This window comes from Lithobates pipiens, unplaced genomic scaffold (assembly GCF_037356315.1).
Source record: "Lithobates pipiens isolate NorthernLeopardFrog02 unplaced genomic scaffold, aLitPip1_a1.2 Scaffold_25, whole genome shotgun sequence".
Classification (NCBI taxonomy): Eukaryota; Metazoa; Chordata; class Amphibia; order Anura; family Ranidae; genus Lithobates; species Lithobates pipiens.
The window spans coordinates 107,102,254-107,224,554 of NW_027507787.1; the positions used below are offsets into that span (position 1 = coordinate 107,102,254).

At 46.0% G+C, this 122,301-nt stretch overlaps 2 non-coding genes and 134 pseudogenes across 2 annotated transcripts; 6 read left to right on the forward strand and 130 right to left on the reverse strand.

Moving 5' to 3' along the window:
• Window positions 1-25,230: 25,230 nt before the first annotated feature.
• LOC143931213 (5S ribosomal RNA) lies at window positions 25,231-25,349 on the forward strand (annotated as a pseudogene).
• A 1,764-nt stretch (window positions 25,350-27,113) lies between these two features.
• LOC143932315 (5S ribosomal RNA) lies at window positions 27,114-27,231 on the reverse strand (annotated as a pseudogene).
• A 108-nt stretch (window positions 27,232-27,339) lies between these two features.
• On the reverse strand, window positions 27,340-27,458 carry LOC143931693 (5S ribosomal RNA; annotated as a pseudogene).
• A 108-nt stretch (window positions 27,459-27,566) lies between these two features.
• LOC143931883 (5S ribosomal RNA) lies at window positions 27,567-27,685 on the reverse strand (annotated as a pseudogene).
• Window positions 27,686-27,994: 309 nt separating this feature from the next.
• Window positions 27,995-28,113, reverse strand: LOC143931081 (5S ribosomal RNA; annotated as a pseudogene).
• Window positions 28,114-28,221: 108 nt separating this feature from the next.
• Window positions 28,222-28,339, reverse strand: LOC143931462 (5S ribosomal RNA; annotated as a pseudogene).
• Window positions 28,340-28,447: 108 nt separating this feature from the next.
• LOC143932202 (5S ribosomal RNA) lies at window positions 28,448-28,566 on the reverse strand (annotated as a pseudogene).
• A 108-nt stretch (window positions 28,567-28,674) lies between these two features.
• Window positions 28,675-28,793, reverse strand: LOC143932198 (5S ribosomal RNA; annotated as a pseudogene).
• A 108-nt stretch (window positions 28,794-28,901) lies between these two features.
• On the reverse strand, window positions 28,902-29,020 carry LOC143932431 (5S ribosomal RNA; annotated as a pseudogene).
• Window positions 29,021-29,243: 223 nt separating this feature from the next.
• On the reverse strand, window positions 29,244-29,362 carry LOC143932236 (5S ribosomal RNA; annotated as a pseudogene).
• A 109-nt stretch (window positions 29,363-29,471) lies between these two features.
• LOC143932662 (5S ribosomal RNA) lies at window positions 29,472-29,590 on the reverse strand (annotated as a pseudogene).
• Window positions 29,591-29,924: 334 nt separating this feature from the next.
• LOC143932617 (5S ribosomal RNA) lies at window positions 29,925-30,043 on the reverse strand (annotated as a pseudogene).
• Window positions 30,044-30,151: 108 nt separating this feature from the next.
• On the reverse strand, window positions 30,152-30,270 carry LOC143932081 (5S ribosomal RNA; annotated as a pseudogene).
• Window positions 30,271-30,378: 108 nt separating this feature from the next.
• LOC143932604 (5S ribosomal RNA) lies at window positions 30,379-30,497 on the reverse strand (annotated as a pseudogene).
• A 108-nt stretch (window positions 30,498-30,605) lies between these two features.
• LOC143931431 (5S ribosomal RNA) lies at window positions 30,606-30,724 on the reverse strand (annotated as a pseudogene).
• Window positions 30,725-31,059: 335 nt separating this feature from the next.
• On the reverse strand, window positions 31,060-31,178 carry LOC143931225 (5S ribosomal RNA; annotated as a pseudogene).
• Window positions 31,179-31,285: 107 nt separating this feature from the next.
• On the reverse strand, window positions 31,286-31,404 carry LOC143932234 (5S ribosomal RNA; annotated as a pseudogene).
• A 108-nt stretch (window positions 31,405-31,512) lies between these two features.
• Window positions 31,513-31,631, reverse strand: LOC143931925 (5S ribosomal RNA; annotated as a pseudogene).
• Window positions 31,632-31,955: 324 nt separating this feature from the next.
• On the reverse strand, window positions 31,956-32,074 carry LOC143931628 (5S ribosomal RNA; annotated as a pseudogene).
• A 334-nt stretch (window positions 32,075-32,408) lies between these two features.
• On the reverse strand, window positions 32,409-32,527 carry LOC143931595 (5S ribosomal RNA; annotated as a pseudogene).
• Window positions 32,528-32,634: 107 nt separating this feature from the next.
• On the reverse strand, window positions 32,635-32,753 carry LOC143931199 (5S ribosomal RNA; annotated as a pseudogene).
• Window positions 32,754-32,859: 106 nt separating this feature from the next.
• Window positions 32,860-32,978, reverse strand: LOC143932345 (5S ribosomal RNA; annotated as a pseudogene).
• A 107-nt stretch (window positions 32,979-33,085) lies between these two features.
• Window positions 33,086-33,204, reverse strand: LOC143932040 (5S ribosomal RNA; annotated as a pseudogene).
• Window positions 33,205-33,312: 108 nt separating this feature from the next.
• LOC143931134 (5S ribosomal RNA) lies at window positions 33,313-33,431 on the reverse strand (annotated as a pseudogene).
• A 108-nt stretch (window positions 33,432-33,539) lies between these two features.
• LOC143931654 (5S ribosomal RNA) lies at window positions 33,540-33,658 on the reverse strand (annotated as a pseudogene).
• Window positions 33,659-33,966: 308 nt separating this feature from the next.
• Window positions 33,967-34,085, reverse strand: LOC143931674 (5S ribosomal RNA; annotated as a pseudogene).
• Window positions 34,086-34,194: 109 nt separating this feature from the next.
• On the reverse strand, window positions 34,195-34,313 carry LOC143932578 (5S ribosomal RNA; annotated as a pseudogene).
• Window positions 34,314-34,421: 108 nt separating this feature from the next.
• LOC143931034 (5S ribosomal RNA) lies at window positions 34,422-34,540 on the reverse strand (annotated as a pseudogene).
• A 224-nt stretch (window positions 34,541-34,764) lies between these two features.
• Window positions 34,765-34,883, reverse strand: LOC143931676 (5S ribosomal RNA; annotated as a pseudogene).
• A 109-nt stretch (window positions 34,884-34,992) lies between these two features.
• LOC143931369 (5S ribosomal RNA) lies at window positions 34,993-35,111 on the reverse strand (annotated as a pseudogene).
• A 108-nt stretch (window positions 35,112-35,219) lies between these two features.
• LOC143931128 (5S ribosomal RNA) lies at window positions 35,220-35,338 on the reverse strand (annotated as a pseudogene).
• Window positions 35,339-35,562: 224 nt separating this feature from the next.
• LOC143932238 (5S ribosomal RNA) lies at window positions 35,563-35,681 on the reverse strand (annotated as a pseudogene).
• A 109-nt stretch (window positions 35,682-35,790) lies between these two features.
• On the reverse strand, window positions 35,791-35,909 carry LOC143932144 (5S ribosomal RNA; annotated as a pseudogene).
• Window positions 35,910-36,018: 109 nt separating this feature from the next.
• On the reverse strand, window positions 36,019-36,137 carry LOC143931899 (5S ribosomal RNA; annotated as a pseudogene).
• Window positions 36,138-36,471: 334 nt separating this feature from the next.
• Window positions 36,472-36,590, reverse strand: LOC143931916 (5S ribosomal RNA; annotated as a pseudogene).
• A 108-nt stretch (window positions 36,591-36,698) lies between these two features.
• LOC143931171 (5S ribosomal RNA) lies at window positions 36,699-36,817 on the reverse strand (annotated as a pseudogene).
• Window positions 36,818-36,925: 108 nt separating this feature from the next.
• LOC143932193 (5S ribosomal RNA) lies at window positions 36,926-37,044 on the reverse strand (annotated as a pseudogene).
• Window positions 37,045-37,153: 109 nt separating this feature from the next.
• LOC143931921 (5S ribosomal RNA) lies at window positions 37,154-37,272 on the reverse strand (annotated as a pseudogene).
• A 384-nt stretch (window positions 37,273-37,656) lies between these two features.
• On the reverse strand, window positions 37,657-37,775 carry LOC143931202 (5S ribosomal RNA; annotated as a pseudogene).
• A 109-nt stretch (window positions 37,776-37,884) lies between these two features.
• On the reverse strand, window positions 37,885-38,003 carry LOC143932107 (5S ribosomal RNA; annotated as a pseudogene).
• Window positions 38,004-38,337: 334 nt separating this feature from the next.
• Window positions 38,338-38,456, reverse strand: LOC143931672 (5S ribosomal RNA; annotated as a pseudogene).
• A 108-nt stretch (window positions 38,457-38,564) lies between these two features.
• Window positions 38,565-38,683, reverse strand: LOC143931172 (5S ribosomal RNA; annotated as a pseudogene).
• A 108-nt stretch (window positions 38,684-38,791) lies between these two features.
• Window positions 38,792-38,910, reverse strand: LOC143932203 (5S ribosomal RNA; annotated as a pseudogene).
• Window positions 38,911-39,019: 109 nt separating this feature from the next.
• Window positions 39,020-39,138, reverse strand: LOC143931435 (5S ribosomal RNA; annotated as a pseudogene).
• Window positions 39,139-39,522: 384 nt separating this feature from the next.
• Window positions 39,523-39,641, reverse strand: LOC143932249 (5S ribosomal RNA; annotated as a pseudogene).
• Window positions 39,642-39,750: 109 nt separating this feature from the next.
• Window positions 39,751-39,869, reverse strand: LOC143931975 (5S ribosomal RNA; annotated as a pseudogene).
• A 108-nt stretch (window positions 39,870-39,977) lies between these two features.
• LOC143932553 (5S ribosomal RNA) lies at window positions 39,978-40,096 on the reverse strand (annotated as a pseudogene).
• Window positions 40,097-40,204: 108 nt separating this feature from the next.
• On the reverse strand, window positions 40,205-40,323 carry LOC143931865 (5S ribosomal RNA; annotated as a pseudogene).
• A 108-nt stretch (window positions 40,324-40,431) lies between these two features.
• LOC143932116 (5S ribosomal RNA) lies at window positions 40,432-40,550 on the reverse strand (annotated as a pseudogene).
• Window positions 40,551-40,773: 223 nt separating this feature from the next.
• LOC143932377 (5S ribosomal RNA) lies at window positions 40,774-40,892 on the reverse strand (annotated as a pseudogene).
• A 109-nt stretch (window positions 40,893-41,001) lies between these two features.
• Window positions 41,002-41,120, reverse strand: LOC143932555 (5S ribosomal RNA; annotated as a pseudogene).
• A 108-nt stretch (window positions 41,121-41,228) lies between these two features.
• LOC143931238 (5S ribosomal RNA) lies at window positions 41,229-41,347 on the reverse strand (annotated as a pseudogene).
• Window positions 41,348-41,455: 108 nt separating this feature from the next.
• Window positions 41,456-41,574, reverse strand: LOC143932654 (5S ribosomal RNA; annotated as a pseudogene).
• A 338-nt stretch (window positions 41,575-41,912) lies between these two features.
• Window positions 41,913-42,031, reverse strand: LOC143931078 (5S ribosomal RNA; annotated as a pseudogene).
• A 108-nt stretch (window positions 42,032-42,139) lies between these two features.
• Window positions 42,140-42,258, reverse strand: LOC143932423 (5S ribosomal RNA; annotated as a pseudogene).
• Window positions 42,259-42,367: 109 nt separating this feature from the next.
• Window positions 42,368-42,486, reverse strand: LOC143932246 (5S ribosomal RNA; annotated as a pseudogene).
• A 108-nt stretch (window positions 42,487-42,594) lies between these two features.
• Window positions 42,595-42,713, reverse strand: LOC143931250 (5S ribosomal RNA; annotated as a pseudogene).
• A 108-nt stretch (window positions 42,714-42,821) lies between these two features.
• On the reverse strand, window positions 42,822-42,940 carry LOC143932434 (5S ribosomal RNA; annotated as a pseudogene).
• A 109-nt stretch (window positions 42,941-43,049) lies between these two features.
• LOC143932145 (5S ribosomal RNA) lies at window positions 43,050-43,168 on the reverse strand (annotated as a pseudogene).
• Window positions 43,169-43,277: 109 nt separating this feature from the next.
• On the reverse strand, window positions 43,278-43,396 carry LOC143931900 (5S ribosomal RNA; annotated as a pseudogene).
• A 334-nt stretch (window positions 43,397-43,730) lies between these two features.
• LOC143931918 (5S ribosomal RNA) lies at window positions 43,731-43,849 on the reverse strand (annotated as a pseudogene).
• Window positions 43,850-43,957: 108 nt separating this feature from the next.
• On the reverse strand, window positions 43,958-44,076 carry LOC143931173 (5S ribosomal RNA; annotated as a pseudogene).
• A 108-nt stretch (window positions 44,077-44,184) lies between these two features.
• Window positions 44,185-44,303, reverse strand: LOC143932195 (5S ribosomal RNA; annotated as a pseudogene).
• Window positions 44,304-44,412: 109 nt separating this feature from the next.
• On the reverse strand, window positions 44,413-44,531 carry LOC143931922 (5S ribosomal RNA; annotated as a pseudogene).
• Window positions 44,532-44,915: 384 nt separating this feature from the next.
• LOC143931216 (5S ribosomal RNA) lies at window positions 44,916-45,034 on the reverse strand (annotated as a pseudogene).
• A 109-nt stretch (window positions 45,035-45,143) lies between these two features.
• On the reverse strand, window positions 45,144-45,262 carry LOC143932108 (5S ribosomal RNA; annotated as a pseudogene).
• A 334-nt stretch (window positions 45,263-45,596) lies between these two features.
• LOC143931673 (5S ribosomal RNA) lies at window positions 45,597-45,715 on the reverse strand (annotated as a pseudogene).
• Window positions 45,716-45,823: 108 nt separating this feature from the next.
• On the reverse strand, window positions 45,824-45,942 carry LOC143931746 (5S ribosomal RNA; annotated as a pseudogene).
• A 108-nt stretch (window positions 45,943-46,050) lies between these two features.
• LOC143932215 (5S ribosomal RNA) lies at window positions 46,051-46,169 on the reverse strand (annotated as a pseudogene).
• Window positions 46,170-46,278: 109 nt separating this feature from the next.
• Window positions 46,279-46,397, reverse strand: LOC143931436 (5S ribosomal RNA; annotated as a pseudogene).
• Window positions 46,398-46,781: 384 nt separating this feature from the next.
• LOC143931227 (5S ribosomal RNA) lies at window positions 46,782-46,900 on the reverse strand (annotated as a pseudogene).
• A 109-nt stretch (window positions 46,901-47,009) lies between these two features.
• LOC143931977 (5S ribosomal RNA) lies at window positions 47,010-47,128 on the reverse strand (annotated as a pseudogene).
• Window positions 47,129-47,236: 108 nt separating this feature from the next.
• On the reverse strand, window positions 47,237-47,355 carry LOC143932554 (5S ribosomal RNA; annotated as a pseudogene).
• Window positions 47,356-47,463: 108 nt separating this feature from the next.
• LOC143931568 (5S ribosomal RNA) lies at window positions 47,464-47,582 on the reverse strand (annotated as a pseudogene).
• Window positions 47,583-47,690: 108 nt separating this feature from the next.
• LOC143932241 (5S ribosomal RNA) lies at window positions 47,691-47,809 on the reverse strand (annotated as a pseudogene).
• Window positions 47,810-48,032: 223 nt separating this feature from the next.
• LOC143932240 (5S ribosomal RNA) lies at window positions 48,033-48,151 on the reverse strand (annotated as a pseudogene).
• A 109-nt stretch (window positions 48,152-48,260) lies between these two features.
• On the reverse strand, window positions 48,261-48,379 carry LOC143932586 (5S ribosomal RNA; annotated as a pseudogene).
• Window positions 48,380-48,487: 108 nt separating this feature from the next.
• Window positions 48,488-48,606, reverse strand: LOC143931262 (5S ribosomal RNA; annotated as a pseudogene).
• A 108-nt stretch (window positions 48,607-48,714) lies between these two features.
• On the reverse strand, window positions 48,715-48,833 carry LOC143932655 (5S ribosomal RNA; annotated as a pseudogene).
• Window positions 48,834-49,171: 338 nt separating this feature from the next.
• On the reverse strand, window positions 49,172-49,290 carry LOC143931079 (5S ribosomal RNA; annotated as a pseudogene).
• Window positions 49,291-49,398: 108 nt separating this feature from the next.
• On the reverse strand, window positions 49,399-49,517 carry LOC143932424 (5S ribosomal RNA; annotated as a pseudogene).
• A 109-nt stretch (window positions 49,518-49,626) lies between these two features.
• On the reverse strand, window positions 49,627-49,745 carry LOC143932247 (5S ribosomal RNA; annotated as a pseudogene).
• Window positions 49,746-49,853: 108 nt separating this feature from the next.
• LOC143931274 (5S ribosomal RNA) lies at window positions 49,854-49,972 on the reverse strand (annotated as a pseudogene).
• A 108-nt stretch (window positions 49,973-50,080) lies between these two features.
• On the reverse strand, window positions 50,081-50,199 carry LOC143932435 (5S ribosomal RNA; annotated as a pseudogene).
• Window positions 50,200-50,308: 109 nt separating this feature from the next.
• Window positions 50,309-50,427, reverse strand: LOC143932126 (5S ribosomal RNA; annotated as a pseudogene).
• A 110-nt stretch (window positions 50,428-50,537) lies between these two features.
• LOC143932151 (5S ribosomal RNA) lies at window positions 50,538-50,656 on the reverse strand (annotated as a pseudogene).
• A 108-nt stretch (window positions 50,657-50,764) lies between these two features.
• On the reverse strand, window positions 50,765-50,883 carry LOC143931835 (5S ribosomal RNA; annotated as a pseudogene).
• A 111-nt stretch (window positions 50,884-50,994) lies between these two features.
• LOC143931083 (5S ribosomal RNA) lies at window positions 50,995-51,113 on the reverse strand (annotated as a pseudogene).
• Window positions 51,114-51,220: 107 nt separating this feature from the next.
• On the reverse strand, window positions 51,221-51,339 carry LOC143932380 (5S ribosomal RNA; annotated as a pseudogene).
• A 108-nt stretch (window positions 51,340-51,447) lies between these two features.
• LOC143931026 (5S ribosomal RNA) lies at window positions 51,448-51,566 on the reverse strand (annotated as a pseudogene).
• Window positions 51,567-51,889: 323 nt separating this feature from the next.
• Window positions 51,890-52,008, reverse strand: LOC143932559 (5S ribosomal RNA; annotated as a pseudogene).
• A 101-nt stretch (window positions 52,009-52,109) lies between these two features.
• Window positions 52,110-52,228, reverse strand: LOC143931805 (5S ribosomal RNA; annotated as a pseudogene).
• Window positions 52,229-52,560: 332 nt separating this feature from the next.
• On the reverse strand, window positions 52,561-52,679 carry LOC143931149 (5S ribosomal RNA; annotated as a pseudogene).
• A 331-nt stretch (window positions 52,680-53,010) lies between these two features.
• On the reverse strand, window positions 53,011-53,129 carry LOC143931162 (5S ribosomal RNA; annotated as a pseudogene).
• A 108-nt stretch (window positions 53,130-53,237) lies between these two features.
• LOC143932563 (5S ribosomal RNA) lies at window positions 53,238-53,356 on the reverse strand (annotated as a pseudogene).
• Window positions 53,357-58,940: 5,584 nt separating this feature from the next.
• LOC143931184 (5S ribosomal RNA) lies at window positions 58,941-59,059 on the reverse strand. The gene has a single exon (XR_013262871.1). It is a non-coding gene; the product is annotated as a 5S ribosomal RNA (ribosomal RNA).
• A 311-nt stretch (window positions 59,060-59,370) lies between these two features.
• LOC143931475 (5S ribosomal RNA) lies at window positions 59,371-59,489 on the reverse strand (annotated as a pseudogene).
• Window positions 59,490-59,823: 334 nt separating this feature from the next.
• On the reverse strand, window positions 59,824-59,942 carry LOC143932641 (5S ribosomal RNA; annotated as a pseudogene).
• A 108-nt stretch (window positions 59,943-60,050) lies between these two features.
• On the reverse strand, window positions 60,051-60,169 carry LOC143932217 (5S ribosomal RNA; annotated as a pseudogene).
• A 717-nt stretch (window positions 60,170-60,886) lies between these two features.
• Window positions 60,887-61,005, reverse strand: LOC143931154 (5S ribosomal RNA; annotated as a pseudogene).
• A 4,295-nt stretch (window positions 61,006-65,300) lies between these two features.
• Window positions 65,301-65,419, reverse strand: LOC143931040 (5S ribosomal RNA; annotated as a pseudogene).
• A 108-nt stretch (window positions 65,420-65,527) lies between these two features.
• LOC143931694 (5S ribosomal RNA) lies at window positions 65,528-65,646 on the reverse strand (annotated as a pseudogene).
• Window positions 65,647-65,752: 106 nt separating this feature from the next.
• On the reverse strand, window positions 65,753-65,871 carry LOC143932033 (5S ribosomal RNA; annotated as a pseudogene).
• Window positions 65,872-65,970: 99 nt separating this feature from the next.
• LOC143932184 (5S ribosomal RNA) lies at window positions 65,971-66,089 on the reverse strand (annotated as a pseudogene).
• Window positions 66,090-66,197: 108 nt separating this feature from the next.
• On the reverse strand, window positions 66,198-66,316 carry LOC143931302 (5S ribosomal RNA). The gene has a single exon (XR_013262873.1). It is a non-coding gene; the product is annotated as a 5S ribosomal RNA (ribosomal RNA).
• A 540-nt stretch (window positions 66,317-66,856) lies between these two features.
• LOC143932233 (5S ribosomal RNA) lies at window positions 66,857-66,975 on the reverse strand (annotated as a pseudogene).
• A 109-nt stretch (window positions 66,976-67,084) lies between these two features.
• Window positions 67,085-67,203, reverse strand: LOC143931873 (5S ribosomal RNA; annotated as a pseudogene).
• A 107-nt stretch (window positions 67,204-67,310) lies between these two features.
• Window positions 67,311-67,429, reverse strand: LOC143932402 (5S ribosomal RNA; annotated as a pseudogene).
• Window positions 67,430-67,949: 520 nt separating this feature from the next.
• LOC143931380 (5S ribosomal RNA) lies at window positions 67,950-68,068 on the reverse strand (annotated as a pseudogene).
• Window positions 68,069-68,273: 205 nt separating this feature from the next.
• LOC143931381 (5S ribosomal RNA) lies at window positions 68,274-68,392 on the reverse strand (annotated as a pseudogene).
• Window positions 68,393-68,500: 108 nt separating this feature from the next.
• On the reverse strand, window positions 68,501-68,619 carry LOC143932176 (5S ribosomal RNA; annotated as a pseudogene).
• Window positions 68,620-68,943: 324 nt separating this feature from the next.
• LOC143931309 (5S ribosomal RNA) lies at window positions 68,944-69,062 on the reverse strand (annotated as a pseudogene).
• A 108-nt stretch (window positions 69,063-69,170) lies between these two features.
• Window positions 69,171-69,289, reverse strand: LOC143931712 (5S ribosomal RNA; annotated as a pseudogene).
• A 7,866-nt stretch (window positions 69,290-77,155) lies between these two features.
• Window positions 77,156-77,274, reverse strand: LOC143932228 (5S ribosomal RNA; annotated as a pseudogene).
• A 107-nt stretch (window positions 77,275-77,381) lies between these two features.
• LOC143932311 (5S ribosomal RNA) lies at window positions 77,382-77,500 on the reverse strand (annotated as a pseudogene).
• Window positions 77,501-77,828: 328 nt separating this feature from the next.
• On the reverse strand, window positions 77,829-77,947 carry LOC143932002 (5S ribosomal RNA; annotated as a pseudogene).
• A 335-nt stretch (window positions 77,948-78,282) lies between these two features.
• Window positions 78,283-78,401, reverse strand: LOC143931193 (5S ribosomal RNA; annotated as a pseudogene).
• Window positions 78,402-78,499: 98 nt separating this feature from the next.
• On the reverse strand, window positions 78,500-78,618 carry LOC143932010 (5S ribosomal RNA; annotated as a pseudogene).
• Window positions 78,619-78,727: 109 nt separating this feature from the next.
• LOC143931150 (5S ribosomal RNA) lies at window positions 78,728-78,846 on the reverse strand (annotated as a pseudogene).
• Window positions 78,847-89,260: 10,414 nt separating this feature from the next.
• LOC143931074 (5S ribosomal RNA) lies at window positions 89,261-89,379 on the reverse strand (annotated as a pseudogene).
• Window positions 89,380-89,941: 562 nt separating this feature from the next.
• On the reverse strand, window positions 89,942-90,060 carry LOC143931461 (5S ribosomal RNA; annotated as a pseudogene).
• A 336-nt stretch (window positions 90,061-90,396) lies between these two features.
• On the reverse strand, window positions 90,397-90,515 carry LOC143931599 (5S ribosomal RNA; annotated as a pseudogene).
• Window positions 90,516-91,093: 578 nt separating this feature from the next.
• Window positions 91,094-91,212, reverse strand: LOC143932231 (5S ribosomal RNA; annotated as a pseudogene).
• Window positions 91,213-91,320: 108 nt separating this feature from the next.
• LOC143931471 (5S ribosomal RNA) lies at window positions 91,321-91,439 on the reverse strand (annotated as a pseudogene).
• Window positions 91,440-91,763: 324 nt separating this feature from the next.
• LOC143931464 (5S ribosomal RNA) lies at window positions 91,764-91,882 on the reverse strand (annotated as a pseudogene).
• Window positions 91,883-91,989: 107 nt separating this feature from the next.
• Window positions 91,990-92,108, reverse strand: LOC143932245 (5S ribosomal RNA; annotated as a pseudogene).
• Window positions 92,109-92,216: 108 nt separating this feature from the next.
• On the reverse strand, window positions 92,217-92,335 carry LOC143932687 (5S ribosomal RNA; annotated as a pseudogene).
• Window positions 92,336-92,668: 333 nt separating this feature from the next.
• Window positions 92,669-92,787, reverse strand: LOC143931717 (5S ribosomal RNA; annotated as a pseudogene).
• A 551-nt stretch (window positions 92,788-93,338) lies between these two features.
• Window positions 93,339-93,457, reverse strand: LOC143931076 (5S ribosomal RNA; annotated as a pseudogene).
• Window positions 93,458-93,793: 336 nt separating this feature from the next.
• Window positions 93,794-93,912, reverse strand: LOC143931205 (5S ribosomal RNA; annotated as a pseudogene).
• Window positions 93,913-94,019: 107 nt separating this feature from the next.
• On the reverse strand, window positions 94,020-94,138 carry LOC143932230 (5S ribosomal RNA; annotated as a pseudogene).
• An 11,080-nt stretch (window positions 94,139-105,218) lies between these two features.
• LOC143932166 (5S ribosomal RNA) lies at window positions 105,219-105,337 on the forward strand (annotated as a pseudogene).
• Window positions 105,338-105,438: 101 nt separating this feature from the next.
• On the forward strand, window positions 105,439-105,557 carry LOC143932599 (5S ribosomal RNA; annotated as a pseudogene).
• A 317-nt stretch (window positions 105,558-105,874) lies between these two features.
• Window positions 105,875-105,993, forward strand: LOC143931744 (5S ribosomal RNA; annotated as a pseudogene).
• Window positions 105,994-106,093: 100 nt separating this feature from the next.
• On the forward strand, window positions 106,094-106,212 carry LOC143931680 (5S ribosomal RNA; annotated as a pseudogene).
• Window positions 106,213-106,455: 243 nt separating this feature from the next.
• LOC143931606 (5S ribosomal RNA) lies at window positions 106,456-106,574 on the forward strand (annotated as a pseudogene).
• The last annotated feature ends 15,727 nt before the right edge of the window (window positions 106,575-122,301 follow it).

The window sequence follows — 122,301 nt, forward strand, 5'->3', positions numbered from 1 at the left end:
GCGATTTATAGGTTGTAGATATGTGCAATTTACAGGTTATAGATATGTGCGATTTGCATGTTGTAGATATGTGCAATTTACAGAATGCAGATGTGTGATTTACAGAATGTGATTTACAGAATGCAGATATGTGCGATTTGCATGTTGTAGATATGTGCAATTTACAGAATGCAGATGTGTGATTTACAAAATGAAGATATGTGCGATTTACATGTTGCAGAATGCAGATATGGGCAATTTACAGGTTGCAGAATGCAGATATGTGTGATTTACAGGTTGTAGATATGTGCTATTTACAGGTTGTAGATATGTGCGATTTTCATGTTGTAGATGTGTGCGATTTACATGTTGTAAATCTACAGGTTGTAGATATGTGCTATTTACAGAATGCAGATATGTGTGATTTACAGAATGCGATTTACAGAATGCAGATATGTGCGATTTACAGAATGTGATTTACAGAATGCAGATATGTGCAATTTACAGGTTGCAGAATTCAGTTATGTGCGATTTACAGGTTGCAGAATGCAAATATGTGTGATTTACAGGTTGCAGAAAAGGTGCCTGATGTGGTTATACACAAGATTAGCATGATTCATCTGTTTTAGTAGAGCCCTGTGTATAATGTGCAGCCTGGTATATGATGTTGATTCGATAAGGGGTGTGGCTTGTGAGAAGTGGAAGTGGCCAAATCTGAGGGGCGTGGTCTTGCACCCCCCATCCTAAAACTTCACCAACTGCCACTGCCAACATACCAACCTTCCTGTGCGTAAATTGGGATAAAGAGAGAAAACTGGAAAAGTGTTTGACATGAAATAGATAGAGCCGAGCCACCTGTGATTCCGCAGGCAATTAAAAACGTACACTCAGGCCCCATGAACCTTAAAATGTGTCAGGTAGGATAATAAGAAAGGTGAAATGATACAGCGTGAAATGAGGGAAATGAATAAACGACTTGCCACTAAGCAATCCTGGACAACCTAGACCGACCTTCTCCCAACCTGTAAACATACAAATAAAATAAGTACCTCAGTGGTGAAGCCGTGTTGCGAAACCCAACTTGGTGACCTCCCACTTGGCCCTTACCATGAGATAACAAACCCCTAAGTAACCCAAACCTACCTGAATAGCCAAGACTGCAAATCTAAAGAAGAAAACACCCCTGAGGTCCTGCAACCGTGCCGACACTTGACAGTACGTAGAACTGACTAAGGACAAAAGAAATGAGACAAGCCAAATAACCATGCGACTCGCCGCTGAATCAACAGAAACCAAGACCTGACCAGAGAAACATACAACTGATCCCACCCGTGTAAAAAAAAAAAAGAAAATACCCCGAAGGGAATAAGAGAGGCCCTGATGATAAATGAGCTTATAACGACCACCATGATCGCAGCAACATGAGAGGCTCCCTTTCCCCCCTCCCCCAAAACATCCCCTGACCATCTGGACCAAACGCACCCCCCCTTTCCCAGAAAAACCACCCTAAACCCTGCATGTGTGCCCTGCCTGGACCCCACACCGACCGAGCTTTCCCAGCGACAATACCAACCCAGAACTGACTGCACAGGCACTTACTATGGGTTTGACAAAAGTATAACTTGTATTGGCCACTCACAACCATACACAGCTCCAAAGTAGTTCCTGAGGGAAAAGGAAAGGAAAACATAGCATAAAATGACATTGCAGTATAACTGAAAAGAGAAACCCCCAACATTCCACAGTGCCATGCAGTGAGGAGCCAGAGCCTGTGAACATAAAATGAAACATGACAATGAAATGACAACTGGAAAGAAATGACTGCAAAACACCCCAGCCGTTACCCGTGCATGACCATGACACCGCCCTACTTCTTACAATATCGCCAGCAAAAATGTCCTATCCCAGACAGTGATGCCCCTATGGAAACACCGCTGTTTGCGAATCAGTGACATACCCCCCCATGCACCAACCCCCCCGGGCAAAACAGCAGGCAGCGCCTTCTGTCAGACCACCCTTCCCCCCCAACATGATCCCTGGGAAATGCCCACAACCTCCAGCAAGAATGTACCTATGTTGGCCAGTGATACCCCTATAGAATGCACCGCTATAATGACACCACTGCTACCCCCCTCCCCCTCGAAACGAAAAAATTAGGCAGCGACTTCTGCTGGCTGTGACCACCCCCCATCCCTACAAATGATTAAAATACCACACATTGTGACAATCCCCCCCCCCCATCAGATTGCACCTGAAATGACCCCCTCTGACAACCTGCGACTACCTTGCACGACGGCAGAGAGAATAGGAGCCTACCACCACCGAACACCTCCACAAGATGCACCGGAAATGCCATCCTCGGTCGCACCAGAAATGACACGTGCGATCTTAACCCAGACTCCTAACCCGAGATACGCCCACAACCTCCGGAAACATCCGGCAGGGCAGGGCGGAACCAAGGCCGTCTTATAACGGCGAGTCTCTTCCCACAAATGGAGGCGGGCCTAAGTCCCGCCTTCCCACATGTTGTTGGCGTCGACGACCTGTTTTGTTTTTCTGCTTGTTTGCAGAGGTGACCATATTGGCGTTTCTCAAGAGGGTTGAGAGTGGCCAGCAAGATTGCCTACGGCCACATCACCCTGAATGTGCTTGATCTCGGATGCTAAGCCGGGTCGGGCCTGTTTTTTTTTAACATAAGATTTTATTAAATTTGTACAGTACATGTCAGAACAGTGGTACAATCTCAGCAGTGATTGTCATGACATTTTACAGCGGTAGACCAAGAAGAGTAAATAGAGAGAAAAATCCAATCTGGGCTAAGCAGCATAGATAACATATCAGATTACAACATACAATCAGGTAGTATCCTTGTCAAGCCAGAATTGCATTCAGAAAGTAAGGTCAGTGTAGTACACACCATCACAGGGGGGGTACCATCGTCTATACCAAACACAGGTCATCCCCAGCTAACTGAAAAAGGCAAACAGATTCCCCGGCACTCCCTACCACCACCACCTTCCTACTTAGAGATTCTTATACCGTCTTCAGCTTAGTGACTAAGGAAGTGGTCTCTCTTTGGTCCAGGGGCCCCATATCTTATCAAATTTTTGGGATAGTTTCTTCCCAGGTACGTCAATTTATAGAGTGGCAAGGCCGCATCAATCAGGGCCCTCCACTGAGAAACCATTGAGGGACTAGGGTCCTGCCATTTAATTAGGATAGCTTTCCTAGCATAGAAGGCTGAGTAGAATACAAATAGTTTTTTAGCCTGCGATGCTGGGAGCGTATCTACAATTCCCAATAAAAGGGGTAGCAGATCACAGGGGACTTCAAACTGGCCTATAGAATTGATCTCCGATGCCACCCCCCTCCAGAAGGTCTGCAAGTACACACAGGACCATGTAATATGGAAGAAAGTACCAGAGGCCAAGCCGCATTTAGGGCACATATAATTTCTGTTAGGGTAAATTCTGGCCAGACGTTACGGGGAGTAGTAAGCTCGGTAAAGAAACCTAAGCTGGGTGTATCTGTCTCTAGAGGATATCATGAGAGGTAGATATTGTTAGACACCCTCCTCCTGTAATGGAAATTTGTAGGTTCTGTATATAATTGTATTCTATTTTATATGTATTGCACGATGCCCTCACTGTGCACACGGCACTAACAATGTTTTCAGTACATGTTTTGCATTCTTTCAAGTCTTGATTAGAATTAGCCTGCCTATGTAACGCCCCTTGTTACCATAAACGTACAATTGTAATATTAATGTGATACCTACGTAATCATGTGTATAAAAGCCTTCACATGCGTCATAATAAAAGAGAACGGTTATTTGGAAAGATGCTGAGCGTATCTTTTGTGTCTGTTCCCTACTGCAGTAGTTATTAATTTGGAACTACTAATCAATATGAGGATAGGAGTTGCCTATCATCAAAATACCCATTTCAGGTGGTGAGCCAGCCAGGAGGGGTTATCAGGTAACCCTGAGTATCCGAAACGAGGAGCTTGAGACGATCTGGGAATTTCTGATAATCAGCCAGCTGAGGTAAGCCTTTTGCTTACATTTGAGTTATCAGACTTCCTTGATCGGTAAGGCATTTTTGGGACAAAGGGTACCTATTTTACTCCTCTTAATCGAACTGTATTGATTGGTGGTTATATGTTATGTTGTCACTGTCTACTGTCCATCAGAGTGTTATAGAGAAAGGGAAGAATAGTGCTGTTCACAGGTATATGTAGTACATCTGCTAGATAAAGTCGTTTAGAGGCAAAAGGGTATAGGCACACGTAGAGAAGACTGGCCAGTCATTATGGGCATTAAATTAAGTAAGGGAATGATGGGTAAGAGACCCTCAAAAATGCCCAGCGCAAGAGGAGCGCTATATATGAACCGAAGGTGCGGTTCCGCCTATACTGAGCCCCTAGATTAATGGTTAAAGTGGACAGGGATCCACAAAGGGTAACTGGGTTACCACCAAAGTCCACAGGGACAAAGAATCATGCTAAGTATACAGCTAGAGAAACTGCTATCTATGTGAGCAGGATGGGTCAAGGGTGATAATTAACACTAGACAGAAAGGGACTTTTTGATGTTAAGTTGTTAAAGTTAAGAAACAGTAATGAGAGTTAAAACAGAATGCTTTATATGTTGTCAGAGAGGGAAGATGGGACGAGCACTATGGCTGCCCGTCTGAGCATAGAAGGTACAGTATGTGAAGTATGGTATTACAATACATTGGCTGCAAAGGATATCAGAACAAAATAAAGAAAGAAGAAATTTAAGCAAGGAAGTATTAAAAAGCGTTAAAAGAAAGTGAGAGAATGATATGCATGTGTTGTGTACAAATGGGAATAATGTAAGCGATTTTAGAGATATTTTTGAGTATGTTTGTGAATGCTGGAACCTTTAGTTCTATCGCTTGTGTCATGTACGCAGATGTGACCCCCTCCTTTGTGCTCTCCTCAAAGAATGGCTGGGATGAGAGGTTGGTGATAAGCTGGAAGGACACCATGCCAATTTCAGTTTTTTAGACAAAACATTTATAACAAAATGTGCCGGTTTAACAAATCTAATGATAAACAATGTGATCACAATTATTTTTGAATCTGTTTTCCAAACATGGTAAAATGAAGGTTACAAATTAACCGTGTCTTACACAAATTTAATATCCTGTGATAGTGGAAACAGTGCAATTAAAAAAAAAAGAGAGAGAAATTGAGTAAAATTAAGTAATATGGCCCCCTTTAAGGACATTTATCTGTGCATATATATTAGTGTGTGATATTGAAATTATCATATGAGTATTCATTTCTAATATGAGTTTAACAATTTTATTAATAAATATAGATATATTGAAACTGGTTTAGACAACCTTTGGTTGGAAATGAAATCAAGGTTAATGGGGAAATTGGTAAAAATGGAATTAGTTTAGATTAAGATAACAATTTTGTAATTTTACATTTATTGAGTGGAAAGAAAAAAAAGATTAAGACGAGGCTGTTAACTTGAATACAGCTGCAATAATGTTTAACAAAGCCAAGATGGATGGGATACATAAGGAAGTTTTTCTACAGAAATGAAATCTTAAAGTCTGATAATAACTTAATGTGTGGTCCATGATGTGAGAGTAATAATAACATTTAAATATAACAGACCCATCACATCAAGTCCATACACCCTGTTAGGATAGCTCCTGCCTGCAGCCAGTTGGTTTATAGTTTTTGATGGCCAAGTGCTTCCTGGTCCGTTATACATATTGTTGGTCCTTTTGTTTTTATGTATTTTTATTTTTGAAATCCAAAGCAGAATGTGTGGATTGTGAAATGATGCGCCCCTTTGCCTTGTAAGTGCAGTGAGTATAAGTAGAAGAATATTTTGGATTTATGGACATCTCTGCATGACTGCAGGGTATTCTTATCATTTATTATAATATTGCCAGGAAAAAGTTGTCTTTTTGAAACATGAAACTGGAATTCTTACACAAACAGCATGATAGAAAACAAGCCATGGTTATATTTATGCAAGCTGGACCCAGTAATCAAGGGTTCACCCCGATATATCAGAGCTGTTGCTTTATGCAAAGGTGCTATTAGACAAAGTTACAGATATTATTTTGGTCGAATATTTAATTTTTATTGGTCCGATATTCTGTACAGCAAATATATAGCTAACTAAGTGTTCGTCTAATGAAAGGTTCAAAATATGAATTTGTTTTGTTTATGTACAAATCTAACAATGAAAAATGTGTACATTTGAATCCAGCCACCTTATTGCCTCTATTGGAGGAGGCTGGAGACAAAGAAAAAGCACATGTGTTAAATTGATTACGTGGGAATCAGCTGCTGTGAGCCCAGTGCAGGACACATTCCCTGGAGACCCGAGTATTTACTTTTTTGTAGTGATTCCTGGTTTTATACTGAGGATGAATTTTATCACCCAGAAGGATTCCCTGTATTCAGAGTCATTGGATCCTTTTTCCCCCAGCTCAAGAAGCAGAGCTCCATGCTTTAGAAAAGCCTGTGAGCTATAAAAAGAGTATATATTTATATAGATAGTCGAGATATAGAGAGCTTTTGGTTCCATTTGAAGGGCCAGAAGTTTGTTTTTACTTCGGCGGGTAAACCAATCAAGCATGCCAAGTTAATTTGATCGGCTGTTTTCAGCCTTCCAGGTTCTTGCTGAGGTAGCCATACTAACAGTAAAACTCACATATGGAAGCAGACCAGGCGACTCTAAGGATGCTGCATTTACAGCCCCGGACCCTAGTTCTGGCCCAGTATAGCTGGGATTAATAATTCAAATTTAAGGACCCCAGAACGAGAAGCACAAGTGGTCCACAGAGGGCAACTTCTTACGAAACAAGACTTTGGAAAAGGTGATCATTTATGTTTGCCAGACACTCTTTTCCCTTCAGCTTGACACATGGACCGTGTCATCAGTCACAAGTAGTTATGGCTGCCTTAGTAAATGAGCATGGGATAGAGCCAGGGTTCTCCACAGTTGTTTTTATAACATACCACTTCTTGTTTTACCTGTTACCAAAGGTGTTACCAAAAGCTGAACATCTCTTCCAGAGATAACAAAAAGATATATCCAGATGCCCAAGTCAGGATCTTACGAGTATGTATTTTGTTTGTATGGACATGTTTTCTGGATGTCCAGTGGCAAATGCTACTGCAAAGGCCACAGTAAAAAAGTGTTATCAGAAGTAGTTTGTAAGTACAGAGTGCAGAATCTACAGAGAGTAGCAGAGGAAATTATTTTTATAGGAGAGTCCTTATTAGAAGTTTTGAGGTTTTATTTTTACACCCCCTGCTGTCTGCAATGTAGCGGACAAAGTAGAGTAAGAAACTAGAAAACTTTTGCCTGAATGTTTTATTATATTTTATCAAGCCCGTAAGGGGATGTTGGACTCTCTCCCTATGGGATTTGGTGTGGGAGTGTGTTACTCACTTGCTTATATTTTGTCTCAGCAGCTGAAGTCCTCCATTCAGATCTCACAGAGAATGTTGCTGATTTTTTAAGGTTTTTGACAAACTCATTGATGTGTTTTCTCCCCAATTCCAGATCCTAAAAGTTTGGAAGGATCTAAAACTAAAGCCAGGTGACTTGTGGATTGTTAAGAGACATTTATATATAAGGAAATGTTTGGAGGCTCAATACAGCATCTATTTCATGTACAGTTTTTCAAAACTTGAAGGAAAAGTCACCTGGATCCACACCAGACACTGCAAAAATGTCTAAATGAAAGAAATCTCTGTGTTTGATTTGTTTCCCTCTTGCGATCACAGTCTAGGGTACTTTTTGATTCAATTACTTTAATTGTAAGGGATATATATATATTTGAAAAGTAGTTTAGCCATGTTGAAGTCATATTTGTCTTTTGTACCTCTTCCATTTTATGTAGAATTGTCTGTGTTTACATATGCTGATAAGTCAGCATACCAACAATTAAGCTAGAAGGCCATTCTGGCCACAGGAGTGTACAGCCAGTACTCTGTAAATATGTCTTATCAATCATTTGTTTTTCACAATGAAAAGTCATTTTGTAATGAAAAAAGCTGCTCAGCTATTATTTTCTCCAATGGAGTTTTTGCCTCTTTGGCCAGGACTACCTCCACATCCTCCTCCCAATCCCCCTCCTCTAATTCTAGTATATCTCGCTGCCATCTGGAGAACAGACGGGAGACAACAGAAGTATCAATACTGTTTAAAACAGCATATAGGGTCGACAACGTTTTCTTTTCATTCGATAGGGCCAGAATGGTCTCCACAGGGGTCGCCTCCAGAGTGATAGCGCATGTAAACTGTGCTCGATAGGCATGCCGGAGCTGGATGTATCTAAAAAACATGGAGTTAGGCATCTCGCGTCTACGTTTCAGTTCATCAAATGGAAGCAACCCCTGTGAGGAGGAGACATCCACCAAAGTTTTGATACCACTCCAGGCCCATAACAGCGGGTCCAGAATGGTTTGAAAGTGGGGCAGCCGCGGGTTCCCCCACAACGGATTAGCAGGGGATCAGCTATGCGGTTTTCCTATCCTGTCCCTAACTGCATCCCAGACCCTCAGTGTGGTCCGCATCGAGGGAGTAACCCCGGAATTGGACCTAGGGCCTCTGTGGACCAAATTCCGGAGTTCGGAATAAAAGCCCAGGAGTGCCACCTCAAGGGTAGCTGCAGGGTTTGCCGGCTCTGCCGACAACCACCACCGCACCGTTACCAGGACTGCGGCCCAGTAGTATTTAACAAAGCACGGTAAAGCTAAACCCCCTAAAGAGAGCGGAAGCTGAAGCGTGCTCTGTGCTATTCTCGGGGTGCCACCGTTCCAGATAAAATAAATAATCAGAAAGAAAGCCTGGGGAATATGCACCGAGGTTTGTCGAAATAAGTAGGTGAACTTGAGCAGGACCGTCATCTTGATCATGTTAACTCTGATCACTGGCGAAAGAGGCAAAGTCCTCCAACCTGAGCACTGTCGCGTCAGTGAGGACAAAACCAGGTCAAGATTAAGAGGTATGAATCGGGTCAGGTCTCTGTGGATTATCACCCCCAAATACTTAAACTGTGTGACCACCTGAAGTGGGGCGTTAACCGGGAGCCCAGCATCCGAGGGGTGAAGGGCAAACAGCACAGACTTGTCCCAGTTTACCCGGACACCTGAGTACCTGCCAAAGGTGTCGATAAGGGAGAGGGCCTCCTCCAATGACGTGGACACCTCCTGGAGGTGCAAAAGGGTGTCGTCAGCATAAAGGGAAATTTTCTCCTCCACAGGGCCCAAGGGGATGCCACAGATCACGAAGAAGATCTAATCAACATGGCCATTGGCTCTATAGCTAGCGCAAAGAGCGCCGGAGAGAGCGGGCATCCCTGTCGAGTACCCCTGCGGAGGTGAAAAGGGGGAGAAACGACCCATCCAGTGCGCACTCGTGCCCTAGGGGCACCGTAGATAGCCTTCACCCAGGAAACAAATCTGGGGCCAAAGCCAAAGCGGAGCAGGACCCCCCAAAGATACTCCCAGCATCCAGGGATGCCACTGCATCCGCCGGGGCCAGGTGGGCATCAGATCCCAGAACCGTGTATAACCTCCGGAGATTTACAGGTATATCCATATCCTTGCCCTGCATAAAACCAGTCTGGTCCTCGTGAACCAGGGTGAGGATTACCTCATTTAATCTCCACACCAAGATTTTAGTAAGGACCTTGGCGTCGGCATTAAGTAAGGATATGGGTCGGTATAAGGAACACAGCTCTGGGTCCTTACCCGGCTTGGGTATAACCACTATGATCACCTCAGCCATTGACGCCGGTAGGGCCTCCCCCCCGAAGAGATTGGACTATCATATAGTGCAGCCTGGGGACCAACTCGTCCCCATACTGGCTATAAAATTCCGGAGGAATCCCATCAAGGCCCAGAGTTTCCCCCGCCTGGAGTTCCCCCAGCGCCCGCCGAACCTCCTCCTCCGCTATGGGGGCCTCCAGAGAGTCCCGGACCTCAGGAGAGAGAGTAGGGAACTGGATATGGTTCAGGAACCGGTAAAGGTCAGCGCTGGAGTAGTCCACCCGAGAGCTATAGAGATCGCTATAGTAGGAAGCGAACCGGGCATTTATGAGTGAGGGGTCCACCAGCACCGTGCCATCCGAGCCCCGAATACCGGCAATAGAGGTGATAGGCTGTTGCTCTCTAGCCAACCAGGCCAGCAGGCGGCCGGTCTTCCCCCCCTGCTCAAAAATGCGGTGCGTCTGAGCCAGTTGTTGCTTTTTTGCCCCCGACACCCTAAGAAGCATCACCTCCCTGTAACCCGTTTGCATGTCTAGATAAGTAATAGGGTTCTGGGTGGAGGCATAGCAAGCCTCCAGCTCCCTGGCAGATACCTCAGCTTTCGCCAAAGTAATCGCCGAGTCGTGTCGGGCCCTAGCTATAGAGGATTGGTATGCCCCCCTAAAGTATGCCTTAAACGCATCCCACACATTAAGTTCTGAGGCCGAACCAGCATTTGTTAGCCAATAACTGGATATGTTTAGAAATCTCCATCTCCACCATCGGGTCAGAGATCCAATACCTAGATAAGCGCCAGATTCTCTCCGTGGGGGGAGTCAGCATTTGAAAGGTACATAGCATGGGGGCATGATCCGAGATGCCTCTCGAAAGCATGTCCACCACCCGCACCCATGAGAGAATCCCGCCACTAACCAACACCAGGTCAATCCGTGACATAGCTCTATAGGAGTGACATGTTAAGGCCTTCTCCCTGGGTGTCTCCACCACCAAACATCAGTAAGGCCATAAAGGTCAGCCCATCTCGATAGCGGGGAGTCCACTCCACACCCCAGGGACATCCTATCCAATGCAGGGTTTGGTACCATGTTAAAATGACCCGCGATAATAATGTTATCGGTGGGGTAACTAGACAGGAGGGGAACCAGTAGTTTTAACAGGGCAGTGGCAGCCGGTGGCGGGATGTAAAGACCCACAATTACCATTTCCACTGTGTCTATAACAGCATGCAGGATCACATATCTGCCCCCCGGGTCCAGTTGGACATTCAGTATTTCACACGTCAGGGATTTATGTATCAGTATACTAACCCCTCGTGCATAGCACGAGTACCCCAACCCAGCGCACTGGCATCGGTCGTGACCACCACCGTAGCTTGTAGGGACCAGGGAAGACCCTTGTCCAGGTTGACCTGGGCCCGTCACCACCACAGAGACCTCCTGACGGCAGAAGATAGGGGCAAACCTAATCCAGGCTCTGCTCCCTGCCATCCCAATAACGGAGCATAAGTCTCTGCAAAGGGCGCTGATGATGCCTTGCCCACGCCACCGCTGGAAAGCATGATGTCATCAATCCCAGCACTCTCATAACCTCCCTGATCTGGGCTTCCTGACCTGATTGAAGCTGGGCTACCGCCTGCTCTAGCTAGTTGATCTTCTCTGCAGGAAGAAACACCCTCATCTCCACCGAAGAGATCCTGTATCCTAAATACAGGACTTCCTGTGAGGGGGTCAACTGGGATTTTTCCTGGTTTATCAGCCACCCCAGTGAGCGCAGGAAACCCAAGGCCTCCTGCACGTCCTTCTGCAGCTGTTGGGCCGACTGAGCTATAAACAGTAGATCGTCCAGATATGGAATCACCGTTATAGCCTTGAACCTTAACGGGGCCAGCGCCTCTGCCAGAACCTTTGTAAAGATCCTTGGCGAGGCTGAAAGCCCGAAAGGGAATGCTCGAAACTGGAGGTGTACCACTCCCGTGTTCATCCTCACGGCCAACCTGAGAAACCTCTGGGACTCCGGATGAATCGGGATATGCAAATATGCATCCCTGAGATCCGCGGTGGCCATGTGACAACCCTGAAACAGGAACTTGGTTACCGAGAAGATTGACTCCATACGGAACCGCTTGTATTTTATGAACCTGTTCAGGGGGGCGGAGATTCAATATCAGCCTGAATTTCCCCGAAGGTTTCTTTACCACAAATACGTGGAAGTAAACCCCCAAGCCTCGCTCCTCCGGAGGCACCTGCACCAGTACTTCTTGGTCCACCAGATCCCCCAGAAGAAGACCCAGAGCCTTTGCTTTCTCTTGGTCCCTTGGTAACCTGGTTACCTGAAAATTCGGGAGGGGAACTGAACCAAACTCCAACCTGTAACCGTTCCTTATTGCATCTCGTATGAACGGACTTTCGGTTGAAGTATCCCATTGTGGAAGGAACTTCCCCAGCCTTCCTCCCACCGGGACACAGGAGTCACTGGGTTTTAGGGGAGGGTTGAGGAGGATTGAATAAGATTCCTCCTCTGCCCCTTCCCTTGTGACCCGACCAATGTTTTATGGGGCGAACCTCCCTTTCCTGCAGGTTCTGCTGCCTAGAGCCTCGAAAAAAGCGCCTTCCTTCAGCTTTCTTTTTCTTTTCTGGGAAAGCTTTCTTCCTATCCTGCGTGCGCTCTAACGCCTCTTGCAGGCCGGGCCTGAACAAATGGTCCCCTGAAAAAGGTAATCCACATAACTTAAATTTCGAAGCTGCGTCGCCTGTCCAGGTTTTAAGCCAAATGGCCCTTCTGGCAGTGTTCACTAATGCGGCAGATCTAGCAGCCAATTTGACTGATTCTGCAGAGGCATCGGCCAAAAACCCCACTGCCTTGAACAGTAGCGGAAAGGACTTCAACAGCTGTTGCCTGGAAGTGCCCGCTGAAATATGCGATTGTAACTGTGTAAGCCAACACTCTAAGTTTCTGGCCACACAGGTAGCTGCTAAGGCTGGTTTAAGCCCAATGGAAGAGGCATCCCAGGCCCTCTTAAGCAGCATGTCTCCCGTCTTATCCATGGGATCCCTGAGAGAACCCATATCATCAAAGGCCAAATCTGTCTTTTTAGAGACTTTAGCCAAGGGAGCATCAAGTTTGGGAACTTTGTTCCAGGGATGCAACGCATCCGTCTCAAAAGGGAACCTCCTTTTAAGGCTACCTGAAAAAAATTGCCCTTTTTCCGGTTGTTCTCACTCCAGCAGAATCGCCTCAATCAGCGATTTATGGACAGGGAATACCCTGTCTTTCAGTACACTCGACCCCTGATACATCATGTCATGTTTTGAAAGCTGGACCTGTTCTTTCCTGATCTCCAAAGTGTAATATTTGCCTTGAGGAGGTCACCCACATCGTCCAAAGACAGCTTGTATCTGGATGATCTAATGGATTCTTCCTCCCCCTCTGACTCAGAAGTAGACTCTGTCCTAGAGGAGGCTAATGACCTTGGTAACCTCTCCTTATCCACCTCCTCCTCCTGACTTGGTTCAGACAAGGAGGGCATACTCACGGCCCTGGGTAAAGAGACAGAAGGACGCTGCATCCTATCCATCATGCTCTTGAATGACTGGAAGGTGGATGCTATTTCATCCTTTACGGACGTCAAAACTTTGTGGCAAGCTGCCACTGAGTCCTCTTTCACCAGGCTACTGACACAATCCGGGCAAAGCAGCTTCTCCCAACCGGTGCCTAACTTAGCCCCACACATGGCACATTTCCTTCTGGGCAAAGGTATCTGGGCTCTGTCCTGTTTGACCTAAAAACAAAGAAAAACAGGGTCCTATTAAAATACCACCCCTGACCACACCACTGTGCTTCTAGGGTCTGCCTAGGAAGTGCCCCCCTCACCAGCAGTTTCCCCACCCCGGGAGGGTACTAAGGTCAGAGTGACCCCTCCACCCCCCAGTGTAAGTCCTGGTCTGCCCTAACCAAGCTTACCTGAGAGGTGCTGGAGCCTGTCGAACCGGAGTCCACCTGCACAACTGCGCCCTCCATGGTTCCAGTGTCTTACTCAGTCTCCCTGAGCCTTCACACCGCTCTAGGCAACCCTGTAGCCACACCGCTACGCACCAAAGAACTGAAACAGGTCCTGCAGCGCCCCCTGATGACGCGAATCCGGCGGAAGTGCGTCTCTCCCACTTCCGGATGCCGGAACGCAAAAACTCCACCCACTCACGCCGTGTGTTCCTTACGAACGCACCGCTTACAGTACCCGAACGCCAGCCAGTGGATCAGAACGTCTCTCGCCCGCCATCCGACCGACCAGGTACGAGTGGTTAGCGCTATAGAGGGGGAGATTGCCGCCCATCGGGGTCCCGTTCTCTCCGAACGTTTTTAATGGCAGCGGGGACTGATAGCTACCCTCTCCTCCCTCCGAACGGACCGAGGGTTGCTAAGGGCCAGGTCCACCAGGTGCTCCCCCCCAGGACAACCCCTGAGAAGAAGAAGTTCCCCTACTAGTTCCGACGTGCTCCTTCCCATCCATCAGGAAACACAAAAACTGAGGAGGGCCTGGAGGACCACACCTTTTATTTGATTGGGTTGACGTGTTTCCTGTCCCGGAGGGAGGAGCCCCATATCTCAGAGGCTGTCCTGGAAGACGATATGAGAAAAAAGGAAAAGGACAATATTTGGACACCACGTCGCTCTTAGGCCGCGTACACACGGGCGGACTGTTCGTCCAACTTTGTCCGCTGAACAGTGTTTGGGCGGACAGTCCGCTCGTGTGTGGGCTTTCAGCGGACAGTTTCAGCGGACAGTTGGACGGACAAGGTTTTTCGGAAATTCCGTAAAACTGTCCGCTGAAACCTTGTTTCAGCGAACAGTCCGCTCGTGTGTAGGCTTGTTCGTCAAACAAAGTTGCGCGCATGCTCAGAAAGGATTTTCACGCCGAAAGCTATAATGCAGTGTATAGGACGTCGTATTTTTCGTCCCGTCGTACGTGCCGTTCACGTCATCGCGCACGGTTTCAGCAAACTGTTCGTCCGTCGTGTGTGGCCATGTCCGTCCATGCTAAGTTTGAGCGGACTGTTTGCCGAAACTGTTGGACGGACAAAGTTGGGCGAACAGTCCGCGCGTGTGTACGCGGCCTTACTGTATGTAAATTTGCGTTCGTGGCTTGAAGGGGTTACTTCTTTTTTTTTTAGAACGGGCGTTTGGCTTTTTAGTGATAACAACCAAAGGCGGCTAAAAGCCATTCGAGAGGGGGCGTCCAACCCCCCCTCCCGCCGCTCTTCCTGTCCCACTGGTAGACCTGAGCCACCAGTCGGCACGTCCGCCGCCTAGGCTGAGACCTGAACAAAGCCAGATTTGGTTTGGATCGGGTCTCCCATGTAAAATCCCAACGGCACCGATTTATAAAAAAAAATAACAGTATTCAGAATCGCTGATTTTTGTGTTCTGAATGCTTGTAAGTGCAAAAGGAGGGTCTTTTAGACCCCTGATCTCTCCATAAAAAGTACCGGTCACATGCCCATTACTGTCACAAGGGATTTTTACATTCCTTGTGACAGCAATAAAAGTGATCAGAATTTTTATTTATATTTTTAAAGGGACAATGCAAAAAAAGAAAAAAAATAAGTTTTTTTTTTTTTTTTTAAAGCACCCCCCTCCCGTCTTCGTATGCTTGCGCAGCAAAGAAAACGCATACATAAGTCACGTCGCATATATAAATGGTGTTCAAATCACACATGAGGTATTGCCACAATCGTCAGAGTAAGAGCAATAATACTAGCACTAGAGCTCCTCTGTAACTCTAACCTGGTAACCGTTACATTATTTTTAAAAACGCTGCCTATGGAGATTTATTAGGTACCTTAGATTGTCGCCATTCCAGTAATGTTCACAAGCATGACATGTTAGGTATCTATTTACTTGGCGTAACATCATCTTTCACATTATAGAAAAAATTGGGCTAACTTTATGGGGGTTTTTTTCATAAAAGTGTATTTTTTCCCCCCAAAAAATGTATTTGAAAGAGCACTGCGCAAATATCATGAGACAAAAAAAAAAAGTTTCAATGATCACCAATTTATTCGCTAGGGTCTCTAGTAAAAAAAAAAAAAAAAAAAAAATATATATATATATATATATATATATATATATATATATATATATATATATATATATATATTAATGTTTGGGGGTACCACATAATTTTCTAGCATTAAAAAATTTATTTTAACATGTAAGCAACAAATGTCAGAAATAGGTTTCGGGATGAAAGGGTTAAAGTAATGCGGTGCCATATCGCAAAAAAATGGCCTGGTCATGAAGGGGGGTAAACATTGCATACATTAACGTGTATATATAACACGTCCTAATACACAGGGGTCAAGGAGGCCTGAAGATAATTTAGTTACACACAGCATTTGGCAAAACTCTCCTCCAAAGTAAATTTACAAGCAGCACCGTAGTATTGTACATTAGACTGTAGCAATGTAGAAGTTTCATCATTAACCACTTGCTTACTGGGCACTTAAACCCCCCTCAGTCCCAGACCAATTTTTAGCTTTCAGCGCTGATGCACTTTGAGTGACAATTACGCGGTCATACAACACTGTACCCAAATGAAATTTTTATCATTTTTTTCCCACAAATAGAGCTTTCTTTTGGTGGTATTTAGTTACAGCTCGGAGTTTTATTTTTTGCTAAACAAACAAAAAAAGATGCAAAAAAAAAATTAAAAAAAAATCATGTTTTAATAGTTTGTTATAAAATTTTGCAAACGGGTCATTTTTCTCCTTCATTGAAGTGCGCTGATTAGGCGGCACTGATAGGCTGTATTGGTGGGCACTGATGGGCTGCATTGGTGGGCACTGATGGGCTGCATTGGTGGGCACTGATAGGCTGCACCGGTGGGCACTGATAGGCATAGTTAATGCGGCACTAATAGGCACAGATAAGGCGGCACCGATGGGCACAGATAAGGCGGCACTGATGGGCAAAGATGGGCACAGATAAGATGGCACGGATGGGTGGCACGGATAAGTGGCACGGATGGGTGGCACGGATGGGCACTGATAGGTACCACAGATAGATGGGACTGATGGGCACTGATAGGTGGCACTGATAGGTGGCTCTGATAGGTGGCACTGCTGGGCACTGATGGGCGGCACTGCTGGGCACAGATGGGCGGCACTGCTGGGCACTGATGGGCGGCACTGGGGTGCAGCACCTTTGAGGCAGATTGGGTGGCACTGTGGGGTGGCACTGTGGGTGGCACTGTGGGCACTATGGGCACTGATGGGGGGCACTGACGGGGGGCACTTACTTTTGCTTTTATTTTATTTCAGGATGGCACTGCGGGAGGCAGGTGGGCACAGGCAGGTGGCAGGTGGTCCCTTGTATTGATGGCCGTGATCGGGACTGATGTCCCGATCACGGCCGCCGGCGATCGGCTTTTTTTTTTCTCTCCTCGCGCTGTCAGCGCGAGGAGGAATAATAGTCGATTACCGGCTCCGTTCTATCACATGATCAGCTGTCATTGGCTGACAGCTGATCACGTGATAAGGGGTCGGGATCGACCCCTTACACGGATCGGTGATCAGGCGAGTCTCACGGGGGCGCGCAGGCCGCTCGTAACCGGGACCACGTCAATAGACGTAGTCCCGGAAATGTAGGTCCGCGCTAATGCCGTCATTTAAAACCAAACACCTGTGAATTTCACGGGTTCTGTTGCTGATTCAGGTGGTAATTAAACTCACTTGGGATATGGAGTTGTGGCCTGGGCCCCACCCCCCTTATGTGTGTCCTTGACATAACTATTAGTTTTTTTCTACCTCTAGCCGGCCTCGGCCGCTATGTTTTACCAGATGTGCCTTATTTATGGCTGAACTCGAATCGCACAGAGATCGGATGTGATTTGCACTGCAGTGCGGTGCGAATCACATCCGTTCTCATAAACCGCTGCAATGTGAACCCAGCCTTAGTGACACTGGCGACGGGGGGTGATCACGGGGTTAAACCTTTATTGGGGGGGTTAGGGGGTACATTAGAACTAAAGGGGGCTAACCCTAACTGCCCTAACAGTTATTACAGTCACAAATGACACCAATGCAAAAAAAATAAAAAATGCAATTGGTGTCACTGTGACTGGGGGGCAGGGGTAATTAGGGGGGTGATCGGGGGGTGAAGGGGGGGTGTGAGTGTGCCTGGCATGTTCTACTGTGTAGTGTCGTGTTGGTGCAACTCACCGATCCTCTCTCCTCGGTGCCGGAACGAAAAATACCGACACGGAGGAGAGATTACATCACTTCCTCTGCCTGTGTTTACATTACAGGAGAGGAAGTGATGTCACGGAGCATTTCCATTTGTCGGGAGCGATCGCGAGGGGGTGGCCATGAATGAATGGCCACCCCCTCATCCCGGATCGCTCCCGAATGAATACCGACCACCGCAGGCACCGGGGGGGGGCCCGATCGGGCCCCCCACCCGCGGGAAGGCAGGGACATATATATATGCCCATATGCCTGCCCGTGCCATTCTGTCGACGTATATCGTCGTGCGGCGGTCGGCAAGTGATTAAAGTGTACCAGAGAGATAAAGATAATTATCTATAACACTGAATAACAGGGATATATATGTTATTAAATATAGTAATGTTCATTGTTATAACTACGTTTTAAAATACTTTAGTTAAAATCTGTATTATATACATATATTGTTAATGGTTATAAACATGTGACAAAAAAAATGTAAAAGATGTATTGTTATGTAAAAATTAAACTACTTCCAGCCATAAAGTCAGTGGTCATATCTCATGCTGTTTGTGTGATTCTTTGCAGTCCATGCCAAGCTGATCACCTTATCTCATCGCGTCTACAATCATCGGCTCTCTTAATTCACATTTTGAGGCCGGTAACACCTTCATGTGGTGGTGGAATAAATAATAAAAATAAATAAATTTAAATAAAACACGACTCTTTCTCCCAAGGACACGCTCCTGGGATCTGCAGAACTCTGGGTTGACTTGACTTACCTGGAATTCTCCACGGCAGCTTGTGCTGGTTTGAGTTTTTGGTTCACATATGTAGTTATTTTTTTCTCTTTTTTGGCATTGTTTTGGTTTTGCCGTGGGGAACCTGCTACAAGTTAGTCGTTGCCACCTTACTTATTTTCCCCCTCCTTTATCGCACCAAGTTAGATGCGGTAGACGGAGATGGGGGCCCCCTTCCCTCTTTACTGTGGGATTCCACGTACCCCCAGTAGGATGCCCGTTTTTCCTTTTTTTTCTTTTTACGGGCTTAGATCCTTGTTGGGATATGGAGTTGTGGCCTGGGCCCCACCCCCCTTATGTGTGTCCTTGACATAACTATTAGTTTTTTTCTACCTCTAGCCGGCCTCGGCCGCTATGTTTTACCAGATGTGCCTTATTTATGTCTCACGCATATGTTTTTTCTCCCCCTTTCTCTTTCTCTCTCTTCCCTGGCCTGCTCCTTTTTTTCTGACTCTTCTTTCTTTAGGTCAACTCTGCCACTTTGTCGTCTGCACCGGGCGCACCACCAGTTTTCGAACATGATCCAGTCTGAATTTTTTAGATGGCTACACTGCAGGTAAGCACTTACAATGTTAGGGGCCTGTGCTCCCCTCATAAAAGTAGTAAGCTCTGGGGAGAATTGCAGCGGTTGAAGACGCAGGTGATTTTCCTTCAGGAGACTCGCTTTACGTATCAGTCGTCCCCTAGACTACCTACCCATCTTTTTAACCAGTGGTTCCTGAGCAACTCCCCCCTAGCTAAATCGAGAGGTACAGCCATTGGCATACACAAGTCCTGCCCCTTCCAACCCTCTGACCACAACGTAGATCCCCAGGGCAGGTATGTTTTTTTGAAGGGCACTATAGCTGGACAACTATACACATTTGCGACGCTTTATGCCCCTAACGCCGACCAACTCACTTTTATTGACCGTACATTAGACCGTCTAGCAGATTTTAGGGAAGGCTTTTTAATTGTAGGAGGCGACTTTAACGTTAGCCCCGACCCCCAGCTGGACACATCCCAATGCGAGACCCTCACATTCCTACAAATTCCTTAAACACTACCGCAAGACTATGCAATCTCATCTCTTGTCTGACGGTTGGCGGACACTACACCCCCCTGATAGGGACTATAGTTATTATTCAATGGTGCATGATGTATACACACGCATTGACCCCATTTACGTAGACGGCAATATTCTGGAACTCCTTCAGTCCGCGTCCATCGACGTAATTTCTATTTCAGATCATGCCCCAGTGACGGTTGCCTTTGCCCTGCCCATGGGCCTGCAAAGGACCTGGACATGGCGGCTCAATGATAATTTACTAGATGATGGGGTCGCGGTGAAGGAGGTCACAGACACACTAACGAACTACTTCAGGGAAAATCCGTCAGCTGAATTGGGTGAAGGGGTTATATGGGAAGCACATAAGGCGGTGGTTAGGGGGGGCCTTCATTTCTCAGGGGTCTAGGCTGAAAAAAGAACGACGGGCTGATTTTACACGGGTATATACTGCCCTTCAGAAAGCTGAACTCGATCATAAGACTAGTGGGAGTCCAGAGGCCTTGTCGGCTTTGACGGAGCTACGGGAATTATTTCTGCGGTTATTAGACCGCCAAGCCCGCAAACAATTTCGCTTTTTGGCCCATAAATATTATGAACACGGGAATAAATGCGGAAGGATGCTGGCCCACGCCCTCCGTAAACGCCACGCTCAGACGTATATTCACAAATTGCACAATTCTGCGGGTGTTCCGGTAGTCCAATCCTCTAAAATAGCGGCCGGGTTTCCGAGAGTATTACACAACACTATATAATCTAGACTCTACAATCTCCCCCGCAACCCGAGCGGATAGACTCGAGGCGACTCGAGCCTACCTGGCAGCGGCTGACCTACCGAAACTTACTGAAGAACAATCCGCAGCCCTGGAGCTCCCAATTACTGCGGAGGAGCTTGGGGCCACGGTGGAGTCCTTGCCTAATGGTAAGAGTCCTGGTCCGGACGGATTCACTAAGGTTTACTACAAAGCTTTCCTGCCCCAGCTGCAGGCTCCCATGTGCGCTTATTTTAATGCAATAGCTAGGGGTGGTGCCATCCCCCCAGAAGCCCTTCTAGCTCACATTACAGTGATACCGAAGGAAGGCAAGGACCCCGCCGTCCCCCAGAGCTACCGCCCTATTTCCCTTCTTAATTTGGACATAAAGATTCTGACAAAAATTTTAGCAAATAGAATGAAGCACCTTATTCCTGACCTTGTCCACCCTGACCAGACGGGCTTTGTAGCCGGGAGAGAAGCCAGGGATAACTCCCTTCGGGCGGTCCATCTTATTCACTGGGCCTGCTCCCACCCAGTCCCGCGACCGTATATTGTTTTGTCCACAGACGCCGAAAAGGCCTTTGACCGCATAGACTGGTCCTACCTGACAGAGGTGCTTCACTCCATACAATTAGGCCCGCGGATGTTGACTACGATCGCAGCCCTATATTCCACGCCTTGTGCTCAGGTCAAGGTGAATTGTCGGCCCGGTTCCCCATTAGAAATGGCACGAGGCAGGGGTGTCCTCTTTCACCCCTCTTGTTTGCCCTGGTGCTGGAGCCTTTTCTCCGCACGGTGAGGGCTAGCCCTGATATTAAGGGCCTCCAAGTTGGTAATACAGAACACAAACTCTCGGCCTATGCTGATGATGTGCTGTGTTTCACCTTACGGACCCCCTGCTCTCTTTGCCAAACCTGATGAGGGAACTGAAACTTTTTGGGTCGTTATCTAATTTTAAGATACATTTTTCAAAGTCAGAAATACTCCCCATTCAATTGGTCCCTCACCTAATGACATCCCTCAAGGCAGCCTTTCCCTTCGTTTGGACTATGTCGTCCCTGCGATACTTGGGAGTGCACTTTAACAAACCGTTTTGATACCCTGTACCTAGCCAATTACCCACCTTTATTGGATGCGATCAAGAGAGATCTCTTGCAATGGACGGGGAAGGCGTTTACATGGTTTGGTCGGGTGAACGTCATAAAAATGAATGTCCTACCACGTATACTCTTTTACTTGCAGATGATTCCGATCCCCTTACCCAAGTGCTTCTTCGACCGCGTAAATAGTATGATGTCTCGCTTTATTTGGAACAATCGTAAACCTAGAATAGCGTTACGGGTGCTACGTCGTTCGAAGAGGAGGGGTGGCCTGGGTGTCCCGGACATCAGACAGTATTACCAAGCTATAGCCCTCCAGAAGATTCTGGATTGGCATTTCCACTCTCGAACTAAGCTCTGGGTCCCTCTGGAGAAATGTCTGGTGGGTAGGAACTTATCTTATGCGCCCTGGCTGCCCCGGGAATATAGAGGCCTGGCGGAGATTACCTCCCCCTTGACAACCCATTTGTTTTCAGTTTGGGACAGGATCAACCCACTCCTGAAGCTGGCTCCCCCTATGTCCCCGTTGGCCCCACTGGGTGGCTTCTTATGGTTCCCACCGGGAGAACGGATGGGTTTCTTCAAGACATGGGTGGATGATGGGAACGCTAGTTGCGGGAAACTTATGAGGGATGGCGGTCTTATGCCGTATGAAGCCCTGCCCGTAGGTAGTCGCGGCTCACGAATGAATTTCTGGCGATACAGACAACTGCACCACTTTTTCCAGGTACATGGTCATACTATTAGGGATCCCTTGTCCCTCACCCCATTTGAGCGCATTTTTCTTGTGGAAGAACCGACTCCACACCTGGTTTCTGAGTTATACCAGCTGTTGGGCTCGACCGGCCCCCAGGCCACCCCTGCCTATATCAGACGATGGGAGACCGACATAGGGACGACGTTTACAGAGACGCAGTTATCACACCTTTGTTCCCTCACCCATTTGTCCTTTAGAGACTCCAAGGTCCAGGAGACCAATTTTAAACTATTGGCACGTTGGTACCGGGTGCCAGCGGACTTAGCTTGTATTTACCCCTCCGCATCGGAGTTCTGTTGGAGGGGGTGTGGGCACCGAGGGACCCTAGTTCACATATGGTGGGATTGCCCCCTAATTCGACCCTTCTGGGAAGACATACAGGGCTAAGTAAAAATAGTGACGGGGATAGATGTCCCTCTCTTGCCGCTGCACTTCCTTCTGCAGGTACCCCCGGTCCCGCTCAGTGTATATAAGAATACTGTGCTGGCACATTTGCTGAATGCAGCAAGACGCCTGATTCCGATATACTGGAAACGGCCTGGAATCCCCACTCGAGAGGAGTGGTGCAGGGGAGTGAACGCGGTAAAAGAGGCTGAGAATTGGGTTGCCACCTGTAAGGGCCTTGAAGACCGATTTCATGATATCTGGAGACCCTGGTCGGCATACGCATCGGACCCTAACCTAGTACCCTCACGTTTTGACGTGGCTCTGCTGGAGTTGGCAGACCCTACCCTTAAGGCTCTTAGATTGGGTGGAGCCCGTGGGGGGACTGGATTTCCCCATGGGGGCTCTTAGCAAGGGAATGCTGCCTATGAAACTTAACGTTCAGGAATGGTGTGCCTGGTGCAGACGGGGCGGACATTTGGAACTCATATTCAGGTAATTTGACCTATTCTACCTGTCCTCTACCTGTCCTTTTCTTCCTACCTCCCTTCCCTTCTTCCTACCTCTCCTAACATACCCCCCCTTTCTCCGCTGCATACGCAGTTGTTCTTCCTTTCTACCCTATTCTGTCCTTTTCTCTCCTCCTCTCCCTCTTTTCTTACATCTCAACCTCTCCCTGGCCTGAATGTCGTGGAGCCTGAGATACCGGAGCTGGTAAATGGTGGGCTGTGCTCCCTTCTTTAACCCCGGGGTTTCCGGGCGAGAATTTTCCGAGGTAGGCAGGTGGAGACGCTCTGGCCGATCCTTTGTGGGGACGCCGGTTTCCCGGGCTGCGCTGGCGGTGGAGGGCGGCTAGCTGGCGGCTGTTAGGCCCCCCCCTCTACCCTAGTGACGGGATGGCGTCCACACTTTAGATAATTTTTATACCAGAGTAGTCCCAACGCCTACTAGGCTGTTTTTTCTACCCTTGCATCTATAAGGTTTCACCAGCCTACCTATTATATGCATGCCCACGACATTCTTCCATTCTCTAGACTCTGTGACCTCTCTCTTTATGTATGTCTATTTGTTCAACTTACATGCTGTTAAACTGACCCCAGAGCGGCTTTTCTGAGGCCGATGGGTATTGCACTTAAATGTGATGTTGAGCTTGTCTTGTATTTCATGTTTCTGTTTCTGTTATCTTGCAATAAATACTGATTACACAAAAAAAAAAAAAAAAACACGAGTGGGGGAGTAGTCTGTATATACAAGCTGTGTTGTTTGTGGTAAGGGGTACATTGGTTTACTTTAAAGTTGGTGCTGCCTTTGTTTGGCGTTTTTTTTGTACAGATGGAGGACTTATACGCCTTGTCTGGATTTTCTTTGTTATCTGTATGTTTGTTGGGGGGCCAAGAGAGCAGATGCGAGATCCATTGGCAGACAGTTGGGTAGTTAGAAGAGGGTGGCATGTGTTCACTGGCTAGATGTATGGGGTTGAGGTGGAGCAAGGTGATATGGGAAATGGAACGTTAGGCATGGCGGGATAAACCGCCGGCCATCTGGGTTATGCATGCAAGGGGTAATGCTTTTGGGTTCGAATGATCAGGGAGCTGATCTTGGACATTAAGTCAGATATTTTACGACTTCGTACAGTTGTCTAACACTCAGGTGGTGGGGAGGTTGTGGCTCAGAATGGGGGGCCTGGTGATCAGGCAAGTAGAGGTGGAAACTAATGTGGGTCAGTAATTGAGGGTGTTAGAATACACCTCTAGGTAGTGGGGATTGTTTTCTGGGCTCTGGGGCTGCAAGATGGGATCCAGCGGGCCCCGGGGGTGTGGGGGAGCCCTTAAGGGTAAGGTGTCATCCTTGCGGGCTGTAGCGGTGTTTTGTTGGTCTTTGACGGTGGCAGTAAACATATGTGATGGAAAGGGGGGGCTCATCGGTAGTATGTGCCCCTCCGGTATATTCCAGCAAAAGGTTAGCTGGAATACTGTAATGGTTGCACTGCGGGAAGGGGGTTGTCTCCGAGCTGATTATCCGCTTGAGGTCTATCGTGTGAAAAAGGTCCCGCAGTGTATTGGTGGAATATGTGTTGGAGTTCGGGGGTGCCATCAAAGACCAACAGACTGGAGTTAAACAAGTTGTTACGGAGGTGATATTTTGGTATATATTTGATATTGGAGTTATTTATATGGTGTGAATAATAAATAGGCTGCTATGGCCATTTATACTCCAAAATTAAGGTGTGGTCTCATCATTTTAGAAGGGTAAGAAATGGGGATGTTGGAGTACAAGTGGTATAGCAGTAAGAGGCAGGTTGGGTATCTCTGAACTACACTGGTTAATACCTGATGTTTTATTTTTCTGCTTGTTTGCCCAGGTGACCATCTTGGCGTTTGTCAAGAGGATTGAGAGTGGCCAGCAAGATCGCCTATGGCCACATCACCCTGAATGCACCCATTCTCGTCTGATCTTGGATGCCAAGCAGGGTCAGGCCTGGTTAGTAAATGGATGGGAGACCGCCTGGGAATACCAGGTGCTGCAGGCTTCTTTTTAATATGTTGTTGGCGTCGACGACCTGTTTTATTTTTCTGCTCGTTTGCCGAGGTGACCATCTTGGCGTTTGTCAAGAGGGTTGAGAGTGGCCAGCAAGATTGTCTATGGCCTCATCACCCTGAATGCGCCCAATCCCATCTGATCTCGGATGCTAAGCCGGGTCGGGCCTGGTTAGTAGCTGGATGGGAGAACGCTTGGACATTCAGGGGCCGTAGGCAATTTTTTAATATGTTGTTGGCGTCGACGACCTGTTTTATTTTTCTGCTTGTTTGCTGAGGTGACCATCTTGGCATTTGACAAGACCGACGGATTTGAATGTGATGACGTACGACTGGACTCGAATAAGGAAGTTCATAGCCAGTAGCCAATAGCTGCCCTAGCGTCGGTTTTAGTCCGTCGGAATAGCATACACACGAGCAAATTTTTCAGAGGGATCGGGTCCGGCGGAGTTCCGTCGGTCGGAGTTTGGTGTGATTGTGTGTGGCCAAGTCCGCTCAGTCGAAAAGTCTGTCAGAACTCTGTCGGAACTCCGGTAGAACTCCTTCGGAAGTCTGTCGGACATAAGTCCTCTCGTGTGTACGGGGCTTAAGTGTGTCCATCCGAGCACTAATACACAGCCCAACAAGAATTCTCTTGCCTTTGTCGCACTCATTCCCAACACACAGACGAATGCTCTGCACTTTAGGGGGCACCGTTAATTCTTAATGGTACCCCACACATTGGAAAATGTAGGGTGCTTTTGGTGCAGTGCAATAAAAAAATAAATAAAAAAACACACACAGACACATGTGCGCACACGGGCACACACACATACATGTGCACACACACACACACACACACACACACACACACACACACACACACACACATACAGACACATGTGCACACACACATACAGACACATGTGCACACACACATACAGACACATGTGCACACACACATACAGACACATGTGCACACACACACATACAGACACATGTGCGCACACACACACATACAGACACATGTGCGCACACACATACAGACACATGTGCGCACACACATACAGACACATGTGCGCACACACACACATACAGACACATGTGCACACACACACACATACAGTCATGTGCACACACACACACACACACACACACACATGTGCACACACACATACAGACACATGTGCACACACACATACAGACACATGTGCACACACACAGACACATGTGCGCACACAGACACATGTGCACACACACACACATACAGACACATGTGCACACACACAGACACATGCGCACTCACACAGACACATGTGCACTCACACAGACACATGTGCACTCACACACATACAGACACATGTGCACACACACACACAGACACATGTGCACATACACACACACATACAGACATACATGCACACAAATACAGACACATGCATACACATACATACACACACACACATGAATAAAGGACTTTTTAACACGAATCTAGCTTGTAGTACAGTACCTTTGCAGCTTCCTCATTCAGCCGGGTACTGCACTGTAGGGGGAAGCAGAGAGCACAGCACAATCCTCTGCACTTTACTTTCACTTTTGAAGCTCACGGAGCTTCTCACCGTGCCGGGGATCGGCTGATCTGACAGCCCTGCTCCCATGGCACAATAAATTGAGAAAGAGCAGGCGGGCCGTTCAAAACCGGACCGCGGGCCGGACTTTGGACATGCCTGCCATAGGCAATCTTGCTGGCCACTCTCGACGCCAACATATTAAAAAAAGGTCTATGCACCTGGTATTCCCAGGCGGTCTCCCATCCAGGTACTAACCAGGCCCGACCCTGCTTAGCATCCATGATCAGATGAGATTGGGCGCATTCAGCGTGATGTGGCCATAGACGATTTTGTTAGCCACTCTTAACCCTCTTGACAAATGCCAAGATGGTCACTTCGGCAAACAAGCAGAAAAATAAAACAGGTCGTCGACGCCAACAACATATTAAATAAAAGCCAACGGTACCCGGTTTTTTCAGGCGGTCTCCCATCCAGGTACTAACCAGGCCCGACCCTGCTTAGCATCCAAAATCAGATGAGATTAGGCGCATTCAGGGTGATGTGATCATGAGTGATCTTGCTAGCCAATGTCAACCATCTTGACAAACGCCAAGATGGTCACCGTGCCAAACAAGCAGAAAAATAAAACAGGTCGTCGACTCCAACAACATATTAAAAAAAAGCCAACAGCACCTGGTATTCCCAGGCGGTCTCCCATCCAGGTACTAACCAGGCCCGACCCTGCTTAGCATCTGAGATAAAACAAAATGGGGCGCATTCAGGGTGATGCAGCCGTAGGCGATCTTGATTGCCACTCTCAACCCTCTTGACAAACGCCAAGATGGTCACCTCGGCAAACAAGCAAAAAAATAAAACAGGTCGTCAACGCCAACAACATATTACAAAAAAGCCTACGGCACCTGGTATTCCCAGGCCCTACCCTGCTTAGCATCCGAGATCACACGAGATTGGGCGCATTCAAGGTGATGTGGCCGTAAGCAATCTTGCTTGCCACTCTCATCCCTCTTGACAAACGCCAAGATGGTCACCTTTGCAAACAAGCTGAAAAATAAAACAGGTCGTCGACGCCAAACAACATATTAAGAAAAACACTACGGCACCTGGTTTTCCCAGACGGTCTCGCATCCAGGTACTAACCAGGCCCGACCCTGCTTAGCATCCGAGATTTAACGAGATAGGGTGCATTCAGGGTGATGTGGCCGTAGGCAATCTTGCTGGCCAATCTCAACCCTCTTGACAAATGCCAAGATGGTCACCTCAGCAAACAAGCAGAAAAATAAAACAGGTCGTCGACGCCAACAACATATTAAAAAATTGCCTACGGCCCCTGAATTTCCAGGCGTTCTCCCATCCAGCTACTAACCAGGCCCGACCCGGCTTAGCATCCGAGATCAGATGGGATTGGGTGCATTCAGGGTGATGAGGCCATAGACAATCTTGCTGGCAACTCTCAACCCTCTTGACAAATGCCAAGATGGTCACCTCAGCAAATGAGCAGAAAAATAAAACAGGTCGTCGACGCCAACAACATATTAACAAATTGTCTACGGCACCTGGTATTCCCAGGCGTTCTCCCATCCAGCTACTAACCAGGCCCAACCCGGCTTCGCATCCGAGATCAGATGAGATCGGGCGCATTCAGGGTGATGAGGCCATAGACGATTTTGTTAGCCACTCTTAACCCTCTTGACAAACACCAAGATGGTCACCTCGGCAAACAAGCAGATAAATAAAACTGGTCGTCAACGCCAACAACATATTACAAAAAAGCCTACGGCACTTGGTATTCCCAGGTGTTCTCCCATCCAGGTACTAACCAGGCCCGACCCTGCTTAGCGTCCAATATCAGATGAGATTGGGCGCATTCAAGGTGATGTGGCCGTAAGCAATCTTGCTTGCCACTTTCATCCCTCTTGACAAACGCCAAGATGGTCACCTCGGCAAACAAGCAGAAAAATAAAACAGGTCGTTGACGCCAACAAAATATTAAAAAAAAGCCTGTGGCACCTGGTATTCCCAGGCAGTCTCCCATCCAGGTACTAACCAGGCCCGACCCTGCTTAGCATCCGAGATCAGACAAGATTGGGCGCATTCAGGGTGATGTGGCCATAGATGATTTTGTTGGCCACTCTTAACCCTCTTGACAAATGCCAAGATGGTCACCTCAGCAAACAAGCAGAAAAATAAAACAGGTCGTCGACGCCAACAACATATTAAAAAATTGCCTATGGCACCTGGTATTCCCAGGCGGTCCCCCATCCAGGTACTAACCAGGCTCGACCCTGCTTAGCATCTGAGATAAGACAGGTCGTCGATGTCAACAACATATTAAAAAAAGGTCTATGGCACCTGGTATTCCCAGGCAGTCTCCCATCCAGGTACTAACCAGGCCCGACCCTGCTTAGCATCCAACATCAGATGAGATCGGGCACATTCAGGGTGATGTGGCCGTAGGCGATTTTGTTTGCCACTCTTAACCCTCTTGACAAACGCCAAGATGGTCACCTTTGCAAACAAGCAGAAAAATAAAACAGGTCGTCGACGCCAAACAACATATTAAGAAAAACCCTACGGCACCTGGTTTTCCCAGACGGTCTCGCATCCAGGTACTAACCAGGCCCGACCCTGCTTAGCATCCGAGATTTAACGAGATAGGGTGCATTCAGGGGGATGTGGCCGTAGGCAATCTTGCTGGCCAATCTCAACCCTCTTGACAAATGCCAAGATGGTCACCTCAGCAAACAAGCAGAAAAATAAAACAGGTCGTCGACGCCAACAACATATTAAAAAATTGCCTACGGCCCCTGAATTTCCAGGCGTTCTCCCATCCAGCTTCTAACCAGGCCCGATCCGGCTTAGCATCCGAGATCAGATGGGATTGGGCGCATTCAGGGTGATGAGGCCATAGACAATCTTGCTGGCCACTCTCAACCCTCTTGACAAACGCCAAGATGGTCACCTCGGCAAACGAGCAGAAAAATAAAACAGGTCGTCGACGCCAACAACATATTAAAAAGAAGCCTGCAGCACCTGGTATCCCCAGGCGGTCTCCCATCCAGGTACTAACCAGGCCCGACCCTGCTTAGCATCTGAGATCAGACGTGATTGGGCGCATTCAAGGTGATGTGGCTGTAAGCAATCTTGCTTGCCACTCTCATCCCTCTTGACAAACGCCAAGATGGTCACCTCGGCAAACAAGCAGAAAAATAAAACAGGTCGTTGACGCCAACAACATATTAAAAAAAAGCCTGTGGCACCTGGTATTCACAGGCAGTCTCCCATGCAGGTACTAACCAGGCCTGACCCTGCTTAGCATCCAACATCAGATGAGATAGGGCACATTCAGGGTGATGTGGCCGTAGGCAATGTTGCTGGCCAATCTCAACCCTCTTGACAAATGCCAAGATGGTCACCTTGGCAAACAAGCAGAAAAATAAAACAGGTCGTCGACGCCAACAACATATTAAAAAATTGCCTACGGCACCTGGTATTCCCAGGCGGTCTCCCATCCAGCTACTAACCAGGCCCAACCTGGCTTAGCATCCGAGATCAGATGAGATCGGGCGCTTTCAGGGTGATGAGGCCATAGACAATCTTGCTGGCCACTCTCAACCCTCTCTCAAACGCCAAGATGGTAACCTCGGCAAACAAGCAGAAAAATAAAACAGGTCGTCGACGCCAACAACATATTAAAAAAAAAGCCTGTGGCACCTGGTATTCCCAGGCAGTCTCCCAACCAGGTACTAATCTGGCCCGACCATGCTTAGCATCCAACATCAGATGAGATCGGGCACATTCAGGGTGATGTGGCCGTAAGCGATTTTGCTGGCCACTCTCAACCCTCTTGACAAACACCAAGATGGTCACCTCAGCAAACAAGCAGAAAAATAAAACAGGTCGTCGACGCCAAACAACATATTAAGAAAAACCCTACGGCACCTGGTTTTCCCAGACGGTCTCCCATCCAGGTACTAACCAGGCCTGACCCTGCTTAGCATCCGAGATTTAACGAGATAGTGTGCTTTTAGGGTGATGGGGCGGTAGGCGATCTTGATGGCCACTCTCAACCCTCTTGACAAATGCCAAGATGGTCACCTCAGCAAACAAGCAGAAAAAAAAACAGGTCGTGGACGCCAACAACATATTTTAAAAAAACTTACGGCTCCTGGTATTTCCAGGCGGTGTCCCATACAGGTACAAACCAGGCCCGACCCTGCTTAGCATCCAAGATCAGATGAGATCGGGCGCATTCAGGATGATATGGCTGTAGGCAATCTTGCTGGCAACTCTCAACCCTCTTGACAATACCAAGATGGTCACCTCAGCAAACAAGCAGAAAAATAAAACAGGTCGCCGACGCCAACAGCATATTAAAAAAAAGCTTACGGCACCTGCCATTCCAAGGCGGTCTCCCATCCAGGTACTAACCTGGCCCGACCCTGCTTAGCATTCAAGATCAAACGAGATAGGGTGCATTCAGGGTGATGTGGCCGTAGGCGATCTTAAAGGCCACTCTCAACCCTCTTAACAAATGCTAAGATGGTCACCTCAACAGACAAGCAGAAAAATAAAACAGGTCGTCGACGCCAACAAACTATTAAACAATTGCCTACTGCACCTGGTATTCCCAGGCGGTCTCCCCTCCAGCTACTAACCAGGCCCGAGCCTGCTTAGCATCCAAGATCAGATAAGATCGGGCGCATTCAGGGTGATGAGGCCATAGAACATCTTGCTGGCCACTCTCAACCCTCTTGACAAACGCCAAGATGGTCACCTTGGCAAACAAGCAGAAAAATAAAACAGGTCGTCGACGTCAACAACATATTAAAAAAAGCCTATGAGAGCTGGTATTTCCAGGCGGTCTCCCATCCATGTACTAACCAGGCTTAGCATCTGAATTCATACCAGATCAGGCGCATTCAGGGTGATGTGGCCGTAGGTGATCTAGCTGGCCACTCTCAACCCTCTTGACAAACGCCAAGATAGTCACCTTGGCAAACAAGCAGAAAAATAAAAAAGGTTGTCGACGCCAACAACATATTAAAAAATAACCTATGGCAACTGGTATTCCCAGGCGGTCTCCCATCCAGGTACTAACCAGGCTCGACCCTGCTTAGCATCTAAGATCAGATGAGATCAGGCGCATTCAGGGTGATGTGGCTGTAGGCGATTTGGCTGGCCACTCTCAACCCTCTTGACTAACGCAAAGAGGGTCACCTTGGCAAACAAGTGGAAAAATAAAACATGTCGTCGACGCCAACAACATATAAAGATAAACCCCACGGCACCTGGTTTTCCTAGGCGGTTTCCCATCCAGGAACTAACCAGGCCCGACCCTGCTTGGCATCTGAGATCAAACGAGATAGGGTGCATTCAGGGTGATGGGGCTGTAGGCGATCTTGATGGCCACTCTCAACCCTCTTGACAAATGCCAAGATGGTCACCTCAGCAAACAAGCAGAAAAAAAAACAGGTCATCGACGCCAACAACATATTAAAAAAAATCTTACGGCACCTGGTATTTCCAGGTGGTGTCCCATACAAGTACTAACCAAGCCCGACCCATCTTAGCATCCAAGATCAGATGAGATCGGGCGCATTCAGGGTGATATGGCTGTAGGCGATCTTGCTGGCAACTCTCAACTCTCTTGACAAACACCAAGATGTCACCTCAGCAAACAAGCAGAAAAATAAAACATGTCTCGGACGCCAACAGCATATTAAAAAAAAGCCTACTGCACCTGGCTTTCCAAGGCGGTCTCCCATCCAGGTACTAACCAGGCCCGACCCTGCTTGGCATCTGAGATCAAACGAGATAGGGTGCATTCAGGGTGATGGGGCTGTAGGCGATCTTGATGGCCACTCTCAACCCTCTTGACAAATGCCAAGATGTTACCTCAGCAAACAAGCAGAAAAATAAAACAGGTCGCGGACGCCAACAACAGATTAAAAAAAGCCCATGGCACCTGGTATTCCCAGGCGGTCTCCCATCCAGGTACTAACCAGGCCCGACCCTGCTTGGCATCCAAAATCAGATGAGTTCGGGCGCATTCAGGATGATATGGCTGTAGGCAATCTTGCTGGCAACTCTCAACCCTCTTGACAATACCAAGATCGTCACCTCAGCAAACAAGCAGAAAAATATAACAGGTCGTCGACACCAACAACATATTAAAAAAAAGCCTATGGCACCTAGTATTCCCAGGCGGTCTCCCATCCAGGTACTAACCAGGCCCGACCTTGCTAAGCATCGGAAATCAGACAAGATTGGGCGCATTCAGGGTGATTTGGCCATAGACAATTTTGCTGGCCACTCTTAACCCTCTTGACAAATGCCAAGAAGGTCACCTCAGCAAACAAGCAGAAAAATAAAACAGGTCGTCGACGCCAACAACATATTAAAAAATTGCCTACGGCACCTGGAATTCCCAGGCGGTCTCCTATCCAGCTACTAACCAGGCCCGACCCTGCTTAGCATCCAAATTCAGACTAGATCAGGGGCATTCAGGGTGATGTGGCCGTAGGTGATCTAGCTGTCCACTCTCAACCCTCTTAACAAATGCCAAGATGGTCACCTCAGCAAACAAGCAGAAAAATAAAACAGGTCGTCGACTCCAACAACATATTAAAAAAAAGCCTACAGCACCTGGTATTCCCAGGCGGTCTCCCATCCAGGTACTAACCAGGCCCGCCCCTGCTTAGCATCTGAGATAAAACAAAATGGGGTGCATTCAGGGTGATGCAGCCGTAGGCGATCTTGATTGCCACTCTCAACCCTCTTGACAAACGCCAAGATGGTCACCTCGGCAAACAAGCAGAAAAATAAAACAGGTCGTCAACGCCAACAACATATTACAAAAAAGCATACGGCACCTGGTATTCCCAGGCCCTACCCTGCTTAGCATCCGAGATCACACGAGATTGGGCGCATTCAAGGTGATGTGGCCGTAAGCAATCTTGCTTGCCACTCTCATCCCTCTTGACAAACGCCAAGATGGTCACCTCGGCAAACAAGCAGAAAAATAAAACAGGTCGTTGACGCCAACAACATATTAAAAAAAAGCCTATGGCACCTGGTATTCCCAGGCAGTCTCCCATCCAGGTACTAACCATGCCCGACCCTGCTTAGCATCCAACATCAGATGAGATCGGGCACATTCAGGGTGATGTGGCTGTAGGGGATTTTGCTGGCCACTCTCAACCCTCTTGACAAACGCCAAGATGGTCACCTTGGCAAACAAGCAGAAAAATAAAACAGGTCGTCGACGCCAAACAACATATTAATAAAAACCCTACGGCACCTGGTTTTCCCAGACGGTCTCGCATCCAGGTACTAACCAGGCCCGACCCTGCTTAGCATCCGAGATTTAACGAGATAGGGTGCATTCAGGGTGATCTGGCCGTAGGCAATCTTGCTGGCCAATCTCAACCCTCTTGACAAACGCCAAGATGGTCACCTCAGCAAACAAGCAGAAAAATAAAACAGGTCGTCGACGCCAACAACATATTAAAAAATTGCCTACGGCACCTGGTATTCCCAAGAGTTCTCCCAACCAGCTACTAACCAGGCCCGACCCGGCTTAGCATCTGAGATCAGATGAGATCGGGCGCATTCAGGGTGATGAGGCCATAGACAATCTTGCTGGCCACTCTCAACCCTATTGACAAATGCCAAGATGGTAACCTCGGCAAACGAGCAGAAAAATAAAACAGGTCGTCGACACCAACAACATATTTTTAAAGAAGCGTGCAGCACCTGGTATTCCCAGGCGGTCCCCCATCCAGGTACTAACCAGGCCCGACCCTGCTTAGCATCTGAGATAAGACAGGTCGTCGACGCCAACAACATATTAAAAAAAAGCCTATGGCACCTGGTATTCCCAGGCAGTCTCCCATCCAGGTACTAACCATGCCCGACCCTGCTTAGCATCCAACATCAGATGAGATCGGGCACATTCAGGGTGATGTGGCTGTAGGGGATTTTGCGGGCCACTCTCAACCCTCTTGACAAACGCCAAGATGGTCACCTTGGCAAACAAGCAGAAAAATAAAACAGGTCGTCGACGCCAAACAACATATTAATAAAAACCCTACGGCACCTGGTTTTCCCAGACGGTCTCGCATCCAGGTACTAACCAGGCCCGACCCTGCTTAGTATCCGAGATTTAACGAGATAGGGTGCATTCAGGGTGATCTGGCCGTAGGCAATCTTGTTGGCCAATCTCAACCCTCTTGACAAACGCCAAGATGGTCACCTCAGCAAACAAGCAGAAAAATAAAACAGGTCGTCGACGCCAACAACATATTAAAAAATTGCCTACGGCACCTGGTATTACCAAGAGTTCTCCCAACCAGCTACTAACCAGGCCCGACCCGGCTTAGCATCTGAGATCAGATGAGATCGGGCGCATTCAGGGTGATGAGGCCATAGACAATCTTGCTGGTCACTCTCAACCCTATTGACAAATGCCAAGATGGTAACCTCGGCAAACGAGCAGAAAAATAAAACAGGTCGTCGACACCAACAACATATTTTTAAAGAAGCGTGCAGCACCTGGTATTCCCAGGCGGTCCCCCATCCAGGTACTAACCAGGCCCGACCCTGCTTAGCATCTGAGATAAGACAGGTCGTCGACACCAACAACATATTAAAAAAAGGTCTATGGCACCTGGTATTCCCAGGCAGTCTCCCATCCAGGTACTAACCAGGCCCGACCCTGCTTAGCATCCAACATCAGATGAGATCGGGCACATTCAGGGTGATGTGGCCGTAGGCAATTTTATTTGCCACTCTTAACCCTCTTGACAAACGCCAAGATGGTCACCTTTGCAAACAAGCAGAAAAATAAAACAGGTCGTCGACGCCAAACAACATATTAAGAAAAACCCTATGGCAACTGGTTTTCCCAGACGGTCTCCCATCCAGGTACTAACAAGGCCCGACCCTGCTTAGCATCCAACATCAGATAAGATCGGGCACATTCAGGGTGATGTGGCCGTAGGCAATTTTGCTGGCCACTCTCAACCCTCTTGACAAACGCCAAGATGGTCACCTTGGCAAACAAGCAGAAAAATAAAACAGGTCGTCGACGCCAAACAACATATTAAGAAAAACCCTACGGCACCTGGTTTTCCCAGACGGTCTCGCATCCAGGTACTAACCAGGCCCGACCCTGCTTAGAATCCGAGATTTAACAAGATAGGGTGCATTCAGGGTGATGTGGCCGTAGGCAATCTTGCTGGCCATTCTCAACCCTCTTGACAAATGCCAAGATGGTCACCTCAGCAAACAAGCAGAAAAATAAAACAGGTCGTCGACGCCAACAACATATTAAAATTTTTTTACGGCACTTGGTATTCCCAGGTGTTCTCCAATCCAGGTACTATCCAGGCCCGACCCGTCTTAGCGTCCAATATCAGATGAGATCAGGTGAATTCAGGGTGATGTGGCCGTAAGCAATCTTGCTGGCCACTCTCAACCCTCTTGACAAATTCCAAGATGGTCACTTCGGCAAACAAGCAGAAAAATAAAACAGGTCGTCGACGCCAACAACATGTTAAATAAAAGCCAACGGCACCTGGATTTTCCCGGCGGTCTCCCATCCAGGTACTAACCAGGCCCGACCCTGCTTAGCATCCGAAATCAGATGAGATTGGGCGCATTCAGGGTGATTTGCTCATAAGTGATCTTGCTAGCCACTTTCAACCCTCTTGACAAACGCCAAGATGGTCACCGTGCCAAACAAGCAGAAAAATAAAACAGGTCGTCGACTCCAACAACATATTAAAAAAAAGCCTACAGCACCTGGTATGCCCAGGCGGTCTCCCATCCAGGTACTAACCAGGCCCGACCCTGCTTAGCATCTGAGATAAAACAAAATCGGGCGCATTCAGGGTGATGCAGCCGTAGGCGATCTTGATTGCCACTCTCAACCCTCTTGACAAACGCCAAGATGGTCACCTCGGCAAACAAGCAGAAAAATAAAACAGGTCGTCAATGCCAACAACATATTACAAAAAAGCCTACGGCACCTGGTATTCCCAGGCGGTCTCCCAACTAAGTACTAACCAGGCCCTACCCTGCTTAGCATCTGAGATCAGGCGAGATTGGGTGCATTCAAGGTGATGTGGCCATAAGCAATCTTGTTTGCCACTCTCATCCCTCTTGACAAACGCCAAGATGGTCACCTCGGCAAACAAGCAGAAAAATAAAACAGGTCGTCGACGCCAAACAACATATTACGAAAAACCCTACGGCACCTGGTTTTCCCAGACGGTCTTGCATCCAGGTACTAGCCAGGCCCGACCCTGCTTAGCATCCGAGATTTAACGAGATAGGGTGCATTCAGGGTGATGTGGCCTTAGGCAATCTTGCTGGATAATCTCAACCCTCTTGACAAACGCCAAGATGGTCACCTCAGCAAACAAGCAGAAAAATAAAACAGGTCGTCGACGCCAAACAACATATTAAGAAATACCCTACGGCACCTGGTTTTCCCAGATGGTCAGGGTGATGAGGCCATAGACAATCTTGCTAGCCACTCTCAACCCTATTGACAAATGCCAAGATGGTAACCTCGGCAAACGAGCAGAAAAATAAAACAGGTCGTCGACGCCAGCGACATATTTTAAAAGAAGCGTGCAGCACCTGGTATTCCCAGGCGGTCCCACATCCAGGTACTAACCAGGCCCGACCCTGCTTAGCATCTGAGATAAGACAGGTCGTCGACGCCAACAACATATTAAAAAAAGGTCTATGGCACCTGGTATTCCCAGGCAGTCTCCCATCCAAGTACTAACCAGGCCCGACCCTGCTTAGCATCCAACATCAGATGAGATTGGGCACATTCAGGGTGATGTGGCCATAGGCAATTTTGTTTGCCACTCTTAACCCTCTTGACAAACGCCAAGATGGTCACCTTTGCAAACAAGCAGAAAAATAAAACAGGTCTTCGACGCCAAACAACATATTAAGAAAAACCTTACGGCACCTGGTTTTCCCACACGGTCTCCCATCCAGGTACTTACCAGGCCCGACCCTGCTTAGCATCCGAAATTTAACAAGATAGGGTGCATTCAGGGTGATGTGGCTGTAGGCAATCTTGCTGGCCAATCTCAACCCTCTTGACAAATGCCAAGATGGTCACCTCAGCAAACAAGCAGAAAAATAAAACAGGTCGTCGACGCCAACAACATATTAAAAATTTTTTACGGCACTTGGTATTCCCAGGTGTTCTCCAATCCGGGTACTATCCAGGCCCGACCCGTCTTAGCGTCCAATATCAGATGAGATCAGGTGAATTCAGGGTGATGTGGCCGTAAGCAATCTTGCTGGCCACTCTCAACCCTCTTGACAAATTCCAAGATGGTCACTTCGGCAAACAAGCAGAAAAATAAAACAGGTCGTCGACGCCAACAACATGTTAAATAAAAGCCAACGGCACCTGGATTTTCCCGGCGGTCTCCCATCCAGGTACTAACCAGGCCCGACCCTGCTTAGCATCCGAAATCAGATGAGCTTGGGCGCATTCAGGGTGATTTGACCATAAGTGATCTTGCTAGCCACTTTCAACCCTCTTGACAAACGCCAAGATGGTCACCGTGCCAAACAAGCAGAAAAATAAAACAGGTCGTCGACTCCAACAACATATTAAAAAAAAGCCTACAGCACCTGGTATGCCCAGGCGGTCTCCCATCCAGGTACTAACCAGGCCCGACCCTGCTTAGCATCTGAGATAAAACAAAATCGGGCGCATTCAGGGTGATGCAGCCGTAGGCGATCTTGATTGCCACTCTCAACCCTCTTGACAAACGCCAAGATGGTCACCTCGGCAAACAAGCAGAAAAATAAAACAGGTCGTCAATGCCAACAACATATTACAAAAAAGCCTACGGCACCTGGTATTCCCAGGCGGTCTCCCAACTAAGTACTAACCAGGCCCTACCCTGCTTAGCATCTGAGATCAGATGAGATTGGGTGCATTCAAGGTGATGTGGCCATAAGCAATCTTGTTTGCCACTCTCATCCCTCTTGACAAACGCCAAGATGGTCACCTCGGCAAACAAGCAGAAAAATAAAACAGGTCGTCGACGCCAAACAACATATTAAGAAAAACCCTACGGCACCTGGTTTTCCCAGACGGTCTTGCATCCAGGTACTAGCCAGGCCCGACCCTGCTTAGCATCCGAGATTTAACGAGATAGGGTGCATTCAGGGTGATGTGGCCATAGGCAATCTTGCTGGATAATCTCAACCCTCTTGACAAACGCCAAGATGGTCACCTCAGCAAACAAGCAGAAAAATAAAACAGGTCGTCGACGCCAAACAACATATTAAGAAATACCCTACGGCACCTGGTTTTCCCAGACGGTCAGGGTGATGAGGCCATAGACAATCTTGCTGGCCACTCTCAACCCTATTGACAAATGCCAAGATGGTAACCTCGGCAAACGAGCAGAAAAATAAAACAGGTCGTCGACGCCAGTGACATATTTTAAAAGAAGCGTGCAGCACCTGGTATTCCCAGGCGGTCCCACATCCAGGTACTAACCAGGCCCGACCCTGCTTAGCATCTGAGATAAGACAGGTCGTCGACGCCAACAACATATTAAAAAAAGGTCTATGGCACCTGGTATTCCCAGGCAGTCTCCCATCCAAGTACTAACCAGGCCTGACCCTGCTTAGCATCCAACATCAGATGAGATTGGGCACATTCAGGGTGATGTGGCCATAGGCGATTTTGTTTGCCACTCTTAACCCTCTTGACAAATGCCAAGATGGTCACCTTTGCAAACAAGCAGAAAAATAAAACAGGTCGTCGACTCCAAACAACATATTAAGAAAAACCTTACGGCACCTGGTTTTCCCACACGGTCTCCCATCCAGGTACTAACCAGGCCCGACCCTGCTTAGCATCCGAAATTTAACAAGATAGGGTGCATTCAGGGTGATGTGGCTGTAGGCAATCTTGCTTGCCAATCTCAACCCTCTTGACAAATGCCAAGATGGTCACCTCAGCAAACAAGCAGAAAAATAAAACAGGTCGTCGACGCCAACAACATATTAACAAATTGCCTACGGCACCTGGTATTCCCAGGCATTCTCCCATCCAGCTACTAACCAGGCCCAACCCGGCTTCGCATCCGAGATCAGATGAGATCGGGCGCATTCAGGGTGATGAGGCCATAGACGATTTTGTTAGCCACTCTTAACCCTCTTGACAAACACCAAGATGGTCACCTCGGCAAACAAGCAGAAAAATAAAACAGGTCGTCAACGCCAACAACATATTACAAAAAAGCCTACGGCACTTGGTATTCCCAGGTGTTCTCCCATCCAGGTACTAACCCGGCCCGACCCTGCTTAGCGTCCAATATCAGACAAGATTGGTCGCATTCAAGGTGATGTGGCCGTAAGGAATCTTGCTTGCCACTCTCATCCCTCTTGACAAACGCCAAGATGGTCACCTCGGCAAACAAGCAGAAAAATAAAACAGGTCGTTGACGCCAACAACATATTAAAAAAAAGCCTGTGGCACCTGGTATTCCCAGGCAGTCTCCCATCCAGGTACTAACCAGGCCCGACCCTGCTTAGCATCCAAGATCAGACAAGATTGGGTGCATTCAGGGTGATGTGGCCATAGATGATTGTGTTGGCCACTCTTAACCCTCTTGACAAATGCCAAGATGGTCACCTCAGCAAACAAGCAGAAAAATAAAACAGGTCGTCGACGCCAACAACATATTAAAAAATTGCCTACGGCACCTGGTATTCCCAGGCGGTCCCCCATCCAGGTACTAACCAGGCCCGACCCTGCTTAGCACCTGAGATAAGACAGGTCGTCGACGCCAACAACATATTAAAAAAAGGTCTATGGCACCTGGTATTCCCAGGCAGTCTCCCATCCAGGTACTAACCAGGCCCGACCCTGCTTAGCATCCAACATCAGATGAGATCGGGCACATTCAGGGTGATGTTGCCGTAGGCGATTTTGTTTGCCACTCTTAACCCTCTTGACAAAGGCTAAGATGGTCGCCGTTGCAAACAAGCAGAAAAATAAAACAGGTCGACGACGCCAAACAACATATTAAGAAAAACCCTACGGCACCTGGTTTTCCCAGACGGTCTCGCATCCAGGTACTAACCAGGCCCGACCCTGCTTAGCATCCGAGATTTAACGAGATAGGGTGCATTCAGGGTGATGTGGCCGTAGGCAATGTTGCTGGCCAATCTCAACCCTCTTGACAAATGCCAAGATGGTCACCTCAGCAAACAAGCAGAAAAATAAAACAGGTCGTCGACGCCAACAACATAATAAAAAATTGCCTACGGCACCTGGTATTCCCAGGCGGTCTCCCATCCAGCTACTAACCAGGCCCAACCTGGCTTAGCATCCGAGATCAGATGAGATCGGGCGCATTCAGGGTGATGAGGCCATAGACAATCTTTCTGGCCACTCTCAATCCTCTTGACAAACGCCAAGATGGTAACCTCGGCAAACAAGCAGAAAAATAAAACAGGTCGTCGACGCCAACAACATATTAAAAAAAAGCCCGTGGCACCTGGTATTCCCAGGCAGTCTCCCAACCAGGTACTAATCTGGCCCGACCCTGCTTAGCATCCAACATCAGATGAGATCGGGCACATTCAGGGTGATGTGGCCGTAGGCGATTTTGCTGGCCACTCTCAACCCTCTTGACAAACACCAAGATGGTCACCTCAGCAAACAAGCAGAAAAATAAAACAGGTCGTCGACGCCAAACAACATATTAAGAAAAACCCTACGGCACCTGGTTTTCCCAGACGGTCGCCCATCCAGGTACTAACCAGGCCCGACCCTGCTTAGCATCTGAGATTTAACGAGATAGTGTGCTTTTAGGGTGATGGGGCGGTAGGCGATCTTGATGGCCACTCTCAACCCTCTTGACAAATGCCAAGATTGTCACTTCAGCAAGCAAGCATAAACACAAAAAAACAGGTCGTCGACGCCAACAACATATTAAAAAAAACTTACAGCACCTGGTATTTCCAGGCGGTGTCCCATACAGGTACTAACCAGGCCCGACCCTGCTTAGCATCTGAGATCAGACGTGATTGGGCGCATTCAAGGTGATGTGGCTGTAAGCAATCTTGCTTGCCACTCTCATCCCTCTTGACAAACGCCAAGATGGTAACCTCGGCAAACAAGCAGAAAAATAAAACAGGTCGTTGACGCCAACAACATATTAAAAAAAAGCCTGTGGCACCTGGTATTCCCAGGCAGTCTCCCAACCAGGTACTAACCAGGCCCGACCCTGCTTAGCATCCAACATCAGATGAGATCGGGCACATTCAGGGTGATGTGGCCGTAGGCAATCTTGCTGGCCAATCTCAACCCTCTTGACAAATGATAAGATGGTCACCTTGGCAAACAAGCAGAAAAATAAAACAGGTCGTCGACGCCAAACAACATATTAAGAAAAACCCTACGGCACCTGGTTTTCCCTGACGGTCTCGCATCCAGGTACTAACCAGGCCCGACCCTGCTTAGCTTCCGAGATTTAACGAAATAGGGTGCATTCAGGGTGATGTGGCCGTAGGCAATCTTGCTGACCAATCTCAACCCTCTTGACAAATGCCAAGATGGTCACCTCAGCAAACAAGCAGAAAAATAAAACAGGTCGTCGACGCCAACAACATAATAAAAAATTGCCTACGGCACCTGGTATTCCCAGGCGGTCTCCCATCCAGCTACTAACCAGGCCCAACCTGGCTTAGCATCCGAGATCAGATGAGATCGGGCGCATTCAGGGTGATGAGGCCATAGACAATCTTTCTGGCCACTCTCAACCCTCTTGACAAACGCCAAGATGGTAACCTCGGCAAACAAGCAGAAAAATAAAACAGGTTGTCGACGCCAACAACATATTAAAAAAAAGCCTGTGGCACCTGGTATTCCCAGGCAGTCTCCCAACCAGGTACTAATCTGGCCCGACCCTGCTTAGCATCCAACATCAGATGAGATCGGGCACATTCAGGGTGATGTGGCCGTAGGCGATTTTGTTGGCCACTCTCAACCCTCTTGACAAACACCAAGATGGTCACCTCAGCAAACAAGCAGAAAAATAAAACAGGTCGTCGACGCCAAACAACATATTAAGAAAAACCCTATGGCAACTGGTTTTCCCAGACGGTCTCCCATCCAGGTACTAACAAGGCCCGACCCTGCTTAGCATCCAACATCAGATAAGATCGGGCACATTCAGGGTGATGTGGCCGTAGGCAATTTTGCTGGCCACTCTCAACCCTCTTGACAAACGCCAAGATGGTCACCTTGGCAAACAAGCAGAAAAATAAAACAGGTCGTCGACGCCAAACAACATATTAAGAAAAACCCTACGGCACCTGGTTTTCCCAGACGGTCTCGCATCCAGGTACTAACCAGGCCCGACCCTGCTTAGAATCCGAGATTTAACAAGATAGGGTGCATTCAGGGTGATGTGGCCGTAGGCAATCTTGCTGGCCATTCTCAACCCTCTTGACAAATGCCAAGATGGTCACCTCAGCAAACAAGCAGAAAAATAAAACAGGTCGTCGACGCCAACAACATATTAAAATTTTTTTACGGCACTTGGTATTCCCAGGTGTTCTCCAATCCAGGTACTATCCAGGCCCGACCCGTCTTAGCGTCCAATATCAGATGAGATCAGGTGAATTCAGGGTGATGTGGCCGTAAGCAATCTTGCTGGCCACTCTCAACCCTCTTGACAAATTCCAAGATGGTCACTTCGGCAAACAAGCAGAAAAATAAAACAGGTCGTCGACGCCAACAACATGTTAAATAAAAGCCAACGGCACCTGGATTTTCCCGGCGGTCTCCCATCCAGGTACTAACCAGGCCCGACCCTGCTTAGCATCCGAAATCAGATGAGATTGGGCGCATTCAGGGTGATTTGCTCATAAGTGATCTTGCTAGCCACTTTCAACCCTCTTGACAAACGCCAAGATGGTCACCGTGCCAAACAAGCAGAAAAATAAAACAGGTCGTCGACTCCAACAACATATTAAAAAAAAGCCTACAGCACCTGGTATGCCCAGGCGGTCTCCCATCCAGGTACTAACCAGGCCCGACCCTGCTTAGCATCTGAGATAAAACAAAATCGGGCGCATTCAGGGTGATGCAGCCGTAGGCGATCTTGATTGCCACTCTCAACCCTCTTGACAAACGCCAAGATGGTCACCTCGGCAAACAAGCAGAAAAATAAAACAGGTCGTCAATGCCAACAACATATTACAAAAAAGCCTACGGCACCTGGTATTCCCAGGCGGTCTCCCAACTAAGTACTAACCAGGCCCTACCCTGCTTAGCATCTGAGATCAGGCGAGATTGGGTGCATTCAAGGTGATGTGGCCATAAGCAATCTTGTTTGCCACTCTCATCCCTCTTGACAAACGCCAAGATGGTCACCTCGGCAAACAAGCAGAAAAATAAAACAGGTCGTCGACGCCAAACAACATATTAAGAAAAACCCTACGGCACCTGGTTTTCCCAGACGGTCTTGCATCCAGGTACTAGCCAGGCCCGACCCTGCTTAGCATCCGAGATTTAACGAGATAGGGTGCATTCAGGGTGATGTGGCCTTAGGCAATCTTGCTGGATAATCTCAACCCTCTTGACAAACGCCAAGATGGTCACCTCAGCAAACAAGCAGAAAAATAAAACAGGTCGTCGACGCCAAACAACATATTAAGAAATACCCTACGGCACCTGGTTTTCCCAGATGGTCAGGGTGATGAGGCCATAGACAATCTTGCTGGCCACTCTCAACCCTATTGACAAATGCCAAGATGGTAACCTCGGCAAACGAGCAGAAAAATAAAACAGGTCGTCGACGCCAGCGACATATTTTAAAAGAAGCGTGCAGCACCTGGTATTCCCAGGCGGTCCCACATCCAGGTACTAACCAGGCCCGACCCTGCTTAGCATCTGAGATAAGACAGGTCGTCGACGCCAACAACATATTAAAAAAAGGTCTATGGCACCTGGTATTCCCAGGCAGTCTCCCATCCAAGTACTAACCAGGCCCGACCCTGCTTAGCATCCAACATCAGATGAGATTGGGCACATTCAGGGTGATGTGGCCATAGGCAATTTTGTTTGCCACTCTTAACCCTCTTGACAAACGCCAAGATGGTCACCTTTGCAAACAAGCAGAAAAATAAAACAGGTCTTCGACGCCAAACAACATATTAAGAAAAACCTTACGGCACCTGGTTTTCCCACACGGTCTCCCATCCAGGTACTTACCAGGCCCGACCCTGCTTAGCATCCGAAATTTAACAAGATAGGGTGCATTCAGGGTGATGTGGCTGTAGGCAATCTTGCTGGCCAATCTCAACCCTCTTGACAAATGCCAAGATGGTCACCTCAGCAAACAAGCAGAAAAATAAAACAGGTCGTCGACGCCAACAACATATTAAAAAATTTTTACGGCACTTGGTATTCCCAGGTGTTCTCCAATCCGGGTACTATCCAGGCCCGACCCGTCTTAGCGTCCAATATCAGATGAGATCAGGTGAATTCAGGGTGATGTGGCCGTAAGCAATCTTGCTGGCCACTCTCAACCCTCTTGACAAATTCCAAGATGGTCACTTCGGCAAACAAGCAGAAAAATAAAACAGGTCGTCGACGCCAACAACATGTTAAATAAAAGCCAACGGCACCTGGATTTTCCCGGCGGTCTCCCATCCAGGTACTAACCAGGCCCGACCCTGCTTAGCATCCGAAATCAGATGAGCTTGGGCGCATTCAGGGTGATTTGACCATAAGTGATCTTGCTAGCCACTTTCAACCCTCTTGACAAACGCCAAGATGGTCACCGTGCCAAACAAGCAGAAAAATAAAACAGGTCGTCGACTCCAACAACATATTAAAAAAAAGCCTACAGCACCTGGTATGCCCAGGCGGTCTCCCATCCAGGTAATAACCAGGCCCGACCCTGCTTAGCATCTGAGATAAAACAAAATCGGGCGCATTCAGGGTGATGCAGCCGTAGGCGATCTTGATTGCCACTCTCAACCCTCTTGACAAACGCCAAGATGGTCACCTCGGCAAACAAGCAGAAAAATAAAACAGGTCGTCAATGCCAACAACATATTACAAAAAAGCCTACGGCACCTGGTATTCCCAGGCGGTCTCCCAACTAAGTACTAACCAGGCCCTACCCTGCTTAGCATCTGAGATCAGATGAGATTGGGTGCATTCAAGGTGATGTGGCCATAAGCAATCTTGTTTGCCACTCTCATCCCTCTTGACAAACGCCAAGATGGTCACCTCGGCAAACAAGCAGAAAAATAAAACAGGTCGTCGACGCCAAACAACATATTAAGAAAAACCCTACGGCACCTGGTTTTCCCAGACGGTCTTGCATCCAGGTACTAGCCAGGCCCGACCCTGCTTAGCATCCGAGATTTAACGAGATAGGGTGCATTCAGGGTGATGTGGCCATAGGCAATCTTGCTGGATAATCTCAACCCTCTTGACAAACGCCAAGATGGTCACCTCAGCAAACAAGCAGAAAAATAAAACAGGTCGTCGACGCCAAACAACATATTAAGAAATACCCTACGGCACCTGGTTTTCCCAGACGGTCAGGGTGATGAGGCCATAGACAATCTTGCTGGCCACTCTCAACCCTATTGACAAATGCCAAGATGGTAACCTCGGCAAACGAGCAGAAAAATAAAACAGGTCGTCGACGCCAGTGACATATTTTAAAAGAAGCGTGCAGCACCTGGTATTCCCAGGCGGTCCCACATCCAGGTACTAACCAGGCCCGACCCTGCTTAGCATCTGAGATAAGACAGGTCGTCGACGCCAACAACATATTAAAAAAAGGTCTATGGCACCTGGTATTCCCAGGCAGTCTCCCATCCAAGTACTAACCAGGCCCGACCCTGCTTAGCATCCAACATCAGATGAGATTGGGCACATTCAGGGTGATGTGGCCATAGGCGATTTTGTTTGCCACTCTTAACCCTCTTGACAAATGCCAAGATGGTCACCTTTGCAAACAAGCAGAAAAATAAAACAGGTCGTCGACTCCAAACAACATATTAAGAAAAACCTTACGGCACCTGGTTTTCCCACACGGTCTCCCATCCAGGTACTAACCAGGCCCGACCCTGCTTAGCATCCGAAATTTAACAAGATAGGGTGCATTCAGGGTGATGTGGCTGTAGGCAATCTTGCTTGCCAATCTCAACCCTCTTGACAAATGCCAAGATGGTCACCTCAGCAAACAAGCAGAAAAATAAAACAGGTCGTCGACGCCAACAACATATTAACAAATTGCCTACGGCACCTGGTATTCCCAGGCATTCTCCCATCCAGCTACTAACCAGGCCCAACCCGGCTTCGCATCCGAGATCAGATGAGATCGGGCGCATTCAGGGTGATGAGGCCATAGACGATTTTGTTAGCCACTCTTAACCCTCTTGACAAACACCAAGATGGTCACCTCGGCAAACAAGCAGAAAAATAAAACAGGTCGTCAACGCCAACAACATATTACAAAAAAGCCTACGGCACTTGGTATTCCCAGGTGTTCTCCCATCCAGGTACTAACCCGGCCCGACCCTGCTTAGCGTCCAATATCAGACGAGATTGGTCGCATTCAAGGTGATGTGGCCATAAGGAATCTTGCTTGCCACTCTCATCCCTCTTGACAAACGCCAAGATGGTCACCTCGGCAAACAAGCAGAAAAATAAAACAGGTCGTTGACGCCAACAACATATTAAAAAAAAGCCTGTGGCACCTGGTATTCCCAGGCAGTCTCCCATCCAGGTACTAACCAGGCCCGACCCTGCTTAGCATCCAAGATCAGACAAGATTGGGCGCATTCAGGGTGATGTGGCCATAGATGATTGTGTTGGCCACTCTTAACCCTCTTGACAAATGCCAAGATGGTCACCTCAGCAAACAAGCAGAAAAATAAAACAGGTCGTCGACGCCAACAACATATTAAAAAATTGCCTACGGCACCTGGTATTCCCAGGCGGTCCCCCATCCAGGTACTAACCAGGCCCGACCCTGCTTAGCACCTGAGATAAGACAGGTCGTCGACGCCAACAACATATTAAAAAAAGGTCTATGGCACCTGGTATTCCCAGGCAGTCTCCCATCCAGGTACTAACCAGGCCCGACCCTGCTTAGCATCCAACATCAGATGAGATCGGGCACATTCAGGGTGATGTGGCCGTAGGCGATTTTGTTTGCCACTCTTAACCCTCTTGACAAAGGCTAAGATGGTCGCCGTTGCAAACAAGCAGAAAAATAAAACAGGTCGTCGACGCCAAACAACATATTAAGAAAAACCCTACGGCACCTGGTTTTCCCAGACGGTCTCGCATCCAGGTACTAATCAGGCCCGACCCTGCTTAGCATCCGAGATTTAACGAGATAGGGTGCATTCAGGGTGATGTGGCCGTAGGCAATGTTGCTGGCCAATCTCAACCCTCTTGACAAATGCCAAGATGGTCACCTCAGCAAACAAGCAGAAAAATAAAACAGGTCGTCGACGCCAACAACATAATAAAAAATTGCCTACGGCACCTGGTATTCCCAGGCGGTCTCCCATCCAGCTACTAACCAGGCCCAACCTGGCTTAGCATCCGAGATCAGATGAGATCGGGCGCATTCAGGGTGATGAGGCCATAGACAATCTTTCTGGCCACTCTCAATCCTCTTGACAAACGCCAAGATGGTAACCTCGGCAAACAAGCAGAAAAATAAAACAGGTCGTCGACGCCAACAACATATTAAAAAAAAGCCCGTGGCACCTGGTATTCCCAGGCAGTCTCCCAACCAGGTACTAATCTGGCCCGACCCTGCTTAGCATCCAACATCAGATGAGATCGGGCACATTCAGGGTGATGTGGCCGTAGGCGATTTTGCTGGCCACTCTCAACCCTCTTGACAAACACCAAGATGGTCACCTCAGCAAACAAGCAGAAAAATAAAACAGGTCGTCGACGCCAAACAACATATTAAGAAAAACCCTACGGCACCTGGTTTTCCCAGACGGTCGCCCATCCAGGTACTAACCAGGCCCGACCCTGCTTAGCATCTGAGATTTAACGAGATAGTGTGCTTTTAGGGTGATGGGGCGGTAGGCGATCTTGATGGCCACTCTCAACCCTCTTGACAAATGCCAAGATTGTCACTTCAGCAAGCAAGCATAAACACAAAAAAACAGGTCGTCGACGCCAACAACATATTAAAAAAAACTTACAGCACCTGGTATTTCCAGGCGGTGTCCCATACAGGTACTAACCAGGCCCGACCCTGCTTAGCATCTGAGATCAGACGTGATTGGGCGCATTCAAGGTGATGTGGCTGTAAGCAATCTTGCTTGCCACTCTCATCCCTCTTGACAAACGCCAAGATGGTAACCTCGGCAAACAAGCAGAAAAATAAAACAGGTCGTTGACGCCAACAACATATTAAAAAAAAGCCTGTGGCACCTGGTATTCCCAGGCAGTCTCCCAACCAGGTACTAACCAGGCCCGACCCTGCTTAGCATCCAACATCAGATGAGATCGGGCACATTCAGGGTGATGTGGCCGTAGGCAATCTTGCTGGCCAATCTCAACCCTCTTGACAAATGATAAGATGGTCACCTTGGCAAACAAGCAGAAAAATAAAACAGGTCGTCGACGCCAAACAACATATTAAGAAAAACCCTACGGCACCTGGTTTTCCCTGACGGTCTCGCATCCAGGTACTAACCAGGCCCGACCCTGCTTAGCTTCCGAGATTTAACGAAATAGGGTGCATTCAGGGTGATGTGGCCGTAGGCAATCTTGCTGACCAATCTCAACCCTCTTGACAAATGCCAAGATGGTCACCTCAGCAAACAAGCAGAAAAATAAAACAGGTCGTCGACGCCAACAACATAATAAAAAATTGCCTACGGCACCTGGTATTCCCAGGCGGTCTCCCATCCAGCTACTAACCAGGCCCAACCTGGCTTAGCATCCGAGATCAGATGAGATCGGGCGCATTCAGGGTGATGAGGCCATAGACAATCTTTCTGGCCACTCTCAACCCTCTTGACAAACGCCAAGATGGTAACCTCGGCAAACAAGCAGAAAAATAAAACAGGTTGTCGACGCCAACAACATATTAAAAAAAAGCCTGTGGCACCTGGTATTCCCAGGCAGTCTCCCAACCAGGTACTAATCTGGCCCGACCCTGCTTAGCATCCAACATCAGATGAGATCGGGCACATTCAGGGTGATGTGGCCGTAGGCGATTTTGTTGGCCACTCTCAACCCTCTTGACAAACACCAAGATGGTCACCTCAGCAAACAAGCAGAAAAATAAAACAGGTCGTCGACGCCAAACAACATATTAAGAAAAACCCTACGGCACCTGGTTTTCCCACACGGTCGCCCATCCAGGTACTAACCAGGCCCGGCCCTGCTTAGCATCCGAGATTTAACGAGATAGTGTGCTTTTAGGGTGATGGGGCGGTAGGCGATCTTGATGGCCACTCTCAACCCTCTTGACAAATGCCAAGATGGTCACTTCAGCAAGCAAGCATAAACACAAAAAAACAGGTCGTCGACGCCAACAACATATTAAAAAAAACTTACAGCACCTGGTATTTCCAGGCGGTGTCCCATACAGGTACTAACCAGGCCCGACCCTGCTTAGCATCCAAGATCAGATGAGATCGGGCGCATTCAGGATGATATGGCTGTAGGCGATCTTGCTGGCAACTCTCAACCCTCTTGACAACACCAAGATGGTCACCTCAGCAAACAAGCAGAAAAATAAAACAGGTCGTCGACGCCAAACAACATATTAAGAAAAACCCTACGGCACCTGGTTTTCCCAGATGGTCTCCCATCCAGGTACTAACCAGGCCCGACCCTGCTTAGCATCCGAGATTTAACGAGATAGTGTGCTTTTAGGGTGATGGGGCGGTAGGCGATCTTGATGGCCACTCTCAACCCTCTTGACAAATGCCAAGATGGTCACCTCAGCAAGCAAGCAGAAACAAAAAAAAACAGGTCGTCGACGTCACCAACATATTAAAAAAAAACTTACGGCACCTGGTATTTCCAGGCGGTATCCCATACAGGTACTAACCAGGCCTGACCCTGCTTAGCATCCAAGATCAGATGAGATCGGGCGCATTCAGGATGATATGGCTGTAGGCGATCTTGCTGGCAACTCTCAACCCTCTTGACAACACCAAGATGGTCACCTCAGCAAACAAGCAGAAAAATAAAACAGGTCGCCGACACCAACAGCATATTAAAAAAAAGCTTACGGCACCTGCCATTCCAAGGTGGTCTCCCATCCAGGTACTAACCTGGCCCGACCCTGCTTAGCATTCGAGATCAAACGAGATAGGGTGCATTCAGGGTGATATGGCTGTAGGCGATCTTAAAGGCCACTCTCAACCCTCTTGACAAATGCCAAGATGGTCACCTCAGCAGACAAGCAGAAAAATAAAACAGGTCGTCGACGCCAACAAACTATTAAACAATTGCCTACTGCACCTGGTATTCCCAGGCGGTCTCCCCTCCAGCTACTAACCAGGCCCGAGCCTGCTTAGCATCCGAGATCAGATGAGATCGGGCGCATTCAGGGTGATGAGGCCATAGAAGATCTTGCTGGCCACTCTCAACCCTCTTGACAAACGCCAAGATGGTCACCTTGGCAAACAAGCAGAAAAATAAAACAGGTCGTCGACGTCAACAACATATTAAAAAAGCCTATGAGAGCTGGTATTTCCAGGCGGTCTCCCATCCATGTACTAACCAGGCTTAGCATCTGAATTCATACCAGATCAGGCGCATTCAGGGTGATGTGGCCGTAGGTGATCTAGCTGGCCACTCTCAACCCTCTTGACAAACGCCAAGATAGTCACTTTAGCAAACAAGCAGAAAAATAAAAAAGGTTGTCGACGCCAACAACATATTAAAAAATAACCTATGGCAACTGGTATTCCCAGGCGGTCTCCCATCCAGGTACTAACCAGGCTCGACCCTGCTTAGCATCTAAGATCAGATGTGATCAGGCGCATTCAGGGTGATGTGGCCGTAGGCGATTTGGCTGGCCACTCTCAACCCTCTTGACAAACGCCAAGAGGGTCACCTTGACAAACAAGTGGAAAAATGTCGTTGACGCCAACAACATATAAAGATAAACCCCACGGCACCTGGTTTTCCTAGGCGGTTTCCCATCCAGGTACTAACCAGGCCCGACCCTGCTTGGCATCTGAGATCAAACGAGATAGGGTGCATTCAGGGTGATGGGGCTGTAGGCGATCTTGATGGCCACTCTCAACCCTCTTGACAAATGCCAAGATGGTCACCTCAGCAAACAAGCAGAAAAAAAAACAGGTCGTCGACGCCAACAACATATTAAAAAAATCTTACGGCACCTGGTATTTCCAGGCGGTGTCCTATACAAGTACTAACCAAGCCCGACCCATCTTAGCATCCAAGATCAGATGAGATCGGGCACATTCAGGGGGATATGGCTGTAGGCGAACTTGCTGGCAACTCTCAACCCTCTTGACAAACACCAAGATGTCACCTCAGCAAACAAGCAGAAAAATAAAACATGTCGCGGACGGCAACAGCATATTAAAAAAAAGCCTACTGCACCTGGCATTCCAAGGCGGTCTCCCATCCAGGTACTAACCAGGCCCGACCCTGCTTGGCATCTGAGATCAAACGAGATAGGGTGCATTCAGGGTGATGGGGCTGTAGGCGATCTTGATGGCCACTCTCAACCCTCTTGACAAATGCCAAGATGGTCACCTCAGCAAACAAGCAGAAAAAAACAGGTAGTCGATGCCAACAACATATTAAAAAAAATTTTTACGCCACCTGGTATTTCCAGGTGGTGTCCCATACAGGTACTAACCAAGCCCGACCCATCTTAGCATCCAAGATCAGATGAGATCGGGTGCATTCAGGGTGATATGGCTGTAGGCGATCTTGCTGGCAACTCTCAACCCTCTTGACAAACACCAAGATGTCACCTCAGCAAACAAGCAGAAAAATAAAACAGGTCGCGGACGCCAACAACAGATTAAAAAAAGCCCATGGCACCTGGTATTCCCAGGCGGTCTCCCATCCAGGTACTAACCAGGCCCGACCCTGCTTGGCATCCAAAATCAGATGAGTTCGGGCGCATTCAGGGGGATGTGGCTGTAGGTGAGTTTGCTGACCACTCTCAACCCTCTTGACTAATGCCAAGATGGTTACCTTCGCAAACAAGCAGAAAAATAAAACAGGTCATCGACGCCAACAACATATTAAAAAGAAGCCTGTGGCACCTGGTATTCCCAGGCGGTCTCCCATCCAGGTACTAACCAGGCCCGACCCTGCTTAGCATTTAAGATCAGATGAGATCAGGCACATTCAGGGTGATGTGGCTGTAGGTGATTTTGCTGACCACTCTCAACCCTCTTGACTAATGCCAAGATGGTCACCTTCGCAAACAAGCAGAAAAATAAAACAGGTCGTCGACGCCAACAACATATTAAGAAAAACCCCGTCTCTTGCGGGGCCTCTCCTGGTACTCGTCCCCAAGACAGTTACTTTTATAGGATGGTAAATTATCTTCACGTGGATTCATATATAACGGTGAGCATTGATTCCATGCTGTTCCTTTGCTTAAGTTTATAGACTGGGCTGCCTCACATTTCAGTGGGAAGTAAGATGAATAATTCCTGTTAGCTTAGGAGTGAGTTAGAAAGTTTACCCTGTTTATGTTTGCTATTGAATACATGTTTGGATTTCCGATACCTCTGCTTCCAGTTCCAGATGCAGTCACATAGCTAGGTTATCTGCCTGGTAAATAGATCAAGCAAGTGACCTTTTATTCATTTCGTGCTCTCTGTATAAACACAGATGTCCTAACATCATACAGGGGTAACCCCTGTGAAACAGAAGTTGTCTTGCACATTACTAACACATTGATGTATTTGAGCCAGACGCCTTACTCTCTAAATGTAATAATTGTTCACACGATACAGCCCTCCCCTAACCATAATCCTTACTCTTCCGATGATTATGGTTTGGGCCACGGGCCAGACGGACGGCAACTTACTGTGACACCTTACCTATTCAGAGTTGGTCCATAGGCCTCCATAGTGAATAGGTGGAGGCCACTGACCTTACTCTTTATCTATAACTAGAGTATTTGATAGTACGCATCTACACCCCTGACTTCGTCTAACACTAAACCAACCCCACAACGGTGGCACCTCGAAACCACATTGCACACACTCTTTTTTGACGCCACTGGCTGTTCCTGGCAATTGTACATTGGTAGTTCCCTGGCTCCCTCAGAGGTCCTAGGGAACTCCCTGCCACTTGCTATATAGTTCCTCGACATCAGATAGTCGACAGTACTTATAGTTTTAGCCGAGCTCAGATTTCTGGGCAATTAAAGACTTTAAACACTAGCGAAAGCCTTGTCATATGACGACCACCCACTTCCCGGTCGCTGGATCTTACTCTCCTCTCTGACACACGCGCTACTCACAGTATCTCGTCTCCTTTCAAACTCATAACACGAAAATGCCTACTCGCCCGGACGCCTCAACACCTCTTAAGGCGAAAATTGTTTCGCTCAATGTCAAAGGCCTAAACGTTCCAGAGAAACGTTCTAAGCTTCTCCTTACAATGCACAGAAATTCGGCGGATATCATTTTTCTTCAGGAAACCCACTTTAAGACAAACTCAATCCCAAAAATTTGTGATCATAGGTACCCCATTGCCTTTCACGCAACTTCCCCTCTAACGAAATCAAAAGGAGTATCTATCATCTTCCACAAAAATTGCCCCTTTAAACTAACTGATCAGCTCATAGATATCAATGGTAGGTTCATCTTTCTTAAAGGTCAATACGCTGGCACTACTATCACCCTGGTCAATCTGTATGCCCCAAATACTCATCAAGTTAACTTTTTTAGAGAAATAACGTCATCTCTGATCTCTTTTCAAGAAGGGATAGTGATCTTAGGTGGGGACTTCAATGTTCCCCTCAACCCCATCCTTGACACATCCTCAGGCACATCTTCAATCCCATACCGAGCCCTGAAAACCATCAACTCTACGCTGACGACCGTTTTGTTACACGACACATGTTGAACACTGCATCCTGACTGCAAAGACTATACATACTACTCAGCCCCCCACGACAGATATTCCCGTATTGACTTCCTATTTCTCTCACAGAAGGATCTCCCACTGTTACAAAACGCTTCTATTGACCCAATGGTACTTTCGGACCATCATCAGATCTCCCTGACACTACAGTTCCCAGAGACCAAATCAGCAGCTCCTATATGGAGACTTGATTCATCCCTGCTCACAGACCCTGCCCTATTAACAGAAATCACTACCCATTTAAAAAATTTCTTCGCTGAAAATCGTGAGTCCGACACCTCTCCTCTAAATAACTGGGCAGCTCATAAATGTGTGATAAGGGGAACCCTTATAGCCTTGGCGGCCAAACGTAGACGGGAAAAAAAGAAATTATACACTGATCTTCTGGCCCATATCAGGAAACTAGAGTTAGTACACAAACGCACCCAAGCTTTAGCGACGCTCCAGGACCTCACGAAAGCACGCTCGCAACTTCTGGAAATGCTAGATAAACAAGTCAAACGTAAATACATTCTTTCCAAAAAAACATTTTACGAATATGGCAACAAAACTAGTAAAATATTAGCTAAAGCACTCCAAGCCAAAAGGGCGTCCACTACTATTCACTCGTTAACGGATCCTACTGGAAGACGGCTTCATAAATCTACCGATATAGCCAATCATTTTGTTCAATACTACACTAAACTCTACAATCTTTCCCCAACGGCCCCGCAATCAGTCCTACCATCGAAACTTGACCACATCAAAGATTTCCTACACCAATACAGCCCCACCCCCATCTCAGATGATACGGCTCGAGACCTGGACTCTCCCTTGACGATAGAAGAAATATCTAATGCTCTAAAGCAACTTAAACCAGGCAAGAGTCCAGGCCCCGATGGCCTCACAGTAGCATACTACAAGACCTTTGCTGATATTCTTAAGTCTCACTTTCTCTCGGCCTTTCAATCCCTCTCTGAACCCATATCCCCACATATTGCAAGCCCACATCACGGTAATCCCTAAACCCGGCAAAGATCCATCTGTTGTGACCAATTATAGACCTATATCCCTATTAAATGTTGACCTAAAATGGTACGCGAAAACTTTGGCCAATAGAATATTGCCGCTTCTCCCTCAGCTTATCGGCCTTGATCAAGTGGGGTTTGTCCCTGGTAGGGAAGCGAGGGACAATACCCTGAAAGCAATAAATATTAACCATTGGATTACAACCTCTCAGAAGCCTGGTTTTATGCTGTCATTGGACGCGGAGAAGGCATTCGACAGGGTGGCCTGGGACTATATGTCAGAAGTCCTCAAGGCTATACATCTACCCCCAAGAATGCTGAATCTAATACAAGCCCTATATTCAAACCCTACGGCAAAGGTTAGGGTTAACGGCCACCTGTCGGATGCCTTCTCCGTGTCGAATGGTACGCGCCAGGGATGCCCTCTGTCCCCGCTTATCTTTATTTTGACCCTAGAGCCTCTCTTAAGAAGACTTAGAGCTAACCCTGACATTCGAGGAATTGACGTCAAAGGCCATACGTATAAGGTAGCTGCATTTGCGGACGATATTCTCCTCTTTCTCTCCACCCCCTTACTACCATTCCTAATTTATTGCAAGACTTTGCCCACTTCAAGACCATCTCAAATTTGCAAATAAACTTCAATAAATCCAGTGCCCTGAATATCTCCTTACCCGAATCTGTCTGTTTCCTTTGTCGTGCTAACTTTCCTTTTCAATGGAGGACTAAATCTATCACTTACCTAGGAATCCAACTCCCTGCCTCCTTAGCTGATCTTTATACTCTAAATTTCACTCCCCTGCTGAGGAAGATATCCGCTGACTTTCTGACGTGGTCCCCAGAGCGCTTTTCATGGTTCGGTCGGATTGCCATAATCAAGATGAACACTCTCCCACGCATCCTCTACTTACTCCAGACGATTCCGATACGACTCCCCCCTAACTTCTTCTCCACGTTTCGAAAATTATGCACACGTTTTATTTGGAATAAGGGCCGTCCCCATCTTAGCTTCTCGAAATTGACTTCCCCAAAGCTTCGGGGTGGAGTAGGCCTCCCCAACATCCGCAAATACCAGGTTGCTTGCCATCTCACCAGGTTGATTGATTGGCACATCCACGCCCCGCTTAAGGATTGGGTTCGTCTTGAACAAGCATTCTCTCCCATTCCCTTGACTTCCCTTCCCTGGCTGAACTACAAACACCAGTCTAAAATGCACAAAACTCACCCTCTGATAGCTCCGACATTGAACGCCCTCCAATGGGCTAGTGTTCATTATGGTATCACCTCAGCTAATGGGCCTATGACCCCTCTCAGGGGTAATCCAGATTTTAGCCCAGGGTCACGCCCTTCATTTCTAGCACCAGGTTGGCCTCACACCACAGTCAGAGCAATGCACTTCATTCATAATGACACAATTTGCTCAAGAAGTGACTTAGCACCCTTTACCTCTCACGGCAACTTCCCCTTTTGGACCTACCTGCAGATCCGTCAGTTTTTTGCTCAGTCATCATCCCAGACCACAATGGTCCAGAGCGTTGACCCCCTTCGAAGATCTCTGCTCTGTCGAAGAACCCCGTCGCCACTTGATCGCGCTCACTTATTCCCTCCTATTCCAAGAGTGTGATAAGTCAGATATGCGAATAAGGCAGAAATGGGCCTCTGATCTTCAGATGCACATTCCTGAGACAGATTGGGAGGATATTTTTAGGTGTGTCCATAAGGGATCAGTTAACGTACACACTCAGGAAAATGCTTTTAAAGTAGCTTCCAGGTGGTACAACACTCCTTATAAACTACACATTATAAACCCTGCTAACTCACAGATGTGATGGAGATGCAAGACGGCAGTAGGTACATTTATTCACATCTGGTGGACATGTCCCAACATTCTACCATTCTGGACGGAGGTTCACAGGATGATAACTGATATCTCTACCTACCGATTAGACAAATCTCCAGCTCAATTTTTACTACATTATTCGAACAAATCCTCACGCTCCTATTTTCAATCCTTAGCTATGCACATGGTAAACGCCGCTAGAATGTGCATCCCTTGCAAATGGCTTACACCCGACCCTCCATCAATAATTGACTGGTTTAATCGGATTGACGCGATCATGACAATAGAAGACCTTATACACCAAGCACATGACACCCCTACAAAATTCACAACCGTTTGGGCTTGTTGGATCCATTTCAAAACCACAGACCCCTACAAAAGTATTATTCGGAACAGCCCTCCATGAGAACTAGTGCAAACTATTTTCATGACATTGCTTTACTGTACTGTGAGAAGTGCATTTATGCACACTTCTATACCACTTAGGCAATTTTTCAGCACTGAACTAGACAACCTTACTAGTATTTCAACTAGCTCTATAGGCTTATGCTACGTCTTTACATTGGGACTTACCCACATCTGACAGCTTATATCAACACAGGCGATCCCACACGTTCTGGAGACCCACGGGCACTTATACCTACGCTACTACCGAAACTGAAATGAGACGGGCTACTAACCATTATGTGGGAGGAGAGGAAGCCCACGCACTGATGTTTTAAGTTACATTTTGTAACGTCATACTATGATGTAATATGATTCGTGTTAATTTACATGGCCGTTCGGCCTTTGTCTTTTCTATTATTTCGTTGCGTTTCTTGCTTTTTCTTTTTATTTTTTCTTTACCTTGAAATAACCATCTGTTCGGCAGCGGCTGCGTCCGCAGATGTCATGCGTTACATGTAAACCTGACTAATTGCTGTTGTTTATAAGCTGTTTTGCTTGCTTGTTCTGATATATAATCTTCAATAAAAATTGCCATTTAAAAAAAAAAAAAAAGAAAAGCCCTATGGCACCTGGTATTCCCAGGTGGTCTCCCATCCAGGTACTAACCAGGCCCGACCCTGCTTAGCATCCAAGATCAGATAAGATCGGGTGCATTCAGGGTGATGTGGCCATAGGCGATCATGCTGGCCACTCTCAACCCTCTTGACAAATGCCAAGATGGTCACCTCAGCAAACAAGCAGAAAAATAAAACAGGTCGTTCGACACCAACAACATATTAAAAAATTGCCTATGGCACCTTATATTCCCTGGCAGTGTCCCATCACAGCTACTAACCAGGCCCAAACCTGCTTAGCATCTGATATCGGGTGCATTCAGAGTGATGAGGCCGTAGACGATCTTGTTGGCTACTCTCAACCCTCTTGACAAACGCCAAGATGGTCACCTCTGCAAACACAGGTCATCGACGCCAACAACATATTAAAAAATGCCTACGGCACCTGGTATTCCGAGGCGGTCTCCCAACCAAGTACTAACCAGGCCCTACCCTGCTTAGCATCCGAGATTAGATGAGATTGGGCGCATTCAAGGTGATGTGGCCGTAAGCAATCTTGCTTGCCACTCTCATAGCTCTTGACAAACGCCAAGATGGTCACCTCGGCAAACAAGCAGAAAATAAAACAGGTTGTCGACGCCAACAACATATTAAAAAAAGCCTGTGGCACCTGGTATTCCCAGGCAGTCTCCCATCCAGGTACTAAACAGGCCCGACCCTGCTTAGCATCCAACATCAGATGAGATCGGGCACATTCATGGTGATGTGGTTGTAGACGATTTTGCTGGCCACTCTCAACCCTCTTGACAAACGCCAAGATGGTCACCTTGGCAAACAAGCAGAAAAATAAAACAGGTCGTCGACGCCAAACAACATATTAAGAAAAACCCTACGGCACCTGGTTTTCCTAGACGGTCTCCCATCTAGGTACTAACCAGGCCCGACCCTGCTTAGCATCTGAGATTTAACGAGATAGGGTGCATTCAGGGTGATGTGGCCGTAGGCAATCTTGCTGGCCAATCTCAACCCTCTTGACAAATGCCAAGATGGTCACCTCAGCAAACAAGCAGAAAAATATAACAGGTCGTCGACGCCAACAACATATTAAAAAATTGCCTACGGCACCTGGTATTCCCAGGCGGTCTCCCATCCAGCTACTAACCAGGCCCGACCCGGCTTAGCATCCAAGATCAGATGAGATCGGGCGCATTCAGGGTGATGAGGCCATTGACAATCTTCCTGGCCACTCTCAACCCTCTTGACAAACGCCAAGATGGTAACCTCGGCAAACGAGCAGAAAAATAAAACAGGTCATCGACGCCAACAACATATTAAAAAGAAGCCTGCAGCACCTGGTATTCCCAGGCGGTCTCCCATCCAGGTACTAACCAGGCACGTCCCTGCTTAGCATTTAAGATCAGATGAGATGAAATGCCAAGATGGTCACCTCAGCAGATAAGCAGAAAAATAAAACAGGTCGTCGACGCCAACAAACTATTAAACAATTGCCTACTGCACCTGGTATTCCCAGGCGGTCTCCCCGCCAGCTAATAACCAGGCCTGAGCCTGCTTAGCATCCGAGATCAGATGAGATCGGGCGCATTCAGGGTGATGAGGCCATAGAAGATCTTGCTGGCCACTCTCAACCCTCTTGACAAACGCCAAGATGGTCACCTTGGCAAACAAGCAGAAAAATAAAACAGGTCGTCGACATCAACAACATATTAAAAAAAGCCTATGAGAGCTGGTATTTCCAGGCGGTCTCCCATCCAGGTACTAACCAGGCTTAGCATCTGAATTCATACCAGATCAGGCGCATTCAGGGTGATGTGGCCGTAGGTGATCTAGCTGGCCACTCTCAACCCTCTTGACAAACGCCAAGATAGTCACCTTGGCAAACAAGCAGAAAAATTAAAAAGGTTGTCGACGCCAACAACATATTAAAAAATAACCTATGGCAACTGGTATTCCCAGGCAGTCTCCCATCCAGGTACTAACCAGGCTCGACCCTGCTTAGCATCTAAAATCAGATGAGATCAGGCGAATTTAGGGTGATGTGGCCGTAGGCGATTTGGCTGGCCACTCTCAACCCTCTTGACTAACGCCAAGATGGTCACCTTGGCAAACAAGTGGAAAAATAAAACATGTCGACGCCAACAACATATTAACCACTTTCAGACCGGACCATTTTGCTGGTCAATGACCAGAGGTCTTTTTACAATTTGGCACTGCGCTGCTTTAACTGGTAATTACGCGGTCATGCAATGTTGTACCCAAACAAAATTTGCGTCCTTTTTTTCCCACAAATAGAGCTTTCTTTTAAAGGTATTTTACTGACTCTGCGATCTTTATTTTTTGCGATATAAACGTAAAAAGACTGCAAATTTTGAAAAAAAATGATATTTTCTACTTTGTGTTATTAGAAAAATCCAATAAACTCAATTTTAGTCATACATTTAGGCCAAAATGTATTCAGCCACATGTCTTTGGTAAAAAAAAGTCAATAACTGTATATTCATTGGTTTGCGCAAAAGTTGTCACATCTACAAACTAAGGTACGTTTTCTGGAATTTACGCAGCTTTTAGTTTATGACTGCCTATCTCATTTCGAGGTGCTAAAATGGCAGGGCAGTACAAAACCCCCCCCCAAATGACCCGATTTTGGAAAGTAGATACCCTAAGGAAATTGATAAGAGGCATGTTGAGCCCATTGAATATTTTATTTTTTTGCCTCAAGCGATTGAATAATGACAAAAAAAAATTTTTTTTTTTTTTACACAAAGTTGTCACTAAATGATATATTGCCCACACATGCCATGGTTATATGTGGAATTGTACCCCAAAATACATTCTGCTGCTTCTCCTGAGTACGGGGATACCACATGTGGTCGACTTTTTGGAAGCCTAGCCGCGTACGGGGCCCCGAAAGCCAAGCACCGCCTTCAGGATTTCTAAGGGCATACATTTGTAATTTCACTCCTCACTACCTATCACAGTTTTGAAGGCCATAAAATGCCAAGGTGGCACAAAACCCCCACAAATGACCCCATTTTAGAAAGTAGACACCCCAAGCTATTTGCTGAGAGGCATGTTGAGTCCATGGAGTATTTTATATTTGGCACAAGTTGCGGGAAAATTACAAACTTTTATTTATTTTTATTTATTTTTTCACAAAGTTGTCACTAAATGATATATTGCTCACACATGTTATGGGCATATGTGAAATGACACCCCAAAATAAGTTCTGCTGCTTCTCCTGAGTACGGGGATACCACATATGTGGAACTTTTTGGGAGCCTAACCGCGTATGGGGCCCCGAAACCAAGCACCGCCTTCATGCTTTCTAAGGGCGTAAATTTTTGACTTCACCCCTCACTACCTATTACAGTTTTGAAGGCCATAAAATGCCAAGATGGCACAAAACCCCCACAAATGACCCCATTTTAGAAAGTAGACACCCCAAGCTATTTGCTGAGAGGCATGTTGAGTCCATGGAATATTTTATATTTTGCCACAAGTTGCGGGAAAATTACAAACTTTTTTATTTTATTTATTTTTTTCACAAAGTTGTCACTAAATGATATATTGCTCACGCATGCCATGGGCATATGTGAAATGACACCCCAAAATAAATTCTGCTGCTTCTCCTGAGTACGGGGATACCACATGTGTGGGATTTTTTGGGAGCCTAGCCGCGTACGGGGCCCCGAAAGCCAAGAACCGCCTTCAGGCTTTCTAAGCGCATAAATTTTTGACTTCACTCCTCACTACCTATTACAGTTTTGAAGGCCATAAAATGCCAAGATGGCACAAAACCCCCACAAATGACCCCATTTTAGAAAGTAGACACCCCAAGCTATTTGCTGAGAGGCATGTTGAGTCCATGGAATATTTTATATTTGGCACAAGTTGCGGGAAAATTACAAACTTTTTTTTTCCACAAAGTTGTCACTAAATGATATATTGCTCACACATGCTATGGGCATATGTGAAATGACACCCCAAAATAAGTTCTGCTGCTTCTCCTGAGTACGGGGATACCACATATGTGGGACTTTTTGGGAGCCTAGCCGTGTACGGGGCCCCTAAAACCAAGCACCGCCTTCAGGCTTTCTAAGCGCGTAAATTTTTGACTTCACTCCTCACTACCTATTACAGTTTTGAAGGCCATAAAATGCCAAGATGGCACAAAACCCCCACAAATGACCCCATTTTAGAAAGTAGACACCCCAAGCTATTTGCTGAGAGGCATGTTGAGTCCATGGAATATTTTATATTTGGCACAAGTTGCGGGAAAATTACAAACTTTTTTTTTCCACAAAGTTGTCACTAAATGATATATTGCTCACACATGCTATGGGCATATGTGAAATGACACCCCAAAATAAGTTCTGCTGCTTCTCCTGAGTACGGGGATACCACATATGTGGGACTTTTTGGGAGCCTAGCCGCGTACAGGGCCCCTAAAACCAAGCACCGCCTTCAGGCTTTCTAAGGGCGTAAATTTTTGACTTCACTCCTCACTACCTATTACAGTTTTGAAGGCCATAAAATGCCAAGATGGCACAAACCCCCCCCCCCAAATGACCCCATTTTGGAAAGTAGACACCCCTAAATTTAGGGGTACACTAGTGAGACTCACAGGTAAAAAAGCACCTAGGCTGTCAGCGACTGTATCAAAACGCTACAAGAAAAACTGTTAGTGATCGCAGGGATCAGGCCTGACTCTGCGAACGCTGCAGTTATGTGTTTAGTGTTTTGTAAGTGACAGTGATCGATCGATACTGCACTTGGGTGGGCTGGTCTGGGCTTGGCGGAGGGGCTAAACGCAGGTGCTAGCAGGTATCTGGGCTGATCTCGCTAACAATGCGTTTTGGGAAACCTAAACTGCTGGCGACGCTAATATAGATCTGATCAGATACTATATTACTAAGGGAGGTGTATGCTTTGTGCGTGGGTGTTAGCGGTACTGGCACTAACCTGACGCTGCCTGGGGCGACGCAGACCTTATCTGACCCTCAAACTTATATCACCCGCCGGGTGATCAGGGGGTTAAACCTTTATTAGGGGGGGTTAGGGGGCTAACCCTAACTGCCCTAACAGTTATTACAGTCACAAATGACACCCGCCGGGTGATCAGGGGGTTAAACCTTTATTAGATAATAAATGGCGGGTGCCCTGAAACTATAAAAAAATAACTAACCAACCAGCGTCACCTGTAACAGTTATATGGTGATCACTGGTGAAAGGGTTAACTAGGGGGCAATCAGGGGGCTTTATGCGGTAGTATATGGGGATCCCTGGCGCTATAAAAAGCTGCGGCGAACCTAAATACCTACCTGCCTAACTAGCGTCACCTGTGACACGAATACAGCGATCAGAAAAACAATCGCTTATTAGGCTGGGTTCACACTGGAGCGATGCAGGAACGCCACGAATCCGCGGCGGGTTCCCGCATCGCATGCCTCCCGGCGGCAGTTCACACTGCCCTATGCGAACTGCTGGGAGTGTCAGTGAAATGTTAATGACACCCCCAGATCAGTTCGCATATCGCAGTGCGATCTGCAAACTCGGATCGCATGGTGTGAACACCCATGCGATCCGATTCTGCTGCGGACCAAAAAAAGGGTCCCGTGCAAATTTGCGGCGGGTGCGGCGTGAATTCAGCCATACTATCTGTATGGCTGAACTCGAATCGCACAGAGATCGGATGTGATTTGCACTGCAGTGCGGTGCGAATCACATCCGTTCTCATAAACCGCTGCAATGTGAACCCAGCCTTAGTGACACTGGCGATGGGGGGGTGATCACGGGGTTAAACCTTTATTGGGGGGTTAGGGGGGTACCTTAGAACTAAAAGGGGCTAACCCTAACTGCCCTAACAGTTATTACAGTCACAAATGACACCTATGCAAAAAAAAAAAAAATGCAATTGGTGTCACTGTGACTGGGGGGACAGGGGTGATTGGGGGGGTGATCGGGGGGTGAAGGGGTGAGAGTGTGCCTGGCATGTTCTACTGTGTAGTGTCGTGTTGGTGCAACTCACCGATCCTCTCTCCTCGGTGCCGGAACGAAAAATACTGACACGGAGGAGAGATTACATCACTTCCTCTGCCTGTGTTTACATTACAGGAGAGGAAGTGATGTCATGCTTCACTTCCATTCGTCAGGAGCGATCGCGAGGGGGTGGCCATGAATGAATGGCCGCCCCCTCATCCTGGATCGCTCCTGCACGGATACCGACCGACCGATCGGGCCCCCCACCCGTGGGAGGGCGGGGACGTACAGGTAAGCCCATATGCCTGCCCGTGCCATTCTGTCGACGTATATCGTCGTGCGGCGGTCGGCAAGTGGTTAAGATAAACCCTACGGCACCTGGTTTTCCCAGGCGGTCTCCCATCCAGGTACTAACCAGGCCCGACCCTGCTTGGCATCTGAGATCAAACGAGATAGGGTGCATTCAGGGTGATGGGGCTGTAGGCGATCTTGATGGCCACTCTCAACCCTCTTGACAAATGCCAAGATGGTCACCTCAGCAAACAAGCAGAAAAAAAAACAGGTTGTCGACGCCAACAACATATTAAAAAAAAATCTTACGGCACCTGGTATTTCCAGGCGGTGTCCCATACAGGTACTAACCAAGCCCGACCCATCTTAGCATCCAAGATCAGATGAGATCGGGCGCATTCAGGGTGATATGGCTGTAGGCGATCTTGCTGGCAACTCTCAACCCTCTTGACAAACACCAAGATGTCACCTCAGCAAACAAGCAGAAAAATAAAACAGGTCGCGGTTGCCAACAGCATATTAAAAAAAGCCTACGGCATCTGGCATTCCAAGGCGGTTTCCCATCCAGGTACTAACCTGGCCGCATCTTGCTTAGCATTCGAGATCAAACGAGATAGAGTGCATTCAGGGTGATGTGGCCGTAGGCGATCTTACTGGCCACTCTTGACAAACGCCAAGATGTTCACCTCGGCAAACAAGCAGAAAAATAAAACAGGTCGTCGACACCAACAACAGATTAAAAAAAAGCACATGGCACCTTGTATTCCCAGGCGGTCTCCCATCCAGGTACTAACCAGGCCCGACCCTGCTAAGCATTTAAGATCAGATGAGATCAGGCACATTCAGGGTGATGTGGCTGTAGGTGATTTTGCTGACCACTCTCAACCCTCTTGACTAATGCCAAGATGGTCACCTTCGCAAACAAGCAGAAAAATAAAACAGGTCGTCGACGCCAACAACATATTAAGAAAAACCCTATGGCACCTGGTATTCCCAGGTGGTCTCCCATCCAGGTACTAATCAGGCCCGACCCTGCTTAGCATCCAAGATCAGATAAGATCGGGTGCATTCAGGGTGATGTGGCCATAGGCGATCATGCTGGCCACTCTCAACCCTCTTGACAAATGCCAAGATGGTCACCTCAGCAAACAAGCAGAAAAATAAAACAGGTCGTCCACACCAACAACATATTAAAAAATTGCCTATGGCACCTTTTATTCCCAGGCAGTCTCCCATCACAGCTACTAACCAGGCCCAAACCTGCTTAGCATCTGAGATTGGGTGCATTCAGAGTGATGAGGCCGTAGACGATCTTGTTGGCCACTCTCAACCCTCCTGACAAACGCCAAGATGGTCACCTCGGCAAACACGCAGAAAAATAAAACAGGTCGTCCACGCCAACAACATATAAAGAAAAGCCTTTGGCACCTAGTATTCCCAGGCGGTATCCCATCCAGGTACTTACCAGGCCTGACCCTGCTTAGCATCTGAGATTGGGCGCTTTAAAGGTGATGTGGCTGTATGCGTTCTTGCTGGCCACTCTCAACCCTCTTGACAAACGCCAAGATGGTCACCTCGGCAAACAAGCAGAAAAATAAAACAGGTCGTCGACGCCAACAACATTTAAAAAAAGCCTACGGCACCCGATATTCCCAGGCGGTCTCCCATCCAAGTACTAACCAGGCCCGATCCTGCTTAGCATCCGAGAACAGATGAGATCGGGTGCATTCAAGGTGATGTGTCTGTAAGCAATCTTGCTAGCCACTCTTAGCCCTCTTGACAAACGCCAAGATGGTCACCTCGGCAAACAAGCAGAAAAATAAAACAGGTCGTCGACGCCAACAACATATTAAAAAAATTGCCTATGGCACCTGGTATTCGCAGGCGGTCTCCTATCCAGCTACTAACCACGCCCGACCCTGCATAGCATCCGAGATCAGATGAGATCGGGTGCATTCAGGTTGTTGTGGCCGTAGACAATCTTGCTGGCCTCTCTCAACCCTCTTGACAAACGCCAAGATGGTCACCTTGGCAAACAAGCAGAAAATTAAAACAGGTCGTCGACGTCAACAACATTTAAAAAAAAGCCTACGGCACCTGGTATTCCCAGGCGGTGTCCCATCCAAGTACTAACCAGGCCCGACCCTGCTTAGCATCCGAGAACAGACAAGATCGGGTGCATTCAAGGAGATGTGGCCATAAGCAATCTTGCGGGCCACTCTCAACCCTCTTGACAAACGCCAAGATAGTCACCTTGGCAAACAAGCAGAAAAATAAAAAAGGTTGTCGACGCCAACAACATATTAAAAAATAACCTATGGCAACTGGTATTCCCAGGCGATCTCCCATCCAGGTACTAACCAGGCCCGACCCTGCTTAGCATCTAAGATCAGGCACATTCAGGGTGATGTGGCTGTAGGCGATTTGGCTGGCCACTCTCAACCCTCTTGACTAACGCCAAGATGGTCACCTTGGCAAACAAGTGGAAAAATAAAACATGTCGTCGACGCCAACAACATATTAAGATAAACCCTACGCGGGGGCCCCCCCCCCAGGGCTGGCAGTTGCTGGCCCTGGGGGGCCTACTGGAACGGGCCACTGGATGGGTGGTCCCTGCAGCCCTCTCTTCTCTGTTCTAACTGTTCTACTATGTTGTAGTAATGCATGACGTGTAATGCACTCTTTGAATATAAATAAATATGTTATTTGGAAAAAAAAAGATAAACCCTACGGCACCTGGTTTTCCCAGGCAGTCTCCCATCCAGGTACTAACCAGGCCCGACCCTGCTTGGCATCTGAGATCAAACGAGATAGGGTGCATTCAGGGTGATGGGGCTGTAGGCGATTGTGCTGGCCACTCTCAACCCTCTTGACAAATGCCAAGATGGTCACGTCAGCAAACAAGCAGAAAAATAAAACAGGTCGTCGACGCCAACAACATATTAAAAAATTGCCTACGGCACTTGGTATTCCCAGGCGGTATCCTATCCAGCTACTCACCAGGCCCGACCCTGCTTAGCATCCGAGATCAACAACATATTAAGATAAACCCTACGGCACCTGGTTTTCCCAGGCAGTCTCCCATCCAGGTACTAACCAGGCCCGACCCTGCTTGGCATCTGAGATCAAACGAGATAGGGTGCATTCAGGGTGATGGGGCTGTAGGCGATTGTGCTGGCCACTTTCAACCCTCTTGACAAATGCCAAGATGGTCACGTCAGCAAACAAGCAGAAAAATAAAACAGGTCATCGACGCCAACAACATATTAAAAAATTGCCTACGCCACTTGGTATTCCCAGGCGATCTCCTATCCAGCTACTCACCAGGCCCGACCCTGCTTAGCATCCGAGATCAGACAAGATTGGGCGCTTTCAGGGTGATGGGGCCGTAGGCAATCTCTTCAGGCACTTTCAACCCTCTTGACAAACGCCAAGATGGTCACCTTAGGAAACAAGCAAAAAAAAAATAAGTCAATGCCAAGAACTTAAAAAAAAAGCCTATGGCATTGAGAAATCCCAGGCGGTCTCCCATCCAGGTACTAACCAGGTCCCTGCTTAGCATCCGAGATCAGATGAGATCGGGTGTATTCATGTTGATGTGGCCATGGGCAATCTTGCTGGCCTCTCTCAACCCTCTTGACAAACGCCAAGATGGTCACCTCAGCAAACAAGCAGAAGAATAAAACAGGTCGTCGACGCCAACAACAAATTAAAAAAAAGCCCACAGCACCTGGTATTCCCAGGCGGTCTCCCATCCAGGTACTTGCCAGGCCTGACCTCACTTAGCATACGAGATCAGACGAGATCGGGTGCTTTCAAGGTGATGTGGCTGTAGGCGATCTTGCTGGCCACTCTCAACCCTCTTGACAAACGCCAAGATGCTCACCTCGGCAAACAAGCAGAAAATAAAAACAGGTCGTCGACGCCAACAACATATTAAAAATATTACTACGGCACCTGGTATTACAAAATGGTCTCCCATCCAGGTACTAACCAGGCCCAACCCTGCTTGTCATCCGAGATCAGACGAGATTAGGCACATTCAGGGTGATGTGGCCGTAGGCAATTTTGCTGGCCACTCTAAACCCTCTTGACAAACACCAAGATGGTCACCTCGGAAAACAAACAGAAAAATAAAACAGGTCGTCGAAGCCAATAACATATTAAAAGAAAGACTACGGCACCTGGTATTCCCAGGCGGTCTCCCATCCAGGTACTAACCAGGCCCAACCCTGCTTTTTTTTTTTAACATAAGATTTTATTACATTTTTACAGTACATGTCAGAACAGTGGTACAATCTCAGCAGTGATTATTATGGCAGTTTACAGCGGTAAATCAAGAAGAGTATTCAGAGAGAAAAGTCAAATCTGGGCTAAGCAGCATATAAACATATCGGGTTATAACATACGTTCAGACAGTGTTTCTAGTAAGCCAGAATTGCACTCAGAGTAAGATCCGTGGACTACACATCATCACGAGCTGGATACGATCATCTATACCAAACACAGATCATCCCCATGTAACTTAAAAGGGCAGACAAATTCTCCGGCCCTCCCTACCATTACCACCTTCCCAGCTAAAGATTCTTACACCGTCTGGAGCTTAGTGATTAAGGGAGTGGTCTCTCTTTGGTCCAGGGGCCCCATATCTTATCAAATTTGTTAGGACAGTTTCTTCCTAAGTACATCAACTTATAGAGTGGTAAGGCCGCATCGATCAGGGCTCTCCATTGGGAAACCGTTGGGGGACTAGGGTCCTGCCATTTGATTAGGATAGCTTTCCTAGCATAAAAGGCTGAATAGAATACAAATTGTTTTTTAGCCTGCGGGACTGGGAGCTTGTCCACAATCCCCAATAAAAGGGGTAGTGGATCACAGGGGACATCGAATCGGCCTATAGAGCCGATCTCCGATGCCACCCCCCTCCAGAAGGCCTGTGAGTGCACACAGGACCAGACAATATGGAAGAACGTACCAGAGGCCAAGCCACATTTAGGGCACATACCAGTTCTGTTAGGGTAAATTCTGGCCAAACGGTCTGGGGAGTAGTAAGCTCGGTGAATAAACCTAAGTTGGGTGTATCTGTCTCTAGAGGATATCATGAGGGGTAGATATTGTTGGACACCCTCCTCCCATTCTGGTATATCTCGCTGCCATCTGGAGAACAGGAGGGAGACAACAGATGTATCTATACTATTTAGAACAGCATATAGGGTCGACAGCATTTTCTTTTCATTTGAGAGGGCCAGAATGGTCGCCACAGGGGTCGCCTCCAAAATGATAGCACATGGAAACTGCGCGATAGGCATGCCGGAGCTGTATGCACCTAAAAAACATGGAGTTAGCCCGTGCCTACGTTTCAGTTCATCATATGGAAGCAACCCCTGCGGGGAGGAGACATCCGCCAAGGTTTTGATACCACTCCGGGCCCACAACATCGGGTCCTGAATGGTTCGGAAGTGGGGCAGCCGCGGGTTCCCCCACAGCTGAGTATCAGGGGACCAATTGTGCGGTTTCCCTATTCTGGTCCTAACTACATCCCAAACCCTCAGCGTGGTCCGCATCGAGGGAGTAACCCCGGGATTGGACTTAGGGCCTCTGTGGACCAGATTCCGGAGTTCGGAGTAAGAGCCTAGGAGTGCCGCCTCAAGGGTAGCTGCAGGGTTCGCCGGCTCAGCTGTCAGCCACCACCGAACCGTTACCAAGACACGGTAACGCCAAACCCCCCAAAGAGAGCGGAAGCTGAAGCATCCTCTGCGCTATCCTCGGGGTGCCGCCGTTCCAGATAAAGGAAATAATCAAACTATTTAACTTCCGAAAGAAGGCCTGGGGAATATGCACTGGAGTTTGTCGAAACAAATAGGTGAACTTGGGCAAGACCGTCATCTTATTTAAGTTAGCTCTGCCCACTGGCGAAAGAGGCAAAGTCCTCCAACCTGAGCACTATCGCTTCAGTGAAGGCAGAACCGGGTCAAGGTTAAGGGGTATAAATCGGGGCAGGTCTCTGTGGATTATTACCCCCAAATATTTAAACTTGGTGACCAGTTGAAGTGGGGCGCTAATCGGGAGCCCAGCATCCGAGGGGTGGACAGACTTGTCCCAGTTTACTCGGACCCCTGAGTACCTGCCAAAGTTATCGATAAGGGAGAGGGCTTCCTCTAGTGACGTGGACACTTCCCGGAGGTACAAAAGGGTGTCATCAGCATAAAGTTAAATTTTCTCCTCCACAGGGCCCAAGGGGATGCCACGGATCGCCGAAGAAGATCTAATCATGATGGCCATTGGTTCTATAGCTAACGCAAAAAGCACCGAAGGGAGCGGGCATCCCTGTCAAGTACCCCTGTGGAGGAGAAAGGGGGGAGAGATGACCGATCCAGTGCGCACTCGTGCCCTAGGGGCACCGTAGATAGCCTTCACCCAGGAAACAAATCTGGGGCCAAAGCCAAAGCGGAGCAGAACCCCGCAAAGATACTCCCACTCGACAGAGTCGAATGCTTTTTCAGCATCCAGGGAGGCCACTGCATCCGCCGGGGCCAAGTGGGCATCAGATCCCAGAACCGTGTATAACCTCCGAAGATTAATATCCGTACCCTTGCCCGGCATAAAACCTGACTGGTCCTCAAGAACCAGGGTAAGGATAACCTCATTTAATCTCCGCACCAAGATTTTAGTAAGCACCCTTGCGTTGGCATTAAGTAAGGATATGGGTCGATAGGAGAAACACAGCTCCGGGTCCTTACCCGGTTTGGGTATAACCACTATAATCGCCTCCGCCATGGATGCCAGTAGGGCCCCCCCCCCCAAGAGACTGCATTATCATATAGTGCAGCCTGGGGACTAACTCGTCCCCATACTGCCTATAAAATTCCGGAGGAATCCCATCGAGGCCCGGAGTTTTCCCCTCCTGGAGTTCCCCCAGCACCCGCAGAACCTCCTCCTCCGCTAGGGGGGCCTCCAAGGAGTCCCGGGCCTCAGGAGAGAGAGTAGGGAACTGCCGTATTTGCCGGCGTTTAAGGCGACTGGGCATATAAGACGACCCCCTAATCTTCCATTTTAAATGTTGGATTTGTGCTATACTTGCCGTATAAGATGACCCCCTTCCGACCAGTCTGTCAGCCTGCTGGATGTGCGGTAATGCTGTATGTTCAGTAGCGCTTTGTGTAACAGTTAACACTGTCTCACAGTATACATACAGTATACTGCGCTAAGCCAATCACAGCGAGCGAAGGGATTCTATTAATGAATACAAAGCCTGCTCGGATTGGCAGGGGCTGTAACATCATCAGCCCGTGCCTGTGACTCTCAAAGCCAATCAGAGCAGGCTACCGTATGTAGCCTGCTCGGACTGGCAGAGGTGGTTACTCCAATCCGAGCAGGCTTTGTATTCACTAATAGAATACATCGCTTGCCAGGATTGGCTCAGCGGTGTATACAGTATTACCGCACATTCAGTAAGCATCCAGAGGGATGTTATGCAGTGGGAGGCTTGCATACAAGACGGCTTTGCTTTATACCCGGCGTATAAGACGACCCCTGCTTTTTGACTGTTTTCTTTTAGTGTAAAAAATACGGTGTATACGGTTCAGAAACCGGTCAAGGTCAGTCTCCGAGTAGTCTACTCGAGAGCTATAAAGATCGCTATAGTAGGAGACGAACCGGGCATTTATGAGTGAGGGGTCCACCAGCACCGTGACATCCAAGCCCCGAATACGGGCAATAGAGGTAATAGGCTTCTGCTCTCTAGCCAACCAGGCCAGCAAACGGCTGGTTTTCCCCCCTGCTCAAAAATGCGGTGCGTCTGAGCCAGTTGTTGCTTGTTCGCCCATCCTAATAAGCATCACCTCCCTGTAGGACTTTGCATGTCTAAGTAGGTAACGGGTTCTGGGTGGATGCGAAACGAGCCTCCAGCTCCCTGACAGACGCCTCAGCCTCCGCTAAGGTAATCGCCGAGTAGTGCCGGGCCCTAGCTATAGAGGATTGGTATGCCCCCCTAATATATGCCTTAAACGCATCCAACACATTAAGTGCTGAGGCCAAACCCGCATTTGTCAGCCAGTAAGTCTGGATATGTTTAGAAATCTCTATCTCCACCAGTGGGTCAGAGATCCAGTACCTGGATAAGCGCCAGATTCTCTCCGTGGGGGGAGTCAGCATTTGGAAGGTGCATAGCATGGGGGCATGATCCGAGATTCCTCCCGGAAGCATGTCCACCACCCGCACCCGTGAGAGCATCCCGCCACTAACCAACACCAGGTCAATCCGTGACATAGCTCTATATGATGTACAGTGACATGTGTAGGCCCTCTCTCCCGGGTGTCGCCACCGCCAAACATCAGTAAGGCCATACAGGTCTGCCCATTTCGATAGCAGGTAGTCCACTCCACCCCCCAGGGACATCCTATCCAGTGCAGGGTTTGGAATCATGTTAAAGTCACCTGCGATAATAATGTTATTAGTGGGGTAGCTAGAGATAAGGGGAACCAGAAGCTTCACTAGGGCAGTGGTGGCCGGTGGTGGGATGTAAAGTCCCACAATTACCATTTCCACCATGTCTATAACAGCATGCAGGATCACATATCTGCCCCCCGGGTCTAGTTGGACATTTAATATTTCACACGACAGGGATTTATGTATCAATACGCTAACCCCTCGGGCATAACATGAGTAAGTAGAGTGATAACCCCTGCCCACCCACTGCCTCCGCAGGCTTAAAATCCTAACCCCCACAAGATGTGTCTCCTGCAGGATGCACACATGTGGGCTATGCTGCTTAAGATAGGCCCATACCAGGGAGCGTTTCAATTTATCGTTCAGTCCCCGGATGTTCCAGGACAGCAGCCTCATCTGAGTCATAGCGAGGTCTGCCGCAAGTGAACGCCAGGGGAGCACCGCATCCCTGGGCCCGAGTGGAGACAAGTATCACTCCGCCCCCTCCCCGGCACCAGCCTGGAGGCCCAGACCGCCAACAGCAACCACTGCCAACGGTGGGGGTCCCACCCGAGACAGGTACCACTGCAAAACCATTCCAACATGTACAGTAATGTAAAATAAAACAACCCAAACCCCCCTCCCCCCACCCTGCACTGCCGTTGGGGAACTCGGAGTGCCCATTCCCAAAACTCAACTCAACTGGAGCAAATCAGGTAGAACTCCTGCGGGGGCGCAGAGAGAACTAAGAGGTAGCCCGAGGTGGAGTTGTGAGCCGAAAATTGCATGGTCGCTGACGTCCGCACGGCACCAGCCCCAGCCCGGGAGACCAAGAATAGAAAACCAGCATAGATAGAGTAATGAATCAGGATCACTTGACCGAGGTTAAGGGCACATACTTAAAAACATTACAGTGAATTAAGGCATAAAACAATGACTGCAGCATATTGCTCCATTTGCATGAAGACTCTGTTGACGCTAAGTATTCCCCCCCACCACCCCCCAACAATGTCCGTCCAGGATCCCAACTGGGCAATGAGTCCATACAGCTCCTAGGCCCAGCACTAGTAAAAAGCCAGGATCCGGGGAGGGAGAGGGGGGATGAGCCATGATGTCCCAGGCAGGGGGACAACTGGCCCAAGTAGTAGAGCTCGGGGCCCACACACACCTGGGCCTAAGGCACACAGTTCTCCTCAGTAGAGAGTTAGATCAGGGGAGTCAGTAAATGAAGGATAATGATGAATTGAAATGATGAATAAAGGGATGAGGGGAGAAAGAGCAGGAGACATCAGGGAACGACATTAGAAGCGTAGGTTGTAAAGGGCACCATAGTTACCGGGGCCTGGGTAGAGTGTCCAGCCATTGTGAAGCCTGTCCCGGCGAAGTAAAGTAGCGGGTGGACTCCCCATCGACCACCCGAAGGCGTGCAGGGAACAGCATACCGTATTTGATGTTTCTCGCACGTAACTGGGCCTTGACATGGTCAAAAGTCTTCCTCTGCCGCTGGGTCTCTACTGAGTAGTCCGGAAACAGCATGAGACGGGCATTGGCAAACCGTAGCTCAGGGATTTTCCACGCCTTGCAGAGGACCAGATCTCGATCCCTGAAGTTTAGTAATCGCATAATAAAGGTGCGGGGAGGGGCACCAGGCGGTCCCCGCATGGATGGCATCCTGTGGGCCCTCTCCACCGCATAATGGGGAGAAAACACCGCTGCTGGTAAGAGAGTGCGGAGAAGATGCTCAGCAAAGGTTGCAGGGTCTTGTCCCTCCTCCCCCTCCGGTAGGCCCACCACGCGGAGGATGTTCCTATTTTCGCTGTCCTCCGCTCAGGACTCTAGCGCCCGCACCTGAAGAGTATGGAGGGAGGCACGGTGGTCTCTGAGGGCATCTTCGGTGTCTCCCACACGTCACTCCACCTCCCCCACCCGCTCCCGGAACTTGTCCATATCGCGTCGCACCAACCCCACATCTGTCTGCAGGAGGTAAATTTTTGCTGTCAGGGTCGTTTTGCACCCCGAGATAGTCTGCATCAGCGCTTGAAATCTGTCCTCCTCCACGGTGGCCGGGTCCTGCAGCGGGGTTTGGGTTGCCATGTTGGCGCCAGCAGGCGGGGGGCTGCTGCTGCTGCACGAGCTGCGGGGATGGTACCTGGGCAGAAGAAGTCTTCAGTCTGGAGTTGTGTTTACCCCCTCTCATGCCCAAAAGGCCAGTTCAATGATGCCAGGACTCAGCTGTGGACAGAGGAGGCAGGTCAGCATTGGTGAAACACAGGCATTAATATAGGAAGGCAGTTCAGTATCGCTATGTCACAGGCGATAGCGCAGGGAGGCAGCGTAGTAGTGCTGTGGCACAGGTGGAAGCACGTGAAGGCAGTTCAGGATAGCTGTGGCACAAAGCATAACACAGGGAGGCAGGTCAGCAGTGGTGAGGGACAGATAATAGCCCAAGGAGGAAGGTTAGCGCTGTCACGACATAGATGTTAGCTGGAAGATGCAGTGCGGCATGACGGTGGCACCGAGACTAGCACAGGGAGGCAGCAGAGCCACTTGCGGCACAGACGCTAGCCCAGGGGAGGGTGAGTCAGTATTGCTGTGGCACATATAGCATCACGGGGGTGCAGAGCAGTAGTGCTACGGCACATATGGCATTACAGGGGGCAGTTCAGTAAAGCTGTAGCATAGAGAGCAGTACAGGGGTGCAGTTCGGTAAAGCTGTAGCATAGATAGCAGTACAGGGGGGCAGTTCAGTATGGCTGTGCACAGATGCTGACACAAGGCAGGCAGCCCAACACCGCTGAAGCTCAGGGGGTGACACAGGGGAGGCAGCGCAGCTTGCTGAGGTTAGTGCAGAGGTGGTGTCTATGGGGAAGCAGGCCTGACCAGCAGATGCACATTACCTGAGGCTGTCCCGGTCACAGTAGGCCGCAAGATGGCGGCGGGCCCCGGACGTTCAAAATCGGCTGCCACGGGGCCGCTAGTGGTCGATGGGGGCCCCCACAACTTGCAGCACACTCCAGGGGGATCGCTGCCAGTAAGATGCCCAGATTGACACCGCTTGGTCCGCTGATCGCGGCACGTGAGCCCGCGGATGGCGGAGGCCTCGTAGGCCTCAAGATGACGGCGGGTCTCCGCCGTGTATTAACTCTCCGGTGCAGCCGATCCAGCCAATTTCTGCAAGGATAGATGTCGGGTCCGTCTGGTATCCGGTGTGAAGGATGTGGAGGGTCTCCGGGCCAGCGGCGGTGAAGGAATGGCGGTGGATGGATGGAGGATCGGCGGAGCTCCACAGCGGCACGTCTATCCCCTTCTACATCCGGACACGCCCCAGGCCCAACCCTGCTTAGCATCTGAGATCAGAAGAGATGGTGCGCATTCAGGGTGATGTGGCCATAGACGATTTTGTTGGCCACTCTCAACCCTCTTGACAAATGCCAAGATGGTCACCTCAGCAAACAAGCAGAAAAATAAAACAGGTCGTCGACACCAACAACATATTAAAAAATTGCCTACGGCACCTGGTATTCGCAGGTGGTCTCCTCTCCAGCTACTAACCAGGCCCAACCCTGCTTAACATCCGAGATCAGATGAGATCGGGTGCATTCACGTTGATGTGGCCGTAGGCAATCTTGCTGGCCTCTCTAAACCCTCTTGACAAACGCCAAGATGGTCACCTCGGCAAACAAGCAGAAAAATAAAACAGGTCGTCGACGCCAACAACATATTAAAAAAAGCCTATGGCACCCGGTATTCCCAGGCAGTCTCCCATCCAAGTACTAACCAGGCCCGAACCTGCTTAGCATCCGAGATCAGAAGAGATTGGGTGCATTCAAGGTGATGTGGCCGTAAGCAATCTTTCAGACCACTCTCAACCCTCTTGACAAACGCCAAGAAGGTCACTTCGGCAAACAAGCAGAAAAATAAAACAGGTCGTCGATGCCAACAACAGATTAAAAAAAAGCCTATGGCACCTGGTATTCCCAGGCGGTCTCCCATCCAGGTACTAACCAGGCCCGACCCTGCTTAGCATACAAGACAGATGAGATTGGGCGCATTCAGGGTGATGTAGGCGATTTTGCTGGCCACTCTCAACCCTCTTGACTAACGCCAAGATGGTCACCTTGGCAAACAAGCAGAAAAATTAAACAGGTCGTCGACGCCAACAACATATTAATAAAAACCATACGGCACCTTGTTTTCCCAGGCGGTCTCCCATCCATGTACTAACCAGGCCCGACCATGCTTAGCGTCTGAGATCACACGAGATAGGGTGCATTCAGGGAGATGTGGCCGTAGGCGATCATGCTGGCCACTCTCAACCCTCTTGACAAATGCCAAGATGGTCACCTCAGCAAACAAGCAGAGAAATAAAACAGGTCGTCGACGCCAACAACATATTAAAAAAAAGGTTACGGCACCTGGCATTACCAAGTGGTCTCCCATTCATGTAGTAACCAGGCCGGACCCTGCTTTGCATCCGAGATCAGACGTGATCAGACACATTCGGGGGTGATGTGGCTGTAAGGGATCTTGCTGGCCACTCTCAATCCTCTTGACAAACGCCAAGATGGTCACCTCGGCAAACAAGCAGAAAAATAAAACAGGTCATTGACGCCAACAACATGTTAAAAAAAGCCTACGGCCCCTGGTATTACGAAATGGTCTCCCATCCAGGTAATAACCAGGCCCAACCCTGCTTGGCATCTGAGATCAGATGAGATTAGGCACATTCAGGGTGATGTGGCCGTAGGCAATCCTGCTGGCCACTATCGACAAACGCCAAGCTGGTCACCTCGGCCAACAAGCAGAAAAATAAAACAGGTAGTCGACGCCAACAACATATTAAAAAAATACTACGACGCCTGGTATTCCCAGGCGGTCTCCCATCCAGGTACTAACGAGGCCCGACCCTGCTTAGAATCCGAAATCAGATGAGATCGGGCACAGTCAGGGTGATGTGGCCTTAAGCAATATTGCTGTCCACTCTAAACCCTCTTGAAAAACGCCAAGATGGTCACCTCTGAAAACAAACAGAAAAATAAAACAGGTCGTCGACACCAACAACATATTAAAAAAGAAACTTACGGCACCAGGTATTTCCAGGGAGTCTCCCATCAAAGTACTAACCAGGCACGACAATGCTTAGCATCCGAGATCAGATGAGATCAGGCGCATTCAGGGTGATATGGCTGTAGGCAATCTTGCTGGCCACTCTCAACCCTCTTGACAAATGCCAAGATGGTCACCTCAGCAAACAAGCAGAAAAATAAAACAGGTCGTCGATGCCAACAAAATATTAAAAAATTGCCTACCTCACCTGGTATTCCCAGGCGGTCTCCTATCCAGCTACTTACCAGGCCCGACTCTGCTTAGAATCCGAGATCGGGCACATGTAGGGTAATGTGGCCATAGGCAATCTTGCTGGCCACTCTCAACCCTCTTGACAAACGCCAAGATGGTCATCTCGGCAAACAAGCAGAAAAATAAAACATACAATCAAAATCCCAAAGGGATAAAGAAAAATGTGTTAAACCCTAAAAGGCCCCCACAACCACATATAAAATCCAAAGATCCCAAACAATATTCAAACTATATTTTTTGTGATAGTAATTCTTGTGATCTCAAAAAATATATATTACTATACTACATAGCCGACTACCACACACAATATACAAAACCCCTATTCGGGGGAAAAAGTTACACTTATAATCGCCCTGCGTTTGTGCAATTCCTGTGCAATTCCTATACCTATGCACAATTTATATTACCACTATACTCCCCGTGGGTGAAAAAATATATTACAATGAAGAAATAAAACCCACCAAAACCATGAAAAATACAAACAATGAAGAAAAAACTAGAAAAAATAATAATAATAAAAAAATAAATAATAAATGTGCGGGGTAATTCCTAACCCCCTTGCGAGTGTGCAAAAACCTGAAAAAAAGTGTAAATAGAATCCAAAACGTATCAATAGGTTTATATATCTATTCATATAAGGTCCACAAAAAGTCTCATAAATGTGCTTTCAACCATGCGATTATTCCTTTTCAAATAACAGGAAGGTGACTTTTGTGATTAAGCCTGCTTATTGGTGACTTCCGTGCTCGTTCCCCCTCAAGGGTCCCCACTCACCGAATCCACGCACCCCCTAGGGGGTATATTGCCTGTAATCTGTGCTCCACTAGGTTGAGGATTCTTCTAATTAGCTCTGTCTTCAGCTGATCTTCCCCAAGGTTGGTTGGAAATGATGAACGAAGGAGGCTTTGTTATCCGCCAATAGGTCCTCAAGAAAGAAAAAGTCTACTCATGGTGTAGTATTCTCAATAACTGACCACTTGAGAGAAAGGGAAACGGGCTACAAAAAAGGTTCTTCAAAAATAGGCTTTCACAGGAAAATAGCTTCTGCAATAATTTATACCTTATTAGTGTATATATAGCAGAGGACTAATGATCACTTAAAATGCTTTATTACAAAAATTACAAAAAATACAAAAAATACAAAAAAGAGAGAGAGAGCATTTACATAAACCAAAAAATTATTCTACAGTGCTTAGTGCAAAAAGCCGCTTTTTTTACAAAGATGTCCTTTTGGACCAAAAGTGCGATCTACAGCAGTTGCGCTATAAGCCTGTACATTTAGTATATGTGTATATACCAGTAATGCATCTCGGAAAAAATTCAGGAATTCCAAAAGCAAAACTAAAATAAACCCGAACAACAAAAAATTATTAAAAAATGAATAAAAAATAAAAAATCTTAAAAACAACAGTCCTTTTTAATGCACACCAGCGCTATACACAAATATATGGAGCCTTAGTACCCAATTCTCTAAAGGGTTCCGTTTGCTTAGGCACTACAGGCTTCCCATACACTGGATGCAGATCTACTTAAATTAATAAAGCAATGTTCCTCCAATGGACGGAGGTTTAAAAGAAATTATGGCACCAGCCCGGTTCGCCCATCCACAGGGGTAATCCCCTATTCGAACGGCGTGCGCTCCAACTGCGCTCCACCGGGTCAGGCGCACCGGAAGTGACGTGGCGTACGTAATGACGCTGGACGCGTTTCGTCATAGACGTCCTCAGCAGCGATATCACGTACACCCATAACCACGTCTTTAAAGGTGCCTGCACTGCCCATTCCCAGCCTTCAACCAATCGCTGACCTGGGCGGATCTACCAATTTGTTTACTTATTACGTTCCTCATTAACTCATACGGGCTGATCTTTATAATCATACTACTAATGTTTATATACTAAAGGAAAGTTTTCTATTATCATAAGGGGCCATGTACCAATAATAGTGGATATATTCTCAATGTTCCTTACTTTGTACATAATGCTCTTAAAAAGAAAGAAAGAGAACCGGACTTTCATAGGGATAAAAAGGGAAAATATTTTTTTAGTAGGAACTTTTTAATGTACCCACCTAGCTCTTTCATTTTGTTTCCCTTATATTGATTTTTATTTCAGAGACAGGGTTTTTTTTTGGAATATTTAGTTCACAAGTAGGTTCTCCATTGCCCTCTGGGTTATCTATACGCATAGGGACCGTCTAGGCTATATCTTGCTCATCCCGAGTATCCCAATACTTTGGCCCGATGTCATTTTAAATCTAATAATAAATAAAACCAGGGGGCAATGGTTTCAGCACCAGACTTCCTATGATTTCTTGAATTAATTTCCCTGTTTCTTGTCCCATGCTGATAATTTCACGGAAACTTCTATTTACTATTTTATATGCCAGATATTACCTTGTAAAACTGATGTTAGTCAGGGGGTTTTTTTATAAAAATTTTTTTAGATTTTAGGTATGAACCTCTTATTAATATTCAGGAAGTTATTCCTATTTTTATAACTCTATTAACTCTTCATTCTCAGATAATATCCTATACACCTCAAATGGAGGGCTTGGGTTACTTATTCTCATTGGTAGGTTTACATTTATTTCCATAACATGATTATTCCCACATTATTAAGTTAGAGACTCATCCTTATCAGTTCCAGTTCACCTACACCTACCCCATAGAATTTCATATGTATATATATAGGGGGGGGGGGGGGAACTCTAGGGCTGTCTAGCGGACAGTAAGCCCTGGGCAAAAATATGTCCCACCTTGCTGTCTATGGGTTTGCTATAAAACAGTTAAGATCTATATCGATGTTTAGCCCTTTGGGGGCCAATGTATTCAATCTATATATCCAGCTAGTCTCGTTCTGAGATATAAGGGTGGTCATGTTGCCCCCTCTCCAGTTTTGTTTTATGCAATCAATACCATAAAATACCATTTTAGAAGGATCTCTTTGATGGAAAAGATCAAAATGTCTAGATACATTATGATTAGGGAACCCCTTCTTGATGTTATTGACATGTTCCCTAATCCTAATGTATAGTGGTCTAGTGGTTCTGCCCACATATTGTAAATTGCATGGACATTCCAGCACATATGTCACATGTGTACTGCGACATGTAATGAGTTCTCTGATTTTGTATTCTGTGTGGTCTGTTTTAGATCTGAATGTTTTCCTCCTTCGAGGTTGGGGTTTACTAGTCCTACAAGCCAAGCATTTGTTACATTTATAAAACCCTTTCAGTTCTTCCAGAAAGGTGCTATTCTTTGGGCCATCGACTACATTGTGTGCTAGCATATTCCGTAGTGTTGGCGCTCTCCTATATATAAATTTTGGTTTCTTTGGGAGGATGGTTGACAAGACTTTATCTTCTTGGAGGATAGGCCAATATTTTTTTATTATTTTCTCTATTTCATAATATTGTACATTGTATCCGGTGATAAATGCTAGGTCAAATTTTTGTTTTTCTTTTATAGTTTTTCTTATCAGGGTATTTCTATCAGTATTCCCGACTTCAGTTTTTATTTTAACCAACGACTCATACTTATATCCCTTTTCAATGAATTGTGCGACCAATTTGTCTGCTTGGGAAGAGAAATCCTCAATAGAGTTACAGTTCCTCCTGATTCTTAAAAGCTGTCCTTTTGGAATATTTGCTTTCCATTTAGGATGATGACAGCTTGAAGTAGGGATGTAGCTGTTTCTGTCCGTTTCTTTGAAGAATGTTTTAGTATGAAGAACATCATTCTTCTTAAAGATTTCTAAATCAAGAAATTCTATCTTTTGTTTATCACATTTCCCACTAAATGTGAGTCCATACTTGTTGTTATTCAGATTAGATAGAAATCTTTCAAATTCTTCTGGGGTTCCGTCCCATAAGATCACCAGATCATCAATGTATCGTCGAAAAAACTTTAGCTGGGGTATTTTCTTTGAGTATATATACTCCTCCTCCCACAGATTCATAAGCAGGTTGGCAACGCTTGGTGCATAACGGGCACCCATAGCCACTCCTGTGGTCTGTACATAATAATGATGTCCGTACCAGAAATAATTACAGGCCATGGCCATCTTAAGGCCCTCTAAGATGTATTGCACTTGTTCATGTTTCATATTCGTGTGTTTGTATAGTGCTCTTTCTACCCCTATTAGACCGTCCTCCTGCACGATGCTTGTATACAGCGAATTTACATCTATAGTTGCTAATAGATATTGGTCTGTGCCTTGGATGTTATTCAAAATCTCTATAAGTTGGGCACTATCCCTGAGATAGGACTTGCCCTTCAGTACCAGCGGCTTCAAGAAGATATCTAGGTATTCCCCCAATCTTGAGAAAACAGAATTTATGCCACTGATGATTGGCCTTCCAGGTGGTTTATCTAATCTTTTATGTATTTTTGGATTGTAATACATAACAGGTGTTTTCGTTGAATTTGACACCAAATATTCGGCCTCTTTGTCGTTGAGTATCCCCATTGTCTGCCCTTTTTTCACATAGGCTTTCAATTGGGCTTCATATCTTGATTTGGGGTTGCCCTTCAGTTTTTTATATGTATTCTCGACTTGTAGTAGATTTTTCATTTCCTCTTGATAGTCGTTCTTATTCAGAATAACTAGGCCTCCTCCCTTGTCTGCCGGCCTTATCACTACTTCTTTATTATCCCCCAATTTTTTGATCGTTTTCCATACATTATTTGATCTCTTATTTTTACTATCTTTGAGTTTTCTCAAATCATTTTCTACCATTTTGCTGAAAGCTGTCAGACATTGGTTTCCTGCTGTATTTGGATTGAACACTGATTTATTTTTCAGTTCTGTTTGGGTGTATAATGATTACGTTCATAATCATTATACACCCAAACAGAACTGAAAAATAAATCAGTGTTCAATCCAAATACAGCAGGAAACCAATGTCTGACAGCTTTCAGCAAAATGGTAGAAAATGATTTGAGAAAACTCAAAGATAGTAAAAATAAGAGATCAAATAATGTATGGAAAACGATCAAAAAATTGGGGGATAATAAAGAAGTAGTGATAAGGCCGGCAGACAAGGGAGGAGGCCTAGTTATTCTGAATAAGAACGACTATCAAGAGGAAATGAAAAATCTACTACAAGTCGAGAATACATATAAAAAACTGAAGGGCAACCCCAAATCAAGATATGAAGCCCAATTGAAAGCCTATGTGAAAAAAGGGCAGACAATGGGGATACTCAACGACAAAGAGGCCGAATATTTGGTGTCAAATTCAACGAAAACACCTGTTATGTATTACAATCCAAAAATACATAAAAGATTAGATAAACCACCTGGAAGGCCAATCATCAGTGGCATAAATTCTGTTTTCTCAAGATTGGGGGAATACCTAGATATCTTCTTGAAGCCGCTGGTACTGAAGGGCAAGTCCTATCTCAGGGATAGTGCCCAACTTATAGAGCTTTTGAATAACATCCAAGGCACAGACCAATATCTATTAGCAACTATAGATGTAAATTCGCTGTATACAAGCATCGTGCAGGAGGACGGTCTAATAGGGGTAGAAAGAGCACTATACAAACACACGAATATGAAACATGAACAAGTGCAATACATCTTAGAGGGCCTTAAGATGGCCATGGCCTGTAATTATTTCTGGTACGGACATCATTATTATGTACAGACCACAGGAGTGGCTATGGGTGCCCGTTATGCACCAAGCGTTGCCAACCTGCTTATGAATCTGTGGGAGGAGGAGTATATATACTCAAAGAAAATACCCCAGCTAAAGTTTTTTCGACGATACATTGATGATCTGGTGATCTTATGGGACGGAACCCCAGAAGAATTTGAAAGATTTCTATCTAATCTGAATAACAACAAGTATGGACTCACATTTAGTGGGAAATGTGATAAACAAAAGATAGAATTTCTTGATTTAGAAATCTTTAAGAAGAATGATGTTCTTCATACTAAAACATTCTTCAAAGAAACGGACAGAAACAGCTACATCCCTACTTCAAGCTGTCATCATCCTAAATGGAAAGCAAATATTCCAAAAGGACAGCTTTTAAGAATCAGGAGGAACTGTAACTCTATTGAGGATTTCTCTTCCCAAGCAGACAAATTGGTCGCACAATTCATTGAAAAGGGATATAAGTATGAGTCGTTGGTTAAAATAAAAACTGAAGTCGGGAATACTGATAGAAATACCCTGATAAGAAAAACTATAAAAGAAAAACAAAAATTTGACCTAGCATTTATCACCGGATACAATGTACAATATTATGAAATAGAGAAAATAATAAAAAAATATTGGCCTATCCTCCAAGAAGATAAAGTCTTGTCAACCATCCTCCCAAAGAAACCAAAATTTATATATAGGAGAGCGCCAACACTACGGAATATGCTAGCACACAATGTAGTCGATGGCCCAAAGAATAGCACCTTTCTGGAAGAACTGAAAGGGTTTTATAAATGTAACAAATGCTTGGCTTGTAGGACTAGTAAACCCCAACCTCTAAGGAGGAAAACATTCAGATCTAAAACAGACCACACAGAATACAAAATCAGAGAACTCATTACATGTCGCAGTACACATGTGACATATGTGCTGGAATGTCCATGCAATTTACAATATGTGGGCAGAACCACTAGACCACTATACATTAGGATTAGGGAACATGTCAATAACATCAAGAAGGGGTTCCCTAATCATAATGTATCTAGACATTTTGATCTTTTCCATCAAAGAGATCCTTCTAAAATGGTATTTTATGGTATTGATTGCATAAAACAAAACTGGAGAGGGGGCAACATGACCACCCTTATATCTCAGAACGAGACTAGCTGGATATATAGATTGAATACATTGGCCCCCAAAGGGCTAAACATCGATATAGATCTTAACTGTTTTATAGCAAACCCATAGACAGCAAGGTGGGACATATTTTTGCCCAGGGCTTACTGTCCGCTAGACAGCCCTAGAGTTCCCCCCCCCCCCCCTATATATATACATATGAAATTCTATGGGGTAGGTGTAGGTGAACTGGAACTGATAAGGATGAGTCTCTAACTTAATAATGTGGGAATAATCATGTTATGGAAATAAATGTAAACCTACCAATGAGAATAAGTAACCCAAGCCCTCCATTTGAGGTGTATAGGATATTATCTGAGAATGAAGAGTTAATAGAGTTATAAAAATAGGAATAACTTCCTGAATATTAATAAGAGGTTCATACCTAAAATCTAAAAAAATTTTTTATAAAAAAACCCCCTGACTAACATCAGTTTTACAAGGTAATATCTGGCATATAAAATAGTAAATAGAAGTTTCCGTGAAATTATCAGCATGGGACAAGAAACAGGGAAATTAATTCAAGAAATCATAGGAAGTCTGGTGCTGAAACCATTGCCCCCTGGTTTTATTTATTATTAGATTTAAAATGACATCGGGCCAAAGTATTGGGATACTCGGGATGAGCAAGATATAGCCTAGACGGTCCCTATGCGTATAGATAACCCAGAGGGCAATGGAGAACCTACTTGTGAACTAAATATTCCAAAAAAAAACCCTGTCTCTGAAATAAAAATCAATATAAGGGAAACAAAATGAAAGAGCTAGGTGGGTACATTAAAAAGTTCCTACTAAAAAAATATTTTCCCTTTTTATCCCTATGAAAGTCCGGTTCTCTTTCTTTCTTTTTAAGAGCATTATGTACAAAGTAAGGAACATTGAGAATATATCCACTATTATTGGTACATGGCCCCTTATGATAATAGAAAACTTTCCTTTAGTATATAAACATTAGTAGTATGATTATAAAGATCAGCCCGTATGAGTTAATGAGGAACGTAATAAGTAAACAAATTGGTAGATCCGCCCAGGTCAGCGATTGGTTGAAGGCTGGGAATGGGCAGTGCAGGCACCTTTAAAGACGTGGTTATGGGTGTACGTGATATCGCTGCTGAGGACGTCTATGACGAAACGCGTCCAGCGTCATTACGTACGCCACGTCACTTCCGGTGCGCCTGACCCGGTGGAGCGCAGTTGGAGCGCACGCCGTTCGAATAGGGGATTACCCCTGTGGATGGGCGAACCGGGCTGGTGCCATAATTTCTTTTAAACCTCCGTCCATTGGAGGAACATTGCTTTATTAATTTAAGTAGATCTGCATCCAGTGTATGGGAAGCCTGTAGTGCCTAAGCAAACGGAACCCTTTAGAGAATTGGGTACTAAGGCTCCATATATTTGTGTATAGCGCTGGTGTGCATTAAAAAGGACTGTTGTTTTTAAGATTTTTTATTTTTTATTCATTTTTTAATAATTTTTTGTTGTTCGGGTTTATTTTAGTTTTGCTTTTGGAATTCCTGAATTTTTTCCGAGATGCATTACTGGTATATACACATATACTAAATGTACAGGCTTATAGCGCAACTGCTGTAGATCGCACTTTTGGTCCAAAAGGACATCTTTGTAAAAAAAGCGGCTTTTTGCACTAAGCACTGTAGAATAATTTTTTGGTATATGTAAATGCTCTCTCTCTCTTTTTTGTATTTTTTGTATTTTTTGTAATTTTTGTAATAAAGCATTTTAAGTGATCATTAGTCCTCTGCTATATATACACTAATAAGGTATAAATTATTGCAGAAGCTATTTTCCTGTGAAAGCCTATTTTTGAAGAACCTTTTTTGTAGCCCGTTTCCCTTTCTCTCAAGTGGTCAGTTATTGAGAATACTACACCATGAGTAGACTTTTTCTTTCTTGAGGACCTATTGGCGGATAACAAAGCCTCCTTCGTTCATCATTTCCAACCAACCTTGGGGAAGATCAGCTGAAGACAGAGCTAATTAGAAGAATCCTCAACCTAGTGGAGCACAGATTACAGGCAATATACCCCCTAGGGGGTGCGTGGATTCGGTGAGTGGGGACCCTTGAGGGGGAACGAGCACGGAAGTCACCAATAAGCAGGCTTAATCACAAAAGTCACCTTCCTGTTATTTGAAAAGGAATAATCGCATGGTTGAAAGCACATTTATGAGACTTTTTGTGGACCTTATATGAATAGATATATAAACCTATTGATACGTTTTGGATTCTATTTACACTTTTTTTCAGGTTTTTGCACACTCGCAAGGGGGTTAGGAATTACCCCGCACATTTATTATTTATTTTTTTATTATTATTATTTTTTCTAGTTTTTTCTTCATTGTTTGTATTTTTCATGGTTTTGGTGGGTTTTATTTCTTCATTGTAATATATTTTTTCACCCACGGGGAGTATAGTGGTAATATAAATTGTGCATAGGTATAGGAATTGCACAGGAATTGCACAAACGCAGGGCGATTATAAGTGTAACTTTTTCCCCCGAATAGGGGTTTTGTATATTGTGTGTGGTAGTCGGCTATGTAGTATAGTAATATATATTTTTTGAGATCACAAGAATTACTATCACAAAAAATATAGTTTGAATATTGTTTGGGATCTTTGGATTTTATATGTGGTTGTGGGGGCCTTTTAGGGTTTAACACATTTTTCTTTATCCCTTTGGGATTTTGATTGAGTGTTCGTTCACGTTAGTAAGGATCTGTGTGCACTTACCCTTTTTAGGGTAAGGAATATAACAGATTTGTAGTGGCACTTGGTTAAATTTGGAAACAATAGAAAGAATTAGTTGGATATAAATATATAACAATAGGTCTGAGGTAGCGCCATCAGCCCATTATTATCATTTAACCTTTAAACATAACCTGGGTTTCAGATTGTGTTCGTAGGGAGGCAGCAACCTCATAGTGACTAATACAAATAGGTTTAACTTTTATATATGTATTGTCTACACTGCCATACCCCATAAAAACTTTTATATATGTATTGTCTACACTGCCATACCCCATAAAAATTGCAACCAGTAATATATTATCAATAGAGGTAGGGGGTGATATAGGTACTCACATATACCCCTGTGAGACTGTGACCTGGTCCATAAGCGCGGCCTTTCGTGTACAGTAGAAAAATAAAACAGGTCGTCGACGCCAACAACATATTAAAAAAAAGCCTACGGGACCTGGTATTCACAGGCGTTCTCCCATCCAGGTACTAACCAGGCCCGACCCTGCTTAGCATCCAAGATCAGACTAAATCGAGCTCAATCATGGTGATGTGGCCATAGGCAATCTTGCTTGCAAATCTCAACCTTCTTGACAAACACCACGATGGTCACCTCGGCAAACAAGCAGAAAAATAAAACAGGTTGTCGGCGCCAACAACATATTAAAAAAAAGACTACGGCACCTGGTATTCTCAGGCGGTCTCCCATCTAGGTACTAACCAGTCCTGACCCTGCTTAGCATCCGAGATCAGATTAAATCAGGCGCATTCAAGGTGATATGGCCATAGTCGAACTTGCTGGCCACTCTTAACCCTCTTGACAAACGCCAAGATGGTCACCTAGGCAAACAAGCAGAAAAATAAAACAGGTCGTCAACGCCAACAACATATTAAAAATAAGCATTTGGCACCTGGTTTTCCCAGGCGGTCTCCCATCCAGGTACTAACCAGGTCCGAACCTGCTTAGCATCTGAGATCATACAAGATAGGGTGCATTCAGGGTGACGTGGCTGTAGGCGATCTTGCTGGCCACTCTCAACCCTCTTGACAAATGCCAAGATGGTCACCTCAGCAAACAAGCAGAAAAATAAAACAGGTCGTCGACGCCAACAACATATTAAAAAAAAGGCTTCGGCACCTGGCATTCCCAGGTGGTCTCCCATTCAGGTACTAATCAGGCGGGAGCCTGCTTTACATCCGAGATCAGACGTGATCAGGCGCATTCGGGGTGATGTGGCTGTAAGGGATCTTGCTGGCCACTCTCAACCCTCTTGACAAACGCCAAGATGGTCACCTCGGCAAACAAGCAGAAAAATAAAACAGGTCATCGACGCCAACAACATGTTAAAAAAAAGCCTACGGCACCTGGTATTACAAAATCGTCTCCCATCCAGGTACTAACCAGGCCCAACCCTGCTTGGCATCTGAGATCAGATGAGATTAGGCACATTCAGGTTGATGTGGCCGTAGGCAATCCTGCTGGCCACTCTCAACCCTCTTGACAAACGCCAAGCTGGTCACCTCGGCCAACAAGCAGAAAAATAAAACCGGTCGTCGACGCCAACAACATATTAAAAAATATACTACGGTGCCTGGTATTCCCAGGCGGTCTCCCATCCAGGTACTAACCAGGCCCGACCCTGCTTAGCATCCAAAATCAGATGAGAGAGGGCACAGTCAGCGTGATTTGGCCTTAGGCAATCTTGCTGGCCACTCTAAACCCTCTTGAAAAACGCAAAGATGGTCACGTCGGAAAACAAACATAAAAATAAAACAGGTCGTCGACACCAACAACATATTAAAAAAGAATCTTACGGCACCTGGTATTTCCAGGCAGTCTCCCATCCAGGTACTTACCAGACACGACAATGCTTAGCATCCGAGATCAGATGAGATCGGGCGCATTCAGGGTGATATGGCTGTAGGCGATCTTGCTGGCCACTCTCAACCCTCTTGACAAATGCCAAGATGGTCACCTCAGCAAACAAGCAGAAAAATAAAACAGGTCGTCGACGCCAACAACATATTAAAAATTGCCTACGTCACCTGGTATTCCCAGGCGGTCTACTATCCAGCTACTTACCAGGCCCGACCCTGCTTAGCATCCGAGATTGGGCATATGTAGGGTGATGTGGCCATAGGCAATCTTGCTGGCCACTCTCAACCCTCTTGACCCTCTTGACCCTCTTGACCCTCTTGACAAACGCCAAGATGGTCATCTCGGCAAACAAGCAGAAAAATAAAACAGGTCGTCGACGCCAACAAAATATGAAATAAAAAGCCTACGGGACCTGGTATTCCCAGGCGTTCTCCCATCTAGGTACTAACCAGGCCCGACCCTGCTTAGCATCTAAAATCAGACTAAATCGGGCGCATTCATGGTGATGTGGCCATAGGCGATCTGCTGGCCACTCTCAACCTTCTTGACAAATGCCACGATGGTCACCTCGGCAAACAAGCAGAAAAATAAAACAGGTCGTCGGTGCCAACAACATATTAAAAAAAAGCCTACGGCACCTGGTATTCTCAGGCAGTCTCCCATCCAGGTACTAACCAGGCCCGACACTTCTTAGCATCCGAGATCAGATGAGATCGGGCACATTCAGGGTGATGTAGCCATAGGCAATCTTGCTGGCCACTCTCAATCCTCTTGACAAACGCTAATATGGTCATCTCGGCAAACAAGCAGAAAAATAAAACAGGTCGTCGAAGCCAACAACATATTAAAGAATTGCCTACGGCACCTGGTATTCCTAGGCAGTCTCCCATCCAGCTACTAACCAGGCCCAACCCTGCTTAGCATCCGAGATCAAACAAGATCAGGCACATTCAAGGAGATGAGGCCATAAACAATCATGCTGGCCACTCTCAACCCTCTTGACAAATGCCAAAATGGTCACCTCTGTAAACAAGCAGAAAAATAAAACAGGTCGTCGACACCAACAACATATTAAAAAATAGCCTCTGGCACCTCGTATTCCCAGGCGGTCTCCCATCCAGGTGCTAACCAGGCTAAGCATCCGAGATCAGACAAGATCAGGCGCATTCAGAGTGATGTGGCCATAGGCAATCTTGCTGGCCACTCTCAACCCTCTTGACAAACGCCAAGATGTCACCTTGGCAAACAATCAGAAAAATAAAACAGGTAGTCGACGCAAACAACATATTAAAAAAAAGCCTATGGCACCTGGTATTCCCAGGCAGTCTCCCACCCAGGTACTAACCAGGCCCGCCCCTACTTAGCATCCGAGATCTGATTAGATCGGGCGCATTCAGGGTGATATGGCCGTAGTCGAACTTTCTGGCCACTCTCAACCTTCTTGACAAATGCCACGATGGTCACCTCGGCAAACAAGCAGAAAAATAAAACAGGTCGTCAACGCCAACAACATATTAAAAAAAGCCTATGAGAGCTGGTATTCCCAGGCGGTCTCCCATCCAGGTACTAACCAGGCCCGACCCTGCTTAGCTTCCGAGATCAAAAGAGATCAGGCGCATTCAGAGTGATGTGGCCATAGGCGATCTTGCTGGCCACTCTCAACCCTCTTGACAAACGCCAAGATGGTCACCTCGGCAAACAAGCAGAAAAATAATACAGGTCATCGACACCAACAACATATTAAAACAAAGCATACGGCACCAGGTTTTCCCAGGCGATCTCCCATCCAGGTACTAACCAGGCCCAAATCTGCTTAGCATCTGAGATCAGACGAGATAGGGTGCATTCAGGATAATGTGGCCGTAGGCGATCTTGCTGACCACTCTCAACCCTCTTGACAAATGCCAAGATGGTCACCTCAGCAAACAAGCAGAATAATAAAACAGGTCGTCAACGCCAACAACATATTAAAAAAGCCTATCAGAGCTGGTATCCCCAAGAGGTCTCCCATCCAGGTACCAAGCAGGCTCGACCCTGCTTAGCATCCGAGATCAGACAAGATCAGGAGCATTCAGGGTGATATGACCGTTGGTGACCTTGCTGACCACTCTCAACCCTCTTGACAAATGCCAAGATGGTCACCTCGGCAAACAAGCAGAAAAATAATACAGGTCGTCGACGCCAACAACATATTAAAATAAAGCATTCGGCACCTGGTTTTCCCAGGCGGTCTCCCATCGAGGTACTAACCAGACCTGAACCTGCTTAGCATCCGAGATCAGACAAGATAGGGTGCATTCAGGGTGATGTGGCCGTAGGCGATCTTGCTGGCTACTCTCAACCCTCTTGACAAATGCCAAGATGGTCACCTCAGCAAACAAGCAGAAAAATAAAACAGGTCGTCGATGCCAACAACATATTAAAAAATTGCCTACGGCACCTGGTATTCCTAGGCGGTCTCCCATCCAGCTACTAACCAGGCCCGACCCGGCTTAGCATCCAAGATCAAACAAGATCAGGCACATTGAAGTAGATGAGGCCGTAGACAATAATTCTTGCCACTCTCAACCCTCTTGACAAACGCCAAGATGGTCACCTCTGTAAACAAGCAGAAAAATAAAACAAGTCGTCGACGCCAACAACATATTAAAAAATAGCCTCCGGCACCTGGTATTCCCAGGCGGTCTCCCATCCAGGAGCTAACCAGGCTTAGCATCCGAGATCAGACGAGATCAGGCGCATTCAGAGTGATGTGGCCATAGGCAATCTTGCTGGCCACTCTCAAACCTCTTGACAAACACCAAGATGTCACCTTGGCAAACAAGCAGAAAAATAATACAGGTCATCGACGCCAACAACATATTAAAATAAAGCATACGGCACCAGGTTTTCCCAGGCGATCTCCCATCCAGGTACTAACCAGGCCCAATCCTGCTTAGTATCTGAGATCAGACGAGATAGGGTGCATTCAGGGTGATGTGGCCATAGGCGATCTTGCTGGCCACTCTCAACCCTCTTGACAAATGCCAAGATGGTCACCTCAGCAAACAAGCAGAAAAATAAAACAAGTTGTCGACGCCAACAACATATTAAAAAAATTGCCTACGGCACCTGGTATTCCCAGGCGGTCTCCAATCCAGCTTCTAACCAGGCCCGACCCTGCTTAGCATCTGAGATCAGACAAGATAGGGCGCATTCAGGTTGATGAGGCCATAGACGATCTTGCTGGCCTCTCTCAACCCTCTTGACAAACGCCAAGATGGTCACCTCGACAAACAAGCAGAAAAATAAAACAGGTCGTCGACGCCAACAACATATTAAAAAAAAGCCTACGGCCCCTGGTATTCCCAGGCGGTCTTCCATCCAGGTACTACCCAGGCCTGACCCGGCTTAGCATCTGAGATCAGACAAGATCTGGCGCATTCTGGGTGATGTGGCTGTAGGCAATCTTGTTGGCCACTCTTAACCCTCTTAACAAACGCCAAGATGGTCACCTCGCAAACAAGCAGAAAAATAAAACAGGTAGTCGACGCAAAACAATATATTAAAAAAAGCCTACGGCACCTGGTATTCCCTGGCGTTCTCCCATCCTGGTACTAACCAGGCCCGACCCTCCTTAGCATCCAAGATCAGACGAAATCGGGAGCATTCAGGGTGATGTGGCCGTAGGCGATCTTTCTGGCCACTCTCAACCTTCTTGACAAACGCCAAGATGTTCACCTCGGCAAACAAACAGAAAAATAAAACAGGTCGTCGACGCCAACAACATATAAAAAAAAACTACGGCACATGGTATTTCCAGGCGGTCTCCCATCCAGGTAATAACCAGGCCCGACCCTGCTTAGCATCCGAGATCAGATGAGATCGTATCAATGTTTGGTTGTTTGTATTGAGCAGTGATCTTTCTGTAACCTCTAGCCTCCCTCTGTTGTGATTTATTACAATGTACAGTAGGTAAAAGTACCTCTGCCGGGTTAGCCACTCATATCAAACTTTTTGAAAAAATCGTATTCAGTTTGTTAGATCTTTGTTAGATCAGGTTAGATCAACCGTTGTTTGCGTTAGATCTCACACAGAAGAAGCAATATTAACAGTTATTTGCAGGGGGTCTAACCCATCACCCCCCTTATCAAATTTTCTGGCCAAAAATCATTCAGGCTGATAAATATTCGTTAGATCCGTTAAGATCAAGTGGTTTTAACATTAGATCTCACATCATTTCAGAGATATTCTACATCAAAATAGAGATATTAGGTGGTACATATGGAAGGGTTAGCCCCCCCCCACATGCAATTTTCTGGCCAAAAAACATTCAGGCTTATAGATATTTGTTAGATGATCTCTCATCCAGATACTAACCAGGCCGATCCTGCTTAGCCTCTGAGATCAGACTAGGTCAGGCTTTTTCTGGGTGATGTGGCCATAGGCAACTCCCCCCTTTCATCTCTATCCACCTATCCCCCTCCATTCCTCACTGTGGTGTACATGCCTTTGTTTTTTCTCACATCAATTGAGTTTGGTTGTTTTGCTTGGATTTCCTTTCATCCGTTACCTATTTTTTTATCAAAATTCACAATTTATTCACTATTTGCACCACCAACATCCCCTTTATGGTAACCACCCACCATTCTGCAACATCTTATTTCATAGTCACCATTTCACTGGGCTCTCTTTTCATCCGTTACATAATTTTTTGGCTCATTTACCTCATGTACCTCATTTCAGCCCCATGACTTGTTAATCTCCCCCAGTTGCGACGGGAGACCTCCCTCACTGCTGACTACCTGTGCCATGTGCACACCAGGACTTGGGAAAGCAGTCTTACACTCCCCCCCCTTTTCCCTCCTTGTGTAACATATATTGCTGAATTGTAGAATATATTTTTTATATATGATTGATTATATTGCCATTGATCTTGTGTCTATTAAATCGCAGATGTTTTTCCTGATGAATCAGCCGTGAAACTAGTTGAAACACTGTCCATGACCAAGTCACCTATGTTTAACAGTGTGGTTTAAATCATTAGTGTTTACATTTCCTATTAATCTTGTGACACTGTGTATCATTTCCTTACTATTTAACTCGATTAGCCTTTTACTAATACTTTTTGCCTGTGGTTTCTTAGTGATCAAGTGTACTTCGTGAAAAACTCTATTCTCTTGAATGTGCTTCTTCCAATCTTCCCTCCACCTTATATACCTACTGAGCCTTACATATCTTGCATTCAAAACACTCCAATCATACCATCTACCCATCTCATATACACCTCTCATTGCCTTGTTAGGCATAACCGGGGGCCTTCTACTGTGACCTAACCATGCACACCTCATTTGTAGAGTAATCAACGTGAATCTATTTAAGGTTATCCCTTCCCTCAAGCCCAGCCCCCCCCCCCCCCCCCCCTTAGCCCTACCTCACAAAAAAAGAACAGCTAAATAGAAAAAAAGAAAAATAATAATAAGAAAAAAATACAACATATATAGGGAGAGTTAATCTTTGAGCACGTTTTTTGGTAAATTTATGCTACGTTAATGGGAAAATGTAATAAATAGAAAGAAGGTTTGGCTGCAGAAGTATAGGACTATTCTTACAAATGTCTCATCTCAAACCCTATTTCTCTTGTTTTTACTCTCCTATATACCTCCCACTAAAATATTTTAAAATGCTAGAAGCCCTTCTAGGTGCCTTTGTATGGGGTAAAAATAGGCACAAACTTGCCTGGCAAACGCTCAAGAACTCAACAGACAGGGGGGGCACAGCATTACCAGACTTCAACCACTATTACATTGCAGCACAGCTCTCCCAGTTTTTCCACCTGGATAAGACTGATGGAGTTCGCTTCATAACCTTGATTTTCCACAAGTGTGCTCAACAAACGGGTGACACACTATATGCTATTACCATGGGCTCAGGCACCATTGGTTCAGATGAAGAAATTGCACCTATCCTCCAACAATACAGGCGCATATGGGATATAGCCACTGGTAAATTAGGAATCTCAACTTACAATGACTATACGCCATTATGGAACAACAAACATATGAAGGAATTTGTAAAAATTCAGGTACAATAGATCTGGAGCAAGCGAGGTGTGTACTATTTGCAACACCTACTTTCTAGAGGTACCCCCAAACCTTTTAACCAATTACAGGAGGAGTTTGCAATACAAAACAATATGCACTTTCTATACCTACAGGGTAGACACGTGGCTCGTTCACAATTCCCACGAGAAGTTTACCCGCCACCTACCCCTAACCCTATTATGTCCGTGGCTAGAAGCGCCGACCCCAAGGGCCTTATTTCATCTTACTATCATATGCTATCCACCCCAATCAATTTCTAACAAAATCGCATACGCCCCAAAGATACGGGGGGAAAGAGATTTAGGTCAGATGGCAGATGGGGAATGGGAGGAGGCACTCGAGATATGCAGAGAGGTTTCTCCCAAGCTATCAGATAGACTATCCCAAATCTAAATATTACATAGAGCTTACCTCACCCCTCTTAAGCCTTGTACACACGGTCAGTGAATCCGTCGGAATGCGTCTTATCGGACCGCGTCGTCGGATAATCCGACTGTGTGTGGTATGCATCGGACTGATTCCGTCCGAATCTCCGTCGGACCCAATTTTCCAACATGTTGGAAATATTTCCCGACCAACTGGGCCGGTCGGACCTAATCCGATCATGTGTAGAGCATTTTGATCGGACCAAGTGCCACGCATGCTTACATTCAAATTCCGACACGGAAGTGCTCGTTCAGGTAAAACTACTGCTCGTAAGCGATATAGCACATTCGTCACGCTGCAATGTTAAAAAATCATTCATCAAGCGCATTCTCTTGTTCTTTAACAATGCTGCAAGAACGAACTTCTTTTGATGCTCATAGTCACACACACTTCTCCCAAACGGATTTCACTACTCTTTTTTAACCATTTCAGCAATACAATTTTAGTTTGCGTCACATCTACACAATTTTTGATTTTGTTTTTTATTTTTTGGATGTTTTGGGGGGGGGGGGATTCCCTAAAAATCTCCTTTAAAGACACTTTGCTCATTTCTCCTTATTTTTTTTTTTTATGTGTGTAAAATTACAACAACATTATTGTATTTTTTATATTTTCTTTTTCTTTTTTAATCGACAGGAGTGTTGTTACCCCTTGTTATTTAGTTCACTTTGTATTTTTGAAATGTACCTGCCTGCTCACAAATAAACTGTACTTCTTGAAGAAAAACACATTACACAAGTATTTCATCAAAGAAAATAAAAATTGATTTTGTTTGCTAGAAAATAAAACTAGGAACGCAGCACTGGAGAAACTTCTTAACTTTGGTGCAGCATTTGGCCCCCAGGGCAGACATGACTAAATGAGATATTAAAAAATTGGTGGCCTGAAGAGTAGATATCTCAGGGAGAGAAGTCTGGTCCCAAAGTCCTAGAGAGCAGGAAATTAAGATGCCATTTCTGTCCCCGGGATGTGGATCTTCAAGAGGCTGCATCTTCTGGCACACCAGACTCAACCCAGGCCATCACTCTCTGGTCTTCCTTTGTGACTTCCCACCAGGCATCCTTCCAGGCTGTGGCTGGTCTCCTGTAGCTGGGGCAGGAGGAGGAGGGCGTTAGTGGACCTCCTAGCTGCCACTTGCCACAGCCTCCCCCCGACTGAGGTCATCCTGTGTATGAAAAGGGGACATAGTTTTAGTTTTTTGATCATCAATCACACCATTTTGTGCTCCTGGCTTTTGCTAATTGAATGTTACCAAATAGAATAGACAATCATTCTGACACCAGCATTTTTCTTTCCCGTCCCAAACATTTTTGGTCACTACTGTCTCTTGAGATGTAAACCACTTGGAGAAATCTCAACTTACTGATCAATAAGAACATCTAGTTAACATCATTAAATGTAACACAAGAAATATGTTCAACAATGCAATACCTGTCTCAAGCTGGGCCCCACCACATGGTGCTGCCTGGAAGGCCAAGGTTGGACATCAGAAGCCTCAGCTGGGGGTGAAGGATGCCTTGGAGGAAGCCTGGAGAGTGGTGGCCTGAGTGGTGGCCTGGGTACCCCTTGGTCTACCAGAAAATGCAGCCTGTCAAAGTGCACCATCCTGCTCTCAAGGACTCCAGGTACTTCTTTCTCTCCCTGAAATATGTAAGCTTCATGGCCACAATTTTGCGATTCAGAAAGGTCATGTCTGCCGTGGGGACCATGATCTGCAACAAAGCAAGCAGTTTCTCCAGTGCTGCGTTCCTCTTTGATCTGTCATTATAAAACTTGTTGTGGAACTGCCACAAGCAGGGCATCTCCATGTACAGTTCTATGAATAGCCCCATAAAGTTGGCATTGTTGAATGGATCCATTTTGTCTGCAAGACACAACACAAGACAAACCCTCAAATACTAATAATGCAATTAAAATCCCTCCTAATCTTGTCCCAACATCTGCCTAGATACAAGCAGTCTAGTCTAGTGAAGCAACAATTTAAAAATGTTACCTTCATTTCCATGTTCGCCGCGTCCGTGACTCACACTCTCCTCCCAGATCGTACGGACGATACACATGTGTTTTATTTACAGTGCGCATGCGTGAAACTCCGCCCGCCCCTGACGTTCTTTCCAGACTATTCCCCGCGCCTTCGCTTCCCACGCAGTGGGGAGAGCACATGGCGGAGAAAACGCAGGTGCGCACTAATAGTTCCACTAACGAGGAGGAGGGTGAGGAAAGCCCGGAGCCTGAAACGTCCCGATCCAGGAAGACAGGATTTAAGACCTCAAATATCTCGTTTGGAGAGATGTTGGAGATGGTCGACATATTGAACAGGACCGACTATGATGGGAAGTATGGACCTTACCCAAACCCAAATATCAGAAAGGCCAAGATCATGAATAAAGTTGTGAAGAGTCTTCTGAAGAATTTTGGGGTACGCCGATCCAAGGATCAACTGAGAAAACGCTGGTCAGACCTGAAACTGAGGGAGCACGAGCAGTACATAAGGATCAAGCGTGTTCTTAAAAAAAGTAAGTAGTTGTCATGTGTTCATATCATTATTCTTGCTTGCATACATGCTCCATGTGCTTTGATTTCATGTTGTGCATTTTAAAATGGCCACTTTCAAGGTCATGGTTTTGTTCGTTCCTATGAAACATCGTTCTGCAGGGAAGTATTCCAGCTTAACAGTGTCCCCAATAATGTTCTCACCTTGTAACTCTGCCCAAAAACACAATTGTACAACACTTCCAAGCAATGTTTCATATTCCTATTTCTGCCCTCTGTGTGCTAATTAATCTTTGCTTACATTCTCATAGGGGAGAGAAGACTCGGCAAGTATGAGGACACCAGGGACCATGAGGACACCAGGGACCACACCCCTCCCAAAGAAGGGCAACTTCCAAAAGCAGAAACAGAGGAGCAGGAGCAGTAGGAGGAGGAGGAAGGAGAGATCGTTGAGGTTGGACAAATTGTCACCACAACAGGTGAGTGTCGGAGAACACGGCTTCCGGTAAGCTCATCAATGTATATCACCATATTTGGATTACATGGTGTGTTTGTTTGCTTTGTTTTCTAGGTGATGTGGAGGAAGATTCCCGTTTTACCAGTGAAAGTGCCCAGATCTTGATCGGGGAGATAATGGGGAGCAATCGGGATTTGGAAATTCTACAACAAAACATCAATGATGGTAAAAATAAAATGAAGAACATCATTGATGTTTTGGGGAGAGTGTGAAAACGAAAAACTAGATAGGGTTTTATTTTTGCTTTTTAACATAAAAATTTTGTATTTTGCATAATTAAAAATTTGGAAGATGCACAGAGTGTGTAAACATGCGCTATCTCCCATCATGGGGGATCAATGTACATGTTTTGTGGAAAGTGTCTGAGATGAAGGGGTTGCAGCCCCAAAGCATGTACATTGATCCCCCATGATGGAAGATAGCACATGTTGACACACTGTGTGCATCTTCCAAATTTGGATTTTTCAGGGGTCACACCCCATGTGATGAAGGCGATATCAGCCCAGTTTGTACATACTCATGTCTGATATTGTCTTCACTTTTCCAAGTTGAACTTTGTAAGTTCCTGTGTTCTGTATTTTATGGTTTGATACATGCCTGTTTACACAAAAAAAAAAAAAGTAAAAAAAAATCTGATTAAACTCTGTTTTGGATACCCAAAATCTCTTGGTTTGTTGTAAAAACCTTTAATAAACGCACATATGAATGTGCTTGTATTAAAAAGTTGAATTCTCAACAATGTGTGGCTTCCTTTTTCATTGGGCTTAAAATGTATTTGTAGTCAAATTTGAGTTTGTGCTGAGAAGGAGTGCGATTTAATAAAGGCAACTCCACTTTGCACTCCAAGTGCAGTTTCAGGTGTACTTTTGCAGTGCACTTGTAGTGCATAGTGGATGTGCCTTTAGTAAAAAGCACCCACAGTGATGTGTAAATTTGGACAATCATGCCATTTTCCTGCCATGGTGCTGAAAATGAGCACGATTTTGGTCAGTAATTCACTACATATATTAATTACAAAAACAAGGTGTGTGTGTAGCAGACCCACAACATAATAACATTATCTGAAGAAGAGACTGTCCCCTCATCTCGCTGTGAACTTGGGTTTGCACTGTTGGTGAAAAAGGCACAACTTTAATAAAAATGGCGTTGAAGGACACTGTGTAGTGAAACAAGAACAAAAACTAGTAATTTGACAAATCAACATTGCATGCAGATTAGCCAGTTGCCGACCGCCGCACGACGATGTACGTCAACAGAATGGCACGGGCATGCATATGGGCGTACATGTACGTCCCTGCCTTCCCGCGGGTGGGGGGCACGATCGGGCCCCCCCCCCCGGTGCCAGCGGCGGTCAGAATCCGTGCAGAAGCGATCCGGGATGAGGGGGCGGCCATTCATTCATGGCCACCCCCTCGCGATCGCTCCTGACGAATGAAATTGCAGCATTACATCACTTCCTCTCCTGTAATGTAAACACAGGCAGAGGAAGTGATCTAATCTCTCCTCGTGTCGGTCTTTTTCGTTCCGGCACCGAGGAGAGAGGATCTGTGAGTTGCACCAACACACTACACTTACAGTAGAACACGCCAGGCACACTTTCACCCCCCGATCACCCCCCCAATCACCCCTGCACCCCCAGTCACAGTGACACCAATTGCATTTTTTTTATTTTTTTATTATTGCATTGGTGTCATTTGTGACTGTAATAACTGTTAGGGCAGTTAGGGTTAGCCCCCTTTAGCTCTAGGATACCCCCCTAACCCCCCCAATAAAGGTTTAACCCCATGATCACCCCCCATCGCCAGTGTCACTAATAAGCGATAGTTTTTCTGATCGCTGTATTAGTGTCACAGGTGACGCTAGTTAGGCAGGTAAGTATTTATGTTCGCCGGAGCTTTTTATAGCGTCAGGGACCCCCATATACTACCGCATAAAGCCCCCTGATTGCCCCCTAGTTAACCCTTTCACCAGTGATCACCATATAACTGTTACAGGTGACGCTGGTTGGTTAGTTATTTTTTTATAGTTTCAGGGCACCCGCCATTTATTATCTAATAAAGGTTTAACCCCCTGATCACCCGGCGGGTGATATAAGTTTGAAGGTCAGATAAGGTCTGCGTCGCCCCAGGCAGCATCAGGTTAGTGCCAGTACCGCTAACACCCACGCACAAAGCATACACCTTCCTTAGTAATATAGTATCTGACCTTTTTTTTTTAGCTTGTTTCCCAAGGTGACCATCTTGGCATTTGTCAAGAGAGTTGAGAGTGCACAAAGAAATTGCCTACGGACACAACACCCTGAAAGCGCCCAATCTCGTTTGGTCTCAGAGGCTAAGCAGGGTTGGGCCTGGTTTGTACCTGGATGGGAGACCGCCTGGGTTTTCCAGATGCCGCAGGCTTCTTTTTATGTTGTTGGCGTTGACTTGTTTTTTTTGTTTGTTTCCCAAGGTGACCATCTTGGCGTTTGTCAAGAGGGTTGAGCGTGCCTGAAAAAATCTACTATGGCCGCATCACCCTGAAAGAGCCCAATCTCATTTGATCTCAGAGGCTAAGAAAGGTTGGGACCTAAATAGTACCTGGATGGGAGACCGCCTGGGATTTCTCGATGCCATAGGCTTTAGTTTTGAGTTGTTGGCATTGACTTATTTTTTTATTCTTTTAAGTATAAGTAGAACAACATAAATATAACAGTCAACCATACAGCATGACCCAGGGTCACAATTACATGGTAACAAAAAATAGGCAGCCAAATAACTCTGGGTTCTCAGAGGGGAGTCCTACAGTTTCATGCAGAAAAGAGACATGTAGTACAGTAGAACTAGTGCAGCTCCGTTCGGACAAATGTAATCATGGAGAACAACTGGGACCACAGCGAGCCAGCTTATCATGACCTATGTGAACCAGAGTAAAATATGAGCCGGTCGTGTCCAGAACCCTGGGGTTCTTCTGGGTCCCGAAGGCTAGTAAGGAGACAAGGCATAGTCAAAAGGGAGGATGGGGGGAGAAGAGAGTGCAAAGACGGAGAGAGAGGAGGGGGGGGGGATGGCGGCGGGGAAAAAAAGAAAAATAAAGACAAAAAGGGAGGGGGGGAATGCCACCCAGGGCAGACGTGGTCTACGTAGGTAAACGTTAGATGTTCAGTCGTTTTCTGGGACAGGGGCACTGCTCACCTCCCGAATGTAGTCTCGAGTACCAGTAAAATACCTCCAGGGCCTCCATGTAACACTAAATGCCTCTTCAGTGTTGTGAAGGGTGGCGGTCAATTCTTCCATCCAGAGAATATGATTGACTTTGGAATACTACAGCACCTTGGATGGGGGCTGAGGCTGCCTCCTGGGAATGCAGGCCCGGGCGGCGTTCAGGAGTTGCATCGTGAGGGTTTTTTTGTATTTTTGAACAGGCTGTTCGGTCAAGTGTAGAAGACACGCTGCTGGGTTGTCTGTCACCTCCACCCAAAAGTTCCTCAAGGCCGGGCATGCCCAGAAAATGTGTCCCATGGTCCCCGTATCTGAATTGCACCTCCAACAAACATCCGGGATCGAACTATTCATTTTATTCAGAAGGTGTGGGACTCTATACCAGCGTGAGACTATCTTGTATCCTGATTTTTGATATTGGTTTGCGATGGAAGCTTTATGTACTAAGGTCAGGATCTTCCCTATCTGTTGTGGGGTAAATGTAATGCCTAAGTCCCTCTCCCATTTGTGGATAAATGGTGGGGTCGACTCCTCCTCCTGACTACGCAATAGGTTGTACAGGAGGGAGAGGGTGTGTCACACAGGTTCCCTTTTGTGACAGATGGAGTCATAGGGCGTCAGGTCTCAAGGAGTGTAGGGGGCCCTTTGTATGGCCAGAAGAAAGTGACGAAGTTGATAAGCACTAAACAAGTCAAGCGAAGAGAAAGCTCGGCGACAGTTTGCGTGGTCGGGAGCCCTCCCGAGGGCCACACCTCTCCCAAGCGCTGTTTCTCCACCACTGTCAACTGTCGCAGTTTCTTGTTGGTAAATCCCGGTGGGAAGTCTGGATTACCTATAACCGGAGTCATTGGTGAAGGCAGGGGAGCAATGTGTGTGCAGCTGAACAACCTCCGCACAACAGCCAACGTAGCTCCCACTACGGGGTGATCTCTGAGGTCTTTTGGTAGGGAGGACAGGAGCCACGGGGAGGTCAATATGGGAATGGATCCATCCTCAATCTCCATCTCCACCCACTGCTTGTGTGGGCCATTACAATGCCAATCAACGACTCTCGCTAGCAGAGTCGCTCTGTAGTATTGTCTCAGATCTGGGAGACCCAGACCCCCCTTGTCCTTTGGTCTGGCAAGCAATTGCAAACGAGCTCTGGGCGGTTTGCGCGCCCAAATAAAGTCCGGGAGCAGCACCTGCAGTTGTCTGAAAACAATTGGGGGTAACGGCCATCATTTTGAATGCATTACAGCGCCCGAACCAGGTCAGTGTTAAAACATGCCAGTTTCCCAAATCAGATTTCAGTCTATTCAGCAGAGGGACAAAATTAAGCGGGTACAATTGCGCCAAATCCTCTGCGATGTCAACGCCCAGGTAACGTATCGATTTTTCAGCTCAGTAGAATGGAATAGCGGAGCGTAGCCTCTTGGCCTCAACATCCGGGACCGATATATTCAATACAGCCGACTTGGCACAATTGATTTTATAGTTTGATAGGCTGTCGTATCGTCGGAGAGCCGCCAGTATATTGGGAAGCGAAATGTGTGGATTGGAGACGAAAAAATTAGATCGTCAGCGTACGCCGCAATTTTGTGGTGTGCCGAGGGTTTGGATATGCCAGTAATATTCGGGTCATTCCGAACGTGACACATAAGTGGTTCCACTGTCAGAATAAAAATTAGGGGAGACAGAGGGCACCCCTGCCTCGTCCCATTAGTGATGGGGAAAGAGTCCGAGCACCACTCATTCACCGTACCGCTGCCGACGGCGTGGAGTAAAGCGACATTACCCAGCTCATCATGTTGAGGCCAAGACCTATATATTCCAGGGTGACCTGCATAAAGTGCCAGGCCACCCTGTCAAAGGCCTTCTCCGCGTCTGTTGACAACATAAGCAAGGGCCTTCCCTGTACATGCGCCGCATGGATTAAATTGAGGACTCGGGCCGTATTGTCTCTAGCTTCTGACTTATTTTTCATTTTTTTGCTTGTTTCCCAAGGTGACCATCTTGGCGTTTGTCAAGGGGGTTGAAAGTGCCTGAAGAGATTGCCTACGGGCACATCACCCTGAAAGCACCCGATCTTGTTTGATGTTGGAGGCTAAGAAGAGTCGGGCCTTGTTAGTACCTGGATGGGAGACCGCCTGGGAATACCAGGTGTCGTAGACTTCTTTTTATGTTGTTGGTGTTGACCTGTTTTTTTTTTCGCTTGTTTCCCAAAGTGACCATCTTGGTGTTTGTCAAGAGTGTTGAGAGTGTCTAAAGAGATTGCCTATGGCCACATCACTCTGAAAGCACCCAATCTCGTCTGATCTTGGAGGCTAAGAAGAGTCGGGCCTGGTTAGTACCTGGATGGTAGACCACCTGAGAATACCAGTTATTGTAGGCTTCTTTTTATGTTGTTGGCATTGATTCGTTTTTTTTTTCGCTTGTTTCCCAAGGTGACCATCTTGCCATTTGTCAAGAGGGTTGAGAGTGCCCAAAGAGATCGCTTACAGCAGCATCACCCTGAAAGAGCCCTATCTCTTCTCTTCTCTGAGGCTAAGAAGGGTTGGGCCTAGTTAGTACCTGGATGGGAGATGGCATTGGAATACCAGGTGCCGTATTCTTCTTTTTATGTTGACATTGTCCTGTATTTTTTTCGCTTGTATCTCAAGGTGACTATCTTGGCATTTGTCAAGAGGGTTGAGAGTGCCCAAAGAGATTGCCTATGGGCACATAACCCTGAAAGCGCCCGATCTCCTCTGATCTCAGAGGCTAAACAGGGTTGGGCCTTGCTAGTACCTGGATTGGAGACCACCTGGGAATACTAGGTGCTGTAGGCTTCTTTTTATGTTGTTGGCCTTCACCTGTTTTTTTTTCACTTTTTTCCCAAGGTGACCATCTTGGCGTTTGTCAGGAGGGTTGAGAGTGCCGGAAGAGATCACCTTTGGCCCCATCAACCTGAAAGCGCCCAATCTCGTCTGATCTCGGAGGCTAAACAGTGTCGGGCCTGGTTAGTACCTGGAGGGGAGACCGCCTGGGAATTCCAGGTGCCATAGGCTTCTTTTTATGTTGTACTAACCAGTGATGGGCCTGGTTAGTACCTGGAGGGGAGACTGCCTGGGAAGACCAGGTGCCATAGCAGGATCTGGCCTGGTTAGTGTCTTCATTGGGAGATCGCCTGGGAATACCGGATGCCGTAGGATTCTTTTTATGTTATTGGCTTTGACCTGTTTTTTTTAGCTTGTTTCCCAAGGTGACCATCTTGGCCTTTGTCAAGAGGCTTCAGAGTGCCCAAAGAGAGTGCCTATGGCCAAATCACCCTGAAAGAGCCCAATCTCATCTGATCTCGTAGGCTAAGCAGCGATGGGCCTGGTTAGTATCTGGATGGGAGACAGCCTGGGAATACCAGGTGCCGTAGGCTTCTCATTATGTTTTCAGCGTTGACCTGTTTTTTTTCCCTTGTTTCCCAAGGTGACCATCTTGGCATTTGTCAAGAGGGTTGAGAGTGCACTAAGAAATAGCCTACGGGCACAACACCCTGAAAGTGCCCAATCTCGTTTGGTCTCAGAGGCTAAGCAGGGTTGGGACCGGTTTGTACCTGGATGGGAGACCGCCTGGGTTTTCCAGATGCCGCAGGCTTCTTTTTATGTTGTTGGCGTTGACTTGTTTTTTTTGTTTGTTTCCCAAGGTGACCATCTTGGCATTTGTCAAGAGGGTTGAGCGTGCCTGAAAAAATCTACTATGGCCGCATCACCCTGAAAGAGCCCAATCTCATTTGATCTCAGAGGCTAAGCAGGGTTGGGACCTGGTTAGTACCTGGATGGGAGACCGCCTGGGATTTCTCGATGCCATAGGCTTTAGTTTTAAGTTGTTGGCATTGACTTATTTATTTATTTATTTTTTATTCTTTTATTAAGTATAAGTAGAACAACATAAATATAACAGTCAACCATACAGCATGACCCAGGGTCACAATTACATGGTAACAAAAAATAGGCAGCCAAATAATTCTGGGTTCTCAGAGGGGAGTCCTACAGTTTCATGCAGAAAAGAGAGAAACCCCACCTCCGACATGTAGTACAGTATAACTAGTGCAGCTCCGTTCGGACAAATGTAATCATGGAGAACAACTGGGACCACAGCGAGCCAGCTTATCATGACCTATGTGAACAAGAGTAAATCATGAGCCAGTCGTGTCCAGAACCCTGGGGTTCTTCTTGGTCCCGAAGGCTAGTAAGGAGACAAGGCATATTCAAAAGGGAGGACGGGGGGAGAAGAGAGTGCAAAGGCGGAGAGAGAGGGGGGGGGTGGCGGCGGGGAAAAAAAGAAAAATAAAGACAAAAAGGGACGGGGGTGGGGAATGCCACCCAGGGCAGACATGGCCTACGTAGGTCATGGGGTCATGGGTCGTAGGTAGGTTCAGTCGTTTTCTGGGACAGGGGCGCAGCTCACCTCCCGAATGTAGTCTCGAGTACCAGTAAAATACCTCCAGGGCCTCCATGTAACACTAAATGCCTCTGCAGTGTTGTAAAGGGTGGCGGTCAATTCTTCCATCCGGAGAATATGATTGACTTTGGAATACCACAGCACCTTGGATGGGGAAATATATGGAAAGTAGTGTTGCGCAGTACTGGATAGGTAGATATTAACTTGAAAATGTAATAGGTTATGTCCGCATCACAGTAATTAAAAGAATAGGTGTGCTGTCACCCAGACTAGAAAGGGTGATATATAGGAGGCCAGAATTGGCAAAGTGACATAAAAAATGATGCTAAAGTGTGAATAAATCTGTGTAAGTGTCCTCTACGTCACAATGTGAATATCATAATACATAAATAATCAACAAAATAAAATATAAATAATCAACAAAATAAAATAGTGATTCTTAATGCGATTAACAGAAAATCGCATAAACAGTGTCAGTGCTTAACGTTGAAAAAATGTCTACTACACCATAAAATAAAAACCAATATACATACAAAAAGTCACTAAAAACCAGGATTATGTAAAAAGAACTTAATAGTGACTAAGAAATCGCATACAGTGCCAGTGCCAAGAATTATTGTAGATAAATGCGTATAAATGTCTTTATACCATATGCTGAATCGTGTGGGTGCGGTTAACTTATATAAACGTGCGACATAAAACAAAGGATAAAACGTGTAAAAAACCACAAAGAGATAAGATCTCTTAAAAAAAATAAAAATAAAATAAAATCGCAGTGAATGTGCACAGTGATTTAAAACTATATCAACCAATAAATATAGTTAAAGGGGTTGCACAATCACATATATCAGGTTAGTGTCCATTCAAGATGTGCAACAACTGGTGGCGATTATATCCAAAATCGCATGCAACAGAAACGCATATGGTGCTGGTATTCGATTTTTTTTTGTGCACTATAAGATAACGATGCAATCGGTGATTGTGTTGGTGATGGTGACTATATCCCACGTTGTCCTGTGTGCTCAGGGTATGGATGTCCCCTTACCTTACAGCTGTAAGGTAACAGCGTTTGACATATGTATCCTCAGGGTTCCTGGTAATCCTTATCCCTCGAGGTCCTATTCTTGTGGCCCCAAAGACCTGACGTCTCCTGCCTATTGCGCCGTGTTGATCTCCTCAAATGGACGCTCAGCGATACTCAGCATGGGGGGGGGGTTGTTAGGTTGCCTCAGCGGTAGATTTATGTGAGGGTTAAGCAGATAAGGAAGAGGGGAGCCCCATAGTGTAGTAGGTTTGAACAAAGTTTGAATTTTATTTAACCACTTGCTTACTGGGCACTTAAACCCCCCTCAGTCCCAGACCAATTTTCAGCTTTCAGCGCTGATGCACTTTGAATGACAATTGCGCGGTCATACAACACTGTACCCAAATGAAATTTTTATCATTTTTTTCCCACAAATAGAGCTTTCTTTTGGTGGTATTTAGTTACAGCTCGGAGTTTTATTTTTTGCTAAACAAACAAAAAAAGATGCAAAAAAAAAAAAAAATCATGTTTTAATAGTTTGTTATAAAATTTTGCAAACGGGTCATTTTTCTCCTTCATTGAAGTGCGCTGATTAGGCGGCACTGATGGCTGCATTGGTGGGCACTGATGGGCTGCATTGGTGGGCACTGATGGGCTGCATTGGTGGGCACTGATGGGCTGCACTGGTGGGCACTGATAGGCATAGTTAAGGCGGCACTAATAGGCACAGATAAGGTGGCACCGATGGGCACAGATAAGGCGGCACTGATGGGCAAAGATGGGCACATAAGATGGCACGGATGGGTGGCACAGATGGGTGGCACGGATGGGTGGCACGGATGGGCACTGATAGGTACCACAGATAGATGGGACTGATGGGCACTGATAGGTGGCACTGATAGGTGGCTCTGATAGGTGGCACTGCTGGGCACTGATGGGCGGCACTGCTGGGCACTGATGGGCGGCACTGCTGGGCACTGATGGGCGGCACTGGGGTGCAGCACCTTTGAGGCAGATTGGGTGGCACTGTGGGTGGCACTGTGGGTGGCACTGTGGGGTGGCACTGTGGGTGGCACTGTGGGTGGCACTGTGGGTGGCACTGTGGGCACTATGGGCACTGACGGGGGGCACTGACGGGGGGCACTTACTTTTGCGTTTTATTTTACTTCAGGATGGCACTGCGGGAGGAAGGTGGGCACTGGCAGGTGGCAGGTGGTCCCTTGTATTGATGGCCGTGATCGGGACTGATGTCCCGATCACGGCCGCCGGTGATTGGCTTTTTTTTTTTCTCCTCGCGCTGTCAGCGCGAGGAGGAATAATAGCCGATTACCGGCTCCGTTCTATCACATGATCAGCTGTCATTGGCTGACAGCTGATCACGTGATAAGGGGTCGGGATCGACCCCTTGCACGGATCGGTGATCAGGCGAGTCTCACGGACTCGCCGATCACAGAGCGCGCCGCGCGCGCCCCTCAGGGGGCGCGCAGGCCGCTCGTATCCGGGACGACGTCAATAGACGTAGTCCCGGAAATGTAGGTCCGCGCTGATGCCGTCATTTGGCAATAGCGCGGATCTGTAGTGGTTAAATACTGAATAAAATACTCACAAACATATAGAGCTTTTTTGCAAGGTATAAACGAGCCTCGAGCTCGATTGCGTCACTTCCGGTAGCGTCACGACGCGTGTTCGTCACGGTCACGTGACTTCATCAGGGGATGACTAGTGTACAGGGAAGTGTCCTTAAATAGAGACAATGATTGCTAATACGGTGGCCATTTTGGGGATGACCCGGAAGTATCCCGGCGGCCATTTTGCGGGTTACATTGTTGCCGGAAGTATGCCGGCGGCCATCTTTTTGGTTGTTGCAGCATGTTTCTATGTCGGCGGCCATTTTGCTGTTGAAATTGTCGCCGGAGGTCTAAGCGGCCATCTTTTTGGTTGTTATAGTCTGTTTACTGTAATGTATATCCAGGGATCGATACATGGCCATTTTTTGGGAGGTGTCCTCAGCTGAATCCACCAGCGGGGCGTCGCTGTGTGGGTGTCACCGCCTCCCCAGTAATCAAAGTGCCTGATTGTAGTAAGAAACGAGCGAATGTATATACCATATACAGTATAGGCTATAAATTAAAAGGGCAATCGCTGATTAAGGAACGATGGCCTTTCTATATAATTGGCAAGTTTGGAGTAAACAATATAACTACATAGAAAAAGATAGTGTATGCCATGTGTAATAGGCAATCACTGATGCTAAACCTTAACAAATGAAATAAATCTATGTCTTTAAAACCAAAAATTATAAATATAAATACGGGAGACAATATAAATGTTAAAATATGCATAAAATTATGGAAATATTAATTTATTTATTTATAAAAAAACGTGTTTGTTTAAAATAACGGATGTATTTAGATTGAAATAATTTGCAAGGCCTTACTATTTATGGGCGTAAGGAGATGATAGTTTGATCCGGGTGGTACATTTTACAAATTGGGGATTACATTAAAGACAAATATATATAAAATTAAAATTGAAATTTGTTTGGATAAAATGGAAGACGAGGGAAATGATTCCCATTGCTGCCGGAAATGACGTTCAGAGTTAAAGTTTTTAATAAGCATGTATATTGCAAAACCACAAAAGTTAAAATATATCAATAAAATACCTGTATATGTCTACACCCACCATGGTGCTCGTACATATGTATGTGCCTCATGCATGTTATTTGTTGTGCTTAGATGTCCCTCGGTGGTTATATGCATATAATAAGACTCTAGGGTCGGGGTCGTCTGAGGAGGTCGTTTTCCTTAATCAGCGATTGCCCTTTTAATTTATAGCCTATACTGTATATGGTATATACATTCGCTCGTTTCTAACTACAATCAGGCACTTTGATTACTGGGGAGGCGGTGACACCCACACAGCGACGCCCCGCTGGTGGATTCAGCTGAGGACACCTCCCAAAAAATGGCCATGTATCGATCTCTGGATATACATTACAGTAAACAGACTATAACAACCAAAAAGATGGCCGCTTAGACCTCCGGCGACAATTTCAACAGCAAAATGGCCGCCGACATAGAAACATGCTGTAACAACCAAAAAGATGGCCGCCGGCATACTTCCGGCGACAATGTAACCCACAAAATGGCCGCCGGGGTACTTCCGGGTCTTCCCCAAAATGGCCACCGTATTAGCAATCATTGTCTCTATTTAAGGACACTTCCCTGTACACTAGTCATCCCCTGATGAAGTCACGTGACCGTGACGAACACGCGTCGGGACGCTACCGGAAGTGACGCAATCGAGCTCGAGGCTCGTTTATACCTTGCAAAAAAGCTCTATATGTTTGTGAGTATTTTATTCAGTATTTAAATAAAATTCAAACTTTGTTCAAACCTACTACACTATGGGGCTCCCCTCTTCCTTATCTGCTTAACCCTCACATAAATCTACCGCTGAGGCAACCTAACAACCCCCCCCCCATGCTGAGTATCGCTGAGCGTCCATTTGAGGAGATCAACACGGCGCAATAGGCAGGAGACGTCAGGTCTTTGGGGCCACAAGAATAGGACCTCGAGGGATAAGGATTACCAGGAACCCTGAGGATACATATGTCAAACGCTGTTACCTTACAGCTGTAAGGTAAGGGGACATCCATACCCTGAGCACACAGGACAACGTGGGATATAGTCACCATCACCAACACAATCACCGATTGCATCGTTATCTTATAGTGCACAAAAAAAAATCGAATACCAGCACCATATGCGTTTCTGTTGCATGCGATTTTGGATATAATCGCCACCAGTTGTTGCACATCTTGAATGGACACTAACCTGATATATGTGATTGTGCAACCCCTTTAACTATATTTATTGGTTGATATAGTTTTAAATCACTGTGCACATTCACTGCGATTTTATTTTATTTTTATTTTTTTAAGAGATCTTATCTCTTTGTGGTTTTTTACACGTTTTATCCTTTGTTTTATGTCGCACGTTTATATAAGTTAACCGCACCCACACGATTCAGCATATGGTATAAAGACATTTATACGCATTTATCTACAATAATTCTTGGCACTGGCACTGTATGCGATTTCTTAGTCACTATTAAGTTCTTTTTACATAATCCTGGTTTTTAGTGACTTTTTGTATGTATATTGGTTTTTATTTTATGGTGTAGTAGACATTTTTTCAACGTTAAGCACTGACACTGTTTATGCGATTTTCTGTTAATCGCATTAAGAATCACTATTTTATTTTGTTGATTATTTATATTTTATTTTGTTGATTATTTATGTATTATGATATTCACATTGTGACGTAGAGGACACTTACACAGATTTATTCACACTTTAGCATCATTTTTTATGTCACTTTGCCAATTCTGGCCTCCTATATATCACCCTTTCTAGTCTGGGTGACAGCACACCTATTCTTTTAATTACTGTGATGCGGACATAACCTATTAAATTTTCAAGTTAATATCTACCTATCCAGTACTGCGCAACACTACTTTCCATATATTTTTTCATCCTGTAAAGGGGGTTCAAGTACCCCATTTTCAGTGTATGCAGCGGTACAATAATTAGATTGTCGTTCCCTTTCCTGATTAGGCGCAGGAATAACCCCCTAACACTTATTCTGACATTTACTTTGATCCATTCTTGCAGCCATCATGGAGGTTTTTTCATTTTTAGATAAAAGACAGGTTAACCTGGGAGAGGTTTTTAATATAACTACACCTACCAATAAAAGCAGTGACCTTGAAAGCCTAATGAGGAAATTAGGACATAACATGGAGAAGAAGGTTAGTCTATGGTGGGACATTACCACCTTTGAACAATACCTCAAAGATGGGATTGTCCCCAGACGCCTGAGATGGGATGTCATACCAAATGATGGACTGACAGATCAAGAATCAATCGATGATTGGTTCAAATTTTTTAATGGAAAAGGTTTAGAACTTTTAATGTTCCTACTCGATAGAAAAAAGAAAAAAGAAAAAATAGTAGATGAGATCATCCTGGGAGTAAAGGAAGAACTAGAAGCATATAAGGATACTGCGGAATTCATAGCCCTAACAACACAATTGAACAAAGACCTCACAAAAAAAGATAGAGAAGTTCAACAAAGAAAAAGTAAAAAGTATAATAGAGACATGAACGATTTCAAAACCGATCGAGCCTTCAAATGGCAAAGCCAAGTGGGACATCTAGATCCAATTTCAACCTACTCCACTCCAGAAAAATTAGTAAGAGTGCAGTCGGAAGGCACCAATATACGAGGAAATCAAGAGAATCAAAACCAAACTAGGCCATATGACACACACGAACGAACCAGATCTGACATGATGAGAAATGATGATAGACAAGGCAACCAGTACCAACAAACCCCCCGAAAAAACGACAGAAGATATACACCTTATAAAAACGAGAGGAGACCCTATTACCAAGATAGGACACCCCGAAATGGTTGGAAAAAACCTTTTTGGAAGAATAATAGGAGGAACAACGGACCAAGGCCTTACCACGACAACAGAAATCATTATCAACAAAGAGAGAATAGAGGACCATATAATGATAATAGAGGGCGTCCTCATGACATACAAGCACCAAGGGGAAGAAGCCCCTATAGACAACAGGAAAGAAGAGAAGGGGAATACCAGAATCCTCCCCCTCAAACACCATACCGTACATACGAAAGAAGCCCGATCCCAACATATAATTACTATGCACCCTTGGAGCAAAGATGGGAAGACGACAGAGCGGACAGACATAGGCAATCCGATATGGAATACGAGAGGTCTTTTTTAGAGAGGAGCCGCGAGAACGACCCATCAAGGAGGAACGAGAATCTGCGAAACCAAAGAAGAACACCAGAAAGAGAGGATGTAGAGGGGGGAAGAGATCACAAAAGAAAAAGAGAGTGAAGGGCGAATGTATTTTCAACCTCAGCGGACAACCCCTCTCTCATGAAGAAATAGGGGTTCTCGATAAAGGCCTAAAATATGCACCCACAAAAAACCTCGACAAATTTCAAACTTATATCGGAATCCAGAAATTTGTGAGGAAACTAAATATTAAAAAATACTTGATCAGCAACCCATGTAAACCGAAGACCACAAGATCGATTGATGAAATGACGCACAGCACTTTAAGAAATAAATCAATTTTTAACCCAGTAACTAAAGACAATAAACATATAGAAGTTTTTAAACGTATCGTTCTTGAGGAGGTGAAAGAACTGAAAATCAAGAAGCGTGATGAACCAAAACATATCAGAAGCGGCATCCGGAAACTAACAAAAAGGAAAGACCTGGTCATACGACCAGCGGATAAAGGTGGAGGTATTGTAATACTGTCTAAAGACCAATATAACACAAGTATGAATGCTCTACTTGAAGATAATGACACATACGTCCGACTGTTGAGCAATCCAGTCTTTAAATGCAGGAAAGCACTTGAACAAGTGGTACATTTGGGCCTAAAGAAGGATATACTCAACAAGAAAGAAGCCAAATATCTAATACCCGCGTCATGTAGAACACCAATTATCTATTTTCTGCCAAAAATCCACAAAGATAAAGAAAATCCACCCCCCAGACCAATAGTGAATGGTATTGACTCTCTGACAGCGAGAATGGGGCAATATATTGACTATTACCTACAGCCAGCCGTACAGAAGACACGGGCATATCTGAGAGATACCAAGCACATATTGCAAATTATAGATGACATTCCAAAAGACGAGGGACCTTGGTGGTTAGCTACAGCGGATGTAGCCTCACTCTACACAATAATCTTACACTACCAAGCCTGTGAGGCAGCCAAGTGGGGATTACGGAAATATACAGACCTACTGTGCCCCCAGAGAAAATTCCTTATAAAATGTCTCGATTTTTGCTTGAAAAACAGCTACTTCTGGTATAATAAAAATTATTATCATCAAAAAACGGGTGTAGCCATGGGGGCAAAATTTGCCCCGAGCGTCGCAGGCCTTTTTATGGCACAATGGGAGGAAGAGGAAATATTTAACAATCCCCCAAATGAATTACACACATACCAAAGATACATCGATGATGTTATTATACTGTGGAAGGGTGAACGACCAAGACTGATCACCTTTTTGGAGAAGCTAAATATGAACAAGAGAAACATAAAACTATCGTGGGAGATAAGCAATGAATCTATCACTTTTTTAGATCTGAAAATAATACAAGACAATAAAAAACTTATCACAAAAACACACTTCAAGGGTGTAGACCGCAATAGTTACCTACCATTAGAAAGCTGCCACCATAAGGATTGGCTATATAACATACCAAAAGGCCAACTTATGCGCCTGAGACGCAATTGCCCACAAGAAGACCACTTTCAGGAACAAGCTAAAAACATGAAACAAAAATTCATAGAAAAAGGCTATGGGGAAGAATTTATCAACAAGAAAATATCAGAAGTAACAAGCCTAAATCGTAAAGACCTTATAAAAAACAAATCCCATAACGAGACATTACAAGATAATGTTCCGATCATTTTGGACTTCAATGTACAGTTCAAACAGGTGGAAAAAATCATCAAACGCAACTGGTAAATATTACGCTCAGATATATGTCTAAAAGACATTCTGCCCACTCGTCCAAAATTTGTATATAGGTGAGCCCCTACTATTAGGGACAAAATAGTAAAAAATATCCCAGATCCACCAAGTAGGGGACTCACCTTCTTTACGGGAAAAGGATTTTTTCCCTGCAAGCGATGCTATGCATGCACTAAGACAAAACGCCCTAATGAGAAGAGAAAAGAGTTCACTTCCACTAGCACAGGCAACAGCTATGACATTAAAGAGTTTATATGTTGCAATACCATCGGGGTGGTATATGCATTGGAGTGCAGCTGTGGACTTCAGTATGTGGGCCGCACAAAAAGACCACTGAAAGTACGTGTCAAAGAACACATAAAGAACATACTAAAGGGATTCGATAAACACAGTTTATCCAGGCACTTTGCGTTACACCACAATAAAGATCCCTCCCAACTCAAATTCTGGGGCATCGAGCCCTACGTTAAACATTGGAGAGGAGGGCACAAAGTAAGGACCCTCAGCCAAATCAAGTCCAAATGGATATTTACACTAGATACATTCACGCCAAAGGGACTCAATGTGGAATTTGACCTAAACTGCTTCATTAGCGACTTTTAATCACCTCTCAATTTTGAACGATTTTTTAAACTTTTCTAAAACTTTTCTGTAAAACTCCATACATTTTTCACATATATCCTATTCATTCTAGAGTTTACTATTTATATATTTTTTCTTAGTTACCCCGACCCCTCCCCCTATTTTTTCTCAGACGACCCCGACCCTAGAGTCTTATTATATGCATATAACCACCGAGGGACATCTAAGCACAACAAATAACATGCATGAGGCACATACATATGTACGAGCACCGTGGTGGGTGTAGACATATACAGGTATTTTATTGATATATTTTAACTTTTGTGGTTTTGCAATATACATGCTTATTAAAAACTTTAACTCTGAACGTCATTTCCGGCAGCAATGGGAATCATTTCCCTCGTCTTCCATTTTATCCAAACAAATTTCGTTTTATCCTTTTTTTTATGTCGCACGTTTATATAAGTTAACCGCACCCACACGATTCAGCATATGGTATAAAGACATTTATACGCATTTATCTACAATAATTCTTGGCACTGGCACTGTATGCGATTTCTTAGTCACTATTAAGTTCTTTTTACATAATCCTGGTTTTTAGTGACTTTTTGTATGTATATTGGTTTTTATTTTATGGTGTAGTAGACATTTTTTCAACGTTAAGCACTGACACTGTTTATGCGATTTTCTGTTAATCGCATTAAGAATCACTATTTTATTTTGTTGATTATTTATATTTTATTTTGTTGATTATTTATGTATTATGATATTCACATTGTGACGTAGAGGACACTTACACAGATTTATTCACACTTTAGCATCATTTTTTATGTCACTTTGCCAATTCTGGCCTCCTATATATCACCCTTTCTAGTCTGGGTGACAGCACACCTATTCTTTTAATTACTGTGATGCGGACATAACCTATTACATTTTCAAGTTAATATCTACCTATCCAGTACTGCGCAACACTACTTTCCATATATTTTTTCATCCTGTAAAGGGGGTTCAAGTACCCCATTTTCAGTGTATGCAGCGGTACAATAATTAGATTGTCGTTCCCTTTCCTGATTAGGCGCAGGAATAACCCCCTAACACTTATTCTGACATTTACTTTGATCCATTCTTGCAGCCATCATGGAGGTTTTTTCATTTTTAGATAAAAGACAGGTTAACCTGGGAGAGGTTTTTAATATAACTACACCTACCAATAAAAGCAGTGACCTTGAAAGCCTAATGAGGAAATTAGGACATAACATGGAGAAGAAGGTTAGTCTATGGTGGGACATTACCACCTTTGAACAATACCTCAAAGATGGGATTGTCCCCAGACGCCTGAGATGGGATGTCATACCAAATGATGGACTGACAGATCAAGAATCAATCGATGATTGGTTCAAATTTTTTAATGGAAAAGGTTTAGAACTTTTAATGTTCCTACTCGATAGAAAAAAGAAAAAAGAAAAAATAGTAGATGAGATCATCCTGGGAGTAAAGGAAGAACTAGAAGCATATAAGGATACTGCGGAATTCATAGCCCTAACAACACAATTGAACAAAGACCTCACAAAAAAAGATAGAGAAGTTCAACAAAGAAAAAGTAAAAAGTATAATAGAGACATGAACGATTTCAAAACCGATCGAGCCTTCAAATGGCAAAGCCAAGTGGGACATCTAGATCCAATTTCAACCTACTCCACTCCAGAAAAATTAGTAAGAGTGCAGTCGGAAGGCACCAATATACGAGGAAATCAAGAGAATCAAAACCAAACTAGGCCATATGACACACACGAACGAACCAGATCTGACATGATGAGAAATGATGATAGACAAGGCAACCAGTACCAACAAACCCCCCGAAAAAACGACAGAAGATATACACCTTATAAAAACGAGAGGAGACCCTATTACCAAGATAGGACACCCCGAAATGGTTGGAAAAAACCTTTTTGGAAGAATAATAGGAGGAACAACGGACCAAGGCCTTACCACGACAACAGAAATCATTATCAACAAAGAGAGAATAGAGGACCATATAATGATAATAGAGGGCGTCCTCATGACATACAAGCACCAAGGGGAAGAAGCCCCTATAGACAACAGGAAAGAAGAGAAGGGGAATACCAGAATCCTCCCCCTCAAACACCATACCGTACATACGAAAGAAGCCCGATCCCAACATATAATTACTATGCACCCTTGGAGCAAAGATGGGAAGACGACAGAGCGGACAGACATAGGCAATCCGATATGGAATACGAGAGGTCTTTTTTAGAGAGGAGCCGCGAGAACGACCCATCAAGGAGGAACGAGAATCTGCGAAACCAAAGAAGAACACCAGAAAGAGAGGATGTAGAGGGGGGAAGAGATCACAAAAGAAAAAGAGAGTGAAGGGCGAAGGTATTTTCAACCTCAGCGGACAACCCCTCTCTCATGAAGAAATAGGGGTTCTCGATAAAGGCCTAAAATATGCACCCACAAAAAACCTCGACAAATTTCAAACTTATATCGGAATCCAGAAATTTGTGAGGAAACTAAATATTAAAAAATACTTGATCAGCAACCCATGTAAACCGAAGACCACAAGATCGATTGATGAAATGACGCACAGCACTTTAAGAAATAAATCAATTTTTAACCCAGTAACTAAAGACAATAAACATATAGAAGTTTTTAAACGTATCGTTCTTGAGGAGGTGAAAGAACTGAAAATCAAGAAGCGTGATGAACCAAAACATATCAGAAGCGGCATCCGGAAACTAACAAAAAGGAAAGACCTGGTCATACGACCAGCGGATAAAGGTGGAGGTATTGTAATACTGTCTAAAGACCAATATAACACAAGTATGAATGCTCTACTTGAAGATAATGACACATACGTCCGACTGTTGAGCAATCCAGTCTTTAAATGCAGGAAAGCACTTGAACAAGTGGTACATTTGGGCCTAAAGAAGGATATACTCAACAAGAAAGAAGCCAAATATCTAATACCCGAGTCATGTAGAACACCAATTATCTATTTTCTGCCAAAAATCCACAAAGATAAAGAAAATCCACCCCCCAGACCAATGGTGAATGGTATTGACTCTCTGACAGCGAGAATGGGGCAATATATTGACTATTACCTACAGCCGGCCGTACAGAAGACACGGGCATATCTGAGAGACACCAAGCACATATTGCAAATTATAGATGACATTCCAAAAGACGAGGGACCTTGGTGGTTAGCTACAGCGGATGTAGCCTCACTCTACACAATAATCTTACACTACCAAGCCTGTGAGGCAGCCAAGTGGGGATTACGGAAATATACAGACCTACTGTGCCCCCAGAGAAAATTCCTTATAAAATGTCTCGATTTTTGCTTGAAAAACAGCTACTTCTGGTATAATAAAAATTATTATCATCAAAAAACGGGTGTAGCCATGGGGGCAAAATTTGCCCCGAGCGTCGCAGGCCTTTTTATGGCACAATGGGAGGAAGAGGAAATATTTAACAATCCCCCAAATGAATTACACACATACCAAAGATACATCGATGATGTTATTATACTGTGGAAGGGTGAACGACCAAGACTGATCACCTTTTTGGAGAAGCTAAATATGAACAAGAGGAACATAAAACTATCGTGGGAGATAAGCAATGAATCTATCACTTTTTTAGATCTGAAAATAATACAAGACAATAAAAAACTTATCACAAAAACACATTTCAAGGGTGTAGACCGCAATAGTTACCTACCATTAGAAAGCTGCCACCATAAGGATTGGCTATATAACATACCAAAAGGCCAACTTATGCGCCTGAGACGCAATTGCACACAAGAAGACCACTTTCAGGAACAAGCTAAAAACATGAAACAAAAATTCATAGAAAAAGGCTATGAGGAAGAATTTATCAACAAGAAAATATCAGAAGTAACAAGCCTAAATCGTAAAGACCTTATAAAAAACAAATCCCATAACGAGACATTACAAGATAATGTTCCGATCATTTTGGACTTCAATGTACAGTTCAAACAGGTGGAAAAAATCATCAAACGCAACTGGTAAATATTACGCTCAGATATATGTCTAAAAGACATTCTGCCCACTCGTCCAAAATTTGTATATAGGCGAGCCCCTACTATTAGGGACAAAATAGTAAAAAATATCCCAGATCCACCAAGTAGGGAACTCACCTTCTTTACGGGAAAAGGATTTTTTCCCTGCAAGCGATGCTATGCATGCACTAAGACAAAACGCCCTAATGAGAAGAGAAAAGAGTTCACTTCCACTAGCACAGGCAACAGCTATGACATTAAAGAGTTTATATGTTGCAATACCATCGGGGTGGTATATGCATTGGAGTGCAGCTGTGGACTTCAGTATGTGGGCCGCACAAAAAGACCACTGAAAGTACGTGTCAAAGAACACATAAAGAACATACTAAAGGGATTCGATAAACACAGTTTATCCAGGCACTTTGCGTTACACCACAATAAAGATCCCTCCCAACTCAAATTCTGGGGCATCGAGCCCTACGTTAAACATTGGAGAGGAGGGCACAAAGTAAGGACCCTCAGCCAAATCGAGTCCAAATGGATATTTACACTAGATACATTCACGCCAAAGGGACTCAATGTGTAATTTGACCTAAACTGCTTCATTAGCGACTTTTAATCACCTCTCAATTTTGAACGATTTTTTAAACTTTTCTAAAACTTTTCTGTAAAACTCCATACATTTTTCACATATATCCTATTCATTCTAGAGTTTACTATTTATATATTTTTTCTTAGTTACCCCGACCCCTCCCCCTTTTTTTTCTCAGATGACCCCGACCCTAGAGTCTTATTATATGCATATAACCACCGAGGGACATCTAAGCACAACAAATAACATGCATGAGGCACATACATATGTACGAGCACCGTGGTGGGTGTAGACATATACAGGTATTTTATTGATATATTTTAACTTTTGTGGTTTTGCAATATACATGCTTATTAAAAACTTTAACTCTGAACGTCATTTCCGGCAGCAATGGGAATCATTTCCCTCGTCTTCCATTTTATCCAAACAAATTTCAATTTTAATTTTATATATATTTGTCTTTAATGTAATCCCCAATTTGTAAAATGTACCACCCGGATCAAACTATCATCTCCTTACGCCCATAAATAGTAAGGCCTTGCAAATTATTTCAATCTAAATACATCCGTTATTTTAAACAAACACGTTTTTTTATAAATAAATAAATTAATATTTCCATAATTTTATGCATATTTTAACATTTATATTGTCTCCCGTATTTATATTTATCATTTTTGGTTTTAAAGACATAGATTTATTTCATTTTTTAAGGTTTAGCATCAGTGATTGCCTATTACACATGGCATACACTATCTTTTTCTATGTAGTTATATTGTTTACTCCAAACTTGCCAATTATATAGAAAGGCCATCGTTCCTTAACCACTTGCTTACTGGGCACTTAAACCCCCCTCAGTCC